General features: G+C 33.4%; 17 protein-coding genes and 1 non-coding gene across 22 annotated transcripts; 12 read left to right on the top strand and 6 right to left on the bottom strand.

The window, feature by feature from the left end:
* Positions 1-11,864: 11,864 nt before the first annotated feature.
* Positions 11,865-17,618, bottom strand: LOC108224427 (uncharacterized). Of its 2 annotated transcripts, XM_064079858.1 has the most exons (5): positions 17,470-17,618; positions 14,542-14,759; positions 14,334-14,417; positions 12,593-12,761; positions 11,865-12,307 (listed from the first exon to the last, which is right to left on the bottom strand). In XM_064079858.1, the coding sequence occupies exons 2-4, from the start codon at positions 14,698-14,700 to the stop codon at positions 12,594-12,596; spliced, it is 411 nt and encodes a 136-aa protein (XP_063935928.1). In that variant the 5' UTR covers positions 14,701-14,759; positions 17,470-17,618; the 3' UTR covers positions 11,865-12,307; position 12,593. The 2 variants fall into 2 exon arrangements, with proteins under 2 accessions (XP_063935928.1, XP_017254539.1); XM_017399050.2 differs by lacking the exon at positions 11,865-12,307 and having other exon boundaries at positions 12,321-12,761.
* A 1,884-nt stretch (positions 17,619-19,502) lies between these two features.
* LOC108224809 (small ribosomal subunit protein eS17w) lies at positions 19,503-20,188 on the top strand. The gene has a single exon (XM_017399535.2). The coding sequence runs from the start codon at positions 19,586-19,588 to the stop codon at positions 20,027-20,029; it is 444 nt and encodes a 147-aa protein (XP_017255024.1). The 5' UTR covers positions 19,503-19,585; the 3' UTR covers positions 20,030-20,188.
* A 2,673-nt stretch (positions 20,189-22,861) lies between these two features.
* LOC108225256 (IAA-amino acid hydrolase ILR1) lies at positions 22,862-25,725 on the top strand. Its single transcript, XM_017400084.2, has 5 exons — positions 22,862-23,278; positions 23,799-23,924; positions 24,033-24,347; positions 24,743-24,871; positions 25,187-25,725. The coding sequence occupies exons 1-5, from the start codon at positions 22,937-22,939 to the stop codon at positions 25,604-25,606; spliced, it is 1,332 nt and encodes a 443-aa protein (XP_017255573.1). The 5' UTR covers positions 22,862-22,936; the 3' UTR covers positions 25,607-25,725.
* Positions 25,726-26,805: 1,080 nt separating this feature from the next.
* LOC108225088 (uncharacterized) lies at positions 26,806-26,994 on the top strand. The gene has a single exon (XM_017399903.2). It carries the CDS (start codon positions 26,806-26,808, stop codon positions 26,992-26,994), a length of 189 nt encoding a protein of 62 aa, XP_017255392.1.
* Positions 26,966-29,181, top strand: LOC108225087 (UPF0496 protein At3g19330). Its single transcript, XM_017399902.2, has 3 exons — positions 26,966-27,006; positions 27,718-27,815; positions 27,899-29,181. The coding sequence occupies exons 2-3, from the start codon at positions 27,743-27,745 to the stop codon at positions 28,957-28,959; spliced, it is 1,134 nt and encodes a 377-aa protein (XP_017255391.1). The 5' UTR covers positions 26,966-27,006; positions 27,718-27,742; the 3' UTR covers positions 28,960-29,181.
* Positions 29,182-32,405: 3,224 nt separating this feature from the next.
* LOC108192905 (uncharacterized) lies at positions 32,406-36,196 on the top strand. Of its 2 annotated transcripts, none has more exons than XM_017359439.2 (3): positions 32,406-33,200; positions 34,226-34,348; positions 34,457-36,196. In XM_017359439.2, the coding sequence occupies exons 1-3, from the start codon at positions 32,775-32,777 to the stop codon at positions 35,870-35,872; spliced, it is 1,965 nt and encodes a 654-aa protein (XP_017214928.1). In that variant the 5' UTR covers positions 32,406-32,774; the 3' UTR covers positions 35,873-36,196. The 2 variants fall into 2 exon arrangements, with proteins under 2 accessions (XP_017214928.1, XP_063935855.1); XM_064079785.1 differs by having other exon boundaries at positions 32,996-33,136.
* Positions 36,197-49,211: 13,015 nt separating this feature from the next.
* Positions 49,212-52,644, top strand: LOC108224963 (B3 domain-containing protein At2g36080). Its single transcript, XM_017399736.2, has 3 exons — positions 49,212-49,920; positions 50,285-50,523; positions 52,048-52,644. The coding sequence occupies exons 1-3, from the start codon at positions 49,212-49,214 to the stop codon at positions 52,096-52,098; spliced, it is 999 nt and encodes a 332-aa protein (XP_017255225.1). The 3' UTR covers positions 52,099-52,644.
* Positions 52,645-55,900: 3,256 nt separating this feature from the next.
* LOC108225566 (uncharacterized) lies at positions 55,901-58,266 on the bottom strand. Of its 2 annotated transcripts, none has more exons than XM_017400459.2 (4): positions 58,164-58,266; positions 57,606-57,767; positions 57,118-57,280; positions 55,901-56,287 (listed from the first exon to the last, which is right to left on the bottom strand). In XM_017400459.2, exons 2-4 carry the CDS (start codon positions 57,741-57,743, stop codon positions 56,079-56,081), a joined length of 510 nt encoding a protein of 169 aa, XP_017255948.1. In that variant the 5' UTR covers positions 57,744-57,767; positions 58,164-58,266; the 3' UTR covers positions 55,901-56,078. The 2 variants fall into 2 exon arrangements, with proteins under 2 accessions (XP_017255948.1, XP_017255947.1); XM_017400458.2 differs by having other exon boundaries at positions 58,069-58,250.
* Positions 58,267-62,285: 4,019 nt separating this feature from the next.
* Positions 62,286-69,363, bottom strand: LOC108227931 (mRNA-decapping enzyme-like protein). The gene is made up of 8 exons (XM_017403331.2): positions 68,964-69,363; positions 67,803-67,843; positions 67,501-67,550; positions 67,193-67,337; positions 65,455-65,511; positions 64,562-64,682; positions 63,769-64,227; positions 62,286-62,633 (listed from the first exon to the last, which is right to left on the bottom strand). The coding sequence occupies exons 1-8, from the start codon at positions 69,120-69,122 to the stop codon at positions 62,577-62,579; spliced, it is 1,089 nt and encodes a 362-aa protein (XP_017258820.1). The 5' UTR covers positions 69,123-69,363; the 3' UTR covers positions 62,286-62,576.
* Positions 69,364-71,403: 2,040 nt separating this feature from the next.
* On the top strand, positions 71,404-75,853 carry LOC108227932 (peptidyl-prolyl cis-trans isomerase CYP18-2). Its single transcript, XM_017403332.2, has 6 exons — positions 71,404-71,564; positions 71,660-71,755; positions 73,184-73,251; positions 73,841-73,974; positions 75,327-75,411; positions 75,574-75,853. Exons 1-6 carry the CDS (start codon positions 71,490-71,492, stop codon positions 75,617-75,619), a joined length of 504 nt encoding a protein of 167 aa, XP_017258821.1. The 5' UTR covers positions 71,404-71,489; the 3' UTR covers positions 75,620-75,853.
* A 1,531-nt stretch (positions 75,854-77,384) lies between these two features.
* On the top strand, positions 77,385-77,487 carry LOC135147450 (small nucleolar RNA Z266). Its single transcript, XR_010285024.1, has one exon. It is a non-coding gene; the product is annotated as a small nucleolar RNA Z266 (small nucleolar RNA).
* A 3,588-nt stretch (positions 77,488-81,075) lies between these two features.
* LOC108225289 (1-aminocyclopropane-1-carboxylate oxidase homolog 12) lies at positions 81,076-82,569 on the bottom strand. Its single transcript, XM_017400121.2, has 2 exons — positions 81,622-82,569; positions 81,076-81,513 (listed from the first exon to the last, which is right to left on the bottom strand). Exons 1-2 carry the CDS (start codon positions 82,468-82,470, stop codon positions 81,226-81,228), a joined length of 1,137 nt encoding a protein of 378 aa, XP_017255610.1. The 5' UTR covers positions 82,471-82,569; the 3' UTR covers positions 81,076-81,225.
* An 8,856-nt stretch (positions 82,570-91,425) lies between these two features.
* LOC108226467 (beta-fructofuranosidase, insoluble isoenzyme 2) lies at positions 91,426-94,277 on the bottom strand. Of its 2 annotated transcripts, XM_017401429.2 has the most exons (7): positions 93,892-94,277; positions 93,615-93,623; positions 92,669-93,528; positions 92,401-92,559; positions 92,071-92,315; positions 91,883-91,976; positions 91,426-91,781 (listed from the first exon to the last, which is right to left on the bottom strand). In XM_017401429.2, the coding sequence occupies exons 1-7, from the start codon at positions 94,103-94,105 to the stop codon at positions 91,593-91,595; spliced, it is 1,770 nt and encodes a 589-aa protein (XP_017256918.1). In that variant the 5' UTR covers positions 94,106-94,277; the 3' UTR covers positions 91,426-91,592. The 2 variants fall into 2 exon arrangements, with proteins under 2 accessions (XP_017256918.1, XP_063935131.1); XM_064079061.1 differs by lacking the exon at positions 93,892-94,277 and having other exon boundaries at positions 91,427-91,781; positions 93,615-93,699.
* A 2,786-nt stretch (positions 94,278-97,063) lies between these two features.
* LOC108224282 (rho GTPase-activating protein 5) lies at positions 97,064-100,931 on the top strand. The gene is made up of 5 exons (XM_017398813.2): positions 97,064-97,827; positions 98,678-98,798; positions 98,943-99,062; positions 99,594-99,824; positions 100,172-100,931. The coding sequence occupies exons 1-5, from the start codon at positions 97,421-97,423 to the stop codon at positions 100,769-100,771; spliced, it is 1,479 nt and encodes a 492-aa protein (XP_017254302.1). The 5' UTR covers positions 97,064-97,420; the 3' UTR covers positions 100,772-100,931.
* Positions 100,932-102,193: 1,262 nt separating this feature from the next.
* Positions 102,194-109,330, top strand: LOC108228037 (signal recognition particle subunit SRP54, chloroplastic). Its single transcript, XM_017403496.2, has 15 exons — positions 102,194-102,482; positions 102,569-102,707; positions 102,851-102,918; positions 102,997-103,098; positions 104,412-104,564; positions 104,710-104,787; positions 105,201-105,326; positions 105,433-105,535; positions 106,078-106,178; positions 106,575-106,712; positions 106,789-106,932; positions 107,609-107,684; positions 108,139-108,224; positions 108,386-108,511; positions 108,972-109,330. Exons 1-15 carry the CDS (start codon positions 102,321-102,323, stop codon positions 109,074-109,076), a joined length of 1,707 nt encoding a protein of 568 aa, XP_017258985.1. The 5' UTR covers positions 102,194-102,320; the 3' UTR covers positions 109,077-109,330.
* Positions 109,331-111,826: 2,496 nt separating this feature from the next.
* Positions 111,827-117,606, top strand: LOC108224369 (ABC transporter B family member 29, chloroplastic). Its single transcript, XM_017398951.2, has 10 exons — positions 111,827-112,618; positions 112,782-112,868; positions 113,129-113,236; positions 113,878-114,144; positions 115,099-115,182; positions 115,379-115,595; positions 115,685-115,770; positions 116,011-116,198; positions 116,568-116,697; positions 116,826-117,606. The coding sequence occupies exons 1-10, from the start codon at positions 112,043-112,045 to the stop codon at positions 116,970-116,972; spliced, it is 1,890 nt and encodes a 629-aa protein (XP_017254440.1). The 5' UTR covers positions 111,827-112,042; the 3' UTR covers positions 116,973-117,606.
* Positions 117,607-117,907: 301 nt separating this feature from the next.
* LOC108224570 (F-box/kelch-repeat protein At1g57790) lies at positions 117,908-121,041 on the bottom strand. The gene is made up of 3 exons (XM_017399234.2): positions 120,880-121,041; positions 118,915-120,012; positions 117,908-118,275 (listed from the first exon to the last, which is right to left on the bottom strand). The coding sequence occupies exons 1-2, from the start codon at positions 120,909-120,911 to the stop codon at positions 118,923-118,925; spliced, it is 1,122 nt and encodes a 373-aa protein (XP_017254723.1). The 5' UTR covers positions 120,912-121,041; the 3' UTR covers positions 117,908-118,275; positions 118,915-118,922.
* Positions 121,042-126,055: 5,014 nt separating this feature from the next.
* On the top strand, positions 126,056-138,813 carry LOC108227699 (protein MICRORCHIDIA 7). The gene is made up of 20 exons (XM_017402997.2): positions 126,056-126,613; positions 129,079-129,153; positions 129,285-129,319; positions 129,403-129,481; positions 129,577-129,669; positions 129,802-129,886; positions 130,205-130,280; positions 131,286-131,414; positions 132,062-132,160; positions 132,351-132,452; positions 133,864-134,025; positions 134,104-134,199; positions 134,343-134,394; positions 134,475-134,586; positions 134,660-134,724; positions 134,839-135,320; positions 137,353-137,450; positions 137,557-137,641; positions 138,212-138,334; positions 138,460-138,813. The coding sequence occupies exons 1-20, from the start codon at positions 126,163-126,165 to the stop codon at positions 138,517-138,519; spliced, it is 2,559 nt and encodes an 852-aa protein (XP_017258486.1). The 5' UTR covers positions 126,056-126,162; the 3' UTR covers positions 138,520-138,813.
* The last annotated feature ends 3,056 nt before the right edge of the window (positions 138,814-141,869 follow it).

Raw genomic sequence — 141,869 nt, 5'->3', positions numbered from 1 at the left:
ATTACAACTGAAATTTGATAAGGGTTAATAATCAAGTGAGTCACTAAAGTGGGCTCAAAATATCAAGTTGGTCCTTGAACTCAAAACGGTGTCAAATTGATCACTAAAGTCAGTTATATGTATCTGTAAATATAAGTTGAAGGGGTAAATATATTATTTATAGAGGTTTACATATTATTTTTGAATTTTACCAGAACTAAGTATAAGATCATGACTTCTGATATTTATGGTAATATATTCAGATTTATCAAGTTTATTTACTATATATTTATAATTAAAATAAAGAAAAAAACTATATAATAAAAAATAAATAGTAAATAAACTTGATAAAATCTAAATATATTTTCATAAATACGAGAAGTCATAATCTTGTATTTAGTTGTGGTAACATTCAAAAATAATATTTAAATCTCTATAAATAATATCTTTACTCCTTGAATTCATATTTACTGATACATATAACTGACTTGAGTGACCAATTTGAGACCGTTTTGAGTTCGGTGACCAACTTGATATATCAAGCCCACTTTGATGACTCACTTGATTATTAACCCTAAATACCCAATTTGATAAAGATTCTAAGTAAGACATGTTACAAAAATGTTTATGTTATCATCAAAAATTATTGATTCCTAACATATTTTTTTTATTAAAACGGGACCACGACTTCAAATAAATTTTATCAAGTTATAATCTTTAACTTTATCATAATTATAATAATTTTTTTATTAGTATTGTGTTTGACGGTAGGGCGACTCAAACTAATATGTATATTATAACTTTTTGTTATTATTATTATGTTTGACGAGAGAGCGGCTCAAACTAATTTTTATCTATATTATTATATTTAATTTTATCATAATTATAATAATTATTGATTAAATTTATTAATTATAATAATTAATTTATAATATTATAATAAATTTATAATTTGTGTTTTTATTAATTACAAACAATTTTTTTTATTAGTATTGTGTATGACAAGAAGGCCACTTAAACAAATTTTTATATTAATTATAATATTTTCTTTACTAATGATATGTTTAACAGGAACATAACTCAAAATAATTTTTACGCATTATAATATTAATTCGTATTAAAATTTATAAGAAAATCGTAACGCCGCCGCGAAGCGCGGCTTTATTCACTAGTATACTTATATAAAGGAGAAGCGAGAGGCGTGTAGGTGGCGCCTCTCACATCGCTCCGTTCTATTTTTTTAATTTTCTAGAATTTTTGGGTGAGAAATATCAAAAATTATATTTTTTTTTTTTAATTTCGAGTATATTAGAACCAAGTTTCAGAATTTGATTTTGTTTTAGATTATTTATGGAATATAGTATCTTGAAAGTTTTAATCTGATTTTAGTTCAGATTATTTAATTATGGGAAAGAGTAACACACAAGTTTTGCTACACCTATATATACCCGTATAGATTGTAGGGTTTTGGTTAATATAAACACAACCTCTTCTCTTTCAATACCACAACCCCTGCCTCTTTCTGGTGATAGTTCTCTTGCTCGATTTCTAACTCAGTGGTATCGTTATTCTGCAACGATAAGTGAAGACTATTTATACAATGTTAAAAAATAAAGATTGTTGTCAACAAAGTTAGTTATAGACCCCTACGTGGGAGTCGACAAATCAAACACGGAAAAAGAATATAATCTTGAATGATTTGATGGTTGATATCAATAAATTAATTATTAGGGATGTATGTTTGTTGGTTATTCTTTTATATTATTTGTTTTGTTCGTCGAACATGTTGTTATTGTTAATTTTTATATGATTTACTTTTATATAGGAAAAAATTATTCATGCATAATCTGTTTGCTCCGTTCAAGCAACTTTTAAGTGAAGGTTGTTTATACAATATTAAAAAATAAACGTCCTTACAAGTAAGGGTAGTTATAGACTGCTATCTCACGGATTTAAATTAGATGTTTTTGTGCACAATCAATCAAAAAAATTGGAGGAATGTGACAATGTAAGAACATTATTTTTTTTTTTTTTAAAACACACAAATAAAATTAAGATTCGTCGTGCTTTAAATTGTTAATTACATGTATAAATTTATTTTCATTTTTTCACCATGAATTATAGTCCAATTTTGCAATTTTATGTATTAGTATTAGTATTACATCAAGATTTTTATAATATAAATTAATTTTATCCTACAAATATTAATTTTGAAACATTAATATACATTCTATAGACAGCTACAAAATTATTTTATTACAAAAATATTAATATTGAATCATTAATATAATTTTTATAGACCGCCGCAACGCGCGGCTTCTCAACTAGTTAATATAATGCTACAATAATCATCTTTTTTACAAAATTTAAAGATCATCAACGTAGTAATTATGTAGGACGCCTAAATTGCTCCGATATACAGAAATGACGATATTATTAAATGAAGATACACAAATAATTCGTGAATGTATGGGGGTTAAAAACGAACGTAGGCTTGGGGGTGAAACTACAACAATTTGATCAACATAGCCGGGCATAGGAATATAGATGTATTGGCGTTAATTCATGTGACCTATATAAACTACAGTGATAAGTTGATTCTTACCTATCGTCCTAATCTATATCGAGATTATATGATTATGCTCGTTCGTGCATACTACCTCCATCCCAAATTAGATGGCCCCGTTGACTTTGGGCACGTAACTTTAGGTGCATTGACCGTCTACTTCCGAAATTTATTTTTTTATTTTTTCTTTTGTAAATAAAAATTTCATATTTAAATATTTATTTGCAAAAATAAAATTTTAAAAATAAGTCATGTAGCTATGCGGTCAATGAATCTTATGTGTGCCCAAAGTTAACGGGACCATCTAATTTGGGATGGAGGGAGTATCTAGATACGGCAAATTACGTGCTCCCCCCACTCCCATGGTATAAATGACTGTCTCAGTGAAGTGAAGTTAGGAAAATCTGTAATTTGATTTTTTACATATAATTTTAAATGTTTTGGCCGTATATCAAAATTAATATTTTTTTAATGAGTTTGATTAAAATATTTATCTAAAATATAACAAATTACTCAAGTGTGTAAATTCTATAGACTTGGTAAAGGAGGTGGTGTGAAGAGAGTGATTATAATAACCACATTTTGACAATATTATGTTATTATTATTATAAACTATTATAAATAAAATATATTTTTTTTAATATGATAATCGACGATGTAAAATTTTCCGACCTATTTCTCGCAATTCAACGGACATAGCCAATATAAAAATATCTTCAACCCTATAAAATTGTTAATTAAAAGTTTAGCCAATTAGGGTTTGTTATATTTGCCCAAACTCCACACAGATATAGAAGGATTTCACATCATTTATTATTAGTGAAAAATATTTTAATTTATAATAAGTTAAATAATAATAAAATAATATTTTTAAATAGTATCATCATAGCATAATATTTTACACGTTCAGCAAAAAAAATTATATATACAATATTTTCACCTAATCTTTATTATTATTATATATATGCCAGCTTCGATTTATTTTTACTTAGGGATTTCATATGATTAGAAATATTGTTAAGTAGTAAAATATTTAGTTTTTGAAATTAAAAAAGTTTTTCATCAAGCAAGTCACTTGGAATTCATCATAAGCGTCAAATTCTGGTCTGCAATTTTTTTAAGGTCATTGTCAGGCCTCAGGAGGCAGGGGGTTTGAACTCCTTGTTTGCCCAGAAAAATAGCGTAAATACTTTTATGTGAAATTCGGTTTATTCTTTCAGCAGACATGAAAACAATTTATAATTTGCAACAACCGGGACTGCAAACCCCAGATAGGTTTTAATTTATAAACATGAATATAGGAGTAGATATAAACGGCGTCCCATGTACGATAAAATAATGAATTAAAAGATTAAAAAGCAAGATGAAATAACTATAGATTGGACGCCACACATTTAACCCCATGGTACTCCCCGTGAAAGTACACAGTAAGGCTAAGGCAGATGGTCATATTAAGAAATCAATAGAGTACATGCATTCATAATTTACTCTTGTGTAAGGTTTATAAATTGTGAAATAAGTTGGCACCTTTAACATTGTAATGAATATGCATTAATAAAGCCCTTCGCTTCTGTACTATAATACTACTGCTCCTTAAAGATATGTACTGGCTTCTAACTAAATATCATGACACAGCATTATTGTTGAATTATAATGGTAATAACTAGATAATTTAAACAACAAAAGTAAAGAGCATAAATTCTAACAATAGAAACATACAACAAATCTGCAGACAATGAAAATGTAAAACTTGACATATTATAATATTAAACTCATATAACAAATTGTTTTAAATAAACTCTCGTAAGACATTCTAAGATTTTGAATCCCTCCAGGATCAGATATATTTTTCAATGTCAAGTTACTCATTTTTAGCACAATTGTGTAATATTAAGATCATGTCTCTGTTTAAAATTATGAGTTTCACAAAAACATAGACGAATGAGTTAAATAAGAGTTTTGACCAGATAATTAATCTTTTTAATACTTACTTTTGATAATTAGCTATTGGAATTTTGTTCTTGTGTTAAGTTTGAAGTAGATAACTCTTTCGAATAAAAGATAACTGATTTGAAAAATTGTTTAGTATTCCCTTTGTTTCTTTATTCTTTTCCCATTTGAGATGTTGACAATGTTCATAACATGAGACAAATTACTAATTTACGTATAATTTATAGGACCTCATGAGTGATGTTGTTAGATTTGTATTTATGAGTACTTTAATATGATGAAATTTTTATATTTAATATTAATACGAAATTAAAGATATTAATGATTGAAAATTGTGTTGACAAACGTGTCGAAGGCAAACAGAAAAAATATTAAGAGACGGAAGGAGTAGATTATTTCGTCCGGAACATGTGATTTAGATTGTTTGACATGATTCCCTATGGTAAGTTGGTAACTACCGTAACCGCTAATTGTACCAAGTGTCGTACGAGGCTCATATGAGCATCTTGAGCTAAAAGTTTACTCAGTATATCATAAATAAAAATTATACTAGTGTATTCACGTCATTTAACCGACGCTAAAAATGTATTTTAATCGATGCTAAAGGTCAATTTTGTATTACTGTATATTTATCGAACTTTTACAAGTCCAAAAGAAATATGTAGAAATATTACACATCATTTGTTACTAGGAGTGTTCATAATCCGACATATATTAAAACCGAATTAAATGGGTTGGGTTAGGGTTTTGATAAATTTAACCCGATCTAACCCGACATATATTATACACTAATGAGTCATATAACTAGTTTACTACTTGATTTAGAGTTGATATTTTTTAATATATTATTACATGTCGCACACTATCATATAACTAGTTTACTACTTGATTTAGAGTTGATATTTTTAATATATTATTACATGTCGCACACTAAAATTATGAATTAAAGATAGTTACTATAATGATGTTCAACTTATTTGTAACGTAATTTAGTTTTGTAATACTTATGTCTAACATAATATAATTTTGTAATGTATTGTGATTTGCATAAGTGATGACCGATTGTATAATTGCAATAGATTAAGTTGTACATGACCTTAATTATCGAACTCGTGAGTTAATTAATCATTGATTAGGTGAACTATATTCTACGTTGTATTCATCTCGATCAACCCGACCAACCCAACCCGATTTTAATAAGGTTTAGGTTAGGTTAGAATTTCATAAAACCGATCTAATTGGGTTGGGTTACAAAATTGCTTGTAACCCGCCCAAATCGACCCGTGAACACCCCTATTTGTTATCCATATTAAACTGATACTTCCTCTGTTCTCTCATCTCTTTACCGTTTCACTGCTCGACACGCATTTTAAGGCGCATATAAAACACAGTTCTATTACCTATTTTTAAAATTTTTCTTTTTTCTATAAAAATTTAAACATCAAATTTTAATTCAGAAGAAAAAAAAAGATCAAAATAATTTATCGAACTACGTTTTATGAGAGCATTAGAATGCGTGCTAAGCCCCCGTTCCCCAATATAAAAAAAATGAAGGGCACAAAGAGTATATTTTATTTATAACAATTTAAATATTAATAACATATTATTTTTAAATTATAACCAACTAATATAGCCAATACCATTGAAGTACAATATCTTATAGATTGAGTAAATTTAGCCATCGATTATAGCCAACGCCATCGGAGATTACGAGCATCTTTGTGGTGACCGGTGTACTGTGTTTGTTAAAATAAAATAATTTTGATATTATATCTTATATTATTTAATAATTTTAAATGAGAGTATCATCATATTTATATTTCTAAAATTAATATTATAAAATTTAAAATTTAATATCTTTTCAACAAGAATCGAATCTTAGATATTTATATGATTTTTTATTATTATATATCACGATTCATATGTCTGGACGAAGAATTTAACAAATGTCACTGGAAAAGATAATTAAAAATGAAGATATCATATCAAACTATGAGATGGTTTGATTTAATTTAAAAGAAATTAACATAAAGTAAAAAAACAAGATTATAATTTATAAGTGATAAATGACTTATAAGTTATTAAAAATATTTGAATAATTTTATTTATACGTCAATTCAGTGTTTGGTAATTTAAATTTATAAATTAAAAAGAATCAAATTATTTAGAAATTTATTAATAAATAAAATATATTATACGTTAAAAATTTAAAAAACTATAAATAAATGTAAATCATCATTAAAAATTTAAAAAAAATCCATTTCTAACTTTGAGCTTCTTGCTCTAAATGTCAAAATACGTGATATGTGGTCACAGACTTGAAATATAAATTAACTTTATATTAATTTATTATTGTTATAGATATATAAAAAGATACTATAGTCCAGATAGATATGTGATCACAGACTCGGAGTCGTCCTAAATTGTGGAGCTATTTTAGACAGCATTGTCATGTCAGTTCAAAATTAGTAAAAGATTGTCTGTACTTGTACTTCTATGCTTCAAAAACTGCTTGGCACCCAACGCAAAATAAGATACTGACATAAAAATGTTGGGTTTACGGATTCATTTGTTTTTCCTAATGTTTTGGCGGGGGATTTTAATTCGGGAATATGATACTCCTGTATTTTAAAACGTGACGAGGTCCCCAATGGATCGGCAGAGACACAACCGAGACCGGGGTCAAGCTAATATGATGAGGATTTGGTTTGGTATACACTCTTGAACTTGTCTAAACTTTTAGCTTGGGCGGCTGTAAACTGTAATGAATCGGAAGTGGATGTGATATCGGAGTGATGTTATATATATAGATATGGAGTCGTTTGGCTGAGCTTAAAAGAAGCGCTTCTTGCTTAAAAGTAAAAAAGTGAAGCAAAGCAAGTTAAGACTTGTAAGCGATTAAAGTATTTGAGTTATAAGTATAAGTGGTGAAACAAATTAACATTCTTAGTTTTTTATAAGTGTTTCTTGACTTTTTCACTAACAGTACAAATAAGTGGTTCTAATTTATAAATCATGCGCTTAAAAACCCAGCCAAACACCCCCATAGTATGATGTTAAGTGACTTTTCTCCATTTTTATTTTTATTTTTTTGTATTTGAGTAATTGCACATATTTACATACACAAATTTAATAGTTTTTTGTAGATCCTCCGTCTCAATATACATATTTATTTTGATTTTCGAGAAATCAAATTGACTAATTTTTAATCAACTATTAAAAAATATTTAATTATTATTTTAGGAAATAGAAGATTACATATTAAATAAATTAGACTTATTTTTCGATGATATATTTTTTTAAAAATTTATTTTAAATAATTAAATCTCAATCAAAATATAAAAAGTCAAAAAGGAAAATCGGGACGGAGGGAGGAGTAGGAAGTAAGTTGAAGTTGAAGAAGGTGGATGTCATAAATTTAAGCCATCCATTGATGAAAGAAATTAACATTCAACTTCCCCCAATGAATTGCATTAAGTGATACACACCTAGCTATACATTGGGATTAATTAAGGACGTGTGTGTTTCTGTGTGCCCTTCACTTGTTCTCAACTCTACACCGGCCGAACAGAACCAGCATTCAAACTCCATTAAAGGGATTCATTTTTCATGCCAACCAAACACCAGCTGCTCCTCTTCATGTAAGGGCTTAGGAGCATTATTAACATTAAACATTCATTTCTGGACCCATTTTTTTATGATCCTTTATGCTTCACTTCCAAGAATTTATCCTTTCCAAATTCCACATCCCAGTTTATCTAGTACCCCTCACGAAAATCTTCATAAAACATTCTTTTCTTATACTGTAGAAATAGTCGGCATTATTTTTATACGTACAACGAACATAGGACGAGTTGATTTAATTTTTATCGTGTACATAAATGATAATAAAACCTTAACTTCTCACTATTCAGAAAAAGCAGATCCACCTGGTAAAAATTAAGAGAGGAAGATTTGTATGATCCTTGAATGAAGGCAGTGAAGCATTCAAAACACCATTAACACGAGATGATGGTGCCAACCAAACCCCATCAAGAATCTGAGGCAATTAAACTCAGCCACTATGGGCATTAAAATGTACACTATACAAACATTTTATTTTTATCTTTTATGTAAATTGACTTTAATTGCAATTAAATGGGGTTTCTTAACGCACTTCCCCCACCCCATCATAAATATTTTTACATTTTTCTATGAGCCCCTTCAATGACCATTAAAGTTGCTAATATATGTGTATCATCCAGATTTGCAACATGGTTCAGATCCCTAGTATCACGTGACATGAGATTCTGTCACGTGACTCGTTCATGCATGTCTAAATAGCCTGCCTTCTGCACTTTAATTATCGACTTTAAATGTGGTTTGATAAGCCATATTTTTTAATGTCAAAAGATGAAAGAAAAATCGAAATTCCATTATTATTGAAAATGATCTTTTATTTTCTAATAAATTTTATGTTATAGAATTAGCGAATGATGATGTATTTCGTGGAAATTGATAGTTCACCGAGTGCTATTTTTGAAGGTCACTTTTATGATTTGTTTAGTGATTATTGATAGTTTGAATAGTATTTTTTGGAATGCTGGTTGATGTCTTAATTATTGTCTTTAAGAGATAATTTCATGTCATCATGACTCTATTTTTTGATTTACCCCTCGTTTCAAATTAGATGTTCACTTAAAAAAAATCACACAGTCTAAGAAAAGTGGATGTTCACAAATTAATTGCATTAAATGATCAAAATATGTGGAGTGAGATTGATCTATGAAATATAAATAAGAGATATGTGGAGTAAAAATGACTTTAAAAATATGATTTTGCATTGAAAGTTGAAGCGGACAAATAATTTGAAACAAAAAAAAAAATTAAAAGTGGACATGTAAATTGAAACGGAGAGAGTATTAATTTTTATGAAATTTATTTAGAGTTATTATTCATAATATTACTGTTTGTTTACTCTGATACATACATATATATACACATACATATCAAATATTTTTCATAAAAGTAAGTGGTGAATTTATATTTATTACTTATAAAATATCTATTTTAATATATTTATATTCTCATATTTATATTTGAATGTCAGGATTCTACAATTTAGAGGATAAATATTATTAATAAATTTAATTTATTAATTGTCAATTTTGGTAGTTTGTATGTAGTCAAAAGGAGTCCTTTCGAATTTTTCGTTGGTTTTATTTTCGGATATGAATATTTTATCATCTATATATTCGGTATGTTTAATTAGATGCTAAATGTTTTTGCATTAAAATATTTGTTTCTCACGGATATTATACTTCGGTAAGATTCATCCGCTTGCTTTTGAATTTTGACAAAAAAAATAGTAATTAACAGGAATTGCAAACGGGACTAAATCATTTTTTGACATCATGCTAAAAATGTCTGGATTTGAATTCTGACAAAAAATGATAATCAACGAGAATTGCAAATGCGTTTAATCGTTTTTCGACATTTATGCTAAAAAAGCCTAGACTTGATTATTATTAATATTTACTAGAATGCTCTGAAAAATAATTATTTAGTAATATTTCTTACCCCACAATTTTTTTTCCCGATTCCGATTTGTTCGGCAAACATCTGGTGAGGTTAGATTTGCTTGTGGATTTGATTTGCGTAATTGTATCGAGACTGTTGAGGATAATAAAGTGATGGGCCCTGAAAATGAGATGAAGCCCAAATTTGGTGCCCAGTTAACCAGAAATCTTCATGTGCCCAAAATCCATTTCCTTTTAAAGAATTCTTGAGCTTTATTTATTGGCTTGGTCTGATTTTAAATGCATATTGTGACGAATCACATCCATGTAATTATGCTTATTAAAATTTTCAAGCACCACATTAATAAAATCTGGTTGAGCTCAAATCATAATTATCCACCACCCTCGTCGATAGAGAGTAGTTAATTCTTTAGTTGGTGTACTTAATAATTGTGATAATTACGTAGAATGAAAAGTTAGAGACGAAATCAATCGGCCGATTGAGATCAGGAAGGTTCGATTATCGGTGTTTGATTATGGTAACGGAAGCAAAACTAAATTAGGAAAAAAAATGTGCATTTGTATTATGAATTTTCTAGTTCACGAAACTAGAAACACCCTTGTATTTATCTCCGGAAAGCTATTATAAACAAGGGGACAAAAATTGAAAATGAAAATCAATATTACTAGGCAGCTAGTCAGGAACCAAATGTCTTCTTGTTATGATAACTTGTTACAAAATATCTTATATTCTTACTCCCTCCTTCCCATTTTAATTGTCCACTTTGCACAAATCACACAAATTAAGAAGTATTAAATGTGATATGTTGTTATCATTGTCATGCATTGGTTATACAAACATACTACTCCCTCCGTCCCTTTTTATCTGTCCATTTTGGAAAAAAAAACACATACCAAGAAATACTTGATTGTATAAACTTTTTCATTAAATACCTCTAATTAATATCTTGAAAATGGTGGAATACCCCTACTTTATGTCTTGAAAACATGAATTCAACCAAGTTTTAAATAAGTCAAGCCTTGAAAATTGAAATTATGGACATATATTTGAAAAACTATCATTAAATTAGTTTTGAAAGTATAAATGGACAGATAAATAGGGACAAATTATCACTTCCAAAGTGGACAGATAAATAGGGACGGAGGGAGTACTAAGTTTTCATTCATTTTGTTTAAAAGTCAATATAGTTTGCATTGTAAATAATGAAAATTGTGTAAACTAGTAATGTTAACATTGAAACTTGTTATAATTTGTATTGGACAAAGAAGATGGACAAATAATATGGAAAAATTTTTCTTGACAAAGTGGACTATTAATATGGGAAGGAGGGAGTATTTCAAACATATAGTACTCCCTCCTTCCCATATTAATAGTCCACTTTGTCAAAAAAAAAATTCCCATATTATTTGTCCATCTTCTTTGTCCAATACAAATTATAACAAGTTTCAATGTTAACATTACTAGTTCACACAATTTTCATCATTTACGATGCAAATTATGTTGACTTTTAATCAAAATGAATGAAAACTTAGTACTTCTTAATGCATGGCAATGATAACAACATAATACATTTAATACTTCTTAATTTGTGTGATTTATGCAAAGTGGACAATTAAAATGGGAAGGAGGGAGTAATAATCAAGAGGGGCGGGAATTGAAAATGAAAATCAGTATTACTGGGTAGCTAGTTAAGAACCAGATATCTTATTACAAAATGTCTTATTTCAAACACTCATCAGATGATTGCAAATAATCTCATGTTCGTATATATCTTATTATAGTTGCATATCTATAATTTAATATAATATTATGCTAAAAGTTAACGGTCATACATAAGAAGCAACTGAGATTGAAAAAATAAAAATACAAGTCTATAAATATATTTGAATATTAATAACATATTCACAAGTGATATTAACTAGATTTTGAAAATTATCAAAATAATATATTCAAGGTGAAGGGAATATAAACAGTACAAGGTGTTTATATCCAAGTGCCTATTGCTTTCAGAAGCTATCTACGTATGTACTACGTCAAACATTAAAATATTTCCACCCACTTATACTACAGTTAGCTCAAGATATTAACTTTAGCTGCACATAATAAAATGCCCAAAAGCCTGAACAAATGCAAAATGGTGGTCAGTCTCCCAAATAAATATGATAGCTCCTTAGAGCCTTCATGATCATGACCCCCAACATATTAATCAATTTTATGCCAACACGTCGATCAGAGAGAAGAGGATCTCACAGCTCTTGGAAGGAAAGATCACAAGTGGAATAATCGACAAACCTACAAAACATGGTACGGTCAGACCATAACTCTTTACATTGCTTTAGCTGAAACTTGTCATTACATTAATAATACACTTAGTTTTGTATGTTGATTCTGTCATAGCTGCATCTTTTGAACACTATTATCCACTTTTCAATATTACTGCAAACAATAAAATGAGTTGCGCAAGATTAACAGCTGGAAGAGGATAATATAAGAACCCTAGTATCAATGTAATTTGCTTTACAAGTAAATGTGGTATCAACTGCACACATCAAATGGCCATATAAACATGGTCTCCACCTCATGCATCAAGAAGTTGCTGTTGCTCAAGTTCATGGAGAAGTTCAGCTAAAGGGCCAGCAGGGTCATCTATATCCCCATTTATAACCCTGCACTGCACTAGCTGTTCTTGAAGACTCTGAACCAGCTTATTAAGTTTCTGAATGCTTTTTTCTTGGGATAGGATAATCTGCAGCAGCTTGTGCAGAGTTAATATGATCTATTATTTCAAAAAACTGAAAGCATATAACTTTTCACTCATAATGAAGAACATAGCTTTTAACTTAGAGCATCTCCAGCAGTGTCCTAATAAGGTTCCTTAAATATATAATAAACAATTCAAATTCTAAATAATAGAGATCCTATATTGATTGACAACTCCAACAATGATCCCTATTTGTCTTCCCTATTATTATTATAATATTAAATTCAAATTACTTTAACAAAAAGATAACAAAAAATATGTGGGAAAGAGTGTGCAAAAGGTGAGAGTTGAATATTTAATCATTAAAATTGAAATGAGGAATGAGTTAGGGATTCCCTACTTATGAGGAATGGACATTGGATCTTAACATTTAGGGAATGAGTAGGGACTCTGCTGGAGTGAATTTTTGTGCATATTCCTTAAAATAATAGCTTAGGATCTCATATAGGTAATCTGCTGGAGATGCTCTTATAGCACCTAGTATTCTAATTAAGGCTCCTGGAAGTATATTAGGTCTCCCGTGCATTTAAATACTAGGAGAGCGGTCATCTTGTAAGCTCCACTTTAGCCATTTCAATGCACTAGACTTGGGATGTGTTCCGGAGTCGAGATTTAGGAAAAGAGAATGAAAAAGAAAGGATAACTCTCACAATCATGTCTTCAGCTTTTTTTTTCAAAGATTAGGAAAGAAAAGGATGAAAATTTAGTAAACTTACCAAAGTCTTTTTCCCAAAAGTGGGCATTGGAGAGATTTGATAAAACAAGTCTATAATTCAATTTTATTTTCATAAATATCTTCTATATTTTCAACAAAATAACTCAGAAGCAGACAAAACTACAGTACTATTTATTTCCCACTTCCCATCTCTTCTTTTAACTTCTTTCATCTTCTCCACTAGCATACCCACAATATTTTCCATAAAACAAAAATACTTGAGTTTTAGTCACCAAAGACATTCATGGAAGGATGATTATCTTTAAATAATACAATGGGAGATTGACAACTGATGTATATGATATACCGGTACAAGGCCCATGACAATCTTTCTAATGAGGTTGGAGTCCTATGTGAAAGGGACCATTTCTTAATTCCCCATAATTTACAAATCACGGGCTGGGATCCTTGTGTACTGTTTCACATTGATTTCTAAGTGTTACACTGCTAAACAGAAAGACAAAAGGCATCACCTCCTTGGTCAATAGGTAATATCAGAATTTCAGGTATATTTTCTTACCATAACTACACCTCATACTTCCAATTCATCTTCGTCTTGGTTTACTAAATGGCTTTTCTAAAGAAAAAAAACTAAATATTCTGATTGTGATCTTAAGAGAAACCTTAACCTCCTATTTGTACTATAAAACATAACAGTGTTACACCTAGTCTGTTTCTTCATGTGCTAGAGTATCACCATCTTCTTAATGGTAAACTAGAAGTAACCCAGCTTATTAAAAACTAGCACAGCAAAGTTATTCTCTAAACTAGAAGTAACCCAGCTTCTTAACAATGTATTGCAGAAATTATTCTCTAAACTCATTTAGATTTCAAACTCTCACCTTTTCTTTAATGGAGTCTTGATTGCTTACATGATCTAGTTGCTTGCGTGATAAATTAGGATTTGCTTCAACTTCACTAACAATCTGTTGGTTCCAATCAATTTGAGACGTGAATACGATCAACAGCAGCAGGAAAACTAAGATAATTGGCCTTAACAATGTATTGCAGAAATTATTCTCTAAACTCATTTATATTTCAAACTCTCACCTTTTCTTTAACGGAGTCTTGACTGCTTACATGATCTAGTTGCTTGCGTGATAAATTAGGATTTGCTTCAACTTCACTAACAATCTGTTGGTTCCAATCAATTTGAGACGTGAATACGATCAACAGCAGCAGGAAAACTAAGATAATTGGCCTTGACATTGCTCTGATTTTCACTCAAGTAACTAGTTTTCCAATTTTCATCAAAAAAACACGAATGCCTGTGAAAATTTAAACAAAATATCAAGTACGCTTATAAATGTTTATACAATAATATGCAGGTCTCATAAGGATTTGGGGTACTGATGGCTATGTATTTTATAAAACACAATGTGTAAGAAATAATCCAGCCATATCCATATAGTATATATTTGATTACTTTATCATCAAATAGATGAAAATCTTGAGGGATTCCAACAACTCTTCATGCACAGTTAAACATTGTAAATTAAAAAATCCATCCATTCCACCAGTCTTAAATACATTCTGGCCGCGCATTAGGAAATTTAAAACAGAGCACAAGGTAAGTACTTCAGTTTGAGACCACAAATAATAAGTACATAAGAACTGGTAAATATAGATCAAAAATTTGTTCCATTTATAATTTGGATTCAGCTGTTGGCATGGTCGATTGGGTTTGACAAAAGCTTTGAGAAGAGCATGCGAGCCACGGACCAGTGACTGGTATGATGTATTTTAAGGCTACAGCAGGGCAACAACAGATAAATAGAGCATATATGAAGCATTTTTATCTATGACTGGTGAGCACAGAGCTAAACTAATGAGCATAATGAACCATACCTTGTTAATCACTGAACATATTGCAGATTGAGCTTGTAAAGCACACAGACACTTACAGATAGAAACATACTAATATAGCAAAAATGATATCTCAAAAAGATAGCTAAAGACAAAACTATTTCACTTGAGGTTGTAAAGCAAACAGACACTCACCGATAAGAAACATATTACTAACATGAACTTGATATGGCAAAAATACAGCTGAAGCTATCACACAAGCAATCATACTTGAACAATTAACGGAGAAAAGTCCTATAATTTTAGGAGAAATCAAACATGGTATTCAGAATGTTCGAGCTTATTAGTTGAAGGCAAGGAGAAAGTCTACTATAGGTCGCTTCCTAAGTGAGGACTATTCTGCTCCTCATTCTTGAACAGCAGACACCAACTAATAAAGCAAACAAGATGTCAGAAAGTGAGAGCTCATTGGTTGAAGGCAAGGAAAATGTCTGCTCTAGGTCCCCTACTAAGTGAGGACTACTCCACTCCCCAACTTTCTGCAGATACTGACCAATAAAGCAGACATCATACTTCAGGATGTTTGAGATCATTAGTTAAGCACAAGGAGAATGTCTACTCTTGGTCCCTTCCTAAGTGAGGAGTGATCGAGTGAGGACTATTCAGCTCCCCATTCTTGAATCACATATACTGCCCAAACATGTACATAATGACATCTATTCCTGGAGCGAAAAAAGAAGAAGCCTTTACGTTCTCACCAATCACTATATTGGGAGGCTCAAAATTTAGAGACAGTGTGTTTGTAAATCATGACTATTTTAATACGAAGTTCAAAATACAGGTGTCATAGGGATTAGAGAAACCTCACCAATCCATCTTGTAGTTGGTGAATAAAATCTTAATCTACTGTGGTGATGATATGATACCAGAGGGTCATTTAAAATGTATTTCAGAGTTATAAACCCATAAAAGCCTAAGTTGATTAAAATTACTCCTTTACAGTATACACTATACACTATACAGGGACACTCCTGTAGACCATGATGTTGAAACTTTGTGCACTGGGTACGAAGTGTACTTCTCTGCGATGACTTTTTTCTGTACCTTTAACTTGTGTGGCTGGCACTTGCCGCAGAAAACAAATGTTTAGAAAGTTTACAATGTGATTACTGTAGAGTCTAGCCTCTAGAGCAGTTCAGCTGTTCAAGTCATGTAACATATTGGCATAGCCAGACATAATACTCACTTACCAAATGCATATAATTATCACTAATAAATCTACCTATGTTCATGAGTTTATAGCTCTATCCAATATACACAGCGAGTCATATATACGTAGACAACTTAATACAAAAAGAAAACAACACATTTAACCTATAGTGTTTCCAAAAATTTGCCATGCTGACAATTACAAATACACGAATCTGCAATTGACTATTAATCATTCTTCTGTACGAAATTGGCACTTCTAGTTACGATAGAGCAAGTCAAAACATTTTATATATGTTGACTAAATTACTTTCAAAAATCCAAAATCCCATCAATTATGGTTGTTTAGTAAAAAGATAGTCCCACACAATCAAAGGATTCAAAAAAACTTGATGAAGCACATTCAGAAAGGCCCTGTTAGTAAAATCTATATCAAAGTCCATCAAATTGTTAGCCACTCCATCAAAACTTACGGAGTAATTGATGGATTGATGGACTTAGCCGCAGCATTGATAAAAGTTCACAGATTCATTGATTCGGTGGACGGATTAACTAATTTGATTAGTAATTGTTGTGTAAAAACATAGCAAAATCATTTAGTTTTTCTTGCATAGTAACAAACTACATCAAATAAACTAACGAATTGATGGGGTCGATGGGTCTGGATGCTCTAACACTATAGCTTTCTTAACTTATATTTTTCATTATATACAATACTTACAAATACATATTTAAGTTCCACTACAATCCTTTTTGGCCTCCCAGCTTCGAAACACAAGCTATACCAACAAATCAGAGTGTACGTGATAAAAATCACAAGCTTAAAGCTAGTATGTAAAATTAAATTATTATTCAACAAAAAAGGCAAACACTGGCATGAAATACCGTGTATGCAATAATTGGGATTTGGGGGGGGAGGACGAAACATATTAATCTTTAGGTGTGATGAAGAAGATGACATACCAGTAGGCCGAAGAAGCTTTGTTTTGTTGAGCTGCTCGTGTGTCTGTAATTTCACGATTTGCAACGTTAACTACTGGATTGACCGAGCTTAATTGAATAGCCCAGATGCTTCGTCACAACTTATTAAAAAGGAAACCGGAAACACTTCTGACCCGACCCGTTAACTTATTTAAGTTTTTGTTTTAAACAATACAAAAGTATTAAGGGTCCAGGTCCCCGGCAGCCGTATGTCAGGGACTGGTTAACCAACACACATCCAGGGCCGTTGGATGCATATCCGGCGGTCAGGATCATATTAAAATTTTAATATGTTCAATACTTTTTTAGCGTTGGACGGGGATTCCCATGTCCAGCGTTAAAAAAACGCTGGACATGGGAATCCCGTCCAACGCTAAAAAAACGCTAGATATATTAAAATTTTAATATGATCCTGACCGTTGGATATGCATCCAACGACCCAGAACCTATATGTTGGTTAAGCGCTCCACAGACTGTGGACCGCTGCCCAAATACTAATATGGCTATACAAAACCTCGATTCAATGACCTTTATCTTGTGTCCCATTTTTTTTAAGTTTGTGACAATGTCTAAATAAATAAATATGATATATTTTCAAAAAAAATAAATATGATATCTATACTATCTATAATAAGAACATGGGTATAATTTGTAGTCCAAAGTTTTAGTTATATTTTTTGGTTTGGTACTCTCCTTTTGGTACTACAAGTCTACAAATGTGGAGTCTATTAGTATTACATTGTTAAACAGTTTCAAATACTAAAAACGCTCATAACAAAACATTATCATATAATATTTCATTAAAAAAATTATAATGATGTTATAAATAAAATTATAAATATACAATTTTGAATATCCTTTTTTAACAACAACCTTCATATAACTCTTTTTAATTTTAACGTGTTCAATTTCAAGATAAACACGAACCATTACATAACCCTTTGTAGCTCTAATCTTAAAAGTTATTGTTGTCAAAAAAACCAGGATTACAAAATTACGTTGAAATTCGATTGATTAGATTGCTGAATCTTTCAAAGGTATTACACGATCGGTTATGCTTAAAAAAGATTTGAATATTCTGATTTTTTTTAATTTTTAAATCCACGTGTAATAAATTTGGATTAAATATACTAAAATCCTGATATGAAAATATAGTCAGTTAAATAATATAATTTAATTAAAACTCAATCCATTAATACTAAAATATTAATAAAATGATGTTAAAATTTAAATTATAAATAATAAATTACGAACTATATATACGCCCGTGCTTCGCACGGGTTAAAGGCTAGTATATTATAATATCACACATATATATAATTATATTATATTATATGGATATATGTCAGAGATAATTGCAGTTTGTAATTCTTAACTTTGACTCATTTGCAGATAAGTATCTCATAACTTGAAACGTGACAGGTGACACTCTCAAATTCATAATTTGTTGCGGTTTGTAATCTTTTATTAAATATTTTTATTAAAATAAAAATATGAGGTGCTAACTCAAAAACATTTTCATACTTGCATAATATAACTTTCGACGTTTGTAAATTTTTTTGTAAAGGTAAAACATGAGGTGTTAACTCAAGAATAATTTCATACTTGCATAATATAACTTCCGACGTTCGTAATTTTTTAAAAAAAATAAAATATGAGGTGTTAGCTTAAAATTATAAATTGCAATAATCTCTAGATATTATAACACAATACTCATTAAAAGAGAACATGAACATTAAAATACACAATAATAAACTAATGATATTCGGTCAAGATATGAATGTCAAAGTATGTGACGAAAATCATATATATTATCAGATTTTACTAAATATTAAAATTTCGATTTAATTGACCATTTATTCATAATTATATACCTAAATCAAACTTACTTCCCCAAAATATAAAAGTAAATAAATGATTGGCAACAAGTCCAGCCCAATATTATCCAGAGACCAACAGCCATAAATCCTAATCGAGCCCAACAACAAGCTCTTAATCCACCCAATATATAGCCTCAACAAAACCCTAACTCCCTCACCCAAGCACACATCGCCCAAAACAAACCCTAGCCACTCCGCCTCTCAACGCCGCAGCAACCATGGGACGAGTCCGCACCAAGACAGTGAAGAAATCATCTCGCCAGGTAATCGAGAAATACTACTCCAAAATGACCCTCGATTTCCACACCAACAAGAAGATTCTGGAAGAAGTGGCCATCATCCCATCCAAGCGTCTCCGCAACAAGATCGCCGGCTTCTCCACCCACTTGATGAAGCGCATTCAGAAAGGGCCTGTTCGAGGAATCTCGCTGAAGCTCCAGGAGGAAGAGAGGGAGAGGCGCATGGACTTCGTGCCTGATGAGTCAGCAATCAGGACTGATAGGATCGAGGTTGATAAGGAGACTATTGACTTGTTGGCTTCGCTTGGGATGAGTGAGCTTCCGGGGATTGTGCTTAAGGAGGAACAGGCGCCGGTGGCTGCGATGCCGTATGCTGCTGCGGGTGGCCGCGGTGGTTTCGGTGGCGGTCCCAGGAGGTATTGATGAGGGAAGTTTAAGTGTTTGGTATTTTATTAAGTTTTGTAAGGTCGGAGACGTTTTCGATTATGATAGTTTTGTTTTTGTTGATGGATGTTATTCGGATTAAATGACTGTTTCGAATGCTCAAGTTTGGATTAATGTTTCGTGTTTTTTGTTGGATTATTAGTTTCTTGATGACTGTAGTTGTGTTGTTTTGAATGCCTTCGTGGAAATGTGGGTTTCCAGGTTATTTTGCGGATTGCTAGATTATTAAATATTTTGAAAAAGCTGTGTAGAAATAATTTTTAGTCATTTGGAATGTTTAATGCATACTGCATTGGGTTTTGATGCGGGGTGATATATATGTATGTTACATTTTGTGTATTTTCCTTTTGCTCGATGTTGAACCATCTTTGTTATTATTGGTGCGGATTCAATGTCTGGAAGCAAATAAGTGTTACATTTAGCTGTTTATCACAAACTTTTGGTATAATGAACATATCTGTTATGGTCTTATTGGTATTGCTGGCCTGTTTCGGATCATTTAAGTTTTGTTTCAATGATTCATTTGAACTTTGGATTAATGTTTGGTATTGTTTTGGGATCATTATGTGTGATATGTAAATTTGGATTTCCTTGGTGATTTTTACACAAAAATAAGGCTTTTGTGATTTCTGAACTGTTGATAAATATCCATGAAGTGGAATTGTATATTAATCTTGCATGATTTATTGATCATTTGTACTTGGTAGTATATGTACAGTATTTTTTATTTTTTGGGTTTCTTTCCTCATTATAGAATCATTCTGTTATTGTGGTGGGAATTTAATATTTGGAAGCAAAAATGCTAAACTTAGCTTTGTATTGCAAGTTTGCTGTAAAACAATTTTGGATGTGGTTGTGACTGTATTTAGACTGGCAGGACTTTCTTTTTAATTGCCTTATTGTGAGTCTTTGAGTACAATACCTTGCATGTGATTTTTTCATACTATATTATTTGAGAGGTACAGTGTTTATTTTTGGTTATTAAAATTGTATCTTTACTCTTTCCCAATATAATAGCATCATCAACACTGACTATGAATTTTTTAGAGTCCGAACACATTTGCAGGATTCAAAACAAGGGTTTCAATCTTAATTTTGTCAATGCTTTCTTTTGGTTTTTGGTGCCTTTACAAAAATCATGTTTAGTATATTAAGATTTCAGCACATCCTGCTCTCTTGTTACATATTGTTACTATTCAGCCACTTAAGATTACATTATATACTCGCGCTGTTTTTAACTCTGAAGACAAGATCTTTCTCATCCTTGGTTTTAACTTTTAATCAAGTTTGGCCAACAACTTTTATGCATGTGCGATTGAATTTAGCTTTATGTTATGAGTCGAGAGTTATACTTTGCTGTTTAATAATCTGGATTATATTACATAATAATAGATTTATTGCTTGGTATCTGTGTTTACAAATCATTCTCTACTCCAAAATTTCCCCCTTTTGTTCACTTTGCAAATTGGACATCCTTTCAGTGGCATGGAGTTCAACTCTCAAATGATTGGTTACTCTCAAATTGTATGGTCTTTGAAGGTGGTGTATGTGGATGTCTATTTGTTGAATATGCTACATGTGCTTGTTTATGTTTATCGTTGTTTAGACATGTTTTCCTGTTTGTCGATCTAGTAAAAATACTGGTTGGTTGCCATGGTGAACAGTTCATGTATCAGAAGTTCATGGTTGACGAAATGGTTTTATTTATTTTTTGGCGAGTTGTGAATCTTTTAACTCCCTTATAAGTTAATATATTGAACAAAGTCATTAAGTTCTACAAAAATTTGATAGCTGTACTACCTAGTTGCTTGATGAACTTGATCAGTTGATCCTTGTATGTTGGTATAGTTCTAAATATCTTGCAGTACTTGATGCGATGTGTGCAAGATAAACAGCATATCAGTTATCAAGAAGCTCCTGCATTTAGTAAACAAAATGACGCTTTCTCGGTGAATTGTAGTATAGATGAACTACACATTTCAAGTAACCTGTGATAGGTGATTAACATAATTTATTTTCTGAATATGTCATCTCAATCGTGAACAAGTTGACTTTACGTCTTGAACTACCCTGGTAAAAGCTTATTTTATCAGTTACGTTGGCTCCCATATCAACCCCAAGAATGCCCCTCACTTGCAATTTCCTCTAATATCGGCACTCCCTATCCAGTATAGCCCCGCGACCTCTTCAACGCCCTCTTCTTATATAATCTAGTGTGGTCCGAACCCAAACCATTTGTGCTGGATCAACTATTGCTGGTTTTGGTGTTAGGGCGGATCTAAAAGATGAGATATGAGAACTGAGAGGCATAGTTCGAGCCGTGGATTTATCATCTGTTGCGAGACACCGCTGGACTCTCGCTCATCCCGAAAAATATTTGAACAAATAATCAATCTATAGGTATAAATCGTCAGAAAGACGAAGAAAGTTACACGATTTCAACTAATTGAAATGATAGACAATGATGGACAAGAAGGCCCCATCTGATAATTAAAACCAAACACATGAAAAAAAGACAAAAACATCTATTAATTCATTTCTTACCAATAATAGACTTAAAGATGAGATAACATTAAAAATCAATATAATTAAAGTTAAGCATTTTCCTAACACTTCAAAGTACTCTGAGAAATAACATCTTAATAAGGTCCGATTCAAATTGCTAAAAATTATAGCAAGCTAGAGTGCCCCGTTATAAATGTTCATCTCCATTTAAAAGCTGTAATCTCCGAACTCCAAATAAAGACACAAGTAACTTGTCAACTAACAGTATTTTAACACACAATTTCTAGTAGTATATAATTTGTATGCTGCTTCTCCTTAAAACAACAACTAGTTTAATAAACACACTTTTAACTTGGATTTCTTCGTCTTAATCGTAATCAAATGTCTTCTTTCATCATCTTATTAGTATCCGCTCTTCTTCTTCAGCTATCCACTTCATCATTGGATTCAGACATAGTTGGGCTTCTGGGCAGGGAGCTTCTTGAATCAGCGAAGGAGCCTCATTTCTTCGAGTATGTGAGACGGATCAGACGGCAGATCCATGAGTACCCTGAATTGGGTTTTGAGGAGCACAGGACGAGTCAACTCATCAGGACTGAACTCGACTCGCTCGGTATTCACTATGTCTGGCCTGTGGCTAAAACTGGGATTGTAGCTTCCATTGGTTCCGGGGACTCGCCCGTTTTTGCTCTCCGTGCTGATATGGATGCTCTTCCTATACAGGTAAATTTATATGTGATTTTTTTCGCTAATTATATTAAGTTTTTTTTTTTATGTTAAATAATTTTGGTGCATGGAGAAAATTGAGGTAGGGTCACTTAATGTCACTTCAATTGATATGAAACAATGACCTTGTAGTACTTTGTATATGAAACAATGACCTTGTACTTTGTATTACCTTGTCACTTCGTGTGCACACATATTAAGGAAGACAGCTGGTCTTAGATATACAGAATGATATAGTAGGAAGTCTGCGGAAGAAAATGCCGGACATGAAAAACCCTAATTTTTCTCTGAATGATATTGTAGCACCGTTGTACATACATAAAAAAATTTAAAGTTAAGTTGTTCGGTGCTTTTTTCCGCCGAACATATGCCTAACATATGTATGTCAGGGACCCGGACCCGTAAATGAATATTTGTTTTTAAAAAAAAAAAACGTTGATTATGTGATGAACAAATTATGATCATGGTTTAAATAAATATAAATTGTGCAAATAAAAAAAACCTTGGTATGTGGAAGGAACTCGTTGATGTGGAGTATAGAAGCAAAGTTGATGGAGTTATGCACGCCTGTGGCCACGATTCTCATGTGGCAATGTTGCTTGGAGCAGCTAAGTTGCTTCAATCTAGGAAACACAACTTGAAGGTATACTACTATTACTCGATTGCATTAAAAATTGTATACAATAGGTGACGGCGATGCATCTACAAATTATGTGTACTCTCATCCTAATGAGCTGCTGTTTGTTAAAAGGGAACCGTGAAGCTTGTTTTCCAGCCAGGTGAGGAGGGGTACGCTGGTGCCTATCACATGCTGAAACACAGTGCTTTTGACGACATCAGTGCCATCTTTGCTCTACATGTTATACCATCTCTACCAACTGGAACCATTGCTTCCAGGCCAGGGCCAATGCTTGCTGGGTCTGGGCTGTTTACAGCCACAATTTATGGCAAAGGAGGACATGCGTCAAGCCCACACAACGCCAGAGACCCACTTGTAGCAGCATCGTTGGCCGTTGTTGCGCTTCAGCAGATTGTATCCCGCGAAGCAGATCCTCTTGAAGCCAGAGTAATCTCCTTTTATACCTTTGCACATTAACAATTTACAAAGAGTTTCATGCTTATAAATTTATATTTGCTGAATCAGTGAATCTACATGCTTATATATGTCCTCACTGACATTTTAATCATGGACCCTCCAAAATTTGACTCTAAAGATGGATGTATTTTGGCCGTAGTGCAATACACTGTGGCATTTGAGTATCATTTAGTGCCACTTTCATTCAGTTTTGAAGCATCCTTTGTTGTTGGAATCTGATTAAGATTGTAATCGTTAACCCCACTAATTAATCTGAGGCATTTGGAATCCTACAATTTTTATTTGATTCACTTTGTCTACGTGTCTAAGTAACAGAGTGAGTCCTTTTAGTGCAGTGCATTCACGGCTAATTGAAATTCCTTTAGGTTGTGACAGTTGGGTTCATAGAGGGAGGAAAAGGTGCAAACGTAATTCCAGAGACGGTCAGATTTGGAGGATCTTATAGAAGCTTGAGTGCTGAAGGTCTTTCTTACACTCAGGAACGTATTAAAGAGGTAACACACATACAAAATTTTGATCTGCGAATAAGCAATATTCTATTGTTATTACTTATTAGCATATCCTCATTTTCAACAACGTACAGTTTCTCCGTGGTTATATATATAGCAAGATCTATACTTACTAGTCTTCACTGTCCCTACCTTGGACTTAAATGGATAAAACTTTCAACCTCTTACAAATTTTGCAATCATTATACATCGTGCACACAAGATAAAACGACGTTTTTCATTATAAACAGTTTGATAATCATGCAAGGACTGTAAATTGTAGTCTTCCAAATACTAATAGATTACATAAACAATTGACAGGTAATAGAGATGCAAGCAGCAGTGCATCAATGTAAAGCTGTGGTGGACTTCAAGGAGGAGACGCCGCTGCCTTACCCTGTGACATCGAACGATGAGTCATTATACGAACATGGCAAAGAAGTGGCGGAGATATTACTTGGGAAACAGAAGGTGGAGGTGTTTCCGGTTACAATGGGAGGCGAGGACTTTAGCTTCTATGCTCAGAAAATGCCAGCTGCCATGTTTGTTATTGGAACAAAGAACGAGACGCTGAAATCAGATTGGTCACTTCACTCTCCTCACTTTACTATCGACGAGGAGGCTCTTCCAATTGGATCAGCTCTTCATTCAGCCGTGGCTCTCTCTTATTTGAATAGGATGCCTGATACTATGACTTGCTCCATCCGTTCCCCATCTGACACTACACGTTCAGATCATTAGATCATATGATTGAATAACGAATAACAATCTTAACGATTATTTACATGTGTTGCACCACTGTCCTCTTATATGAAAATGAAAGAAAAAAGAGCCGTCAGCTACCATTTCTCTTTTTATCATTATAGTTGGTTCAAATTTGTTAACGATAAAACATAGTGAAATACTCCCTTCTCAGGTTTCCAATCACCTTACCAAAACAGATTTTCTGTTCAATTATAATAAATGTTTATTTGAATTCAAAAAAAAAGTTAAATGTTTATTTAATTATAATAAATAAGTTGAATTTTATCAGAATTTATATTATTTTTTATAAATTAATAAATTTAATATGTAGTCAATGGTGTTAATTTTATATGAAAATCATTTTTAGAGAAATAAAACAAAAACTAGAAAATCGCAATAGAGCGAATACACGATAATATAAAACTATTATTTTCCGAGATAATTTTAGGAAAATCGTGACAAAGAAAATACACGATATAAATGTCTATTATATTTATATTTGAAGGTAATACTAATCAAGCAAGCGACCATGTGTATACCTTTTTCGTCCATCTAATTTTTTAATAATTGGAGTAGGAGAGTCTATGACATATTTTATAAATTATTTCAATTCATTTTTCTAAATACAAATTACCTTTTCCATTTTGAATATTTGTTTTTGTGAATTTTTAACATTTTGACATACATTTTAAGTTACTTTAATCATATAGCTATAAATCTCATTTCCAAGAAATTTTTTTGTAAGAAAAATTAATATAATATTTTTGTTTAGAAATTTTTTTTTTGAAAATAATATTTATTGATTATATAATCAAAACACATTAACATACGTATTAAAAATTCAAAAGTCGGTATTTAATAAAGGAAAATATTGTTTAAATTCTTATAAATAGAAAAAAAATTTAAAAAATAAGTTTTAAAATATATGCTATAACAATTCTAAAATACATGTAAAGTAATGGAGGAAAATTATAAAAAAAAATGAGAGACTGACTGAGGTACTATTTGATTTCTAAAATAATTAAGAAAAGTATAAAATTGTATAATTTATTTTATGAATTAATTGAGAAAAATAAAAGGAGAAATTAATAAGCGAGAAAATGGGGGTTTATAACGGTCAAAGAAAGAACAAAAAAGTCTTACTGGACAAGCTAAGCCAAGCTACCGAGAGGAACATAAAGAGAGAAGTGGTGGTGATGGTACTGTGGTCATACCCGCCTACGCCCAAGCAATTGGCTGTGTCTGCCGTCTTTTTCGTCACCGGCGCCGCTCTTTTCGCCGTCGGAGTCCACCTTTCATTCACAAACATAGCACCGCAACAAGCGCGCACCAAAGCCCGCGGTGAATTTGTCAAACAACGCCTCCGTAAATATCTTGAAGATTAAATTCTTGCTACGGTACAATCGAATTCACTTCATTCTCGGTTAAATTTAGTTTGTATAACAAAATGTTGTGATTTTAATCATTTAGATACATTTGGGGTTTAGTCTGTTTATTCTTTTGCTGATTCAACTTGGGATTTTTCGGCTTACAAAATTAAAAAAAAAAAAAAAGGTGAACTTTTTTGTATAAAGAATACTTCTTGTTTGTTTGTTGTGCTTGTACTTCCAGATAGTGCTGAGTAAACAATTGCTCCTAAAGTTGTGATTGTTAAGACTTGGATGTATGTCATGATTTATATGTTGATACTGCAAAACACTATAAATAGATTTAATAATAAATAATGGCAAGATATTAGATGTGCCGAATATATATGATCATGCCTTGATTAGCATCGGGAGCTGCAGTCTCTGGTAATCTGCCTTGTTCAATACAATTGGTTTAGGATGTATTGGAACTAAATTAATTAGAAAGTAAGTTTGGGATTAAAATTTTTTACAGGATTATTAATCCTATTCCTTATTTAATCCCATGAAACAAACACGGCCTACAGGTTTAGGATGCATAGTTTTATTCAGTTTATACAGTAGATTATCATACTTTGAGAAAATATGATGTTGAGATGTATAAGTCATCTTGATTGGCCTGTTGTTAATACTAAAGTCTAAAACCCGAATCTTGTACTGGGCATTTTTTAGTGGCAATGTTTGCTAACATATTTATCACAGGACCGGGTCTGGTCTATAATCCCAGATGCTCCATTGTTTGAGGCCAACACCATTAGCAACTGCCCGAAATCTTCATCCTCTGTCACCACATTTACAAGGTACAGTTCTGTATTAGCTCATAAACCCTGTCAATCTTTAATGAGAATAATCTTCCAACACTTTCTTTTCGAGTTTATTGCAGGAACTTCAGATGAGGGTACACCAGGGTCAAGTGATCAACTTTCTCCTACAGTCAACCTCAGCAATGCATATAAATCTGCAGTGCAAACAACTTCCTATGGAGAGATACGGTCCAAGTTATACCCTGACAACTCTGATCTGCAGGAGGTAGAATCACAGCATTTGGATGGACAGGAAGAAGGGCAAATTTTAGAAGATGTCCTAAACCCAAATCGAGAATGTGTCCAGGAGGCATTGGAATCTGCTAAGAACAGCACCCTCACTCGCCTTATATCATCTTATTTTGAACAAAGTGAGCAGACCTCACGTTTCTGCCTCCTCCTTCACCATGGTTTACAGCGTGCACGCTCTCATTATACCCCTTTACACAAACTAATTGCTGTCCTTCCCCTTGACTCTGATTCTGAATTCCTTAACCAGTCACAGTGTGACCAAGCTTTTAAAGTATTCCTTGAATTCGATCTCTTAGATAATCCCTTCCCCAACCCTGACCTTCATAACTTCGATGAAATGCGCAACTCTTTCTCCCAGCTGAAAAGGCAGCTCGATTCCTGCCTCCTCAAGTCCCGCTCTAGGATTCGGCTTGTTCGACGTGCCACTGTTGGCTGTGCCATTTGTCTGATTGGGACAGTTGTTGGTGTTACCTTATCTGCTGTTGCCATTGCCACCCACGCACTTGTTGCGCTGGTTGCCTGCCCTCTATGCTCAACATTCCTTCCCTCAAATGTCACTAAGAAAGAGCTTGCACATATGGCATTACTTGATGCTGCTGCGAAGAACACGTATGTGTTGCTTAATGACTTAGATACTATAGACCGCCTGGTGGCTCGTTTGCATACTGAAATCGAAGGGGATAAGCTTCTCATTCGTCTTGGATTGGAGAGGGGTAGTGACAGACATGCTATCCAAGAGGTAGCAAAGCAGCTTTACAAGAATCATCTGAATTTCCTGCGCCAGCTCTCCGATCTCGAGGAACACTTGTGTCTATGCTTTGCTGCTATTAATCGGGCTAGAGCACTTCTCGTCCAAGAAATCCATCTTCATCAAATTCATCTGTCCTAACTAAACTTAACATTGATCAATAAGGTTTCTTGGTTATTTTTGAACTCATACATACATCTACCTAGTCATGATTACCTATTACGTAGAGCATTTTTCAGACAATCCTAACTATTGAGAAAGAATTTATAGAATTACTTGTGCTTCTAGACCTCTATGGTACTCGAGCACCTATACTTGTTATCATCTCCGATTTATGTGCATCTTCAGTAGCTATTCATTATTGCCAGGGGAAAATTCATATTTATGTACATATTGTTCCAGCGCGTCAATTCTACAGTGTGGTGTGTAGATTATTAGATGTAATTATGAAAGAATGCATCTTAAGGGTGTGGTGTGTAGATTAGTAGATAAATTATGAAGGAATGCATCTTAAGTCGCATTCTCTGTTGTGTGGTGTAGTTTATTAAATGGTGTGTAGATTAGTAGATTTAATTATGAAGTAATGCATCTCAAGTCACATTTTCTGTGGTGTGTAGATTATTGGTGATTAAAATAATAAGGTTGGAATGATTGAAGGAATGAAAATTATATACATTTTGTTTGATGAACACCATTTTAGAGTACAAAATTCATTCCATTCCATTCACTCCAAGTGAACACAACCTAAGTGCTTTTTACTGGAAAGTTTTTGCAGATAAGAAACTGTTTCTTAAATTTAAAACAACGTTTCTGAATAATAATTTTTTTGCTTAAAAGTTACACTAGTCCCCTTGTACTTTTATTTATCATCACTTATCTAATGATGCAACAGTTTTGAGTAGCACTCTCAAGAAGACCCCTAGTCGATAATCTTTTTTTTTTTTTTTTTTGAAAAACTAGTCGATAATCTTTGTTGTCATGCTGTAAGAAAGCCAGCTCCCTGAATATATAGTGCTGTAAACGTGCCCTATAATCATGAAGGGCATCAATCGATTAACAGAACTTTTGTAACGAAACAGGGATAAGGAATGTGTCAATCTTTGTTGAAACGTTAATTACTTGTTCAATAAAGAAATGCAACCAAAAAGTGATTTTCCATGTGTTGGATAATCTTTACAACGCCCAAATCCTTATCGAATATCAAGCGTGCTTGACCATTATGTTGTCATCATGTATATAATCTTCTAAGCTTTAGTTTAACTATGTTTTTTTATCAGCCTCTATTATTTAATTTGTCCCCTCATTTTGTCTAGTGATTTTCCCTTTAGGCCACTAGAATCTGTGTCATGCTTAAAAGCTAAATTTAAGAATAACGAATTTGCTCAAATTCTAGTATTTTAAATACAATCAACAATTAAATACCGTTTAACCAGTGTTCATCCAACGGTCTAAATTATAATATTAAAATCGACGGCCAGCCCTACTCTGACTTATGATTATCCATTTCGCATATGCATTTTTCGTCGGTATCCATCGTCAATTTAACTTAAATTGGGCCATCATTCATTGATTCCCACTTAATTGGTTTAAATTTCGCCAAATATCAAACACCTTTTAGTTCACGCACTTAATTTTTAAGAAGTTAATAATAATTTTAAATCGCTCAATCGTATTCAAAGTGCACCGACGTTGAGACGAATTGTTTACTTTTATTCTTTCGCATAATCTCAACAAACAGTGAATAGGTAGCTGAAACATTATACATATTTATCATGAATTTATAAATATTTTTCTCAAATAGCGTATTAATGATAGTAGTTATAAATAAATATTTTTCAGTTTCTTTATTTATAAGAAAAATATTATTATCCCAAATATATACAATCCACTCGGAAGTATTAATAATATCTGAAAAATAATTGATATCTGAAAAATATTATTATTTTTCTTATTCTGAACATGTACAATTCACGGGAAAGTATGATACTACTTTCGTTTACAATAATACTCCAATCTTAAAAATTTACACACATATATACTTTCAATATTAATAACAAAATTTATGTAAAATTATATTGATTACATTTACCATGTTGCCTAAAATTTAGTTTTATTGTGATTTTTTTTTTTGAAAGCACCTGAAATTTCTCATTCAAAAGAGGCATCAAGCATACAAATTTCCACCAGGTGAGTAGGAGGAAATGTAAAAACATTAAAACAGTTAATCATACAAGGCAATCTAGCTAATCCATGAGTTACCCTGTTTGCTTGCTTTCGAATATGTTTTATTGTAATTTTAGTCTTAAATATACAAAACAAAGATCAAATAATTAAATGCGGTGTAAATTTAATGTTGAAAATACAAACTAAAAGCACTTAGAGAAGACTTGCATTGAAAATATAAGGACAAATATTTTGATATTGTTTTCAAAAGTGAACAAGTTCTTGAATCATGCTCCCCCATTTCTTATTTTCTGATAAGTCTTTTTTCAAGTGAAATAACACACATAACAAATTGTAACATTGAGAATAAGTTTTATCTTTATTCACATGTATTATTTTATTTTTCAGTAAGATACCTAATGACAATTCTAGCATATAATTAATATATGAGAAAAAGACTATACTTTATTTTTAAAATAAATAATTAAATAAATAATTAAATTTAATCATTAATTATTAAAATTATATTAAAAATAGATTCGAAAAAGTATCATGTAAAATAAATCTGCTGAGGAGGGAATAATTTAGAGTTTAGAAGCGGTATAAGAGCATCTCCAACCATCTAAAACCCTTTGTTAAAAGGTGAGTTAACATACTTAAAATAAAAAAAATTAGTCAACAGCTCCAAAAACTCAACTCCAACCATATTTACCTGTTGTCTATAAATTTAGCCAACTTCTTATGGATGGCTAAATTTGTCGAATCTTTACAAGTCTATAAGAAAATCGGTAGGAAGATTGTACATCATTTATTACCATATTGAACTGATATATTCTATTTTAACAATTTAAAATATTAATAATATACTATTTTTAAATTATAGCCAACCAATATAACCAGTATCATTGAAGCAAAATGTCTTACAGGTTCAGAAAATTTTACATAATGTCTTATGTTGTGTTTGGTTGGGGTGAATGATTCCGGAAGGAATGGAATGAAAAATGAACTATATTACGGACAATTGTTAACAAATTTCATTCCTTCCTCCATTCCATTCCTTACATTATGGGCTAGAGATCATACGTTCAATTTGAGATGGAATGCTCCCTTCTCTCCTACTCCCAATTTCTTCTCAAATCTTATCATAGCAATTTGCCCTCACTTACATTTATTCCAAAACTTCCCACCTATCTCTATTAGTTTCAAATAATTTTACTCATTTCATTCTATTCCATTCTCCCCAACCAAACACAACATTACAGTTTTAATTTAGCCGACGATTATAACCAACGCCGTTGGAGATGCTCTAACTTATTTTTTCATATTAAAAAAAAATGATAAAAAGGGTAGTGACAGCTCACACGAAATTAGGACAATTTACAACTATCTCGTCGTCCTTTTTGCCACTGCCCCAACTCATCAGCAGGCGTATATTGTACTACTCCCCTCACTCATTACTTCATCACCCCATTGGCCATCACATTACACTATTATTATACATACAACTACACTTGTATCTACATTCTCATATTCTTTACTACTCCCGCTTCCTCCATTAAGTACTAGCTACTAGCTATACACACAGTATCTGTATCTATCTTTTTCACCAAAGGTCACAACTTTCCTATGTTTCTTAGGATTCTTCTCATCACTTTCTCATCTCTAATCACAATTCTCAGATCTACCAGCTTCTTTAGACAAACCCATTTGAAATCCCCACTCAAAATCCAATCTTTATATACCTGCACAAGTATTAGTGTCTAAAGGTCCAAACTTTATTCAAGAAACCTCAAATGTCGAGACATAATCATGTGATGGAAGATTTAATCCATGATTCTTGCAAGATTAGGAAAAGGGGCTGCTCGTCTTCGTCTTCTACATCATCTAAGCTTCACAATTATCGATTTAAACGGGCCATTTTAGTGGGTAATAAGACCCGGAAAGGACTCGGGTCAAGATCCAGCACGCCGGTTCCGACGTGGAAAACGACGTCGTTGTTGAGGAGTGGAGGTGTGGTTGAGTCGCCGAAGTATGAGAGTAGTAAGTCTAGGCCTGTGTCTGCGAGAAAATTGGCTGCTACGCTCTGGGAAATGAATGAAATGCCAAAAGTAATTGAAGAAAAGATGAAGATTATGAAGAAGAAAGAGAGATTGAGGTCTGTTGTTTCTGGTTCTTTACCTCCTCATTTGTCTGATCCATCACATAGTCCTGTTTCTGAGGTGGGTTTTTCCTCTTCCTATGTTTTGATGTTGTTATGGTTGTTTCTATATTGTAATATATAAGGATTTGGTGGATGAATTGACATATAGGCTGGTTTATGTATGTGTTTTAATTTAAGGTTGTTTCGGTTGGTAGAAATTAGGAACAGGCCTAGGGGTGTCAATGTCGGACACGACACATGATCCAAAGCCAGACTCGATTATTGTCAATGGATTAAGATGTAACCCGGGGTTGAGCTTGTTTATTATGTTGAAAATGACTTGTATCAGTTGTCTGTATCTCTCTGACTAGAAATGCTAGCTCTTGTGTTCTTATAGTTGTGGACTTGTGGTGAATTCAAGATGCTTCTGATAATTGTTCAGCTTAAAATAATTTACTTTTAGTTGATTCATGTCTGTCTAGTTAGTTACGGGTGGTTTTAGTACATTTCACCTTCTGTTTCCTGATGGGCTATCCTGATATTTTGTGGATTTTTAGGTTCCTTGGATTCGATAAACTAGGAATAGTGTCCAAATGGAAATATGTGTCATGTTAGTAACTAGCAATGATAAGAATTGGTTTCGGGTGTCAAATTGTCATATTTAAGTTTAGGGCTTGTTTTGATAACATGAAAATACTACCAAAATTGTCATATGTTTGAGATGCGAACCCACTCTGTTTCGTACTCTTCTTGGAAAAATTTATTCTTTTCTGAGATTGGTTTCCAGATTTAACCATAAATGCAATAAGCTTAAGAGAGCTGCTTAACTATTTTAGTTTTTAGCTATTTAAATCTAGTCGAATACATGAGCTTCTTGATTCTTGGAACTTAATTCATTGTTTGAAACTTAAAATTTTATTGTCTTTATGCATATACTGTATTTATATTTTGAACTGTTTATTAAACGAAGCAATACATCTAATGCTCAGAATTTTAGTCATTTGTTGTAATATGGTCTGTGGTTGACTTATGTGCCTTTGCTGGAGTTTTTACCACAGCAAACTGTTTTAGATTCTAATAGTTCCACTGGGCCTGTATCTGCAGAGAATGGATAGGTCTGTTGCGGGTAGCATTCAGAGGAGGACACCCTCAGTTTCTCAGAGGCATAGACTTTCATTAGAAACTGTTGGGCAAGTGGACTCTCGTAGCAGTGCAAGTCTGATGGAGGTAACGGCATATTCCTTTTATATATTTTTGCGCTTCCAACTATATTTATCTGTGTAAGCTTAAAAATGTATGTGTTTGAAGTTTATTCACTCTGTCAATTTACTGCAGATTGAAACTAGATCACAAGCCCAGACTCCCAGTGGGCCTGCAATTGGTGTTAGGACCCGACTAAAGGATGTTAGTAATGCTTTGACCACATCTAGAGAGTTGCTGAAAATAATTGTCCGCATCTGGTCTCACAATGACCCGCCGACATCAAGTGCATCTCTAGTCTCAGCCTTGCATGCTGAGCTCGAAAGAACTCGTCTGCAGGTGAATAGGCTTATAAAGGAACAGCTTTCTGAGCAAAATGAAATAAATTTTATGGTCAAATGTTTTGCTAAAGAGAAGGCATCGTGGAAAAGTAAACAGCAACAAGCAGTAGAGGCTGCTATTGAGTCTATTGCAGGTGAACTTGATATGGAGAGGAAATTAAGACGTCGTTCTGAGAGCTTCAACAAAAAGCTTGGAAGAGAACTAGCTGATACGAAAGCATTATTATTGAAAACAGTGAAAGACCTAGAGAGCGAGAAGAGAGCAAGAGAGGTACTGGAGCAAGTCTGTGATGAATTAGCGGCAGATATTGGTGGAGATAGGGCTGAAGTTGAAGTGCTGAAGAGGGAGTCTGCAAAAGCTCACGAAGAGGTTGAACGGGAAAGGGAGATGCTTCAGTTAGCTGATAAGTTGAGAGAAGAAAGAGTTCAGATGAAACTCTCAGAAGCTAAACACCAGTTTGAAGAGAAAAATGCAGTTGTTGACAAGCTGAGGAATCAACTTGAAGCTTTTCTCAGACCCAAGAAACCTAAGAAAAAGGGTGCTCGTCCAGTGACTACTGGGGACAATGATGAGATTCCTACCTACTTAAAGAGGATGAACTTTGATTTTGATCAGAATGATGATAAAGATGATGGAGAGGTAGAGAATGAGATTGATACTGATGAGGATTCCAGGGAAAGCGATCTTCATTCTATAGAATTGAACATGGACAACAACAATAAGAGCTTTAAATGGAACCACACGTCTACCACTGCTCATGATACTAGAAGAGTTTCGGTCGATGACAAAATGAGAGGCAGGAATTCTATCTCTGGTGACGTTCCAAGGAAAATCACTTTAATTCAGAGGAGCGTTTCAGATGGGGTTGAATGGGGTGGCCATACCAAAACTATGCAGCAATCTGGAGATGCGCTCAATCAGGAGAGAATAGTTGAGTTTGAAAAGCAAACTCCACGAAAAGGATATGGAGATGATTTGCAGCGATATAAATCCGTGAAGGGTCTCAGGGACCAGATATTGTCGAGTTCTAGGACAGGTTCAGCCGGAGAGTTTCCTAGTCCAGTCCGCCAACTGGCACAATCACGGCATCCAAATGATCCTGTTCAACTAGTTCAGGAGAGGCTTCCTGTCGTGCAGGGTAGTGGTTCAAAATCAAGGCTGGTGGAAGCGCGAGGGGAAGGACAGATGGTAAGAAGATCAAGAAGGTGAGATCTTTTCTTATTTAGTAAGGTTGTTGATCCAGTTTGTTGCAAAGGCGTACTCTGATTTAGCTGGATCATCAACCAAAATTGAGCCAAAATTCTGCGAATGACAACTGTAACTGCGAAGTTAACATCCTGTTAATTTACATAACAAAAGCCCTCTTTATCTTTAAATTACTTGACTTTTGTAGAAAAGTGTGGTTTCGTAAATTTTTGTAGAAAGTTGTGTCGAATTCTGTAACCTGTACAAATACGATCTTAAACAAAAATCATCTTTTGTAATTGAAGAATGTTTATAATTTTAATTAAACGAGTTCTTTTCTGTTTCAAAGTTGTGAACAGGCCCTTTGTTTGTAAGCTCGGCCAGGTTTTGTAATCCTAAATGTTCTTGTCGGTACGTGTCATAGGTCTAGTTTTTTACCCTCAACCAGCTCTTGCGATGCCTGGTTTACCAAAAATTAGCAGCAAATTTGTTCAAACTATAATAATTTTCATATCATTTATTCATGTAGGATTAAGAAGTTTATCTCGAAACAAAATCATCATTCTCCAGGCATCGCAATAGCCAATAGATTTAGATTAGGACAGAATTAGATTATGTTTGACGCAGCAAACAGTAAGCACACACTTTAAAGTTCATTGACAGCATAGTTATATTTTTTATTTTTGCAAATAAAAATTTAAATATGAAATTTTCATTTAAAAAAAAATTAAAAAATAAATTTCGAAACTATACGGTCAATTATTATATACTTATATATAATAAGCGTAAGGGAGATAATTTGGTCGCATGGTCTTATGGTCCAAAAACTTATCATCCGTTGGATCGTATATTGAACAAATAAGCATCGTTAGATTAGAACAAAATTAAATTTTGTTCTATAAGGAAATTGACATCTACTTGCATGTTTATAATTCCTTTTCTGAATCCAAAACAAATTCCGTCTTTCATGTGTTTTTGGTTTTTTTTAATACAAAAAAAATATTTCCCACAAATTTTAATTGTAGAATCGTATAAATCGCACCGTCACAAAATTAGATTTATCCATCGGATCGTATATTGAACAAATAAGCACCGTTAGATTAGAATAAAATTAACTTCCATTCCATAAGACAATTGATATCTACTTGCATGTTTATAATTCCTTTTCTGAATCCAAAACAAATTCTATATTTCACCTGTTTATGATTTTTTTTATTCGAAAATAAATATTTACTACCAATTTTATTTGTAGAATCATATAAATCGCGTCGTCACAAAATTATTTTTATCTAATATATTCTAAAATTAATAAGCCCGATTTATGTGAGGAACGAATACAAAAATAATTTCTTAATCCAAAACAAATTTTACAATCTTATTACATGTTTATGATTCATCGTCTTAATTCAAAACAAACTGTGTTTATCAATTTTAATCTCGAACCATAAAAATTTTTAAAAAAAAAATTTTAATCACATAATAATTCTAATATAAAAATACATTTATAAATATAATCTAATAAGAATTGGCGTCACATATTTTACTTAAAATAATTTAAAAATTGATAATAATTTAATACTTTGGCATGATACATATAATTTTAATTTATTATTTATAAATTAAATTTTTTCACACCATTTAAAATGTATTTAAAAGGTTTATAAATAATTAAAAAGCTCCCGTGCCTTGCACGGCCTATAAGCTTATAGTACACCTTAAATTACGTGCCCAGACCTCATCTAATTTGGGATGTATCAACGGGCTCTGTGCTCAGCGCTGAATTTAAAATCTGGGCTGAAGCGGACGCCCCATTTGAGAATTCTGTATCTCTTCATTGGGCTCAGCACTGAAAAATTGAACTTGGGCTAATTCTGTCCTAATTTATTCAGCTTTTTACGTCGGAATTTATGTGCCAAATGACATGCCAATTTATACCACGCAGCAGGCTAGGCCCAAGATTCTAATCGGTGAAAAGTTGCTATACGCTCGTTCCGTATTTGCCTGGTAACTTATTTACACGCGTTTTAACATACTTGATCACAAGTTATAAATATTATTTTCAAATAATATTTTAAAAAAATATATTGATATAATAATTTTGTTAAACAAAAACTAAAAATAACATCATTGATTAAACAATTAACATATTTTAAAATATGCGTTAAAAAAAATAAAAGATGGATATCAAAATTGACGGGAGTATTACTTTTCCAATGTTCAAAGATGACAATGTAGTGGACCATATCGTATTGCCATGCCCAGAAAAATGAGCAGCACTGTTCAAAAATCATTTCATTAAAAAAAAAAATTTAAAAAATTAGGAATCTGTCATGTGTTTAAGTTTCCAAATAATTGTGTATTTGGTTATTATTATGATTCGAACATATATGTATTAATTTTATATATGTATTGAAAGAGTATAATAATTCATGGAGGCGGAATAAGGTATATACTATAATTTGATAGAAATAGTTGAGTTGGAGCGAAATAGATAGTTTCATCTGAACTAAGATCTCATTTTCAATTTAGTCAGGGGGTAGAGTTTGGTTTAGCTTTTGTCAACAAAAACAGCTAAGGAGCAGTTTGGTTGCTCTTAGTTCACTATTTGGGTCATTTTCAAACCCACAATCATTTATGGTCATGGGCGGTTATGGGCCTCTCCTATGGACCACTCAACACTAGACCCTTTAACTTTTCTTGTAGGGGGTTCCTCCTTTCAGTGTGGTCCCACGCCTACCCCACTACCCTTGTTATACCCAGGACCCCAACAGCATCATGTGCCACGTGTCAGATATCTCCTCATTTCTGTTTTTACATCGGGAAAATAGATTTTTTTGTCACCAAACTTATTATGTTTTTAGAAATTTGCCACTCAACTAAATTTTTTTTTCCTTTTAGTCACTGATGTTGGGTTTGGATTTGTTTTTAGTCACTAACTTAGGTTCGGATATGATTATTAGCATTGTGATAATTTTTTGTAGCATCATTAATACATAATGATAGTATATAATTTTTTGATAATATAATGTATGTTTATATCTTTGTATATAGTAATAATAACATAAAATGAGGTTATATAATATTAAAATTAGGAAAAATCGTAATTAGAATTCTAGAAATTCATTAAATCATCAGTATGGAATCAATGACTTCAATTAATTTATGCTCTCCATGATAAAATAAAGTCTAATTGAGTGATACGATGCATCATCTTTCACTATTAAAGTTTCAATCACCTACTTCAGCCTAAGATCTCTCTTAAATTTATCCTCATAATTTTTAATAACTTTATCATATTATAATTTTCAAGATAAAGATAAATAAATAGAGAGAAAAACTTAATTTTCGATGATTTATGAGATTTTCTTTTTGTGTATAAAAATTCAAACACTAAAATTTTAATCGGAAGAAAAAATAAAATAATTTATGAGAGTACACTTTTAGAAACCGTAAAATACGTGTTTAACTCTTATTACCGAAGATAAACGATTTTTGGTACATAAAAGTACTATATATAAAGATAGACATATATCAAATTATCAAAATATTACGGGTTATCACTATATTTTAATAATACTACAAAGAATTAATATAATGGTAATAATCAAATCCGAACCTAACTTTAGTGGGAAAAAAAATTCTGAACCTAACATCAGTGACTAAAAGGGAAAAAAAATTAATTGAGTGGCAAGTTTCTAAAAATATACTAAGTTCGGTGACAAAAAAATCTATTTTCCCTTTTACATCCAACACCCGCATGCTAATCTTTATACAAATTCAGTTTTCTCTTTCTATATTTTCCTTCTTTTTTCCTAACTTAATTCGGGTGCCAAAAGTAAATATATTTATAATGTATAGTATATGTACCCGAACAAAGTAACAATGAAGATTGTTGAAATTGATCGAGAAAAAAACCAGTTATACCAAGTATTAAAATATCAATAAACACTAGCAATATGTTTATTGATATTTTAATATTTAAAATATTAAAATTGCTAGTATTCAAAGTGTATATCGTTAATAATAATTTATTCAACACACATAATAATATATGTTTTATATATTTATTGTATATGAAAATCAAATAATTTATTTTGGAGGTGGAGTGGGAATGGGAATAATATTATCATGTATAAAGTAGAATATGAAGTAATGATCAATCTTATCAAAATTATGAATTAAAATATAATACAAATTTATATTGTTACATAACAAATCATTTATAATACAAACATTTTATTAGATCCTCAATATGCGTTAAATTCCGCACCTTCAATTTTATTAAAATACTAGTTAAAAGACTTTAAATAGTTTTACAATATATTCCACCATACCTAATAATATATATATATATATATATATATATATATATATATATATATATATATATGTTTCTTGTATCAAAAGATAATAATAAATTTGTATGATAAGAAAAATGATAGATACAGATATTTAATGGGGCCACCACATTTAAATTCAATTAATCCGTTGTCCGTCACAAAATGCACGCCTTTCTTCAATTCGTTGCCAAAATGCCATTTCCCTCCTGAATTCACCTGCGCGTGTATATCTTACCTGTGGACTCTGGTACATACTTTTAGGAGCACGGCTTGGGCGTCACATATGGTGGACGGTACAGCTAATACTATTTGACGGTGTCCCACATAATTATCAATTATCATCTCAAAAATCCTGACTAATTAGACATTGTTTTGTCCCAAAAGGTTCACAGGTTGCAGCACGTTTCTTTTTCCGGTGATTACTCCATTTGTCTCCCTCATTTCTTTACGTTACTTTTCGGCACGTTTTTTCACACTCATCTAAAGTATATTTTCATAATATATTTTCAAATTTTAATTATCTGAATAAAAATTTGATATTTAAATTTTTATTTTTTAAAAATTTTTAGAAAAAAGTTATACAACTATACGTTATAGGAGTCTCAAGATGCGTGCAAACTGAACGTAAACAACCACGGGACGGAGTGAGTATATTAAACGCGTGACCCTTGTTAATGACTACTCCCTCCGTCCCCCTCATTTGTTTACATTGGGGGACGGGGGCTCGGCACGCATTCTAATGCTCTCGTAAAACGTAGTTTGGTAAATTATTTTGAACTTTTTTTTCTTCTGTATAAAAATTTGATGTTTAAATTTTTATACAAAAAAGAAAAAATTTAAAAATAAGCTATAGAACTATGTTTTATATGCGCATTAAAATGCGTGTCGAGCAGTGTGAAAAAACTGTAAACAAATGAGGGGGACAGAGGGAGTATATTAGATGTGAGACGCTTGTTAACTTCATAATAGTCTACCATGATCAAGTCTTATAAATTTTTATAAATTTTCATCGGTCTCCTCTTAAAAGACGTCGTATTAATAAAGTTCTTTCATTGTTATATTCAAGACAAATTTATTATCTTTCTTATATATAGTCACCAATTATGTATGTTTCCTCAACTTGCCAACTGCTTTGATGCTATTGTTCGTTCTGAGTTGCGGTCAAATTCATAAAGATTTATTTTTGTGATCCTCTCAAAAGACGTCATACTAGTAGAACATTTTAGCGATAAATCATCATATTTTTTTTATACTGCACTACTCATTCCTAGTTCCTCAACTTGTCATCGGTTCTGATATCATTTGTTGGACCGCGCAAACCCATTAAATTCATATTAGTAATGATGTTGCGCTATGAGCGCACATATAGTATTAGATTTATTTTCAAGAGCTTCCTCATACTAACATACTAACAGAGCTCTATGATAATTTATATCTAAGACAAATCATTTTTATCTTCCTTATACCTTCACTCTTCTTTTTTGATTCCTCAACTTGTTATCGACTCTGATGATATTGTTTGCTCTACATCGTTATCAAGTCTAAAATCAATTTATTTACGGACTCTTTTTAAAGACCTCGTGCTAATTAATAGAATTTTTTTAGCTACTTATATTGAAGACAAATTCACATATGATTTCGATAACTCATACCTCTATCTACATAGTCCTGTAATTATAATTGCTAAGAATCGTAATTAAATGTGTTCACATGTATTGTTGGAAATGGTTCTGACAGCAGTTTGTAGCTGGTTTTTGTTACATGGGATATCTAGCTGGTGATGTCTAATTTGTCTATAATGTTTAGCGAGTGTAAACCTCCTTGATCAAGGTCTGGCGGCATATGTAATGGTTAGAAAACTGTAATACAATTATAGCGACACGGAGAAATCACAAGAAAAAATGCAAGAGGCCGGTGTTGTCAGCTTTTAACAAAGGTCGAAGGTAAATGAGGCAGAGGTGGCATGAATCGAATGTGTTGATTTATGATAAGTAGGCAGTAGCCAAGCTACCAGCCGTATGTGTACATATATCTAAGTAAAGCCGTGATGGTAGGGCTTCTAGCGGCGGGTTAGGCCTATTTTTCGTAACTGCTTGTGTCAGAATCAGGCTTTCTGCTTTCGTTTTTTCTCGTGTCTCTCTTCTCTCCACAGCCTTAAACCACATTTTGTTGTCTTCGTTGCCTAGACTTTTTGAATTATTGGGACTATTTGGCTGGACTTAAAACAAGTGACTTATTACTTAAAATAAAAAAATAGATTAAAAGTGATAAGTTGGTTTGGACTTATAAGCTAACATAATTGTTTAAATAACGTGACTTATAAGTTACCAGAAATTTTTCATTTTGAATACAAAAACATAACAGAAACATAACTTTTTTACAAAGAAAAATATTATAATCACCAAATCACAGGGAGTTGTAATCATAATATTGTTATGGATTTTTATGAACTCACGTTACCTTTTTGATAAATTTGTCACGGTGATTGTGAATATCAGGAGCTTGCGTCCTTAATGAGTCGGTGATACTGTAGTATTTTATGGCCAGAGACGCAGCTGAATTTTGACTGCAATTACCAGCTAAAACTATTAAATTATGACTCTCGTTGTTTTTAAATGCGTGCGTTGATGTGTCGGAAGCTCTGCGTACGTATAAATTAGTGTAGTGGGCCGGTTCATTAACATGCATGCAAATGGGAGCAGCTTTAATTTGCGGCGGCGTGAAATGTCAGAAGAGCACAAAGATTTCAAAGTGTTCTGCATGAGTAGAATTTAAGCGCTGCACATTTTCGTATTGTACACTCTGTTTTAAAAGTCGGTGATTAATGATGATTGATCACGATTAATTACCGATTAATTTGATATAAATATATTTCTTTTACATATATAAAAAATATTTTTACATTAACTTATTTATATTATTTGCTATATTTTCGTATATTATATATATATGTATATATATATATATATATATATATATATATATATATGCTCATGATCAAATAGAAACCACTCTTAAAATAGAAATTAGAAACCAGTTTCCCTACCACTATTTATAATTACGGATATCACTAATTTATACTGCACTAATTACTGTTTTTATACAGTGTGTAAACATCAATTTTTATTATCAAAATTGAGAAAAATCTACTTATCAAAATATTGATAATCGATTATAGATGATTAATTTCATCTGTAGGAAGGTTCTTGGTGGTAGGAAGCCGCAAGAGAAGTTGTATGATGATGGTAAGTAGTCATTAGTTTTGTAAGTTATGATGAAAAGTGTATGTGAATATTGGTGATGATAGACAATGATGACAAGTCATAGAAACGTTTGGTAATGATGGTAAGAGGTCCATTATTACGATTTGAGTGAAGATGATGATCATATATGTTGCATATATGTGTGTATATATATATATTATATTCGCGAGATATGCTATATATAAATTAGTGATATGTTAGATACAAATTAGTAATTTCTGTAATTAAAAATAATGATAAAAAACTGTCCGGAAACTAGTTTTTAGTTTTTAGACTAATTTGGTTTCTATTGGATTAGGATTATATATTCAAACTGAAATCTGTAGCAAACTGTTATTCACAGTGTATTTTCTCTTTCATTCATATTTTTAGTGTTAATGTATCAAAAATTTAAATTCAAACGCTTATTTCTTTTGAATTGTTTCGTATTATATTTATGTGTCATGTATGAATTACCGAGAACCGGACAGAAAACAAAAATGTCAAAAAAAAAATGTGCAAGAGAAAGGACGAAAGAAGGTGCGAGTAGCAAACGCAATGGTCCATGCCAACCAAGCCAGACAGACCTATGGCGCCCATTTACTCCCTCTGTCCCCCTCATTTGTTTACAGTTTTTTCACACTGCTCGACACGCATTTTAATGCGCATATAAAACATAGTTGTATAGCTTATTTTTAAATTTTTTCTTTTTTGTATAAAAATTTAAACATCAAATTTTTATACAGAAGAAAAAAAAGTTCAAAATAATTTACCACACTATGTTTTACGAGAGCATTAGAATGCGTGCCGAGCCCCCGTCTCCCAATGTAAACAAATGAGGGGGACGGAGGGAGTATATATGTAATGTACCACAAGGTCCCCCACCCCTTTAATCTCTTCCTAATCCCAAGTCGGTTCAAAATTAATCAGATTTTTATCAACCTCTTAATTTAACTCGTTCTGTCGAGCCTTGAGATACACTGTACTAAAATCTAATAAAATGAAAAGAAACGAGATATGAATATAGGCACACACATTTCCATTACTACGAGGATATATGCATAAACTCTACCCTAATTCAAGGGCTCAGAGATGTGGCCGTTAATATATTTAGTTAAGATGCGTATCAACCTTTAGATTTGCGTACACTGATCTTGGTCTTAACTCTTAAGTACATTTTTGGACACTTGTGTTGTTACACTGCACTGGTTTATTCCGAATCATTACAATTAACAAACTCATCACCCTGATAATTACGGAACTTAATTAGTACTCCCTCCGTACCGTGAGTTATATACATTGGGGAACGGGGACGCGACACGGACTTTAATACTCCTGTAAAGTATAGTTCTATAACTTATTTTTATGATTTTTCTTTTCTGAATAAAAGTTTGAATGTTATATATTTATTCAGAAAAAGAAAATTTTAAAAATAAGTTATAGAACTATATTTTATAAGAGCATTGAAGTACGTGTCGAGCAGTGAAAAAGAAACGTATAGAATTAAATGGGACAGAGGGAGCATAAATCAGATAGTATTGTTTAATAATTCCTACAGCAAAACATGTTGAGTGTCGAGGGTACGATTAGTAAATACCGGGGCCTGAATAGAAAAAACAAGAAGATAGATATGCAGGTCATCACAGATGGTGTTTACGGACCAGGTGCATAAATATAGCAAGTTGAGGAAATCAATGCAGATATTTTGATTATACAACTCAAGTCATCACTTTCCCCAAATATATGTTGGGATTGTCTTGTTCCGCCCCTTATTTTATTCTGCTGTGTCCCGAGCTCATCGAGCTTACCCCTTTTCCGAATTAGATGCTTTTTAAATTATTCTTTTTATCAAATATTAGTCTCAAACAGGTAAGAATTAGTGATTACATAATCTGAAATTTTAATCTCAGCTTAAAGTTTAACATAATTATTACTGGTTTGGCATTGTTTGATATCTATGTTGATCAATTTTCCCTAAAGATCTGACTCCTCTAAACGGAGATGAACAAATTATTGTTGAATTAATTAAATAAAAAATAAACGGAAGGAAAATTCTTCAAGTTGAGTGGACAATTTTTCCATTGAATAATATATGGTCCGACGTCCAAGCAGACCAATGATGGATGATTAATAATTAAGAAAAGATTCCAGTAGTTAAATGAAGCAAGTCACATGTGTTTGTAAAGATATTATAGAGGAGGGGGGATAAAGACAGACAAGAGGTCCAGGTGAGATTGCGAGGGAGTGAGAAAATGTGCGAGGAGTGGAATGGAACACGATTGCAACTTAAACGGGGCTTGGTTGTTCCCTTTCTATTCCATTCATTTTCTCAGACAATTCCTCCATTTCTATTCAATTTTTCAATCACCCCCTGCAATTTTTTACTTATATAAACACAGACAGAGACCCCCGCTCTTCTCTTTCCTTTCTTACGTAATACGTCTTGTCTCTATTCCATTCTCCACATTTATATATCAACCTTTTTCTCATGGAAATTAAGTCATTAATATCTACAGTAAGGAACATTATTGCACCAACTAATTTGAAATTGTGTAAATTTATTGTTTAGATTACTTTCCAACAATTAATTTGAACTCGATTAAAATTGATCAACCAACTCGAAAATTAAAGATCAACCGAACTCTGAGATTCTTTCACTCCTGCCTCAGAAACTGATAGGCAGAACATATATAAAATAAAAATTGATTGGAGCTGAAAAGACAAAATAAATCTAGATCTTAGACTATCGCCAGCGACTGCAGTATTAAATGAGAAATTAAATATATGGTGGTATTAATTGAAATAAAAAAGGCAAAGGATAATAAAATACTCCCTCCGTCCCCCTCAATTGTTTACGTTGGAGGGGGACACGGAGACCAAGACAATGTATGAAAAATGAGTAAAGTTAGATGAAAAGTGGGTAAAGTGGTGGGACCCATCAATATTTAATAATAGATTTGAGATAGTGGAGGAAAGTAGTGGGTGTAATAGTAGTTTTTATTGTTAAATATGAGATAGTGGGGGAAGATAGTGGGTGTAATGATTAAAAAAATTTACTATTTATGGTAATGTAAAGAAATGAGAGGGACATCCCAAAATAGTAACTGTAAAGAAATGAGAGGGACAGAGGGAGTAATGGGGGAGGGGAGGATTGAGAGGCCCGATGCCAATCTTTTTCTTGGCGAGTTGATAAACCAGGAATGGCCTAACATCAATCATATTGCTGTCCTCTTCCACGTGATTTATATTGCCACTTCCTACATCAATCCTTTTGCCCTTTCTCCTATACACTGTACATGTACTCCCTGCGTCCCTATATACTTTTCCTGTTTCCCCTTTTCACGTTTGCCAACACACACTTTTGATCATTAATATCTTTAATTTTATATTAGTATTAAATATAAAAATTTCACTGTATTAAAGTACTCGTAAATACGAACCCAACAAGATCACTCATGACTATATTTAGTATTACAGATCAGACGTAAATTAGTCATTTGTCTCATGTTATGAACAATCCCGACATATCAAACGAGAAAAGCTTTTTGGGACGGAGGGAGTATTTCTTTCTCAGATCAGATCATGTCTAATATGTACGTACTTATATTAGTAGTGAGTATTTGATAGATAGATATTACTACTAGTAGTGAGTATTTGATAGATAGATATTACTATTACTATTAGTGCAAGAAGAACATATCTCTTCTAGGCCAGATTATTATGTTGTGCTCATCCTGATGTGTGATAACCCGGGTCAAATCCCGATCTTTTTTCGAAAATCAGGTCAAGTCCCGAAATCCGAATCCGAAAATAAGTCTAAATATACTGGTCCAACTGCAACAACTTGGGTAATCCACAAGCCCACCACAGGCCCCCAAAAGATCATGATTTGTTGGTGCAATCAGTAGTAGTATTTATGCTTATAAACTGAACTAAAGTCTCCACACTACTCGATGTGGGACTGGGGTGTTACAAACTCCCCGACTTAAATTTCTGACGTCCTCGTCAGGCCGAAACGGATAGCCCATAGGCCCAGATCGAACCTTTCTAGCTATTGTGGGATAATACCGGTTGGCTTCGTGTCCCTGCCTCCGGATCTCTGTCCATTGCGGGATAATACCACCAGCCTTCGTGTCCCCACCTCCGGCAACTTGACGAATCAAATGTATATTATAAATGTGTGTGATTAAAAAAAGGCTAAAATTTTCATTGCTTTAATTATTTCACTCTAAATCTAACTCACATATTTTGAAAAGGATATTCATTCAACTTTCTCATCATATTTATAAATTTCATCATAAAAAATTGAGAACAATTATCGCATAATTTTTTTTTTTTTTTTGTAATTTTAGTTTTAGAATTTTTATTGAATTCTTTCTCGTTTCATTACATTCAACTGAACGCACATATATAGCAGGCAGATAGGGCGGCAAGCTGACAGATCTGATCATTCACCCGACACTCTAAACTCGCCTCATCCCAACACACTTTACTGTTCACTCATTTTATTATACGTGAGTACCCGACCTTTTAAAAATACAGCTTGCACCTTGCTTTCTGCACTTTTAAGATCAATGTAATACTTCCCGTAAATAATTCCACCACCTTTTCACAGTATCTCGAGATTTTATAAAAAATGAACAACTTATTGTAACATCTCGAAATTTTATAAGAATGGTAGGCTGGTAGCGAAACATTCAGCTGTTGACACATATTGTACTGTACTGAACATTTGGAGGAGGACCACTAAAGCTCTCTGAAATTCTGAATACAGCTTGACAGAAGAGGCTATATCGGGAGAGTATGCATGGCAATTGGCAAGTATGAGTGTGTCAGGTTGGTCCCATGATTTGATTATCCTGCCTAAGCCAGCCAAGCCAAGATAAACATGCCGTGTTAGTTAATCATGCATTCATATTAGTAGCAGCAGCATTCGCAGATCAATTGGTCTATTTTTGCAGAGGACTTCGCAGGACTTCTGTTTCGTTTTCTCATCTATTAAGCAACTAGCTAGCCACATTAATGGTTCGCTATTCAAGTTTGTACAGCTTTGTTTCTCTTTGTACCCTTCCCATCACTATTTATGTAAAACGTTTAATCACATTTTTGAACAAACATTTTCAGAGTTTATTTAAAAAGTTGAACATATTTGAACAGGGCGTGATTCTTCGACAAGTTAAAGTCAAAACATGTATACCTAGATGTTGATAAGATGCAACATACCTTCTGCATCAATAATGCTTTTACCATTCATTTTCTCATTCAAATAGTGTGTGCATGGGATCTTTTGTATTATCAGAGTTTATCAGTTTATGTATCAGAAATTATATAGGATTTTTATCGGAGTTTATCCGTTTATGGATCGAAAATTTTACGGAATATTTAGGGACAAAATAGTAAACCCATACATGAAACACGCGGTATTATTTGTTACGATACATAAGATGAAAGGCCGAAAGTAATAAAACGAGGGCCTTTATCTTTTGTATGGTAGTAGTCGTTTGTTTAAATGATTTGAAACTTTTCATTACGCAAAACCTTAAAAGTTGAATTTCAGCACCCGTCGTACTGGCACAATAAGTACATTATTATATATAATAGTATCACATACACTGCCCTGTAACTATCTCATTTTATTCCAACACATACACACATATAGCTCTATATAGCTTCCACAGTTTCCACATCAAAATCATAATCACCGCCACAACCAAACCTCCCCAGCAGAGAACCTCTCTCTCTCTCTCTCTCTCTCATAGAACTAGTCTCTTTAAAAAAGATATGTCCATTAATCAAGAGCTTCCATCAGATACACTGTGGTGGACACAACAACAACATCATACTCCCATAATGGAACAAACTCCTGCAAACACACACTTCCACCAGCGTCAAAATACCCATACTACCCCTCTCAGTTTCAACCTCAATCAAGAAACCGAGACAGAAGAGATGGACAGAGATCAAGAAGAGTCCGTGGAGCAAGTCGTGTACGTGCAGAAAGACTCTATGTTTGAGAAGCCCTTGACACCCAGTGACGTTGGCAAGCTCAACCGCCTCGTCATTCCCAAGCAACACGCCGAGAAGTACTTCCCACTCGCGGCCAATGGCGGCGGTGAATCGGTGGAGAAGGGATTGCTGCTGAGTTTCGAGGACGAGTCGGGGAAGACGTGGAGGTTTCGTTACTCTTACTGGAACAGTAGCCAGAGCTATGTCTTGACTAAAGGTTGGAGCCGTTTTGTTAAAGAAAAAAGACTTGATGCTGGTGACGTGGTGGTTTTCGAGAGGTCCAGGAATGAGAGTGACCGCTTCTTTGTGGGCTGGAGACGGCGGAACGCCACTCCGCCTCAATCGGAGAACACGGTGGCTCAGTCGGGTAGTAGTGGTGGCGCTGGATGGACCCGAGTTTACTACTCGGGTTATCCTTATCCAACCGTAGTTTCAAATGGGCAGGCTGTTGCTAATTACCAGCCTCAGTGTCTTCATGCACCAGGTATTATTCAACCTAGCCTACCTCAAACCCTATCTTCTTTTTGGATTCTTCTACCTTTGTTAGGACTAGCCGTGTTATACATCCGTTACTCGAGTCGAATACCGGGTATGTTTAGTCGGATACGGTCTCGTACACAACCAAGCTAGACGACACAAATTTGATTAATTATTTTGCAAATTTTTGGAATAACAAATTTCAAAACGACACGTAATTTCTCAGCGATATTTCTATATGTGCGAATACGACATGGAAGCGTACCAAAGAAAATTGTGCAAGTCAAGATTAGTGACATTATTGATCACAGTTTTTTGTAGAATGTAAATCTGATATACGTATATACATGCACGTGGTGTTGTTACTATAGGAGGAGGAGGATTAGGTGGTATGCAAAATCAAACAACAGCTGGGGGTGGGAACTCCAAGACAGTGAGGCTATTTGGGGTGAATTTAGAATGCCAGTCAGACGAGCCACCAGGCGTAGGTGCAGATGGTTCGAACCAGAGTGAGGATCAGGCTCAGACTCAGGTCCACCACCAGCATTATAATTACTCTAATGGAGGAGGAGCAGCTCATGTTTCAAAGCATCATAGTAGTCTTCACATGGTAAGCCATTGTAGTTTTGACTAGCAAGACCTAACCACGAGTATAGTTTAAGTTTCTTGTCTGTCTCTCCTAATGGGACAACTCTATCCCAGGATAACTTAGTTGAGTATTTCTTTGAGTGTTTTTGTGTAGAATCATATTATTATATATATATTCAGCTATGGAAATGAGATGTGCATCTCAAGTTCTCAACTACTAACTAATGAAATTCACTGTACAACTCAGTTTATACACTACTGAAAAGGGTTTCCAGATTCAACTTTAAAGTGAATGAAAATGAAAATGAAAATTGTTGCTCCATGCATCTAGTAACATACTAAGTATTAGACGATTGTTATGACATATCATAATATACTGGTGTCGAACACCAAAGACCTAAACCCATATGGGAAGCCAACTTTTAATAAATAAGAGTAAAATGTGAAATGTAGCATTTTATTCAGTGGGAAAGTAGGTAGGTCCATCCCCATACCTGACGTGAAAATGAACAGTAGAAAACTCCAGTGTCTCGCCAAATCTGGTCAGTCTGGAGAAGTAAGTAATATCTTTTTACTGTACACACAGTAAACTTGAGGATGTTGCAGAAAATCTGGGATAACTTGCCACACCAGTAAATCACATATTTACACACAGACACATACCCCGCACCACCTGCCATTGGCAAGGTGTAAGTGATAGTATATGTACATATAGCAAGTAATTAACCATCTAGGTATGTATAAATATATGTATGGACTCTGGCATGGTAAAAAAGTTCACAATGGGGAGGGTAAGTTGGTAACTAAGTAAAACACATGAGTTGTATTGGTGTGCTAGAGAAAAGGCCAAAGAGGGTATGAACTCATCAAAAAAAGGATTAACCTAGGCTAGCTAGCTAGTTTACCTGTGTACTGAAAGTCAGAAGATTGGTCCACATGCAGTAGATATATTCTGAAGCAATTGTGGTGAGAGGGGTAGAGGATAGGATAGTAAGTTTTCCCAAATAAAGGGGGTAGTCAATTAATGGATGAGCATTTCAGGTCCAAGACTTTCTGCCAACCTTGTTTTTAACCAGATTGCAAACTAGGAATGAACCATGAAAACCAAAACCCCAAGAAATTTCACAATGTTAAAAATGGCTCATTTATTATGGAGTTGATCTGGTATGGTATCTTTCCAGAGGAAGATTCTAGTTTGGATGAGTCAGGGTTCTTCAACTCTTATAGTCAACAAGTGATTGGAAATGATGCCCCTGACAATACAGAAAATGCAAATATTGTTTATAAATGTGTACAACACACATGTATTCACAAATTGTAGTGAAATACATGGAGCAATAACTCACCCATCTCTCTCATCAATTAATATGTGGTCCACCATAGGAATGGCAAATATTAAAAATGAGGTTTATTTACACATACATACATACAGTATATAGATGCTCAACACTGTTTATATATAATGTCAATGCTTTTCATCCTCATTAAAGGAAAGGAAGGGTACTAATAATTGTTGCATTTTCACACTATTGTATCATTGCTACAGGATATCAACTTCTCAAGAGATGTCAATCAGATGAGGTTTTACCAAGGATAAGATCTCAAGATGTTGACATACAAGATTTGACTATTTAGACCACTGAGGAAACAAATGCATCAGCTACATTTTCTCATACTCTCTTAATTTAGTGAAATATGAAAGATTTAAGCACTCTTACAACTTACTATAGCAGCAAGATGAGTAAGTTAAGGTGGGTAGATTGATGGTGTGGGTGGAAGCAGTGGAAAAGACAAGGGAAACTGGGGCCACCAAATGAAGGGCTAATGTAATTAAATGCCCAAAGAGTAAGAAGAATACATTGGTGCGTACGTACATTGCAAAACCAGGATTCAACATATACAGAATGTTACTGTTGGGATTCTGTACCTACAGATCTTGCATAGAGAATTCACCTCATCATATCAAATTTTTTGCTTCACATAACAACAAGTAGGAGAAAATGTATGTAGGGACTTAGTAGTGGGTATGGAGGAAATGACTTCGGTTGGATGACTCTGACACTACTAAGCCCATTCTTCTTCCTCTTTCTTTTCCAAAAAGATTATCTTTACTTTTTATCCAATTTTTGGGTTTTCTTTTTTAGATTCGGTTTTTATCTTGTATATTTGTAAATTTATGGCAGATGATTAGCTAACCTCGAATCTGAAATTCGCAGAACCTAAATTTTGGCAACCCCAGATCAAGATTTATTGTTAACTATTAAGCGAAAACACAAAATGTCGTCAATCAGATTTCAGATTAGCTCTTTCACTGTTCTTATTCAGTTACCATGAATGCCATGCGCCTATAACTCTATAATCTCTTGCTCCACAAAGAGCGTTTGATGGTTTCATTATTTAAGAAGTTGAAAATAAAGTATCCTAACCGGTGTTTTACATCAAACAGTATAAATAGATTACTGGCATTAATAATGAAATTATTTCAAAAATTAAAGATAATACAAGATCATCAAAATAATAGTGAAACTCATAGTTCATGAGGGTCAAAGGAGGAAATCATAATACTAGTTTACTGGATTTGGATGATAATTACGAAATTTTGAGTCCATGTTTGTTAGTATTAGATCTAGGTACAGTGATAAATAAATTTAATACTCTTAAAACATGGGTATCCATTTTCCTCCATGAAGGTTCACTCATAAATAAACTCTCAAATAATGTGGACATCTTAAAGGATATTAATACTTAGTTTAGCAAGCTAACCTAATTATCCTGTTCGTAAAAAGACAGATAACTATAATTGAGTCTTCACCAGAGATTATAGTGCAACAACCGACTTAATCTAAACTACAGTCCCACAGCCAATCAAATATTTGAAACCTACCAAAATTTGTAATTAAATGGATATGCAACACATCCAACATGTTCAATAATTCCAGAGTCCCATTACCCTCATGAAGTAATGACCACTGGCTTTCCAATTTACAATCACATGCTTGAACAAGTGGTACGTAGAATTTAAAAACTGTGACACAAAGAGCAGCTGAGAAAAACAACAAAGGAGGCAGAGAAAGAGATGTATTACCTTTGTGAATAGTGAAAAAACATCAGTTGATTAAATGGGCCATCTGGATTAAGACAAGAATGCAACCGAATGGTCTCCACTGCCAGTGGTGTGTCCAAGCAATTAGTGGCTCTGTAAATTCAGGGTCCTTGAATGATGGAAAGTGACCAAGCAAGATTAAATAGAGTCCTCGAATCTAACTGTGAGGAAATGAAATTAGTCGTGCCTGAGTACAGTATAAGAAACCCATGCAGTTATTGTTTTTTTATTTCTACCTGGGGAGCATGATAGTCAATCTCCACAAATACCTGCTAAAAATGATCCTGTCAAACTCCTGATTCAATTTGCCAAAATATTTACAGTCAAAATTTCACACCAACAAACCATGAAGATGCCTGAACAAGCAATCTTTTTCTCAGTTAAACAAATTATTAGTAAACAGTAACTCACACAAAAGAACAACCAAAATCCCTCAACCGACACAGCATACCAGATATAACAAGAAAAACAGACCAAAACTTGGATGCTTTGCAGCCAAGAGTTTAGAACCAGTGATGAAATTACAGGTTATCAAGAAGTAAAAAAGGAATCTTGGATCGTGTGACTATGAATGCAAGACCCTTATAATCAAATGACCTGAATAAAGCAATATATGCGCCCACCAACAACTACCAAATAGATATGTCCACATACTCGAGTCAAGCAACAGAAAGGAGGCCCAAACATGGAAAAAATTGGTAGAGTTTGACAATATTGCATTTGCAATGTTTCATACAACATTACCTGGAAAATGCAACCCGGTAAATTGGTCCATCATAGCTGCTATTCACATTATGCAAGTCGTTCTCAAGCATCTACTAGTCCCACTTCAATCTCTGACCTAATTTGATGGTACTAGAACTCCCCTTCTGCTTTCAACTATTTCGGACCTTTATATATTTCCGAATTCAATCTCTGCATGTTTGTGAATTCTGATTGACAGCCTCAACTTCTATTTTCATCAAGTGCTACCAGGGTCCCATAGCAAATTTCCATCCAGCCCTCAGTCGCATAAACATAAAATCCAGATTTCCCATTATCTCTACTTTAAAACTAAATAAGCAACCTTAAGCTCTAGTGCATTATAAACTAAAGAAAATAAGTCATGAACAGACATGGAGACGGGGGATCTGCCATGCCTTAGTCCTATACTGGGTAATTTTTATATTTATATCTGATATAGTAATAGAATAAAGAGGAAAACATACAAAAAATTTGTCACCCGTAAAGAAAAGAAACATGATAACCAGTCTATAGGAATCCAACTAAGAATTTAAGTTCTTTGTAAACATTTTATAACAAATACTCCCTCTGTCCCAGCAGCTTCTTTACGTTACCTTTTGGCACGCATTTTGAGGCTCCTATAAAGTATAGTTCCATAACGTTTTTTTAATTTATTTATTTATGAATAAAAGTTTAAACGAATAAAAGTTTGACGTTTAAACTTTTATTCAAAAAAATTAGAAAAACATTATGGAACTATACTTTATAGAAGCCTCAAAATGCGAGCAGACAGTGAACGTAAACAACCTGCTGGGACGGAGGGAGTAACAAACATGAAAAGGAAATTCAACTAAAATCTAAAAAACTTTCTAAGATACCATCTCTAGAATACTTCTCTCAAGACTAACTCATCAGAGTTCATCTGTTTGGTCACATCAGGATATGATTAATTACAAAGATATACATGTTGAATTAAAAATATAAAAATGGTCAGTATACCACCACAAATGGAGCATACGACACCCACAAAACATATTAATGTATTAGCTTGTCAGAATACTAGACAGTTTGACATTACTTTACATAATAGTCTTTATCACCCACATAATGATATAAGACGACACACGGGAACAACTCCATTCCGAATATGAAGTGAAAAGCTATTACTCACTAGAGTAACTAAAGGCTAAGAGCTTTCAGGAAAAAAATCAAACAAATTCACCCTCCCATAAGCATCAAGATATAAATATTTATGTCCTAAACTCCTAGGAAAAAGGTTCTTTTGGCCTCATCAACTATCTTTTATATCTAATCGCAGATGCACACATTCAGCCACTAGTTACAACTGGCAGAAGATTTTCAAATATTTGTATTGCAATCAGTATTTATCGACTCACAAATTTTGAAGCTACCACAATAGATTTTCAATCTATATGACGAATGAGTTTGTGCGTAATTCTGTAATTCTATTTCACAGAAAATGCATTCAACAAAAATGAAAGGAAATTTAATAAAATGTAGATACAACAACCCGAAAGATACAAGCATGACTTGTATGAAATGGCAAGTGGTAGAATCGAAAAGGGAGATGCTGAAATTTTCCATTATTATAGTCACCATAACTTTCTTATATAACAGCAAATTCATTCTAGATCTTCTATACTATCACACTGAAAATACACATTCAGTTGCAACAGTTGATATGCAGAAAAACTCACAAACTGATATGTTTTATTGAGCGCTAAGGTCCTTCAGGACGCCTTCTTGATGTCTCCTTTCTTTTCGCTGTCTTCTTTCTGCTGAGAATCATATTCTTCTTTCTTCTCCATGACTTCTTTGATACCTTCTTGATACCCTTGTATAAAGCTCTTGAGACCATCTCTATAAGCTGAAGCTCTTGTCATGTAAACACGCTGCAAAGCTGGCCTAAGAGCCTCCATGCCACCTCTTGCAGCCACCGCTAAAAAATTTAAAGCAACATATAGTGTAACCTATAAGAGCTCAGCTGAAATAATTATCAAATTCAGAAACAGAATATGATCATGTTCTGAGTCTTCTGACAAAACATGGGAAGGTAGTTTAGAAAGGGATCTGAAGTAAAATCACCTACATCATGATTGTGAAAGTAGTAATGATTTACAGCATAAATTTCGTTCAACAAAGATAATTTTCCGGGTACTGCAAAATCTGTATTATCTAGGTAAAGACAAAAGGAAACTAAACATAATGAAGATATTAGCGATTATCTTTTTCTAGTTGAGATGAGCAATTACGGTATACTACTAATACTTAAATCAAGGACTAAATTACCACTCAAAATTAAAACCCCCTATAATTGTAGCTATGTGCATCTATACGTTGATTTCTTTAAATTTATGACGTGAATATGAAGATCATACAACTATTGAATTGTCGATTATAATTTTTTTGCAATCTATGTGGCCTGCGCACGTTTATAAGCGATCAGAGTTGACCAACCCCTTTGCTTTCTTCACTTCTTTGTCGTGAAAATTCTTGCCATAGTTTAAACAAAGAATGGCAGTAGGTTCTTCTGGGTGCGCAAAGTAAAACCCTATGCTCTAGAAACATTGAACATTCAAACAGGACCAATTGTTTTCTTACTTTATTTCAGAATTTTGTTGGATTACATGCCAAATTTCTAATCTTGAAACGATACCTGTAGATGTCATTGCATTATTTTATGGTCCTATACTGTACTACTTTATTTAGTGATTAAGTATATTCAAATTTATAATGGTGACTAAACAGCACATTAACGGAGGTTCTTACCAAGATCTTCTAAAGTTGAGGGCTCTTTCTGTTTGTTTATATTGCCTACCCCATTGGGCTTATCTTCACTCCACTCATTCGCCTTGTAATCATTTGGGCGAAGATCAGGACCGATATCCCTTACCCAGCTTGCACAATACAACCTAGATGCTTCTTTCAAAACCTGAAGAGTAAAGAGTGATGATAGAAATATTAATGCTTGCAAGGAACTTGGCAAAAAAAGTTCCTATTAGTAACATAGATAGGAGTCATAAAAGCTAGTTAAAATGACCTATGAAATGGAGACATATCATGCTATCGACATATCTAAGAAAGGCATTTAGAAAATTGATTATAGTGTAAGTGACACAATAAACTTATTCTTAACTCTATGCAGTACAATAAGACAAATTGGCTTAGGGGTTGGAAATATACACCAATGCAACTTTAATTTGAACATTCCCAATGGCATAGACAAATATTGGCAGATAAAAAAGAAGAATACTCACTAAGTAACGCTCTTTCCAAGTTAATTTTCTGCGCTTCTTAAAATGAGGCGGGTCAGGTAAAGACGATGGAAATGCAATTTCCTTCAAATCATATCGAACGTAATCAGAAACTTTCCTCCACACCACCTTCAACTTCATTTCGATATCTTAGCAACCAAACATCTGAATAGTTTATAAAATACATAAATAACAACAATAACAGAAAATTACACTCGGAAAACGAATGATACCTCTAGCAAGTTACACAAGTAGCTTCTTCAAAGTAACAAGGTATTCATTTGAATCAGAAGTATATTTTCAATTTTTATAATTACATGCGTGCATACATGGATTAGATCAAACAAATATAAATAATTTTGATATATCTTTCGGACACATCTACAAACACCTGGAGGGCATTTTAGAAAACATATAACCTCATGGTAAGAAAACCATAAACAAATGACAAGCGAGAAAACAATACGTAAGATTAGATGAAGAAGCAACTCAGTGTCTCAGTCACGCCGCAGGTAATACTGTAACTGCGAGTATACTATCGGTTGCTGATGCTGTCTGTACCTGGTACTAAAACACTCTGACTAAAGTGTGTGAGGTTTTGTTACTACTGTACAGGGCCTTTATAACTTTTCTAAAAAAACACAGCAAAGAAATCGCTTAAAGAATCTTTATTTTATAGGGTGAATATTTTTGTATTTTGTTGCAAAAAATTACTCCGTCCCCAGGTGGTTTACTGGAACGAGAGTTTGGTATCATTTTAATACCCCTGTAAAAAATTATTCTATAACTTATTTTCTATTATTTTTTTTGAATAAAATTTTGATATTTTAATTTTTATACATAAAAAAAATTCGAAAATAAATTATGAAACTATATTATATAAACGCCTTAAAATACGTGTCGAGCGGTCAATAAAAATTGTAAAGAAATGAGAGGAACGGAAGGAGTAATATGCATTTTTTAATATAAATATTCGTGACTCAATAGTTAATATGATTAAAAATAGGAAGGAAAGAAAATAGCTTGGATTTATATAATTGTTACCTCTAACTCATTGTGAAAAGCGTAAATACTTATTTATAAGCGATATAAATCTAAATAAAATTTAAAGGAAAAAAATAATAAAACAGCAATCAAATGTAACCGCAATACTCAAAAGTCCAAGATTTATTATTATTATTATTATTACTATTATTTACATTTGGCCGCCCTTTATATTTTTCCAAATATTAGAAAGAGACAGTTGCAAACTCTTAAAGTTATATATTACTATTTTATTAATTTTTTTATCATCTAGCTTTTACATAAAAAGCTATCTTCTAGTTTGAGCTATTATTTATTATTATTGTATTATTGCGGTGTTGAAGTATTGGATAATTCTTTTCTTTTCCTCTTAAGTTAGTTTCTTTTTGATAAATATTTTTATTAATTGAAAGTCTTCTTATTTAATTACCTAAGTTAATTTTAGGATTTAAGATTGCATATCACTAATATTTTTATATACAATTAATTAATATGAATTCTATATAATTGCAGCTATAATCATTTGAATATTCTGAATATATATAATAAACCATTTGCAGAAATATTTCAATAAATCAAGTGCCATAATAAATTGTTACACGAAAAATACTAGATGTTCTGGAAACTATTCTCATAAATTATAATAGAAAAAATATTAGAGATCTCAAAAATTATATGAAGTGAAAATGATAAATGTTAGATCTCATAAGTTTCTTAATTTTATGAAGTGAAAATAAGTAACAAAAATCACGATTTTAATGATATTTTATTTAAATTTGAATAATGTTATATTTTATTTAGAATATGAGAAAAATAAATAACATTATGATTAACATCACATTAAAAAGTCACATTGATATAAATTGGGCGAAAAATTAAATTTGCATTTTTTTTTGAAACTTTAAATTTGCATTTAAATGAGTGTGATATTAGAAATATAAGTCAAATTTAGAATAAAATAAAATTGGGGTTTTTTCATAAATACATAGGAAAAAGTAAATTTTTGCAAATTTACTTTTCTCAAGAATAGCTATTTGCAGTTTTACTACACTAAATTTCTAAATTGCAAAAATACTGCCCCTCCCTTCTGCAACTGAATGCAACCTCGTATGCAACTGCAACTCCTGATTTCAAGTTCCAGTTCTCAAATGTCATTTTCGACCTCATCCTTGGAATCCATATATATATGGATTCCAAGGATGAGGTCGAAAATGACATTTGAGAACTGGAACTTGAAATCAGGCATTCAGTTGGTTGCATTCAGTTGCATATGGTTGAATGCAATCTCATATGCAACTGAAAACTGTAAGTTACAATTGATGTATGAGTGCCCCTAGCGGGGCCATTAGATCAAAATAGAATCAACTGAATGCAACCTCATAAGCAACTGAATTTTTTTAGGGTGGGGTGATATTGCGGTGGATTTGGGTTGCAGGCCCCGCAGGAGCAATATTCAACTGAATATGCAATCTAATAAGCAACTAAATGCAACTGAAAACTGTAAATTACAACTGATGTATGGGTGCCCCTGGCGGGGTCATTAGATCAAAATAGAATCAACTAAATGCAACCAAATGCAACTGAATGCAACTAAATACCTGATTTCAATTTCCAGTCTCCAAATATCATTTTCGATCAGATTTTCAGAATATATATATATATATATATATATATATATATAGATTCCAAGGATGAGGTCGAAAATGACATTTGAAAAGTGGAACTTAAAATCAGGCATTCAGTTGCATATGAGGTTGCATATAGTTGTAGGGGAGGGGGTAGTATTTTTGCAATTTAGAAACTTAGTTTAGTAAATATGCAATTAATTTAGGAAGATGGTATTTTTGCAAATAATATCCTAAAAAGTAGTATATTTGATAAATTCCCAATAAAATACTAGTCATATCACAGTTCCACTGCCTTATATACAACATAAGAAACTCCAGCTAAAGCATATAAAAGTCGTAAACTACCACTCCTAGCATTTTTCTTCAGTTTCGGACTTCGTTCACCATTGATCCCCAGTAAGTTGAGCTAAACTCGTACCATGGACTCACTAAATATGGATAGACGCTTGCCTCCACTAGGAACAACACCATACTCTGACATGCCTAGATTAATTATATCGTGTCTGCAATGTCGTCTTGAATGCATAGTGAATGAGTCGCCTCTGATAATTTGGCATGCAGTAAATCAGTGGCACAAACTTTAGAGATTTGATGGTATTGTTTGAAAATATATTTTTTTTTTTCACTGTGCAGGGACGGAAGATGGAAAGATGGAGGTCACTGTGATAGGAATACCTCACCAGAAACAAACTACACAAACATGGAAGCTGAGATACATCAAACAATCTGTATGTTTCCCGTGTAATCAAGCAAGTAGAAAGCAGAAATAAAAACGTGTATTTCTTAAACATCGCCTATAATCTAACAGAGTTTAGGAAAGATGGTCACCCTTCTAAGCATCGGGAGGCAGGCACTCCGGGTAATGCACCACAGGACTGCAGCCATTGGTGCTTACCCGGAGTTCCAGACACTTGGAATGAAGTTCTCTAGGCTCATCTTTTGTCAAGAGACTTCAAAATCAGGCCAAAGTGAGAGGAATTCACCTTATCAGGGAGAACCGCGTGCCTTTGTGGCTCCTTGAATCCATACATGATACATGGATGGATTTTCTAAGAAAGACAATTTGATGAAATGGAATACATATTTCATCCAAATACCTTAAATTTGAACTTAGAACATTTAAATAGGGCATTGTCGGACTTGCTCTTAGCATTAATTTGTTATTCTAGATTGGTCTATTACAAAATGAATTTTTGATTTTATTAATCTTTTATCCAAAATTTAATAAAATAATGTATATATATAAAAAAATCAGATAATTAATTGAGATATTTTGACAACTAATAATAATCACTTTAATAAATATTCCTGACATTGTGATAGAACATTAAATCCACACAAAAATGAACACCACATATAAATTATGTGTTTGGCTTTGGCGTGCACTCATAAAAATACATATATTAGAAAGTACATATATAGTATTCCCTCTCATTTAATTCTATACATTTTTCTTTCTTGTATGTCTCACTTAATTCTATACATTTCAAAATTTTCCCAAATTAGTTAATGAGTCCTTAATGGGTCCCACTACTATACCCACTTTTTTTCTCTTTCTCATTATTTCATACTACTTTATACACTTTTCTTAATCTCCGTGCCCATTTCATATGTATATTATTGGACGGAGGGAGTATAATTTAGTGAAAAATATACATTTTTAACTTATAAGTTATAAACTACTTAAATCGAACGAAATTTAAACAATACAACATTACATATAATATAAGTTACTAAAGTTAAAATAGAAGAATAAATAAATATGCATTCCAATATAAAAATACAAATGATCAGTCAATCTATCATTTAATAATATAAATTACATATATACGATAAATACAATAGTTTAAATGAAAAATGAAAAACATTAAAGTACATTCTTTCAAAAAAAAAACCATTAAAGTACAAACAAACAAAAAATAAAAATATCGCTGCATTGCATGGTTATGAGCTAGGATTTTAAATCTGACCGAGACCAGAATATAAATATATTCATCTAAGGTAAGATACTGCTAAAACTAAAACACAAACATCAAATCCAAATCCAAGATGCAAATATATATTCTGAAGCAGAACTAGGTTTAAATCTTAAAAAAAAAAAACAAAAAACAAAAACAAACAAACAAACACCAGAAAGTATGTATACTTTCAGTAAAAACATGTGCTATGCCTATTCTATATACCCATCCAAGTTGATTGCCAGCAGACAACAGTGCAATTTCTCCATTAAAATTGCAAAGCTGACCATCTATACACAATATGACCGTTCAAGCATTTCCTGGTCCATACGCAGGCGAATGCTCCCCCATTGTTCTTAAATAGTCTATGATTGACGCACTTTTAGCAACGCCTGGTAGAACATTTCGATAAACTGATTTTCCTGCGGAAATTAAAAGAGGTAATTATGTCAAGAAAATTTAGAAAAGAATTCTACAGCCGAGACTGTATATGACAGCTTCTTTCCACATAGAAAGAGTTATTTAAAAAAACAAAAAAAACAAGTACATATAACAATATATTAATTTTATGTTTTTGAATCAACTTCAGGAGTTTTATCAACAAATTATCAAAGACTAAAATAACTTGGAATAAAAAACATACTGACCCAGGTGCAGCATATCCAGCTCTTGATTATGGTTAAAGAAGATAACTAGAAAACGCGTACCCGTAGGACTCTGAAGTGCGTAAATGATGAGCTTTTTTTCCAGAAGTACAAATTTTTATCTGGTTTTGACACTGTTTTGTCTTTTATAGAAACATAGATGGTTACAGATTGAGGTGAGAGCAAGTCCAATGCTAGATGCTATATATCTATTGCTATTGCTATAATATAGCACCAAAAAGTGTTTTTTGGTGCTAAAATAAAACTTGCACTCCAATGCTAAGTTCTATAACTTGTTTCAAATTTAACCAACTCATTAATTTTTACCTAACTTCTATATAGAACCAACTCTTTAACTTTTACCTAACTCATCAACTCATTAACTAGTTTCCAATTTCTATTTATTGATGATGTGGCAACATGGATGGATCCATCCTTGGTTTCAAATATAGAACCAAGGATGCATCTATGCATGGATGCATCCAAATATAGCACCCCTTTGGAGTTGAGTTTTTTTACTTTTGATGCTATAATATAGCAATAGAACCAAGTATAGCATTGCATTGGAGTTGCTAATGTTTGTGTCCATTGACGTTATTTACTTTCAGACATTAGTTTGGGAACTCAAATTCTTAGTTGATAATACTTGATGCAACTGGATTATGAGAAAGTGAAATCAACTTGTACAAGTTGGGCAGATCAAGACAAACAAGATCCTATTCATAACTATTTTCTTGGGATAATTACAAAGAAGCAGTTGCATATTATAAAGAAAAAAGTTGAATTTTTTTTTAGGTTTTCCGACACTGCATAGGGTAAAAGTTACTAACATTAGAGTTTTTCTTTGAAAAAAAATTACTAGTTTCAGTAGCACTCATACCAGGAGGGGCAAGAAAAGATAAACTGGACATACCTGAACAAGTGCCATAAGCGCATCGCGGACTTGATCTCTACTTAATGATCCATGATTTGGTGGGGGGTATGTGACAGGAGTAAAAGAGACTGGTGATGAGGGTGGTGGAAAAGGTTGAAGCATTGGAACGCCATGAGAGCGTTGTACATTTGGGTGAGGGTGAATAGCAGTTGGCATAGATATAGCTACAAGCTGAGTTGACTGCCCAGACGAAGAGGATGGTATAAAGAAGGAAGAGGGCGTGAGAAGGCTGGTGACCTGATTGTTGCTGTTTACTGGGTCAGTATTCATATCTACTAGAACTTGAGATGAGGCCAGAACAGACTTAGGATGGGTTGGGATCTGAAGGGATGGTGCAGGAGCAGGGACAGCAATGGGAACACGAGATGACACAGGGATGGGGCCCAGCTGTCCAGAGTTAGCGACATTTGTAGAACTCTGTCCAATACTTGTGGCTGCCTGCATACACAGAAGAAAAAATGCTTTAGAATGTTATACAGCATGGAAATCTTTCCTTTTCTTGTCACTCTTTTCCTTCTCTTGTGTTCCAAAGACATTTTAGGCAAATTGAGAACTAAGATGTTTAGCTGAAAGATTTATTGATTAAACAAAGTAAAAGAGCTGCTCTCAGAAGCCAGGTATATACTAAAGATTTCCTTCCATATTTAGAAGAAACAGTCGTAGTTATAGAACCTAAGATGATTAACAAGCAGTTGCTAACACGAGTCACAGACAAATTGTTACTGACAAGTGACTAGTGATCAGTTGAAACTATGTTCATACAGAAACATACATTGAACAAGTTTAAAAAGGAAGAATCCTCAGGTACATATACAGATGCTGCTGGAAAAGATTGCTCCAGAGAAGCTTCAATAACTGCAGCGGTAGGTGCTGCTTCCAGTTCCCCGAACTCACTAAAAACATTAGATCATAATTTTGAATTTTATCAGAATTATAAATCAATACAATATAGCCAAGATAAAATATACTTACTACATGAAAGAAATGTGGATCTTACAAAATAAGTTTTAGAGAGTTTTAGAGTTTGATATGACAAAATTTGAGTTCAAGCAAGATTATCAAGTTAACTCTACAAATTTAAAATTTACTGGTATTTTCAGGCAGCAGATATATACTGTTCCCCACATCTTAATAGTGCCAGATAGTTTACAGAATATAACTTCATTAGTAGACCGGTAACTTAAACTTACTAATATTTGGTTAGCATATTTAAACTGTTTTTCATCTATAGGTTTAAGTAGCAACAAGGAAAAAATGTTCATAAAGCCGCCTGGATACCTGGTTGATTATGTGTCAATTCTGACAGAGGCTATGTACACTAGTAACTACCATCTCAATAAAGTCGGCATTTTCAGTACTGACATGTATGACAACCAATGTTGAGGGGTGTAGAAAGAGCTTGTTAAACAATAATTTTTAGGGAAATTATTGTTATCTCCGTAACCTTAACCTCACTTTGTCTTATAACACAAAGCAATCTTGTTATGGACATTCTCTATTTTTAACAGGAAGATCTTGTCTTTTTGGAGGCCAGGCATAGGCTGTTTGTTGTTATGTCTTATCCCACAGTGCTTTCGTGATTTCAAGTATCCATAACCACTAACAATTTTCAAGGTCGGACTCATTAGCAATTGAGGCTAATAACTTTGACAAAACTGTCATTACCTCTTGTTTGAAGATATTTTAGGCTTGGGAGAAACCTTAGCATATGCATTAAGTATCCTGAAAATAAGAAAAGAAGTATATAGATTAGAATTATCGCACGCATATGCAGAGAATATTTTGCACCTTATTGCATTTGTAACAGGAAGCCCATACGAATATTGATCTACTGTACTAATATATCTATATAGGTTGATTCAACGATTAAGGGTGTACGTGTGGGTGTGCATGGTGGGCAATGGGGGGTCACGGGAGCGTATAAGCAGAAGATAATGATCACATTGGCTGAAAAGAACTCCTGGTACAGACTAGTAATTACTTTGAGCAGTTTCTTGACTAGGCGTTGCAACAAACATAAGTGTAACCTGCAATCTTTATAATCATTGGTAGAGTATATTTAGTTCGTTATTATCGTGCTTTACACTGGTAAAGAAAGCAGTGATTCAGGATTATAATTAAGGGCATCTGATAATACAGCATTCATCACAAAGTTTAGAACACAAATTTAGGACCAACAACGCAACTTCCAAATATTCTCTACTTGTAATATTACTAAAGCTCCTCAGATTCAGAAATAATGATAATTCTTCTGTTGTGATATAAAAATGAGTTAAATAGCTAGAATAGAATATAGTATGTGTGTGTGTGTGTTATATTATATTCACAGACATACTTAAAAAAAGTGCACTTATGAGTGAAGCAACTCAGAACGAGTTTAAAGTGCATGGAAAAACTGGAGTAATGCAACTGCGCTTAAGAGCATGCTTCGAGTGCATCCGCACAGTGATGATGCAGGACAATGGTAGGGAGGGGGTTTAACAAGGGATAATGGCCTGCCTCTGAATAGAATCAACAAAAAGCACAAGAAATCTACACATTAATGTCAAAACATTCTTCTATAAATATATTCAACTTTAATAAAAAAATAATGGTTACAATTGTTTATAGATGTCCTAGTACTTGGAGAAAGTATAATCCTATATAGAAGGAAGCTATTCCTCAATTAATTATCAAATAACAATTATTACATCCTTGATTCTGTGATCCGCATAACATGGTGAGACACATAAGTGTGCTTCACTCATAAACTGGCAGTTCTGAAAATTAAAAGATTAAAAAATATCTAGTCAGTCAATTAAAATCAGATCAAGAATTCTTAAGAGACAGAATATGTTTGGGCAGCCCAGATAAAACCCTAATAATAGAGATGAGGACAAATTTGTGTTAAAAAAAACTAGCATGCTCTAGTCTCTTGTGAAATTAGTTGTCCCATCACTTCTGTTATTATAAGAATCTCGACTCTTGTTGATTACATTAACTTTAAAGAGACTAGTTTTTTAATTTTATTCTTTACCAATTTTATAATGTTTTAGCATCTATATATGAGTGCGGGTATTTTAAGTTTTTATGTATTGTGTGTTTTGCTTTGTGAAGTGTGCACTTACCAGTTACCATTAGCCCATTGCGCTTATGCTCCTGTTGCATTGTGCTTCAGTGCGAATTGCGTGTTCATTGAATATTTTTATTTTTAAGAATGTCATGTGTATATAGATTATTATCTTAAAAAATACCCAGGCAATTAGTCATGCACATATGGGGAAGTAAAAGATTTAAAAAAATTGTAGATACTTGTACATACATATATATATCCAGATATATGTATGTAGTAATGCTTCACCCTCTTATGCAAGTGTGCATATAATAAGTTCTACTAATCTGTGAACCAAATAAGACAGAGTACCTAGTAAAGAGATTAGCAACATCCTCGCATTCCTTTGGGTTGTAGAACCAAATTCCATTCACTTCCTGAGATGCATTGCGATACAACAAATATGGAACTTGAAGTTCAAACTCAAAGTCTCCTAGGAGATTCTCCACAAGATTTTCTGCGGACAATACAAAAATATCTAGGAGATAAAATTAAAAAATTGATGCATTGATGTGGACAATTCTGAAAGGTGTTTGATTCTCCTGCTGAAAATTTTGCGGGCTTTATAGTCTTTAAAACAAAAAAAAAAATTATAATTACAAATGACAAAGAAAAGTTACCTGTACTTCGCCGGTTCATAACAATGAACTGGAATCGCGGTTGAGTGTTCCTTCAAGGAGAGAAAATGTAGTAGGAAATTTAATAAATTGATCTAAGGTGACAGTCTCACATTGCAAATAAAATAATTTACTGGTTACATTACTGATAACCAAAAAAAGCCTGACATTCAAAGGCTAAAATTTAATACTACAATTATTTCATGAGTTGTAATTGTAACTTTCTTTTGTCCACAGATTTCATTTTAGGTTCAGCTTGTAAGGCCTTTTAAAAATAACCATCATATAAGTAAGTATTCATATACCTCTTGACAACAAAGAGGGAACCTTCAATATCCTTGCGATTCTGAAACCAATACAAAGAACAGAAATTAGGTGAAGCTTAAAATCAAACCAAACACGGCAATTCCTTCAATAACACCAAGTTGTGCACTAGATAAACACTAAACCCTTTAGTAGATTATATTGTGCCACGTGGATGTAATATGCACACATGTATTTAGTTTATTAGTGTTCAATTAATGAGGTTAAATGGAGATGACAGTAAAAGTTGTTGCTTGATTTTCACGTTGTGTTCTTCGGTGCCTTGATGTCTTTTGCAAAGAAAAGATTTAGGCTGACTCTACCCATAATTGGGATATTATGTCTTCACACCAAAACACAAGCAGGTCTATGCATAATTGAACTGAAGATTACAAAACATTATATTTTCAGATCCAACAAGAGAAAACGTAGTAGCTTTCCTGGATAGTTAATAATTTTTATTGAAAGAAGACAAGTCCTAAATTGGTTGTCCACATTTCAATCTACATTCGTAAAGTCTATTACAAGGGGTAAAATGATGTTTCATCCATTCTGCAAAATCCATCTCACTCAGATCCGCTGATTCTTTTACAGAAAGAATACACTTTTTTTTTGACGAGAATACACTTTTAAGTAATAGTAATCATTATAACTAAGTTCCCTCTGATGTCATAATTTGCTTTCCATGTAGTAACGCAATTAATATTAACCTTAATTTCCATCCTTGGGGGTAAAAGTAATTTCATACTACCAATCCTTCCATAAGAGAAGCAAGACATACAGATACTGCACAGCTAACAAGCCCTAGATAGTCAAAATGACTTGTAAACACATAGCTACATATGTAAACAACACCCATCCTTGACTTGCATAATAAAAAGTCAAAACCCTACCACCCTACCGTATTACCAAATCACCACAACATATCCTCAAGTTTTAAGTTATCAATTTTTAATGCTAATCTTAATTTATAATTAGAAATTCATACCTTAATGTCAACAATCATCTTCATTAACAGTAATCAGCATAACAATTATAAGATAAGAATGATCAAGATAACTTCGCCTAAATTGTACTTCAATCTCTCTCTCTCTCTCTCTCTCTCTCAGAGCAACAACAAAAAGTAAGATGAGAATGAAAGAGAAAAAGGAGGAAGCCAGTACCCAGTGATTGAGTTCGATGTTGAAATCGTAGAGAGTGACATGAGCAGCAGTGATGAGAATCTCTTCAATGAAGGGATCCATACGCTGGAGAACAGTGAGATTGAGCATGTTGGTGCTCTGATGGTTCAAGTGAGGCGTCAATTTTGTGGGATTACTCATTTCCACAAACCCTAGTACCGAAAGGGGGCAGATTTTAGGCACAATGTTTTGGCGGAGGAAATTGCCAAAATGGTTGAGCTCAGTAGAGTGAAAACAGATATTTATAGGTGCATTTACGGGGCGGAGAGAGCGAGGGACTGCTGCTTTATGCCCATTGTGGGCCACGGTAACAGCAATCGGCCCAACATACCGTTTTTTTAACAATGTGGGCCACAATTCTTCAGAAAAATACCCCGTATAATAATGATTTCGATCTCAATGTGATTATGTTATTTGTTTTGAATCTTTTGATCGATGTCAGTAGACATGGTTGTGTGCAAATACCCATTTTCAGAAAGCTGTAGCCATGACACCTTCCAGATATACGTGTGTGCAGTGTGCCTGCCATTTCCGATCCTTCTTCATACAACTCCTTGCTCTACAAAACAGATCTCAGAAGCAGGGCCAAACTAGGAATATTTTTTTTTAGGGATATCAAATAATTTTTTGAAAAATATTTATATATTTTTAGATTTTTAGAAAGACGCTTGTATAATATTGTAAAATTTAGAGTGATCAGAAATCGTCAAATTTTTTTAAGGGGACATGTGCCCCATACCTCTTATTAGATCCACCCCAACCCAAAAGTATCGCGTCTCGGGTGACCTACTTACCAACGGAGTTGTCGTTATTTATCAACTTCCAAATTTACTCAACAAACATATTAATAATTTGAGCCGAATCTAGAATGATTTTTATATTAAAATTATTATCACATTTCTCGTTTAAATTTTTTTTTATCATATATCTGATTTTTAAGAGAGTTTATTTTAAGCACTCAAATCGACTAAGACTGTCTAGTTTTTTAGTTCAAAAAAAAAAAGACTGTCTAGTTTTTTAAATACAGTAACCACATTAACTTTGATTAAATCAAGATCCAAATTCTGAAATTGTGATTGCATTGTTTCAATTTTCTTCTGTATATATTGATTCGATTTTAAATTTGTTTCACTCTTGTCATGGTACCAAAGACCTGTATGCTCTGAAATGATTAGGCTTAAAAATGGGGTGGGGAAAATGGGGAACCCGTCCCGATTAGGGCAGATCTGCCTCGCTTATATGGGGAATGGAGTAGTGATGGTGAATGATTTTCTGTCCCGCCAAAATATGGGGCAAGTATGGTATTTGTTGAATCCCCGTGAGGATTCTCCGCCCCGCCCCGCATATATTTAATATAATATATTTATTATATTTAATATTATTAATTTATAATACACAAAACTATAGTTTTACAATTTATAACTGTTTGATTTCTATAATCTTTAGTTTTTTGCTTTTAATATATATGTCTCGTATATTTTTATTAAATTCTGAAGAAAAGATTACTAAATTATAAAATAATTGTATAAAGTGTAATATATATTATAGCTGCGGGGCGGGACGGGGCGGGGCCAAATTATATTAAATCTCCGATGGAGCGGGGATGGGGATTAAAAATAAATCCCCGCGGGAAATGGGGCGGGAACGGGACAGAAAAAATTTATATGGGGCGGGATTGGAAAATGAAGTCCCCGCCCCATTTTTAACCCTAGAAATGATAGGACCTTGTCACACCTTTTTTTTGTCCATGTATGATTTGTGCAAGTTGTGTATATGCATAAAAAAATTAATGTGTATTACATGTGCTTGCATAATTAAAAAAATTCATAACTATATCACACCGGTGGTCAACTAAAAAATTCGAATTGCTTATGTCCAAAAGTAAATTATTATAGGAAAATTCTCCAATTTCATCTTTTTAGGCTATCGAATTACGACCTTGTCATAATTATTTTATCGTGTTTCAAGGATGTCGTATCCTTATTTAGATTAATCACCAGCATACTTTACTGGTTATGTTTTTTATATGTATATGATTTAAACACATATTTTATTTATATTTTGAACTGTCACACTATTATTATCCAAAAATTGAATATGTTGCATTATTCATTATTTTCACTATACGAAATTATCTGTGTAGGTATCAAAAATTAAAAACATTAAAAGTTAAATATTACACATTTCAATATCTTTCTGAAAAATACAACATCACAAGTAATTAATATTTACAAAGCAAGTTTAAAAAATAAATTTAATTAGAAAATATTCAATATATATATATATATTATAAAAAGATAAAATCAAATATAAAATCACAAAATAAACAAATTTTTTTTTTTTTGAAACTCGAAAATAAACAAACTTATTAAAACCAATTTTGCGGAAAATGAAAATTTAAACTCACAAATTAAACAAACTTATTAAAACCCTCGAATCTTCGTCTTCCTGGCGGTGTTGAGCAGTTTGGAAGTAAAAACTCAGCGAAAAGACGAAGAAAGAAGAAGGATGATGTGGCCCAGTGTAGAAGAAGGCCCGCCGGAGGTCACCCTCGAAACTTCCATGGGTTCATTTACTGTTGAGGTACCCACAGCTACATATAATTATATGTGCTTAGTTTTATATATATGAGATTTCCCGCTAATTGACACCTGGGTGTTGGGTTTAATACTTGTCAGATGTACTACAAGCACGCCCCAAAAACTTGCAGGAACTTCATCGAGCTTTCTCGCAAGGGTTACTACGACGGGGTCATATTCCACAGGATTGTTAAGGTTTTATATATCTCCACCTTTTTTTGTTTATTTTTTATTATTTTCCTGTTTATAATCAATTCAATGTATGCTATGAGCCTTGACGAAAAAATTGTTGATAACAGTACCGTCATACGCCATACCGTTTTCGATCACTATGCTTCTGCTAAGTTGAACGAAAACTATAAGATGTTATTAGAAGGGTTATTGGATTACCTATTTCTCAACATTGCTCAGTCAATAGAAAGTCTCTCTATATATTGCCCTTTATCGTTAAGATCTTAACACGCCCCAAACCCATCCAATCAAGGCCTTGTTTTAGTATTCTATGTTGCGTTTGGTCTGGGAGAATAGAATGGAATGAGATGGAATGACTAAAAATAAATGGAAGTAATTGGGTCAAGTCTTGAAAAAAATCAATTGAGTGCAAAATTGTTATGATGAGATTTGAGAAGAAATTGAGTAGAGCAAGGAATGAAGCATTTCTTATCAAATTGGGGTATGATCTCTAAGAAAGGGTGTAAGGAACGGAATGGAGGAAGGAATAATATTTATAATCAATTGGCCGTAACATTGCCAAACACAACATTAGGGCCCAGCTGTTCAAATTGTTGTATGTCGTGTGATTGTACAGTTTAATGAGTGTGAGGGGAATTTTAAATAATATATGATACAATTAATGCCTTCTTCTAACACCTTAGTGGTGTGTTTGGTTGGGGTGAATGAATTTGGAAGGAATGGAATGAAATTTGAAGTATATTATGAACAATGGTTCCAAAATTTTATTCCTTCCCCCATTCCATTCCTTACCTCCTATACCAGAGTTCACATCTCCATTTTGAAAAGGAATGTCTCATTCCCTCCTATATCCAATTTGTTCTCAAATTTCATCATAACAATTTTGCACTTATTCATATTTTTTGAAAACTCGGTCCTACCTCTTATATTTTCTCTTGTGTTTGCTCATTCCATTGATCCATTCCATTCACTCCAACCAAACACAACATAAGGTTTTAGGGGAGGTAGTTATTTTGAAGTAAAACGGGTCATTAGGAGCCGGACAGTACTCAACTTTAGTGTTCAAATCTACAATTTGAGATTATTGGGGTAGGATGATTCAAACTTAAGATCCCACAACTCTTATATCATATCAAGTTGCCGATTCTCATAAAACCTTATGGTCGTATGGTGTGTAAACAGCTGGATTGGATCAGATATCTTTAAGAATCTGCAACCTACTCTAGAAACGATACACATTTACTTGATCTCAGTGGGCATTAACAATGTAGCGAAGTTGATGTGAAATAAGTTGTCTATGGTCAGGGAGGATCTATTTGGTTCCCCCTTATTCTTTTTAAGTTTCCAAAACACAGGACTTTATAATTGTTATTGTGTCCATCCATCGTTCAATATATTTATTAACGTATACTGTTTATGCTTTCTGAGTAGGACTTTATTGTACAAGGTGGGGATCCTACTGGCACAGGAAGGGGTGGACAATCTATATACAACAACGGGTATGTTCTTTTCATTGAAGTTGCCAGTGTAAGAATTTTTTTTCACACAATTCATTTGGAATTTCATTAGTTGCCAAGAGCGTAATTGATCACTGTGCCCAATTTCATTAGCTGCTTAGATGAGTGTGTCCGTGATAATTGATGTTTTGATCTAGCGAATGGAGCTCACTAATTTATCATGTCCCCTGCTCCACTCTGGAGCTCCATAATGTGGCCAGGAATGATGCCTGTATAGTCAGGCTGCGAGTGATGCCTGAGATAGTTTCTTTGAGCATAGATGCATATTTCTATACTGTTCTAGACTTCTAGTGTTCTGTTTAGAATAGAATGTATTCGGTTTGATCATGTATACCCTATAAATATCTCCCTGCTGCATGTCAAGTAATATTGTCATGTGATTACAAATCATCTCATGTTTATCTTCTATTCATTAAGGAACAGAATGTTTTTAATATTGTCTGGTTCTTTAGATAACATGACACAGCAGTTATGTCACTGATTACTTGTGTCGTTCACTCGTTCTTATAGCCAATCAGGTTTCCAAGTTTTAGTGACTTTACTTTTCTCTGTTTTGGCTTATATGTTTCAGTGGCAAATTTGAGGACGAGATACACCCAAAGTTAAAGCATACAGGAGCTGGTATTCTTTCCATGGCAAATGCTGGTCCAAATACCAATGGAAGCCAGTTCTTTATTACCTTGGCACCAACACAGTCCTTGGATGGTAAAAATCTCAACTCAATATCAAATTACTGGACACCTTATTCAGCCCGCTGAGCTTTTTCTGTACCACAGTATATTAGTTTAGCCTAAGCACTGAATAAAATTTGCTACACTTTCTTCATCATCTGACCTTTTCTTTTTCGTATAAGTCAGACTTTATATTACCGCCCGGGCTTTATGTTCATGAAACTATAAACTGCCCTGGCGGATCAACAAAACTTATGGTGGCAGTAATTTTAGGTACATGTTATACCTTAGTCCTTATTATAGGTAGTAGTTTATAAAGAACTAACTCCCCCCTATGTTTTCTAATAGCAATCTTTAAAGTTTGTCCTCTTCGCTTTACAAAAATTAGAGAGAACATGCGATGCGCCAATGCCTAGACAACTGGGTGTCGGGATTGTGAAAAGATTTAAAGCTAGACCAACCTGATTCCTCTGGCATCGGTCTACTTTTGTGCATTGAAGTTGGGACATTTTATAGATTACAAGTAGTTTGCACTTTCACTTTCAAGTCCAACAAATTTCACGCCAATTTCCTCTAATTTTTTTTGAAGCTCTATTCTAATTTTGCTTGGTGAAACTTAGACTTGATTTTTTTACATCACATAGTAGTCCGCTCCCCACAAAAATGCCACCTTCGTTTTTTAGCATCAAATGTTATTATATCTTCAAGCACGATCTTGCGTGCAATTATTCAAGACACCTAGCTGATGTTTTCCCCTACATATATTATTTTTATTTCCTTTTTTTTTTTTATAAAGACTTTTTGGACTCCAATAGTAGAATGTTTGTGAATGATTTAGTGAATTTAGAAGACTGGATGGGGGAGGAGAGTGGATCTTTCCTAAAATGGCCAGTAGTTCAATTTTTGTTTCTTCCCTCGTTCTTCATCCATAAAAGGAGTGAACAATCAAAATTTTCCATAGAAATATATGGCTCATTCTCCATGCTCAACAGCCTTCTCTACTTACTCTTGGCATATACTTCTGAAAGAATCCATCGGTCTCATATACCTACTGTACAATCACACCCAGCAGTATTGATATCTAAACACCTTTTTACTGCAGGAGCAAAAATGTTATAATGCAAGATGATCTGTTGAATAATTACTGCATTTTGATAGGCAGCACATTTAGGGTTTCTGTCAATACATTTGATATTATTATCTCTTAGTAGAAGATCAACAGGACACTAGTAAGATTGTAAGAAGCAGTTTGAATCTGACATATGATCGGTTTTGGCGAGGGACTTGCTAAATTGTTTTCTCACATCTTTCATTGCTCACTATTTAGTGTTACTATTAGCAAATGCTCATTCTATTTGATGTGTGTTTGTTGTTTATCTTATTCAGGAAAGCACACAATATTTGGAAGAGTGTGCCGAGGAATGGAAATTGTTAAAAGACTTGGTAGTGTTCAAACTAATAATAATGACAGGTATGTTGATTATTAAAGACCGTGTATACATATGCTTGGTTTCACTTTAGCATAAATTTGTTCCAAGTGAAGTAATCTGTAAGATAGGTTCATGAACTGTTATTGTTCAGTATAACTATCTTTTTGTGCAATCACGTATTAATACTCCTTTTCTTTTATTAGACCTATACATGAGGTGAAGATACTGCGTGCAGTGGTTAAAGTTTGAAGTTGCATTAGCATGCAGCATTTAATGTTTGACTCAACAATATTGTTGGAACAGTGGTGAAATGGCGGGTTTTCAGGTCTATGATATTCTGTATTTTGAAAAGATGAAACGACACTGTGTTGTTTTCTTGTATTTCTAATTATTATGAGAGTTAAAGCCAATGATAACTGAATGTTGAGCATTGTATCAGATATTAGCTTAGCTTCTGGACGTTCTGAATTATTGTTTTGATCATTGATCGGCTTCTTTAGGCCTCTACCTTTTCCAAATGTTTTATGTTACAAATTGCATTACATCGGGGTAGAATGCAGAGATGATTTTAAATGCCTATTGGGATTAGAAAAAACTGGTTCAAAGTTGTTGCAGGACCTTCCCATGTTACTCCCTCGTCCAACGACCCAGCGAATATTATCCTCTGTTGGGACAGAGGACTTGGCATGTATTTCAAAATTTAATTATCGTCTCATAAATTATTTTATAGCTCTTCTTTTTTTAATAAAAATATAATATTTAAATTTTTATTTAGAAATAAAAAATTCAAAAACAAGTTATAAAATTATAATTTATAAGAGTTTTAAAATGAGTTTCAAGTAATGGGGAAAAAAATGAGTGATAAAAAATATATAAGAATGAGCGACTCAGAGAGTTGGATGGTTGGAGTGGAAGTGAAACTGAATGGGACTGAAGTGGGATTAGTGTATCAAGTTGGTCACCGAAGTAAAAAACGGTATCAAGATGATCACTAACGTCATCATAAATATAAAATAAGTCCCCCGAAATATGAGTTCAAGCCGTAAAAGTATTTTTTATAGAATTTTACATATTATTTTTGAATGTCACTACAACCAACTAAAAGGTTATGACTTCTAATATTTATTTCTAGTATTTATGATAATAAACATGATAAAATCTAAATATATTATCATAAATTGTAATTTTAGTTACGATCACTGATCACGAATTCACGATGAAGGTCCAAACTATGAAATATTGTTCTGTATTCTTATCTAGTAAGGTCCAAACTGAATTGTAAATATTATTGAAATATTTAAATTTCTGATTATCGAATTAATTATCTATTGTTCTGTATTCTTATCTAGTAAGTTTGATTTAGAGTAACATTAATATTGCGTTTGAATTATGCAAGACATATAAAACATGGAATGAAAAATAATGTTGATCTCTTATAAGGATTGGGCCACATACTCACGCTTTTGTAAAATAAAGCCCAAATCTAAAGCACATGGGCCTCTATTAGAAAACTAGGGCATCAATCCACCCCATTGTCCAGTACTACATATATAAACATCATCGCCGCTTCAACATATCTATCTAACTTGCCTCATCTATCTAGAATTCATATACTACTCAATTTGATTCGAAATTGCTTTGATTTTAGTTGTTTTGTCGAATGCGCGGCCCTTAAGATCGCCTTCCAGCACCAAATGGAAGCGTTTTGAGTCATAGCCGCGCTACATCAACCCTCTGTTTATATATGTTTTGTATGTAAATTTCGGGAGTTTCATCTGGGTTTTCCTCTTGAGACTTTCCCATCTCCCATCCAAATCACCGAGCTATTCTGTTTGATTATGCATATTTCTATTTTTTTTGTTAAATCTTCAGATTTATCTGTTGATTTAATATCAATTAATGGGGATTTGTACAAATACAAAGTTCCTGAGTGACTCTGATTTGCTGGGATACATTTTATTAAAGTGGTTAATGTTTTCAAAATTTTTGTTGAATATGAAATTTATCTAGTGGATTTGAGCAAGAATGATGATACAATTAGATGTGTTAAAGGTGAAGACCTTAATGAACTCAACAAATTGAGGCATTATTCATTCATACTACCTGACTTGCTCCGTATTTGTATTTTGTTGAATTTGTTTTTTAAATTAAATATGAGTTTCTGCATCTTTTATTTGATTAAATGGGGAGGCAAGAATGAGGAATAATATTTTATGTGAGTGGAGAAATCTCCTGTGAGCTCTAAATAAAAAGCTTATTGATATTCTGACTTGCCTGTTTAACAACAAAATTAAAGAATTTGCAAAGAGTTCTCTTGATCAATTTTAGCTATCGTGGTGTTTTGATTCTTTGTTGTCTTTGTTTTACAACTCCTACTGATACGACTAACAGTATTGGCTATTGGATCGGTTTTAGAGCCGAGTCTTATTACTTGACAAGGTAATCTGAATTTAAGAACATTGTAAATTAAAAGCGCATATTGATGTTTTTTTTGCTTGTGGCAGATTCACAGTGATTTCTTGAAGTTTTAGATTAAAAATGATGTTTTGTTCCAGGTGATTTATAGTAAAACTAGTTGAAAAGCCGCACGTTGCGACGACCCTATAAAAATTATATTAATAATTCAATATTAATATTTGTCGAATGCAATAATTTTGTGGCTGTCTATAAAAAATATATTAATGATTAAAAATTAATATTTGTAGGATAAAATAAATTTTATATTATAAAAATCTTGATGTAATACCAATACTAATATATAAAATTGCAAAATTGGACTATAATTCATGGTGAAAAAATGAAAATAAATTTCTACATGTAATTAATAATTTAAAACACGACGAATCTTGATTTTCTTTGTATTTTTTTTTTGAAAAGTAATCATGTTCTTACATTGTGACCTTTCTTCTAAGTTTTTGATTGATTGTGCCTAAAAACATCTAACTTAATTCCGTGAGATAGTGGTCTATAACTATCATTTATTTTTTAATACTGTATGAACAGTTTTCACTTAAAAGTTGTTTGAACGGAGCAAACAGATAATGCATGAATAATATTTTTTTGTGTACAAAGTAAATCATATAAAAATTAACAACAAACATGTCCGATGAAAAAAACAAATATTATAAAAGAATAACCAACAAACATACATCACTAATAGTTAATTTATTGATATCATCCATCAATATCATGTCAAGACTATATTCTTCTCCCGTGTTTGGATCTGTCGACTCCTACATAGTGGTTTATAACTACCTTTGCTTGCAACAACTTTTATTTTTTTAATACCGTATAAACAGATTTCACTTAACATTGTAAAAAAATGGCACCACCGAGTTAGAAATCGAGCAAGAGAACTAATTTTTAATACCGTATAAACAACCTTCACTTATTGTTGCAAAAAAACGGCACCACCAAGTTAGAAATCGAGCAAGAAAACTATCACCAGAGAGATGTAGGATTGTGGTACTGAGAGAGAGTATGTTGTGTTTAGATATGTTGTGTTTAGATGATCCAAAAGCCTACAAGCTATAAGGGTATTTATAGGTGCAGAGAGACTTGTGTGCTACTATTTCCCATAATTAAATAATCTGAAACAAAATCAGATTAAAACTTTCAAACTGCTATATTCCATAAATAATCTAAATCTTTTCCATAATTAAATAACCTGAAAAAAAATCAGATTAAAACTTTCAAACTGCTATATTCCATAAATAATCTAAAACTAAAAAAGGTAGTTCTAATTTTTGATATTTTTCATCCGAAAATTGCAGAAAATTAAAAAAATAGAACGAAGCGATGTGAGAGTCGCCACCTACACGCCCCTCGCTTCTCCTTTATATAAGTATATTGATTGATGATTGAAAGATAGATAAAAAGATAAAAAAAACGGGAAATAGAAAGACGGAATGATGAAATAATGAAAATTACTAGAACTAGTCACAGATGGGCTTGTCAGCAAATCGGGTTTTGTCAAATGCATATCCAAATTAATTTATTTTAATAAATCTCATGAAAAACAGGATATTTAATAAATCAATCGAAATCCATTCGGTAGAATTTCGGATAATTCATATCGAATTCATTAGAGTTATGCATTATTATATATTACCTCCTTGTTAGGATGTTTACCTAAACTGTTTGCATGTATTTTGAATCTTTTGTAAAAGTAACGTAAAGAACGGGACGGAGGTGGTATGATTATTAAATTTTATATATGTTGATATTCTAATTTTAAATAAAAATGTGGATATTTTAATGTTCAATTTTCTATTTAATATTAGTTCTAAAAAATGCTACGTATCCATATAGTATTCTCAAATCAATTGTCAATGTATTATTGATTCTATTCATACCAATAATTAATTATATACATAAATTATGCAATAAAAATTAATCATTTATTTGTTCGGGTGAAAATATTGGGGTGAAGGCCCCGACAGTCACTTTAGCTTGATGAATGGTCCGAAATGGCACGCTGATAAAAATTGGTCCTGAATGGCACATCAAAACGTCACTTCGGTTGGCGTTTACATGTTTTTCTTATAAAAAAGGCAAGACGCAACTTCGTCTTGCGTTTCAATCATGGCTTTCAAATTCCAATACATAAAACGTGACTTCCAGTAACGTTTTAGCCATTTTTTAAATTTTTTTATATAACTCAAAGTTGGAAACGTAACTTGTGGATACGTTTTATGCCAAGTTTAGTGTCTGGGTTACCTCTTAATCCCAAATTAAAGTTACGTTTTAAATAATGTTTTTCTTAAAATTAATAAATCATTCTAAAACCCAAATGTGAACCCTAAAATATTAAAAATTATTAATCTATGTTTTTAAGATTAAAAATTATATATAGTACGAATTAATCATTCTACAACCCAAACCTAAACCCTAAATGTTAATGATTGTAAATTTATTTATTCCGCCGTATTCTCGGCTTCAGGGCTTTTGGCCCTTCAGCCTCGCATTAATTAGGGTTTATGCTCGAGGGAGTAGGGCCTACTGGCCCTACACCCTCAATCCTAAACCCTAACAGTCGGGTATTTTAATTTTAAATATAAATAAATCATTCTAAAACCCAAAAGTGAATCCTAAAATATTAAAATTATTAATTTTAATTTTTTTTATAGATTAATATTGCCCTGTAAGACACACCCAAACATTAAGCATTGCGTCTGTATTGTGTTCAAGACATAATGGTGAAACGCGGGTTTGGGTAATGTTATTAGCTTGTAAAATATATTAAACATATGAACGCCACTTTCATATGGCGTCTGGGGCAGAAAGTGTTGAACGTTAGTTGAAGCCACGTCATAGAGTGACAATAAGGGCCTTTATTTAGTCCGGTGCCAATTGGGGCATTTCAAATCGTAAAAGTGCCACTGGGGCCTTTTCTCAAAATATTGTGATAGATAACATTACTCTAAATTTGAAGGAGATTCACATTCTATGAGATTCGGATATCGTCCGAGAAGGACAGCGTAGGCAGAAAAGTGATAGAAAGTGGAAGAAGTCTCTGATCATTCTCGTGCTGTGGGACTTGTTTCCTGCTGCCAACAGATGAACAGAATGTTTTATCTCTCAGTCCTGGGATTGTATTAGTCGTTTAGAATATGTTTATGGGAGATTATGAAGACAAGTTTTGACGCCTTTCAATTAAATCTATAGTAAAACTTGCACATGTGAACTTGTTTTGGTCGGAGGCAAAGACAGAAAAATAGATTAAAAATTTATAGCTGCAGGACTGCAATGCATATTTGATGAGAGCCACAAATAATTAGTACCAGCTAGTTAACTATTCAATAAACTAGCCATTTTTAGCAGCTGGTTAAGTACAGAAAAGGTTGTCCGGAGTACTAGTTGTCTCTCTTGATCAAGGTAATTTTGTCTATCAAGGACTTGCTATCCAATCCCTTGGTATAAAAGTTGTCCAGATATTCTTGTAGAGTAAAATCCCTGTACACGGGAGGGTTTTCCGGCGTCAGCAACTCCGGCAGAGGGCCGTAGTATTTGCCGCCCTCTGCCGATTCTTTCCAAGTGGAATGGGACAGATTCATGAACATCACAATTGAGATCCTTGATTCCCTGTTGGAGTTTGCCAATACCCTGTGCTCTACACTTTTGTACTCTCCGTTGGACACAATCTACAACCAAACAAAAATCCATCAATTACACAAATTAAAACGGTCATCCACCATTTTTTTTAAAAATTAAACTTATACACCTTACAAATGAGTATCTGTTCTAATTACCTGAAGCATGTCCCCGATGTTAATAATCAAGCCTCCATGCAAAGGCTCGACATCAACCCACTCCTCGCCATGCTTAACCTGCAACCCCTGGATCTGATTCTGCAACAGCACCGTAATCATGGATGGATCAGTATGAGATGTAATCCCCATCGTCAGATCAGGCTGCGGACAATACGGATAAATATGTCCGACAAAGACTCTTGTTCCACAAAAATCCAAGTCCTTAAACTTTCCACGCTCCAACCCTAATCCCAAACCCAACAACTCCAACACTGCCTCTGCAACCTCTTTCGCGTGCCTGTCCCATTGCACCACCTCTCTTCTGCAAGCCTCCGGTATTTCCTCCTCCGCTGTGGCCTCCGGAGCCATCCACACCTGCAGCGAGTCGTGCCAGCAGGCCGCCTTGGACCGGTATAGATCATTGTTACTAGCATACATAGCTCCACGTCCCTCTTCTCTACCATAATACTTTGCCTTGACTTCACTTGGCTGCTCGTGAAATGTTTTAATTGCAGTGATCGTTTCTTCCAGGACGGATATTGGGGAGCTGTGGTTGATTACCTGGAAGAAGCCCCATGTTTTCGCAGCGTGGTGGATTTGTTCAATGATTTTGGGTTTGTGATCATCGGAGTGGAGTTGAGAGAGATCGATGACTGGGATTGAAAGAGTGGATTTCGAAGATGATTTTGTGAGACTTTCCGTGGGGTGAATGAAAAAGGAGGGAATAGCAGTGACTCCGGAATCAGAGAGACCTTTCACACCGGCCTTGGTTTCATCGAAATCTTTTATGCTCTTCATGCGTTGCTCTTGAAGATCAGTGGCAGGGGTTGCGGTAGTAGTTGGAGCCATTGATGATTTTTGTTCAGAAATTTCTTAAACAAATGCTGTTCAAGTTGCACACTACAACGTAGAACGTACAAATGTAAAAGCAGATATTGTTAAATCCGAAGGCATGGTTTATATAGATGGGGAGCTGAGAGGCTTTCAAACATTTTTTTTGATGGAAGTATATAAAATTGAATATAGAATTTTTGTTATAAAATGAAATGAATTAAATTAAATATTAGAAAGGCCCTTCTCATGTCATTTTGTGAACACTGGTTTTTTGACAGAGAACTTATACCATCTCCATTGTTCAAGTATAGATGGTACAGTAAGTTATTCTTGGTGGCTTTTGTCATATAATCAGAATTTCATATTTATTTTATTATATCAAATATCTTGATAGTTATTAAAATATTTAAGATAAATTAACATATATTAATATTTAATTTATAATTTATAATAATAAGTAAATGCGAATATTAATTCCAGGATAAATAAAATTGAAAATCAGATCAAAATGAATAGAAGGAAGGGGGGAGTCCAATACAAATATAAGAATATACTCCCTCCGTCCTTATTTATCTGTCCACTTTTAACATTTTCACGCATATTAAGAAAATTTAAGTTTGATAAGAAACTTCCATCAATATCCTTATTTAATGCCTTAATTGTAGGAAAATACTTGTGGGATTACTCCATTATCCAATACAAATTTGATGAATCAGTGAATAATAGTCATGATATTTATAGCTAGAAGAACAAAGTCAAAGATTCTTCAAGTTATTAATGAAAAATTTTGCTTTGATTATATAAATGGACAGATAAATAGGGACAAATTTGTACTTCCAAAGTGGACAAATAAATAGGGACAAGTTTTTACTTTCAAAATGATCAATTAAGTAACAAACTGAAAAGAAATGCACACCAACCAGCTAATCTATACTATAATATAATAAGCCAACATAGGTTTAATTTGTAGTCGTACAAAATTTTGGTTTGGTCATCTCCTTTATAACTACAAATTGGTCACATGTAGACTTCTCTTACTCTTACAATATTAAAGAGTTTTATACCGTTCAAATTACAAACACTTGTGATATAATACAAGATAAAAAAGCTCCACCATTATTCTTTTAAATATGATTTATATCTTATTTATATACTATATTATAATAAACTGATATTGATATAATTCGTAGTCGTCCAAAAAATGTAATCAATTGGAATATAATCTGGTTAAAATCTAATTCATTAATACTAAAATACTAATAAGACGATGACAAAATTTAAATTATAATTAATAAATTACAAATTCTATACCCGCCCGTGCTTCGCACGGGTTAAAGGCTAGTAATTATTAATTTTACAAGTTTTAGTTTCTATTTCAGTTTTAATTCAATTTTCCGGTCAACCATACTTACGTGTACCGACAATTTAGTTATCTTTGTCAAATTTCAATATGGATCGACTGTTTGTCAATCCTAGATAAGGATCTTGCATCAAAGTGCTTGCCGAGGACCAACAGATGATTTGAAGTGATGTGATTTCTGGCCGGCCATTTGGGGTAGACCAGTCATGGTGCGCTTTTTTCTTTTTTTTTTTCTGCAGTGACATCGGCAAATTGATAGGGAAATAAACTTCTATCGGCATGTTTTTGTCACACTCCATATCTTCACGTCCCATGCATTATATTGACATCAAAACATTTATAGCGGACTCTAGATTTTCTTAAACAAATAAAATTTTGTAACTATAAATTAATATAAAGAAGTGACAAGTTCAATAATATCCTTGTTTATGTTCTTTGTTGAGGGATTAGTTAGATATATAATTGGAGGGAAATTAATAGAAGAAAGTATATATTATATTGAAAGATAATAATTTAAGAATGCTCAGATATTCTTCAAAATTGAGAAGAAATGAGTGACCATTAAATTTTTAAAAAAGTCTTGTAGAACTCAATAAAATTAATTTAGACATATACAGTACTTTTAATCGATAAAGAGTACTACTAGGTTAATAAAGTCAAGTCAGTCCAGCTGTGTGATAAATCTATATTCTTCAGGGTCTCGTAAAGTGGTGTTTGAAGTTTTGGATAAATCTAGTAAAATATTTCTCTGAATCCTTAGGTTGTGTTGAATTACCATGAATGGAATGAGGGAGAATGTAATAAATTTTGTACTCTAAAAAAATGGTGTTGATCAAAGAAAATGTATATAATTTTCATTCCTTCAATCATTCCAACCTTACTATTTTAACTATAACTCTAACCCACATGTTTTGGAAGAAATGCTCATCCAATTTCATGTTTCTTCACAATCTTTCTCACAAAAAAATTAACTACATTCATATAATTTTTCATTCTATTCTCCCCCCATTCCATTCCATGAAGTGAACACAGCCTTAGAGTTATGAATTCTAGAAAGACAGATTACGGGGCGTTTGGATATCTTAAATTGCTTCTTATTTGAAATAAAAAAGTGAAGTATAAGTAAACAAGTTAACACTTATAAATCATAAGTGATTAAAGTGTTTGGGAAAAAATTGAAATTATTAAACAAAAATTAGTATTCTTAACTTTTTGTAAGTACTTCTTGATTTTTTACACAAACGGTACGAATAAGTACTTCTAACTTATAAATACAGAAGCCGGCCTTAAAAGTCAGGGCCAAACACTTGAGTATTTAAAATTTTAACTTATAACTCTTGAGTATTTAAATTTTTAACTTATAACTCTTGAGTATTTAAATTTTTTTTGTACTTCCCGTTAAGTAATTAACGGAACTGAAGGAGATTATTTTTTTTTAAATTTTAATTACCTAATGATGCGTTTGAAAGTATTTCAACAATATGACCCAGTTGCAAGTTTTCAACGAGTAGAGCACGGTTGGATAGTTCAAGTGATTTAAAGTTTATCCTCTGTCATCTCAGATATTGGGTTCGACCCTGACTCACCCGAAAATTTATTAGAACAGATATTTATTTGTAAGGCTATAGCCTATAAATCATATTTGTTAAAAAAATAAGGAAAAAAAAAGCTATTTAACCGGTTCAAACATCTTAGAGCATCTCCAACGGCGTTGGCTATAATCGTTGGCTAAATTGGACCTGTAAGACATTATGTAAAATTTGCTGAACCTGTAAGACATTTTGCTACAATGGTACTGGCTATATTGGTTGGCTATAATTTAAAAATAGTATGTTATTAATATTTTAAATTGTTAAAATAGAATATATCAGTTCAATATGGTAATAAATGATGTACAATCTTCCTACAGATTTTCCAACAGACATGTAGAGGTTCGACAAATTTAGTCATCCATAGGAGGTTGGCTAAATTTATAGACAACAGCTCATCATGGTTGGAGTTGAGTTTTTGGAGCTGTCGGCTAAATTTTTTTATTTTAAGTAAGCCAAATCACCTTTTAGCCAAGGGCTTTAGATGGTTGGATATGCTCTTACGGTACTCAAAATTGTAAGGGGTTCATGTTTTTTTTCCAAACACTACTCCCTCCGTTTCTTTTTTCTTTTCCTGTTTGTAATGTCGGTACTGTTCATAACATGAAACAAATTACTAATTTGCATCTAATCTATAAAACTAAATATAGTCATGAGTCATCTTGTTAGATTCGTATTCACGAGTACTTTAATACGGTGAAGTTTTTATATTTAATGCTACTACGAAATGAAAGATATTAACGATCAAAAGTGTGTGTTGGCAAACGTGAAAAGTACAAACAGGAAAAGTATTTAGAGACGGAGGGAGTACCAAATAAACTAAACAGAATTTTTAATCCAAACAACTTCCGAGCGAAACACCCGCAAGGTCTCCGCCTCATCTTAAATACTACTCTTGTTTTATTTTTGACGTGCTAAATTTTGACACGTGTTTTTTAAAAATTGATTTTATAATTAAAATCATTACTTTTAATTAAAAAAAATGAAAAATTGTAATAAAAATTTTAGTTCTCAAAAATTGTTATTTATAGTAATAAATTTGACTATACGAAGTACAAAACACATGAAGTACTGAAAAAATCTCGACCCTCCCAGAAAATTCATCCAACCCCGCAAGTTGCGCGGAAAGAGTGAATAAAAGAAGAACATTCCACTCAAAATTTCACTTTGCGCGCAGGAGTCGAGCAAGTTGGTACACACTTGTCATCCTCATTTTGGTGGGTTTGGAATCTGTCAAATTGATTAATGGTAAAAATCATATTGATGTCATGATGGTAAGGATTAGCAATGATGACAAGTTTCTTCAAAAAAAACAATGATGACAAATTCGATATAATTTTTGTTTCACTTGATTGATGTAAGTATAATTATGAGCCGGTTTAGATAAATTTAAAATAACAATTAATAATATATAATGGCTTAATGCCTTAATATGAAAAGCATAGAGTTTAAATATTTAAGTATATATAATAATAAAAATGAATTTAATATATTAATTTCTTTAAGTCAATTTATAATTTATATTTAATTTTTAACAACTATTCACTGAAAAATGTTTTAACCTTACGTTTAAATAACTTTGAGCATCATAAAACACATACCGTAACGCCTGGGCTCCCCACCCCAAATGGGATGTTGTTATCCGGGAGTTGATAGCATCTATCAAAAATATAAAAAATTGATTATACAAGTATATAAATTTATAGAGTATTTATTTGTTATAATGCCTATTTATATATTCAAAATAATATGTAATTATTATTTTCATTATAAAAGATAAAAAATTGTAATATAATAATAAATAATATTGAATTTTAATCACAGTGGAAAAATCAAAATTTTATGAATTTTTATAATTCATATTTAAAACATGTCATGTTGAATTCTATATGATCGAAATGCATCACATCAATTATTACGAATACAATATCTACTATCTATTCGAATTTAGAGGGCATTTGGTTCATGATTAATGAACTCAGTTAATCGGAATCGAAATCATACCCCCTTGTTACTCTTTCTCATAATCCCCATTTATATTCCCGATTTGTATTCTCACCCGCCATTCAAACACCCCCTTACTTCTACCATCTCTGTGTACGTGTGAAAACTCTTGTATAATTCAAATTGCCCTGTTTGGTAATTAGCAGTTAACAGTTAGCTGTTAACGGATCGAATTAACTATTTTGACTAGTTGATTCAATTAGATGTTTTGACTAGCGGATCAAATTAACTGTTTCTCGTAAAACTGTTTGGTAAATAGCTGATTGATTAGTTTTTTCAGACACAAACCAAAATTGCTAATCCAAAAAGCTGCTCAAAGTTTTTAAAATTAACTTTTTGGATCCAAACCTCTGTTTCTATCCGCTAACTACCAAACACTACTATTAGCTTATTTTAGTGGCCAAACCTCTAAAACACCTCAAACCTCTAATTTTGCCTAAAATCTCTAATTTCCGAACATGGCTTAAAACTTTAGGCAAATGTCTATAGTTTAGAGCATCTCGTTCCGGTCAATGGTCGTAGGCTCCCAGCATCGTCAAATTATTGATTATATTATTGTTATTTTCTTTTTGTTCAATATTATTCCATCTGTTTTGAAATATAGATCGCTTGATTTTTTTGCACGCAATTTTAAGTGCTTTGACTGCATGCTAAAAATCATTATTTTTAAAATTTTATTTTTTTGAATAAAAATATGTGATATATATTTTTATTCAAAATAAAAAAATTCAAAAATAATGATTTTTATCATGCGGTCAAAGGACTTAGAAATACATGAAAAAAATCAAGCGACTTATATTTCAAAACAGAGGAAGTAAGGCACTGTGAGACAGCAGCTTCTCCGCTCCGTCTTTGTGCTTCATTTTTAACATCTTTTCTTAAGAAACACTTCATTGATTAGCATTCCTACATGTTAACTTCATTTAATATTTTATGAGTTCTATTTCTATTTTTTCAGTAAATGATGTGACAAACAGATAACTAATTTAATGTGGATGATTTATTTACATATAAATGTCTCATTATTATTAGTCTAAATGGAACCAATTATATATTACCAACTTGATTGAGAATAAAAATTTGAAAATAATTTGAAAGCATTTTTCATATTTTATATATCAATGAAATTGACACTCTACTTTATTAAATGTCGATTTTTGACCTCTAAAACTAGCACTTCATGCAACTTCACTAAGCATCTCAATGACACATCTGTACTTCAATAAACTGCTGATAATAGTATTTTGTTATGTCATACCCCGGAATGTATACAACTCGAGCTCGATACAAAAATTTTAATGGGTCAAAGTACTTAACTTGAACCCGTCTCACACTACTAAGGGTAACTCGAACCCAATACGGTTCCCAGAAGATGACCAGCTCAAGTTTTGTATTATGACCAACTTGCAATTTCATTTGGCCCGTCATTCATTATGAACATGTATCACCACGCATACCATGTAGACTAAATTGCAAATTGTGTATATTAATTATAGGGTCGGTGCATTTTGTTTATCTCAACTAAAAGTCAGTTTGGAAGTGCAGTTACAAATTATTGTGCTATTAGAAAAAGTGTTGTTGTAAAGATCATATAGTTGTTTGTTAGTTTTTTTGATATTTGTTTGTCTTGAGTTATAATATAAAAAAGAATGTTTTTGGTGAGGTTGAAATCTGTAACAACTTTCGCAAAAACTGTAACAGTTTTCCAAAAACATGGGAGAACACGTTTTTTCTAAAAACAATTTTTCAGTTAAAAGCTGTTGTTCTAAAAAAATTAATTTCAGATTCACCAAACAATTTTTTTTGCTGTTGTTGCTGCTTAACAACAAAAGTTCAAAGTATGTCTTGCTTTGCTGCTTAACACCATTAGTTTGCTGCAAGGTGTGTGTTAGGGGTGATCGCGGTGCGGGCGGTGCGATTTTTCGCTAAAACCGCGAACCAAACCGCGCATGCGGTTTGGTTGAAAACTCAAACCACAACCGCACCACGCTAGTATAAAAACCACGTAAACCGCACCACAAAAATGCGGTGCGGTTTGTGCGGTTTGTGCGGTTTGTATGCTTAAGAATAAATATTTTTAGTTGAAGTTAGAATAAAATTTAAATATACAATAATTAAAAACTTTGCATGTAATGAATTTATATGATATTTATCATTTCAGAGCTACAACAACTACTAAAATAACACAAACAAAAATGTAAATATGATAATAAATATGAGTACTAACTACCAAGAGACATATTATAATAGAGTTAAGTTCAATGGAGACCACATTTTTTTTGGAGACCTGGAGACCTTCTATGTTCTGCAGGTAAAATATTTCATAAAAACATTGCAAAACGTGTAGTTTTGCAAATCATGTTCTACGAAATCATTATTTCATTTAAAATCTTGAATATCATATAAGTTTTACATGTGGAACATTACAAAATATTTTGTTCTATGAAATATGTTTAGTTTGCAGAATATTTGTTCAACTTGCAGAACATACATTATCAACTTATTAAACATAGATGATTTTCAACAATTTTAATGAATACATGATATTTGTAGAACATATTTTACAAAATAATGTATTTTATAGTGTTTTGATTGCAGAACATACGTGGTCTTCGAGGTCTCCGATGGAATAGCGGTCTCCATAGAACTTTACTCTATTATAATAATATAATCATTTCATACAAATTTGGTATAATAGTAATGCGAGATTGATAAAATAATAATTAACTATTATTTGAAGAGATTTAACAATTAAAAAACATATATAACATAATTATAAATAATATATATGTATAATATAATTTTATTTGACAATCACTAATATATATATATATATATATATATATATATATAATAATATTGCGGTGCGGTGCGGTTTGAACCGCACTACTAATATGTCAAACCGCAATCCGCACCGCACCGCGCGGTTTGTGAAAAATTCAAACCGCAACCGCACCACGAAAATTAAAAACCGCGTTTTGTGGTGCGGTTCGGGCGGTTTATGCGGTGTGGGCGGTTTTTTGATCACCCCTAGTGTGTGTACTTTCCAACTCCAATGGCTACTTTGCCCTTCTTCCTCCCTATATATATACATTACAGTGTTTTGAAAGTTTGCATTGGTTTGTATTTAAAAATCATGGACGAATCATGTATATGTTATATGCTATTACAGGGCTATGTATATGTTATATGCTATTACAGGGCTAGTAAGGTCATGAAGTGTGATTAGTGTGGAGCAAATTGTAAAATGTCATGAGTCTGTTAAGTCTGTTACATTTCTGTTACAGCTAAGTGAAACTACATTGGCCTATATAAAGGTTGCAGAACTGCTCATAGCAGTTAACACGAACTTTTACAGTAAATCATTTTGCAAAAAAAATAAATAAATAAATAAATAAAAATAATAATGAAAAAGATACATTGAATATGCAGATAGAAGATAGCTTGCAAAATGATTTACTGTAAAAGTTCGTGTTAACTGCTATGAGCAGTTCTGCAGCCTTTATATAGGCCAATGTAGTTTCACTCAGCTGTAACAGAAATGTAACAGACTTAACAGACTCATGACATTTTACAATTTGCTCCACACTAATCACACTTCATGACCTTACTAGCCCTGTAATATATGCTTTTTTTTAGCGTGGTGCTTGGACGGAAAACAACGGCGGTCAGAGATTTATGAGTTGCGTCAAGGACCAAAATTGATGCAAGTACTTTCATTGGACACACACTTACACACAAGCAGGTGAACATCTCCAAATTTATATGCGTGACTGGTGCTGCCAGAAGGGTCTTATTTCAGCGTCAGAGACTCAGAGTTACAAAAACAGAAATGAATGATAAATGTTATGACCTCGCCTCCTCTACTGGACCTCGGGCCTTTTTAAAGCTACAGCAACTGAATCATGAAAATTGAAGATACGATTTTGAGGACCGTTTGTTGTTAAAACTAAACACACATGTGTAAACTACGCTTATCACACAAAATATACTACAATTGTTTTTTTTTTGCTAAATAAAATATACTACAATTGTTGCAATTTATTTCATAAATTTTAAGTTCTTAACTATACACACTTTTTCCTACTAATAATCAATAAGGCAAAATATAAGTCTCGATAAAAGGAGTTAATATAAAAAGACTGTGATTCCTACAAATGACGACCCTTATTAATTTTCATTTTTTAGTTGTTGTTCATGAGTGAAGGCGCCTTCATGCTCCAAGCATCCAGACTGTCTATGGTGATCGCCTCTGTGCCATTATTGAACACAAACAGATGAGCATTGTTATATATTGCTATTTTTGGATAAACTCTGGATGTTATACACGTCCTTCCATGAGCACCAAAGCTCTCCACTACTGAATTATCAATCTGCAACCGATCAAACATATTCTAATTCATATTTGGGATATGGAATATCAATTTTGTGATCAGATATAGACATATAGTATAGAGTGCGGAAGAGCATATACCAAGCTTCTAAGAGAAATCTTTTTATCCGATAAATCCACGTCTACATATCCTGCAAATGGTGGCTTGTATAGTCCCTCTGCCGTCGTGGAAGACCTTCAGAACAATTAGAGAAACATATAATACCTAAGTTAGAGTTGTCCACATAAATCAGTAAATTAAAGTTAACCTGTTTGTGTAAAATTAGTACCGTTTTGCATCAGAGCACATAAGAACTTTAAGTTTATCTTTTGTCTTGAAAACTCTGAAGAAGACAGGAGTATATTCTTCTAGTTTTTCTGAAGCCAACGTCAAAAACCCAAATGGTCCGAGTCCACCTCTGACAGTTGATCCCATCCAATCACAAACATCAAGAGCGTCTAACTTGGCCCAATTAGGATCGAACCATTCAGCTCTGTCCAAGCTCTTGAAGGAGAATGTTGCATCGACATCGGCCTAAACATATATCAATATATCATGTGTCCAAACTTTACAATGTTATAATTAGTTTTTACTGCCAATTTGTAAATATGAAATAGACCTGTGCTGCTGTAACTCCTTTTACTTCAATATGCTCTCCCATATTAAGCACTTGACTTCCCATATGTATATTTTGCCCTCTTAGCAATTGTATTTCTTCGATTGGCCATTGTATCAACTGTTTGCCATTTGGATCCAGCCACAGTTTTCTTGGAATTAACTAAAGAATATACAAGACTTAACATTAGATTACTCTATAGGAAATGCGATAGCTAAAATACAACAATTAGATGACAATAAAAAAATTGAGATGCTGTATATTTCATTACCTGAATTCCAGCCCATCCCTTCTGAACATCATCTTGTTTGCTGTCCGACTCATTGGCCCAACCCCACAAGATTCTCCTCTGCTTGTCTGGATCAAAGAATGTCTTCGAAGCATAGAAGTTGCCATAATCGTATCTGAGTCCAGCCCAGCCATCAACAGAGGTGTTATCCGGGACATAGATATCGTTGTCTCGGTCATATTCTCCAACAGTGTAGTACTCATATCTAGTAGAATCTAAACTAACCTTCAGGACATGCTTAATGTCTTGGCCGGTTACTGAAGTGTCCAATCCATTCATACCTTTAGGCGCTACCGGGTAAAAATCAGGGCATTCCCACATTCCAGTGCGGTCTTTAGAATGTAAAGGGTGTTTGGCCTTTGTCCATTTCAAAAAATTCCTACTTCTATATAAATAAGCAATGCCTCTGTGTTTTCTCCGGCTCCCCACAAGAATTTTCCAGTGGACACCATCAAACCATGCAGTGGTTGGATCACGAAATGAAGACGAATTCTCACTCCGGGCTCTAACAATTGGATTGTTGTCTGGTTTGATCCATTCGCGAAGATATGGATCCGAATAATTAGCAGGAACAGCAAAATTCTGTACTTGGGTATTTACTGGGGAAGGCGTTACTATTCCAGTATACATTATGACGGGCTTACCACCAGGAAGCACGGTGGCTGAGCCGGACCAACATCCATACTTATCAAATGGTTTAGATGGAAATATGGCTGGCTCCAGCGCGACCCAGTTGATCAAGTCTTTTGAAATAGAGTGAGCCCATACAATGTTCCCCCAAACTGCACCTTTGGGATTGTACTGATAGAAGAGATGGTAAAATCCTTTGTAGTACATTGGTCCTGAAAATGTCCAGATATCAAGATTATAATTTGTTTCACTGAAGTCTGAGTACTTTAATATTTTGAATAGGTCAATTGTAACATACCATTTGGATCTGTGGATCGTTTTTTTTTATCGCCCCGCATTCAACATGCAAGAAAAGAAAATCAAGAGATCAGCATGTATATTCAGGTAAAAAACACAGAGAAAATATAATATGCATGCATGACACAAGCAATGAGATTTTTGTAGACATATCAGTTCTTTATTAGAACTATACAAATGAGTATCTGTTCTAACAAATCTCGAGCTGAGCGAGAATTGAACCAAACAACAGTTAATAAGTCCTTATAGCTTTAAACGTCTATGCGTATATAACATACCGTTGATCCAGTGTTTCTTGGGTTGAAAATGGTAGCCAGTTCTGTGGACAAGCTGGACATTGACGGCAGAAACAGACTGAAGCTCAGGAAAAACTTGATGAGAAGCTTCAACGCCCCTGATATTAACATCCAGGGAGAAGATGAATACCAAAAACAAGATAGTGTTAAAACAAGTGACAAGTGCCATTTTGATGTGAAAGCATCGAATGAGCATGAAAGAGTAATTTATTAGGGCCGGTAGATAATATCGGAGGCTGGCCCGTGATTTTAGAAATCAGAATCTGTAAGTATAACAAACTACTGGTAGTGCAGGCGCGCTTCTTCAGAGTTCAGACTGACTAGTTTCTGAAATCTAGTTCAAACAAAATTTTGATATTCTACAGTTATTATACTTTTTTTTTTGAAACATCTACGGTTATTATACTTCTTTCCATTGTCACTTTCAATTTTTAGTAATTAATTATCAATTATTTAAGGGACAGTGGAACATTTAATTAATAATTTATTCATCTCTCCAGCTGTGAATGCAATGTAACGTGACTCCATTTTTAAACAGTCATTGAACTTTACGAAATCTATTGCTTATATAATATTGTTGCTGTTGTTTTTCCTGTCAGGGAGTATTTGTTTTGTTAATGGTTAATAGAAGATGCTTTAGAAAAGGACACTATAAAGTTTTAGGTTAAAGTATTATAAATTTTGTATAAAAATTGAACTTAAGAAGATAGTTTATTTATAATTTTAGCCAAATTTTTATATTTTTTATATTTGTCGTCCTCATATATTTCCCATATCTTTTCGGTAATATATAACTTGAAATAATGATAATAATATATGATTTATAAAAGTAATCAATTAATAAAACCAATTTCGAGCTGATTAAAAATATTTTCATGGCTATTACTCAACGTTATACTTTTGTTTCGCGTAATTAAGATTGTAATAACACAACGGTTCAAATTGTACTCAATACCTCCCAAATTATACGAGCTTAATTTTAATTTGAAAAAATATTGAATGCATAGTTATATTTTTTTTAAAATTTAATGAAATTTACAAATAAAATTTCAAATATAAAAATTATTACTTAATAAAAGATGAATTAAAAAAATACATTTTGGAATAGGCAGCCACCATCTCATTTGGGATTGATGGAGTAATTGATAATGAAAAAATGCCTTACATTGAAAAAACCTAGGTGATAAAAATCATAAACATTTAATTATATTAAACATGTCATTTTTTAAATTGGCTATGCTTTAAAGAAGGCCTTAATGAATTTAACCAGCTTCTCATCTCAAAGTAACAAGACTTCCTATGATCTGAGATATAATTAAATTAAACAAAGCGTATTTAATAAATTCAGATAAATTTATACTCTTGTCCCAGCTATACAAAAAGTTGGGACACGGAGACGAAGAAAAAAGATAAAAACTAAATAAAGTTAGATGAAAGTTGGTATAATGGTGAGATTTTTTTATATTTAAGCGTAGAATGTAGATAAGGGAAGAAAGTAGAAAGTAGTTGGTGTAATGGTGTTCTATATTATTAAAACGTCGAAAAAACCAAAGAAGGAGTATTTACTTAAATGAAGCCCTAGAGGCCTGGGAGAGAGTAGACGTTGCAGAGTGTAGAGACGAGCAATGGCAATGGAAAAGAAAGTAGAGTTTAAATTCAAATTTGTAGAAAGTGACCGGGCCGTTGTAAAAAGATGTATGTATACAACAACTATAGAGCTACCAAAGCAGCATGTAAGCGCCATGGCTGGCGACTTTTTAGACCAGCCCAACGGGAATTGCAATGGGTCCATATCTCTACCATCTAAAATAGGGCCGTGTAAAATAGAATCAAAACAGAGCAGATCATCCGGATTCTGTTCAGTTGATTCTAATTTTGTGAAAATTCGGTTTATTTCATCTGGATCAAATAAAAATGATAATTAAGTTATATTATTACAACATAATATATTTACTTCTTTTGAAATGATGTAATATTCACAAAATGAAAAAAGCAGATATAAAATTAATTATATAATTTACATTCCGTTTTTCGATCAAAATTATATATATAAAATAATTCACAATCTTTCATTTATTTTTTCTACCTCATGATCTTTCATTTACTTTTTATACATTTTTTTTAATTGCATTTGATTTTATCAAATGGCTTATAAATTAAAACTGAAAAAAAAAACACTACTGATCAATTAAAATTTGAGTTGAATCTGTATAAGTACAGAATAAGTTTGCAAAGATCAGATAAGAAGGATTAGTATATAACTATATATTATTCCACTCTTCGTTTGTTACAATATTACTTTATTAATTAATACAACTATACAAGAACCTGCCGCGCAATAGGGCCAATATATTAATCCAGCATGTTTTACCTTTGCCAGACAGTAATGGAGAAAAGGAAGTGCTTAGTGGAAGAAAACACGATAAAATTAAATAATCATCATAACAGTCCATTCCAACATAGAGATTAGAGAGTGCTGATTAATTTTACTGTTTAATTTTTTAAAAACATAGGATAGGATAGACCTGACTACTATTCCTTTTGCTGCAAGTTACATTCCTTTATAAACTATAAGAAAATATATAAAAACTGATAATTAATGAGAATTAATTATTGATTATTTTTTTTTGAAACTAATTAATGAGAATTAATTATTGATCAATTGATGTTTGATTAATTAATTCAGATTTGTTTTATTAAATGATAATGGGGTGAAATAATATTTTTATGAAAAAATTACTAGAAAGTCAGATTTAAGTGAAATCTTGGTCAAATATTTAAAAAATTAGTTAGTTCCATTATATAAAAATTAAATATTTTAAAATTTTAAAATTGAAATATTAATATCACAAAATTGAAGGACAAATGGTAGTATATTATAATGACAGATAAAAATTAATTTTAGAAGTACATAATACCTATGCATCTTACAGATATATTAAATTGTGTAGTTGACTAACCTATTTTTTGACGCCTTGTAAGTTGTACTAGCAAGAACACCTAATAGTTGCCTAATTCTGCAAAAACTATAATTAAAGAAAAATAGTCTTGTTAATAATTTCTAGTGACTATAAAATAACCCATATTCTCTCTCAAAAAATCCAAAAATTAGATTATGGCCCCATTTAAAGGTGTTAAGCAAGATCTGCTCGAAATGATAAACAAAAGCACTCTTCCTCCATCTCCACACCCCTCTTTCCTGGCGCTCCCCTTATCATAATTCCCAAGCCATTGACCCTTTGTCCACTCATATTCTCACACACATTGTGTGTGTATATAAACACACACATGCGTGTGCTTGAAAGAACAAACCTTGATGATGTTTACATCTTACCATCCAAAAACCTTCCTTCACTCCAACTCCACTTGAATAAAGTTTGTAACTTTCACACATTTTGTGCATTTCTTTTGTAATCTACAGCTGATTCTACTAAATTTAGCAAACCCCACCAAACTATTCTTGAGTTTTTTTTCATTCTTTCTTGAATTTTGGTTGTGTCATTTATCAATAATGACAGATGTTATAGTACAATCTTCACCTAGTCACATTTCTTCACCTCAAAGCTCCATACCCATCTCAGATAATGATGTGTTTCACCAACAAACATCTTCATTTATTCACACTACTAGTCCTGTAGATTTGCACAGAGCTGAGGAGGAAGAGGGTATATTTAGAGAGAGAAAGAGGAGAGAGAGGGAGGAGGGAGATCAGCTGTCTTTATTGGGTGTTTGGTTTACAGTGTTTAGGAAGTCCTTAATTGCTTGTAAGAGTAGTGAAAGTGTTATCGAATCTATGGAGATTGGTGTACCTAGAAATGTTAGACATGTTGCTCATGTTACTTTTGATAGATTTAATGGCTTTCTTGGTTTGCCTGTTGAGTTTGAACCTGAGGTTCCCAGGAGGCCTCCCAGTGCAAGGTTTGTTTGTTTTCTAGGTTGCCCTTTTGAATCTTTTTGGGTTTTAAGTTGGGTATTTTTATTTTTTTTGAATGTTTTGTGGTTAAATTTGAATTTGTTTATTTGTATTGGATTGCTGTTAGTTCTGATAATTGGCTTATATCTGGCAAGATTTTCTGTTTTCAGATTAGCTCTTTAGTTTTGAATTTTTTTGGGTAATTGATTTGGTTTGGCAATTGTTTATTAGACTTGTAATTTATCAACTGATCCTGATTGTAATTTAGTAATTCAACTCGGAATGGATATCTGGCTTCAGAACAAGATCCCAGGTCTAGATGAATGTCTTACAGCAACTGATCTTTGTAAATAAGAACTGTTAAGTGCTAAATGATAATGATAGGCTTACTAGAATACATTTGTAGGAGATCACCTGAAAGTGAGACGCACAACCGTCAAACCGACATAGAAGAACATAGAATCATCCAGTCAAAAAAATGTTTTGCTTGTTAGGTGACTAACTATTCATTAAGTTAAGGTTTAGATTAGGTGTAATATGTTCGTCAGATAGCATATTAGGTGACCAACTGTCCCAAAACTATGGTCTTAGAAGTAGGTCCTGTTACCTATTATAATAATATGTTGTATGTCATTGCCTAGTTACTATGAAAAACTGTTATAGTTATCTGTTTTTGTATCAACAAGAAAGTAATCAGATCTTATGTACATGTAATATGCTTGTATGTATTGCTTAGTCTTTTATGTGTGTAAAGTTACCTCTTTTATGCTCACTCCATCATGTCAGAACCTTGTTGATATATCTGACATGATGAGAAACAAGTTGGCATAATTGACTTGGCCTACTTTTCTCCAGCACAAGCGTCTTTGGGGTTTCTACAAAATCCATGCAGCTTTCATTTGACTCCAGAGGAAACAGTGTGCCTACAATACTCTTAATGATGCAAAGACGTTTATATTTGCAAGGAGGCCTGGAGGTGTGTGATTCCTATATATTTTCTTTACAACAAATGTATTTTTCTCATATGTCATGTGCTTTTTATATAGTTATTATTGTCTATAGTACTCTCTAATGAAGCAAGTATTGATTGGTTCGACTTGACTCCATATTGCAAGTGTAGGCAGAAGGAATATTCAGAATTAACGGTGAAAACAGCCAAGAAGAGTACATTAGGGAAGAACTAAATAGAGGTGTGGTGCCAGAGAACATAGATGTACACTGCTTAGCCGGTCTCATTAAGGTAGTCATTTGCAGCTTGAAACATTCGCATTTGTATTAGGAAATAATATATAATATTCATCTGTACCATGGTCCTGAGTAATTTGAGAGACACAAGCATAAAAACATTTCATGGTTATAAAAATATCTTTATATATCTACTTAATTTATAAGCATGCGGTGATTTTTATTTTGAAACTCTTTTTCTTTCTTGGCTTCGACTACTTTCTTGTATTCTTTCCTTTTTTTTCTCTACCTTAAAAATTGGGGACCACTTGCCTTGTACTTACTTCGCACTTCATCCACTACAGGATAGGATATGTTGGCAGATATATTCTACCACAAGATCCTATCATCTTTTCCTAATTTGCGCAATTTAAATTTTGGATAGTGTTTTGAGACAGATCCCTCCTCTGAATCAGATACTTTTGATTACAAAAAGTAGCCACTCTGTCAAAATCAAAAGCTGAACCAAGTTCTATATTTCTGCAGTATAGTAATGATGCAATCTATTCCAGAATTTAATTAGTTGAGTATGTTGGCCTTTCTCTAGGCATGGTTCAGGGAACTTCCTAGTGGAATATTGGACTCTCTATCACCAGAGGAGGTAATGCAGGCCCAGACAGAAGAGGAGTGTGCTAGGCTTGTGACGCTCCTTCCATCAACAGAATCTGCTCTACTAGACTGGGCAATTAATCTAATGGCTGATGTCGCTCAACTGGAAACTTTTAACAAAATGACTGCACGTAATGTAGCTATGGTGTTTGCACCAAACATGACTCAGGTGAGTAGTAACTTCTTATTGTCAAATAAACATATGTATTCACAATGTAAAAGATGTATTTTACGCAACTGGAAAATTTCAAGACTTTCAGATATATTAGTCAAGAGGGACAAGAAAATCATTACACTGGGTCATGGACCTCCTCTTCTGGCTTCTACAATGTTTGAAAAAATTGTCTTTGAAGATCGGAAATCTCAAGTTTATCTCAAATTTATTTTTCCAAAAACTTAAACTGTGTATGAACCCTCCCTTCACAAAGGCAGTATATAAAGCTTTTGTCCACTGAATCATTGGGTAGGTGATCCCATCTGGTGTCATAAAAGGTTAACAGTGATTGATATTTGCAGATGGCAGATCCTTTGACGGCACTAATGTATGCAGTCCAAGTGATGAATTTCCTCAAGACTTTAATTGAGAAGACATTGAAAGACAGAGAAGACTTCATTGCAGATGCCGCCCCATCCCACTTGGAGCCATCTGATGAAGATGGTCATAACAGCTTTTCACAGCCAACAACTATTGAGGCAAATAAGACAGATGAAGATGAACAAGTATTCATATGCAAAGCCTTCCAGAAAACTCCTGCACACCCTTCCCAGGGTGACTCTTTTACCGTAAAAGATACTAATGGTTCTCACAGTTATATTGAGGATATAATTCCACCTGGAAACAGCCATATGACTGATCATAGTCTTAATGAATCTCCAAGTCAATTTGACACCAAGTCAGATACATGCGAAGATAATGATAATAAGATATCATCAAAAGGAACTCCATTGAACATGTCAAAAACCAGAAATGGGCAATCAAGTAACTCAAGTTTCAAAAGATGGTCCAGGAAAAGCAATGAGCGGCCTATGGTTCCTGAAGCAGCAGACAAGAGCCGTGGAAGCACCATTATTAGTCGCTTAAATTCAAGAATGGAGCGTGTTGAAGCCTGGCGATGAATATTATCCTTAATGTCATCATAAAGGATGGCAGGATTGTTGTTATATCTCTACTGACTGGTAGTGGAACAAGTAGGAGAGTGTGCATTGTGGTTTGAATATCTTGTTTATGGTTCCCATTTGTGTTTATTACACTTGTTGGTGGTGTTTCTTTACTTCATTTCGTCTTCGCCATCTCTTTTGTTGTTCATACTAATATCCCCTGATTCCTAACATGTCGAATTTGTGTAACTTTTCTACTCAGAGTCTTCATTACCATGAAGCCGTTTTTTAAGTTGTCAATGATATTTGTGATTGCTTATATTTATTGATCATTAATGTGATGACTTCTCTTGTTTCATTCGACTCCAATGTACTAATTAGAATAGGGCGATATTTACCAATTCTATTGTGGATGGTGAAAATCCTGAACGGGTTGTCTTAAGCATGTGTCGGGTGGATAATTGGATGTCGGAGCTTCCAGTAGCGTCTTGATAGAATGATAGTATCGAAGATAAGTCACCGGACTCTTGTACTCATATATAACACATTCTTATTTCGATGCTGCAGAAGACTGGCAATTTTCACTCTGGGAACTTGCTGGTTCACATTATGCTGCCCATCTGCACCAAAAAGGATCCTGCTTTTAGTGGTGAGAATACTATATCATCATCAGAAAATGGTATTGTATAGCAAATAAATTTGGACTTCTAAACTTGCAGGGAAAAGGATTATGAATGTATGAAAGACAATTCCGCTTGTTTCAGATGAATTAAGAATATGAGATAATTTGGTGGCACGGTTTCTTCGTGGTATTTTCATATTCGGAATGATCTCAACAATTGACATGCTTTTTATCGAAATGACAGAAGCTATTACAAAGCAAATATGCCTTAACTAATTAACTTTCATATCATCTCAAAAATGACTTTTGACACCTATTTTAAGGTACACATTAAGAATTGGTTTACAACCATTTTTAAAAATTTTCTTACTCTTTCTTCAAAAAAAAGATTTTTTTTTTCTTACTCTGTATAAAAATTTAAACATTAAATTTTTATTCAAAAAATAAAAATAAATTTTGAAAACTATAGACGAGGGAAGTAGCAGTTAATAAAACCTTGTTATGGGGTCGTTTGGGTTAGCTTAAAAGAAGTAACTTCTTGCTTATATTAAAGAAGTGGGGTAGAAGTGAGAAGTAAATAAGTTAATAAAGTGTTTGGGAAAGAAGCAGAAGCTGTGAGAGAGAAGCTAGCATTCTCAGCTTCTTAAAAGTGCTTCTACTTCATTACACAAACGGGTCAAGAAAAGCAGAAGCCAGAAGCAGCTTCTGATTCTTGTTCCCAAACAGGCCATAATATGCTCGGTTCCAAGATACACACGGTAATCTGGCCGCAGAAATTTGGTTGGTTAAACACGGAGATACTGTGGGACACTTAAGTGTGATTAAAATTAATAAATTACTTCTGCTAATGAAACTATCTATCTAGCTATCCAAAATATCCAGCAAACGGATAGAATAACAATACAAATCGAAACCTCCTTCTTCTTCTTCGTCATCTTAGAAGAGATGGAAGCTCTACACATCTCTGCAATTTCACACACTTATAAATCTCATCAAACCCCAAGCTTCAACTCCGCCAGAACATCAACACCGCATATTTGCAGCGCCTACTCTTCTTCTACTCATTCTCGATCATTGTTATCGCACTCAACATATAACTCATTCACTGTAACTACTTAACCACATCTGCTCTCTCATTATCCACCTTTGCTTTTCATTCTCTCTTATCTTTTTGTTTTTTTGTTAATCAACAGAGGCAATTATGGGGATTTGTACATTCTTCTAGTACTGATAGAAAGAGAGACTTGCGTAGAGGTTTAGTTGTGAGAGCCGAAATGTTCGGACAGCTAACTAGCGGTCTTGAATCGGCTTGGAACAAGCTCAAAGGCGAAGGTAAGGTCCCTCTGCGTTACTATCAATCTCTCTTTTGCGTTTCGGTACTAGTTAATTCTTCAATTGTAATTTGTGAAATTAAAGCATGACACTATACTGGAATTTTGTGTAAAAAAGTTAATAATTATGTGTGTGTTGTGTAGAGATATTGACAAAAGAAAACATTGTGGAGCCGATGAGAGACATTAGGCGAGCTCTTCTCGAAGCAGATGTAAGTTGTTCCAGACTAGTGTAATTGAGAAATAGCTGCTGTATCGTAATACGAGCAACTCAACTATGTGATCACCAGGTTAGCCTTCCTGTAGTGCGAAGGTTCATCCAATCCGTGAGTGAACAAGCTGTTGGTGTTGGTGTGACTCGAGGAGTAAAACCAGATCAACAATTGGTTAAAGTAAGTGTTCAACTGACTTTATTTTGTGCAGAAATAATGCAAGCAAACAGTGTTACATGGCCTTGAATAAGAATCTGTGTATAAACAGTGTTACATAGCCATTAATAAGAATCTGTCGTATGGGCCTGACCTCGCTGGCCTAATACATTGATGTTCATATAGGGTTTCAGTTTTTCGTATAGGTTTATTAACAGGCGTACTCTGTACCTGTTTAGTAGCTTGTAAACCTCTCTTAACTATATATACTAGCTGTGTGTTACAACATGTTGTAATCTGAATTCCTTATGGTCAACAAAATAAATATTCTGCCTGTGGATGTAGCTAACACTTTGTTAGTGAACCAAGTTAAAGGTTTGTGCTTTGATCTCTGTTGATTTTGTGTTAGTCTTTTTCACTTCTGTCATGACACGATACATCCCCTTTCCTGTAAAGTCAGTTGATATTTTGATTATAATTTTGAAGCTTGAAATGCTAGTACATAGAGATTGATAGCATTGATGCACATTAATAAATTTACAACATTTTTCCTTCTTTACATGATCATTAGTTGTTGGCTATATCGGGCATCATAGAATGATAGAATCTCTTGTACTATCATTGCACAATATTTTAATCAATTTTTCAAATCTGTCCAGTCCCTTGTCTTAAAAGGAAAGCAGTTGAAACATGAACCATACGTGTCTCTCGTAACTTCTGTATAACTGAATTCAGGAACTTAGGCGTAATGATCCTATCTTTAGTGAGGTAGGTGTAATGGCTAATTCTTGTTTTCTTAGTATGATCAATTGACATACCTCACCTGTAAGAAATTAGTGTATCTTGGGTATATTTGATACATTGATGTACCTTTTCCTAGCATTACTGATAGCATGTTCATGCCATTCAATGGTGAAAAAATTGGTTTCTAGAGCATTTTTATTGACCCTCTCATTTAATTAATTTCTAATCTAGTAGTATTCTACATTAAATGTTTTTTTCTATTGTTGCAAACTCAAACTTCAGTGACCACAATCTCCGAGCACATATCAATGATCACTAATTTCAGTCAATCATTTTCCACTTTACTTAATCTGTGGACAAATGCACCTCATTGTATTTGTTGTGTGCTTCTTGCCTTTGCTTAAGATGCACTTATCTGACTGATCGACCAATAGCAACAGCAAAACTTACCAATTAAATAAAATTAGCATAACACTTACTAATTACTAAATAGTCTATACTCTCTTTGTACTGAGATTCTTTTAATGGATGCAACCACAGTGATGTACTAGTATTATAGTTAAGGTGCTAATATGAGGATTCGTGTAATGCAGATTGTAAGTGAGGAACTTGTTAAATTGATGGGTGGAGAGGTTTCTGAACTGTCTTTTGCCAAATCCGGGCCCACTGTAATTTTATTGGCAGGTCTACAAGGTGTTGGAAAGACAACTGTCAGTGCCAAGTTAGCAGTGTACCTTAAGAAGCAGGTGTTAATGAAATTTCTTCCTTCACTCACTTCGAGTGCCAAAAAAGACTCGCAAATCGTCCATATTTGCAATATCTATTTGCTGCACCGTAAATGTGACTATCAGTCTGTGTGACCTTTGTTTTTGTAATTAAAATGGATTACAGGGGAAGAGTTGCATGCTGATTGCTGGAGATGTGTACAGACCTGCTGCAATAGATCAACTTCTTATCTTGGGAAAACAGGTTGCCAACTCTTATCATCAGTATGTTAATGCAGTAAAAGATAATATCTGTTTGTTTAATGTAGAGATATGTTGTGGTCCTTTCCCAGGTAATTTTATACTCAGCCTGATTCCTAATATTCGAAATAACTGCCTTTACAATTGTCTTTCTTGATTGTTTGTAGTGCCCTTTCTTTTGTTTCTTATTTTCTTGAAGTTGGTTGAAAGAGTCTTTCATTGATTTGTACCAACTTACTTTGTGTCATGTGTCAGTGAGACCTTTGTACTCCAGCGCAACTATTTAGTCTTCCTTGTAGCTTCAATAGATCTTTTTTTTTACTTGGCAAGTATCTATTTGTATTTTCTTTTAAAACAGCAATTATTTAGATTGAAAATCACTCAAATCATTCTCTGAGCCAGTTATCATGTGAACAGGTAGATGTGCCAGTTTATTCAATGGGCACTGATGTAAAACCAGCAGAAATTGCTAGGAAGGGTCTTCTAGAGGCTAAAAAGAAAAATGTTGATGTTGTCATAATGGATACAGCTGGAAGACTTCAGGTTTTCCACTGCATTAATTAGTACAGAGAGAGTTGAAATGTATCTTTGTTGTCTACGGACAATATATATGATTTATAGTGTCTATGCCATTACATTTTTATATCAGATAGATAAGGATATGATGGATGAATTGAAAGAGGTGAAACGGGAACTAAATCCCACAGAAGTTTTGCTTGTAGTTGATGCCATGACAGGCCAAGAAGCCGCAGGTACTTGCAGCAGTTATCTGATCTAATACATGACAAATTTTTTACTCTTTTACCATTGCCTCAGAAAAACATCCATGTACCATGCAAATTAATCATATTGCTCTGAACTAGAAAATGGGCATGCATTCCTTTTAATTTACCAGTTCTCCCAAAACTTCAAGTTGCTAGGAATGGACTTAACTGAATCAAATCATTTTACATCTTTAACACTTTCAATCTCATCCCAACCTTAATATGTGGAATCATATATGACTACTATGTCTCAGCCTCACAGGCACCCATACTTCCTTTACTCTGAACCTGGAACCAAGAGTAACTTGTATATAACCTTTCCTGAATCCCATGCATGCAGTATACTACAAAATAAGGCAACGAGTTTTCGCTCATTTATCTGCTTATGTTATCTAATCTGGTTTTACACATAAAATGTCTCTAACATGGATATTATTAACCATTATTGCTTGTATTATCTAATCTTCGCACATCTATTTGTGAATACAGATACTATTATGCCTCTCTTGATGTCCTTGGTAATTGTGCAGCTTTGGTCACCACATTCAATCTTGAAATTGGAATTACTGGTGCCATTTTGACGAAATTAGATGGGGATTCAAGAGGTGGGGCAGCTTTGAGTGTGAAGGAGGTCAGCTTTGTTAACTTTGACTTCTGATGGTTATTGTTTAACAACAAACTCTCCCATAAATACTTCATATACACTTCAAAGGATTAAAAAGACCTAAAGGAGACCGTTGATATTATATATATTTATCTTGTTTGGTTTTTCTTCAGCACTGTTCAAATCAAGTAAGTATGAGTTTGTCATGAATCCCCAACAGAGAGATGGTGAACTTACCTACAATCAAAACAAAAATAAAAAAATCTACACTTTATTATGCATATCATCTCTAATTAGGTAGAATATCAAGAAATCAAGTGGATTGGGTGTTTTTAGATGAATTTTTTTAATATTCTGTTGTTGGACTTTGTAAAGAGTGAAAAGTAGCACCTTAAATTAATTGCTAATGACTGGCTATGACAGGTATCGGGAAAGCCAATCAAGCTTGTAGGACGCGGAGAAAGAATGGAGGATCTTGAGCCTTTTTACCCTGATCGTATGGCAGGGCGCATACTGGGAATGGGAGATGTTCTATCGTTTGTGGAAAAAGCACAAGAAGTTGTGAGTGTCACGGATTAATCTTTTCACTTTCCTTGGCTTATTAAATTCTGATAGCTTCGTATTTACACTTGGATAGATGCGCCAAGAGGATGCTGAAGATATACAAAAGAAAATAATGAGTGCAAAGTTTGACTTCAATGACTTCCTGAAGCAAACTCGTGCAGTTGCACAAATGGGATCCATGTCTCGTGTTCTCGGAATGATTCCTGGCATGGGGAAGGTACCTTACCTGCATCTGTTAATGAAGTCTATTGAGAAAACTTTTTAGATTTTTTTTGTTAAAAGTATATTTCGTTAACTAATTTACATCTTTTCTTTATCCCGGTGCAAATCACGAGTTCAAATATTGTAAAAAGTTATTTATATGACTAGATTGTTCCTAATTTTAATTCATTGAAGTTACTCCTGTGTTATTTATAATTTTAATAATTTTTCAAATCTTATTTTCGCAGAATCATTTTATTGTTAGATTGTACTATAAGAATTCTAATGATTGTTCTTGACAAAAAAAATCTAATAATTGTAAGAAGAACCGAAATCAAATGCTAACATATATTATATGCAGTTGACAGATTTCGAAACTTAAACCTTTGATTTTATCATTAAAACTAATGATTTATTTGTTTAATGTTGATATGCTGAAGGCGGGATTCGAACTTTAGACCTTTGATAGCATTTTATGTATTAAATTATTAAATAATCTTTACTATTGGATCTGACTGTTATAAATGGTCGTTATTCTTTAACCAACTAACCAAAGCTCCTGCGTATAGTATCAGTAGTTCAGATTGATTTATAGGTTTTATAAGCATCCCTGGACAATATAAAGACTAAGCAGATCCGTTTTCCTTTTTTAATGCTTTGTTGAAAGAACATAAATTTACTTTCTCCTCTAGGTTACTCCTGCTCAAATTCGAGAGGCAGAGAAGAGCTTAAAGATAATGGAGGGAATGATTGAAGCAATGACCCCAGGTTTTCCTTTGACAAACAGCTTCTTTAACTATTTGCTTCAAATGTTCTGGGTTTTAAGACATTTTTCAGCTTTTGCCAAACATAGAGCTTGTATGCAGAAATGCAAAGTGAGATTCCAACAATGATTTTATGAAAAAATAACCTGATCAAAGATCCCACCTTCTTAATACTTGCATGTGTTCTGATCATTATGTTTTACTATGAGGAATCAAGTAGTTTTTAACTTTGGTTTACTATGGCAAAGCCTACGGTTTCAATAGTTGCTCTACACTTTATTTAGAAGGAAATTGTTCTTCAGGATTATGCTGTCATCTGTGTGTGTGTTATGTCAGTATTTAAAGATTGGTTCATTACGGAAATTATACTGATAGCAAAGCTAGTGATATTGTACATCAAAGCTTTCATAAGTGGAACTTGTCTTGTAAAAGCAACTAACTTGCCTAGCTTTGTACAGAGGAAAGGGAAAAACCAGAACTTTTGGCTGAATCCCCAGCTCGTAGAAAGCGAGTTGCTCAAGATTCGGGGAAAACAGAGCAGCAGGTACTTAGAAGTAGCAGGATGATTAGAATTTAAATTACTATATGGCTTTCTGTACTGTACCATAATGGCCTTCTGTACTGTTTACTTCTTCTTTATTACTGTATATGTTATTTTAATATCAGAAGTATTTTCTCAGTATTAATTTTTTGTGGCGGAATTAGGTAAATCAACTTGTTGCTCAATTATTTCAAATGCGAGTCCGTATGAAAAATTTGATGGGTGTCATGGAAGGTGGATCCGTACCTGCTCTGAGCAATCTTCAGGAGGCTCTTAAATCTGAGCAGAAGGTACCTCTATCTTTTAGTTTTCCATTGCACCTACTGACCTACACATGTCTATGGATATTGAGTTATTGTCTAATTTGTCATGTTCAGAAAAGCCCTAGAGAGTTTATCATTATTATCTAATTTATCATGTTCAGAGAAACCCTAGAGAATTTATCTTGCAGGTTTGCGAATTAGTTTTGTTATATCTTTATTTTTTGCAAATATACTACAATTTATAGTGACAAGAGTTTATAATGCATAGTTGAAAACTTCGGGATCTGCAGAAAGGGCCTTGTTTATCAATCTTACTTTTCAGGAGTAAAATTGAATGGATGAATTTGAGATATACTGTCACCTATAACTTGAGACTTTTGAAAGCCCAGAATTTGTTTGCTGGGGTTGTAAATTTGAACTTTGGAAATTATATGATATACTATCACCTATAAGTGCTTCCTACTGAGAACTTTCTTCTCTGTTATAGGCTCCTCCAGGTACTGCCAGGAGGAAAAGGAGATCGCAGTCAAGGAAGCAATTTGCAGAATCAACATCCTCCATGCCTAGTCCTCGTGGTTTTGGCTCCAAATAATTATTTTGGTTTCGACTCTCCCTATGTTCATAGATTAGCGAACATAATGTGTATTGTGTAATCATATCATGACGTGTAGAGACTGTTGTAGAGATTAAGGGGCCGTTTGGTTCGCTTCAGAGAAACGGAATGGAATTCAGAAAGGGAAACGCGGGGAAAGGAAAAGAATGATCCTGAATTGTTTTACCTGTTTGGTTTTGTTGTAGAAACGGAATGAAAATTTGTGTGATTAATTTTATATTCGATTTTTTTAATATTATATAATTTCAAAAGAGTTAAATGTATTCATATCTATAACAAGATAATTTATTTACATTCTAATAAATTAATATAATTTATTTAACCATACTATTAATTTTTTAAAATAAATTAACATGTGGATTATGTCACAATTATATTCAAATAAAAAAACTAAATTAAAAATTATTTTTAATTCTTAAAAATACTTTATATGATAATCTTTTATTTTAATTGTTTAAAATATGAATTATAACTCAAAATAGAAATAAGGTGAGGAAAGGGAATCCAAATACCTAGTTGGGGGTGGGGAATGAGTTATGAGCAATATTGGGTAAACCCATTACTAAAAAAAGGGAAAGGGACAAAACAAACACGTACAAAGGGAATAGGGAATCCAGGCTGATTACCTTTCCCTTTCCTGAATACCCCTAACCAAACGTCCCCTAATTTAATCACATTTTTCACCATGTTAGATGTTTTAGCTTATAACTGCAGTACTACCTTAAAACAATACTACATCTATACTATCTATACTATACTATTAAAGCCGAAACATTAAAAGTTTGGTCGGTCGGTACTTGGGCCAATACTATACTATTAAAACCGAAACATTAAAAGTTTGGTCGGTCGGTACTTGGGCCAAAATACGGGCCTATCTATATAATCAATTATTCTGGGCCTATTTATATATAAAATTATTCTTTTTAATTTGGGTCAAAATACGAGCCTATCTATATAACCAATTAATAATCCTTTTAAAATCGAAACATTAAAAGTTTGGTAGGTCAGTACTTGGGTCAAAATACGGGCCTATCTATATAACTAATTATTCTGGGTCTATCTATATAACCAATTATTTTTTTAAATTTGGGTCATAATACGGGCCTATCTATATAACCAGATAATCCTTTTAATTGAAATATATTACTTTTTTTATATTTTTGACTAAAAAACTCAATCTTCTAAAATAACATTGAGAAACATGGTAATTACTTTTTAACTAAAATATATTATCTTTTTATAAATTTTCCAACTAAAAAATTAATCTTTTACAATTAATACGGACATTGACGACATATTTATACGTAAAGATGTGTGCCAAAAGTCTAAAAGTCATATAATAAAAAATAGAGGGAGTTTTATTATATTAGTCGGGCGGTTGGTACTTGGGCCGAAGTACGGGTCTATCTATATATTAACCAATTATTCTTTTTAACTAAAATAAATTATCTTTTATATATTTTTTAGATAAAAAAACTCAATCTTCTAAAATAATATCGAGCAACATAGTAATTGTATTTTTAATCAAAACGCTTTATCTTTTTTAGATTTTCTAACTAAAAAACCGAGTTTTTACAATTAACACGGGCTCCATATATATAAAAATATAATATCATTAAATATAATTATTAATAAATAACATGTGATATTATTCAACCAAAATACATTAATAACATTATTTTTAAATACTCTAATGATCTCATATTAAAAAAAATATTACAAATCTGTCATATACTATATATTATTACACTATTAAAGCCGAAAATAAAAATTCGCTTGGTTGGTCAGTTAGTTGAGTTTGGTGAATCGTTTGGTATTCGACCCACGGAGCTCTTGAATTTATAACATGTTATAGTATATTTTTTATTATCAATTAAACCAAAACGTTAAATTTAGGTTAGTATGATGGGGAGGTATTTGGTTTCATGCGTATGTTTTATATTATATTATTAATTATTATTAATAACGAAATATCAAAGGTTGATTGGTTAGTTTATATCTGAGTTTATAGGCCACCTTAAATTATAACATGTAAAAGAAAATATTTTAACATTCTCATTAAAATATATATGTTCGACCAAATTTTCAATTAGCCATTTGACGGACTTAACCATGAAAAATTTATCCAACTGTTAAATAAAACATTTATTAAACCACGTTATTCTATCATAATTTTATTTTTACAATAAAATTAGGTAACTTTAAAATATATATAATAAAATAACAAATATGTTAACCGTCCGTGCATTGCACGGGTTATAAGCTACTCCCTCCGTCTCTAAATACTTTTCCTGTTTGTACTTTTCACGTTTGCCAACACACACTTTTGATCGTTAATATCTTTCATTTCGTAGTAGCATTAAATATAAAAACTTCACCATATTAAAGTACTCGTGAATACGAATCTAACAAGATCACTCATGACTATATTTAGTTTTATAGATTAGATTTAAATAAGTAATTTGTCTCATGTTATGAACAGTACCGACATTACAAACAGGAAAAGAAAAAAGAAACGGAGGGAGTAGTGTATTATATTCTTGAAGTATTCAAAAGTCTCTTTTCTCTTCTCTTCTAAAATTTTTAACAGATATAATATTTAACTTTTCTGATTTTATCTCTAATTTTTTTTTTCTTTCAAACAAAATATAAACAGAACCAAATACAGAGTATAAAATTAGGATGACCACGTTATTTCGATTTATTAAATTATTAGAATCACATGTTCTATTATTTTTTACAAAAATATTTAGGATCGGAGATTCTCTGGATCCCTGAAACTACGGCATAGGAGCATAAATTCTCCTCGTAGAACAGTTACTGTTCAGTAGTGAAGTTCGAATTTTTTAAACCAATCACATCACACTGATCAAATACGTCTCCCAGAATAACAGTTAACAACACCGCCGGCGGGAAATAATTATTACCGTTCTTGATTATCCGGCATGATCACTCGCACTCCCTTATTTCATCAAACCACTTGTTCATCTCTCACACCCTTCTTCCACTTGAAATATAAACCTCACCCATCTAATTATCTCATCTATCCCCGCTCAAATCTTTCTACAAAACCCATCAAATCATCTCAAACCCCCATTGATTTAACCCCAAAAATCTCATCTTTAGACTCTATCAAGCCTTTTGTGACATCAGAATGGGAGAATATACTGAAGGGCTGGCTCTGCAGTGCAGTGTCAGTGTATGCGTTATCGAAAATCGTGCCCCGGGTTGGGGAATTCTCGAGTGTGATGAGTAGAGGTGTGATTGGATTAAGACAGGAGGGGTTGAAGATTGGAGGGTTGTTTTTTATTTTAGTTGTTGCGAGTTACGGGCAGCAAGCGTTTTTGTGGGATGCTGCTTTGAATTGTGTGTATAAGATTAGAGTTCATGTGTTTGATAGGGTTTTGGAGAGGGATTTGGTGTTTTTTGAAAGTGGGAATGGTGTTTCATCGGGTGATATTGCCTATCGGATCACTGCTGAAGCTTCTGAGGTTGCGGATACTGTTTATGCTATTTTGAATGTGGGTGAGATTAAGCTATTGCATTAATCTAAAATGTTGTTTAAACCTGTTTGGCTGAGATCTTCTTACAAATGAATTTTGTTTTTTACGTGTTATTGATTTTTAATATGGAAATGTAGCCTTGTTTTGTGATCTGATTTAGTATGGTTTCTTTGTATTGTAGACTATAGTACCAAGTACTTTGCAGTTATCAGCTATGGCTACTCAAATGCTGGTTAATAGCCCATTGCTCTCGCTCATCTCAGTCTTGGTAAGGAAAGATAAACTAGTAAATAATGATTTTGTAGCACAAAGTTCTAAATTTCCATTTTGCCGTTATAAGTTATAACTGTTTAAATGGTAGGGATCCATTTTGGAAAGTGCAAGTTACCTTTAGGAACTTGTACTTCCCGACTGCCTCTCTAGGTTGGGAAGAAAGTGTACTTTATATACCCTTATGTTGCTTGAAAGTCAAATTGGTTTATGTGAGAGTTGGTTAAAGATTTTAAATTTTTTTCAGCATTCTTGTAGGTGATTCCGTCAATGACTCTTGTCATTACTTATCTTGGGGAAAAACTTCAAAAGATCTCAAAGGAGGGGAATATTAGTATAGCTGCTCTCGCAGCTTACCTGAATGAGGTATATAAATATAAAATTATAATGTATAAGTAATAAACCAAATTATCAACATCATTATATCATGTGTATGCCTCCACACAGTGACGGACCCAGAAATTTTTCTCAGTGGGTTCCTTATTTTATTTTATAAATATAAGTAATAAATATTTAATTAAATATTAATATTTAAATATTTGATATTAATATTAGATGTTAATTTAAAGAACACCGGAAACTAAAAAGTATATATTTATACAAATATCTTAATAAATACGAGATTTTATTTCGAACACCAGTCGCCCAATAGTTTATAAGATTTCTGAATTATTGAGGTAGATTATAAGTTTGGTAAATATTTTAGTGGGTTCCTGCTAAATTTTAAATTAATTTTTAACTGAAATTTATCTTATAACTACACTTCGACGGGAAATTGAGTGGGTGCCCGGGAACCCATAGCCATGGCTATGGGTCCGCCCCTGCCTCCACAGGACTCATATCTGATTTAACAAACTCTGGCTCTCATTGCTGCTCTTTTTCTCTGGTTTATTTTGGCTTCTGTGCCGCCTCTTAAAAGTTTATGTCACCTCATGCTGTTACAGAATCCTTGATCGTGTTTCCTATTGGCTGATGCACCTTATTAGCCTGCAATTTTATTGTTTCAGGTCCTACCGTCAATTCTTTTTGTCAAGGCAAACAACGGAGAGCCCTCCGAGAGTCTTAAGTTTCAACGTCTTGCTTGTGCCGACCTCTCTGAAAGATTGAAAAAGAAGAAAATGAAGGCCCTTATTCCTCAGATAGTACAAATAATATACTTTGGTGTGTTATTTATACTTTGCTTCGGCTCTTTGGCAGTTTCAGGGGGCTCTTTTGATTGCTCTCGCCTACTTGCTTTCATGACATCCTTGGTTCTATTGATTAGGCCAATACAGGTCCTTTTGTTTTACCTAAAACGTTTGTTGTACATAATCTCACTATTCTAGAGTGTTAAGTTTTGGTTATTGTAACTATAAATAACTAATCTTCCCATGGACTTGGATGATATGTTTAAGCTGTCTCTAGGATCCTGTATTTAGGGTAATTTAGTAAGATGACTAGTCGACATTGCCAATTTCGTTTCCTCCAGTGAACAGTTTTTGGGAATAATCAGTAAAAGTTGGCTGGCTAAACTAGGTTAGTAAAGCACTTTTGCACCATGTGTAGTTTGTCGAGTTCGTATAGTTTTTTTTTTGATGATTAATATATCTCCGTAAGTATAGGGAAGGGGTAAGTGAGAATGAACTCTAGACCTTCTAATCTGCATGTTCTAACTTCTTTTTCCTGAAGATGTGTTTTCAGTGTTTGCTTATAATAATTTTTGTTCTGGACATCCTTTTGTTGTCTTGCCAGTTACCATATATACCATGAACACAGCATTTACCATTTACCTTTGTTCCTTCATCTTTTGCCCCCCTCCCCCTCTTTCTTACTGAAGTCTCAGTGCCAAGGATAGATGCTATTATTCGCTCATTAGCTGATTAGATACTACTATTCTCTAATCAGTTAAGTTATGTTGTCAGCAAATAAGCTTAATTTTGCTATTTTTTTATAATACAAAATACTGCGGTCAAATTTTGTTTCTTTTTTCTTTACATGAAATATAGTGTTACTACTTACTGGTATTGCACATTACCTTTTTATAGGATGCTTAGTACCCAACAACTTCCTTGCAAGTAGCTACCTTCCTTAGTGGAGATAATAATTAAGTTTATTTTTGGTTTTAAATATTCGGTTTGTGTTGGTGTTTTTATAACATGCTTAGAGCTCTGTTGTTTTTCTTCCCTTGGTGCACTTTGTTATCAATTTTTTTACTCTTCAGCCTCTGAGGAGCTTGAGATATTACGCAGGATGTGGGTAAAGCATATAATGAGTTGAAGCAAGGAGAGCCAGCTATTGAACGTTTGTTTGACTTGTCAAGGTTCAAATCTCAGGTAAACACTACATCAGCAGACACAAGTATATTTAACTAAGTGTGTGTGTGTGTGTGAAAGCAAGGCCTCTTTATCTAAATTGAAAGATGCGAGGGTAGCTTTGAGATACAGTTGTGTACTGTATGATTTCCTATGGGATTGTTTATCCACAAGACTGATCAAAATTGAGTGTCCTTACTACACATTTATCATGTAGATGACTGAGAAACCAGATGCAGTTGATTTAGACTCTGTGAGAGGCGATATCACATTTTACGACGTCTCTTTTGGATACAAAGAAGGCATGCCTCTTGTGTTAGATGGATTAAGTCTTCATATTAAAGCTGGAGAGACAGTTGCTCTAGTTGGGCCTTCTGGAGGAGGGAAGACAACCTTTGTTAAGCTTCTGCTTCGCCTTTATGATACTGTTTCTGGTGAGTCCTCTATTAGTGCAAATATTTAGCATGATATACAATAGGCAGATAATGTTAAAATATATATATTATATCTTTATCTGTTTCAGGTTGTATTCACATAGACGATATCAACATAAATAATATGCGACTGGGAAGCCTGAGGAGACATGTTGGTCTGGTTTCGCAGGATGTTGTAAGTAGATGGCAACTGACAACTAAATAAAGTTCCCTAGTATCTTTTTTTTTATTTTAATAAAGCTAAAATATGATTTTCTCTGAGCTTTTACTTTTTTCGAGAACATCGCTAGTTACTTGGATTTAGCTTGGGTTCTAATCGCTCTTATGAGAAATGGCATCAACTGTTTTTAATGTATTAACGTGTATCTCTTCAAAGAGTCGAACCTATCTATTTAACTATTTGTATTTTCATCAGACCCTCTTTACAGGGACTGTTGCTGAAAACATTGGGTACAGGGATATAATGACCGAAATTGACATGAAGAGGGTGGAAGCTGCAGCAAGAACTGCAAATGCAGATGAGTTCATTGATAGACTTCCACAACGATATGCTACCAATGTTGGACCCAGGGGATCAACATTAAGCGGCGGCCAAAGGCAAAGGTCTGGCTTCCAGCTATTAAATTGTAAAACTGAAATTGAGTGTTCGGGAAGAACTTTATTAGTTAGAATTTTATAGCAACTTCATCGCAGGGCATCTTATTCGGACTACATATCAAGTGTACAGCATCATTGTCTACTTTTGCCTCTGAACTTCCGTTCAGATTTCTGTTTTGTTTTATAGGATATATATTTCAGTTAATGGGAGGTTTAGAGCATCCCACTACAATAGTGTGTCATTACTCTATTGTGATGTCTACATCTAATTGGTGAATAATTTTTTTCCCCATGTTTCAGCAAAGATTATATTTCATCGGTGCATCTACTTGGATGGTTGTTGACCTGCATCACTCTTATTTTTGTTCGTCGCAGGTTAGCAATTGCAAGGGCACTTTATCAGAATTCATCCATTTTAATTTTAGATGAAGCAACATCGGCTTTAGATAGCCGGTCTGAACTATTGGTCAGAGAAGCTGTGCAACGCTTGACAGAAGACCATACTGTAAGGATAAACTGATTAAAATTGGTTCTCTAATATCTGGTTGCCTGAATTCTTCGTCGTTCTGCTTTTACCAGTCCTTATCCGCCTGTTGATTATCTGATAAGCAGGTGTTAATGTTCATATCGCAGGTCCTAATAATCGCTCACCGTTTGGAGACAGTTTTAATGGCAGAACGAGTATTACTTCTGGATGCTGGGAAGTTGCAAGAAATACCCCGCTCATCTCTTCAGGTTGATGAGAAGATTTCGTTAACTTCAGCTGGGCTTGTAATATGATAGCAGCATATAGGACTCATTGAGTTTGTTGTTACATATTACTTTCTCCGTTACGTAATACAAGTCATTTTTGAAAAAATTACACATATTAGAAAACTCTGACAAGAATGAATGTGGAAGAAAGTCCATATCTGTTCTTGGCAAAAAGCAAAGTAGTGGAATTAATTATTAAAAATTGTATTGAAAATAGAAATGGTTAAGTATTGTGGGACGAAAAATTTCTTTAAGATCGACTTGTATTATGGGACATAGGAAATACGTTGCTATTGTTGGTTAAATCCTTGGTCTGCTGGACATGACATTACTGCCGGTGTAGTAACCGCAGATGTGAATCTTATCCTTTTAGCATCTGCCTTTGAAAGAAAGGTGGAGTGTGGAAACTACATTTTGTTTCAGCAAGTTTTAACAACACCGTGGCAGTTTCGTTTCCCCTCTCCAGGACTTTGCATCTATTGAAAATGGTGTCGGAGCATCAACCCAGGAAATAATGAACTTAGTCCCTCCTGAGCCGTGAATTATGTATTTATCCTTTCTTCTGTAAAAATTTAGTGTGCATTCATCTTCTGTGGATGTAAAATGAGATGCAACACGCGTGTCTTGCTTATTGCTATTTATAAGTCATTTTGAATCTTTATATGCAGGATAACACTCGGATTCTTTAGAGTGTCTTTAATGTATTCAAGCAGAGTAAAATGAACTCATTCGGAATATGTACATTTAACAATCTCCCTCATTTGACACCTTTGTTTTCTTTGTAATCCTTTATCCACGGGGAACATGATTGCAAAAATTGGGAATCAAAACTAATCGGTTATTTTGCAGATGTTTGGTTTGTTTTAACATGAAAATGTTATTTACAGTAATTTAATAACTTGCAGGCAGAAAATATATTTTGCCAGTTTGCAGAACATTTAAGTACTTCTGATACATATATATCTAGTAAACAAGCCTGTTATGTTGCTTGTCAATGCACCCAGTACATTTAGCCAGATTAACATTCAACAACTAGCATTTTCTACTAGCAATCTGCCTAGGGTGGAGCAACTGAAGACCATCCACCCTATAACAGTACATTTAGCCAAGCTTAACATCCAACAACTACCTTATTCTCTACTCTAGAAAATTTACCTGAAGCAAAGTATAATTCAAAACATCCTAAAGATACAACAATGCTCATCACAAACAATGATAGCATACTGTTCTTCTCATGTCTCGGGAAATCCTGTGTCTGTGCTGATGCTTTCAACGCTTTTGCACATCTGGAAAGTCATATGCCGCACCTAACATACTCTTGCCAAGTTAACTGCAAAGAAATAACAGACTTCGCCCATCAGATCACGATGTCAATTTATGGAAGGAAAACAAATTTATTGGACCACCATCTCGAGAAAAAATGTACAGTAAGATAGACTATATTATCTAATATACACCAGCTGTTCTGTAAAACGTCCACCTTCTAAACTCCATACTAGAACCTCTTACAAACTAAAAAAACATAAAAAAAATTACAAAGCTGGAAATCAAAACTGGCAATAAACTACACAATAACTACAATAATAAGTAAAAGATTTTTAAAAAAGGGAATATTGTATGAATGCACTCTCTTCTTTACATGAAAGAAAGAACTCGGTTATGGAAGCAAAGGCATATTATCCTACTTCCCAGGTTACTCACACTTTTTCTTTAAAAAATTACGATGATATCTCCTCTGGTGTTTTATGCCACATAACCAAGTAACAGCCTCTTGCTGTGTAGAGATGCTTCCCCCGTCGAAATCATAAGTTTAGTGAGAACTATAGAATCAAATATATAAGTTAATTATCTTTATTATCAGATATTATCAAGTAGAACAGATAAATGAGATGAAGATCTGTACACCACAAAACATATTATTACCATTTTTTCCATGTACACGACAAATTTTTAAGATGGACAAAGATACCTGCTTTGCTAAGTCTTCACAAAGTCGGTGAAGTCCTCTGGCGGTTCAATCCAAATGCTTTCAAAAGGATCTTGTTCTCCCCAGTCATGACACTGCTTTCTAGGATAATACCTAGTGTGATCAAGAGAATATGATACGCATCTCTTTCCATAAAAGCGAACTTTTGTGAAATAAACACTATTTCTCATTACTCCAAGAAGATCTGTTCTTGCATGAGACGTTAAGAAACTAGCAAAGAGTGTCACACCTCCAAGTGTATTCATTTCTGTCCAATTTGTGCGCTCAAGCTTATATACAATAGGGTTTTCATTCTCACAAGTGTATATAACAAGAATATCACCTTTATACTCTGTCATAAACTTTCCCTTCCACCAATTTTTCGAATAGAAGTTTTCTGGACATTTGGGTGGGGGAACGCCACAGACAGTCCAAGTATGTTCTTGTGTATCATAAATTCCTAGCCAACCAGTCAGACTTAGACAATAAAAGAGTCCATTGCAAAAGACAAGCTTGTTCCAAATACTGCTAACAAATGGCAAGCGATTGCGGTAATTAACCGTACTCCACTGTGTTGCTCCAGGGTTACATGTGCTAATAGAAACAACTGTTGGGCTAACATGTCTAACCGTGAAAACAAGACAGTTGGGAGATGTAGGAGCAGAAGAAAAGGCAACAATTTGGTATGACAGCTCGAATTTGGGTAATTTAATTAACTCTCGCGTAAAAGGATTAAAAAACAACAAACGTTGCGTCATGGGCTTATATAGAAGTAACCAATTTTCTTTTGCATAACAAACCCTACAGCTGCGCAACTCTGGAAGCTCGACAAGATAAGTCTTGCGCTGACAAGGGTCGTAGAACTCAAACAACTCGCCATGTTTAGGAAAGTGCATAATCCATGGCGATTTTTGTACCACCCTGACCGAAATAGCCGCCGACTGCCATTTCTTGCAGACAGCAGAGATGCAAATATTATCCTTCAAAGTCAACCGCGAAATTATCAATTCCAAGAGCTCCATGGGGAGCTCAGACCATAGGTCAACGGCTTCTTTAGCATCCTCATTCGATATTTGACCATCATTTAATGCTTCAGCTAAACTACAAAACATAGAATCGTAAAAACCAAAAGGTGTTAATTTCAACCAATGAACAACATCTCTTAGCATACGTCAGAGCAGACTACGTTAGTGTACGGGAAAACATACAACAATCTTATTTATACAAGACCAAAATGTGTTAATTTCAACCAATGAACAACTCCTCTTAGCATACGTCAGAGCAGACTACGTTAGTGTGCGGGAAAACATACAACAATCTTATTTATACATGACACAAATAAAACCTTCAATCCAAACTGTCACATGTCATCTTAGTTGAACAATAGTTGCTACTTAAAACAGGTAGAACAGCAGGCTTGCTGTAGTTTCTACCATGATTTCCGTACAGAAGAATATGCATATCAAATGAACTCGAATCATATAAATCTACCTTATCCAACTACAACCAAGACAACTTTCTAGTCAGGAACCACAAAGTTGAAAAGAGAACAATATAAACACACTAGAAAGTACTACTACACGACTCCAAATTACCATCCGAACCAATCAAAATCATAATCTAGAAGCCAATTACATGAAAATTACCTAAAGACCCTAGTCACATACACTAACATACTTGAACCCTAACTACCAAAATCAGAGTAAATTCACCAGCAACATCCATAAAAACAACTCAAGATCCAAAGATCTAGTCTCAAACAGATTTAACACCATATAAACTCAGATGTGCATCAACAACTCAATTCAATTGCAATATAGTTTGGAACAATAATTAAAAGAAATGAATTATATACAGAAACATGCAATTTCCGATTGAAAAATAACAGAGAAAAATTAAAGTAATCATTTTAAATAACTAATCAGTCACATCTTGTGTGCTTGTTAAATTGGAGATTAGAGGACTCACGATTTTATCTTCTTTCTTTTTCTTCCAGCCATGACAGACCCAAAAGCAGCTCGATACAGAAAAAGAGAGATTTATATGGTACTCATATATATGTGAAATGACGGTGGACAAGACTATTGTGGTCAGACAACAAGAGTTTACCTTGGTCTTCTCCACTCACACGTGTCAACAGTAGAGGTTATTTGATGTGATTCAGAACACTTTAGTTATCATAGGTGTCATCTCTGGTTATGACACCTGTCCTTTTATTTTATTTTATTTTAACGGCCTCGTTTTCTGTGCAAACATTTGAGTGTTTCTTATCGAATTGTTTCCGGATTATAGAAATAGTACTCAGCTTGACTTCTTTTTAAATTTTTTTAAGATTTTAAAAATATGATATATAAATACAATTGAGTTTGGAAAATTAAATTTAGAAAAATGTAACTCATCAGGTAGTCTGACTTTATAACAAATATACTTGAAGAGTTGAGTTCTTTTGAGTTGGTATTTAAATCAAGATATTAAATATTATGTGTTTATAATTTTTAATTAAAACATAAATAATATATTAAATTATCAAAATTTATATATAATTTATTATTATCATGTAATATTAAACTAACTAATTATTAAAATCCTTCGATAATAACAATCATTGCATAAAATAGTGTCCAGTAATTTATAAAAATAGTATTTGTTCGTATCCGAATATATTTTAAAAAAATTTGCAGACGGCCACCTATAATGAAAATTTATGTCCATATATAAAGTATGAAAATCGGCCTCACACCATTTATAAATTAATTAATGTTTATTTATTTTCAATCAACAAAAAATTTTAATTTAAAACTCTTTCTGGATTATTGCAAAATTAATAATATGTTAAAACACGTTCTTATTATTTTAGTTAATTCATTTGAATTAGGATAAATTTTCAATTTTCAATTTTCAATTGCTAGTTAAATATATAGTATCTTTCATTTAACCCCACTTTAATAAGATATTTAAATTATTTTTAAAAGCTTTGCACGAGAGATACTCTCTTTGTATATAATATTATATAAATGTTAAGATATCGTTTGGATTAGTAAAATTTCATCATTTTTTAAAAATAATAAGAATATTTTATATTTTGTGTAAAACGTTATTCTTCAGTTATCTATTTATCAATTTATATCATAATTCCTGAACGATACCACGTCAACAAGTCCACGTAATTCCTAAATGCCACGTCATAAAGCCACATATTTTAAATAAAACACGTCAGCAACACAAACTCATCAGTTAATTCATATATGTCAAGTTCCTTACAATCCCACAAATTATGCATGCATCCATGGATTTGTTTTTAATTGTATTAACTAAAAATCATCCCCTTTCTAATTTTTAACTTATTTTTTAAATGTAGTTATTGACCTATATCTCTAATTTAAAAATGAAAAGACTTCCCAAATACTCTCCAAAATATGAAACTAATCATCATTATTTCTAAATTAAAAATCAAATCAATTCCTATAATCTATTTTTAAAATTCAAATTCACCGGTATCGCTCTCATCTTTTTTATTTTTCTCCTCCCCTCTAAGTATGGTTTCAAGCTCTATGTTAATTGAATGATTAGTATAACTTGCACAGGAAGTTTATTTCATACAATCAATATACTTATATAGAGGAGAAGCGAGGGGCGTGTACGTGGCGCCTCTCACATCGCTCCGTTCTATTTTTCTAATTTTCTGGAATTTTTGGATGAAAAATACCAAAAATTTGAACTACCTTTTTTAGTTTCGGATATATTAGAAGCAAGTTTCAGAATCTGGTTTTGTTTCAGATTATTTATGGAATATAGTAGTTTGAAAGTTTTAATTTGATTTTGTTTCAATATAATCTGATTTTGTTTCAGATTATTTATGGAATATAGTAGATTGAAAGTTTTAATTTGATTTTGTTTCTATATAAAGGAGGAGCGAGGGGCGTGTAGGTGGCGCCTCTCACATCGCTCCGTTTTATTTTTCTAATTTTCTAATTTTCTCAAATTTTCAGATGAAAAATATCAAAAATTAAAACTGCCTTTTTTAGTTTCGGATATATTAGAAGCAAGTTTCAGAATCTGATTTTGTTTCAGATTATTTATGGAATATAGCAGCTTGAAAGTTTTAATCTAATTTTGTTTCAGATTATTTAATTATGGGAAAGAGTAGCACACAAGTCTCTCTGCACCTATAAATACCCCAGAGGTTGTAGGGTTTTGGATCATCTTAACACAACCTTCTCTCTCAGTATCACGACCCTAGCTCTCTCTCGTGATAGTTCTATTGCTCGATTTCTAACTCAGTGTTGTCGTTCTTCTGGTGAAGGTTGTTTATACAGTATTAAAAAAGATAAAGGTTGTTGTAAGCAAAGGTAGTTATAGACTGCTATGTGGGAGTCGACAAATCCAAACACGGGTGAAGAATATAGTCTTGACATGATGTTGATGGATGATATCAATAAATTAACTATTAGTGATGTATGTTTATTGGTTATTCTTTTATAAAATTTGTTTTGTTCATCGGACATGTTTGTTGTTGTTAATTTTTGTATGATTTACTTTGCACACAAGAAAATACTATTCATGCATTATTTGTTTGCTCCGTTCAAACAGCTTTTAAGTGAAGACTGTTCATACAGTATTAAAATAAAAAATAAAGATTGTTGCAAGTAAGGGTAGTTATAGACCGCTATCGCACGGATTTAAGTTAGATGTTTTTGTGCACAATCAATCCAAAAAAATTGGAGGAAGGTGACAATGTAAGAACATGATTACTTTTCAAAAAAAAAACACAAATAAAATTAAGATTTGTCGTGCTTTAAATTGTTAATTACGTGTAGAAATTTGTTTTCATATTTTCAACATGAATTATAGTCTAATTTTGCAATTTTATATATTAGTATTGGCATTACATCAAGATTTTTATAATATAAAATTTAATTTATCCTACAAATATTAATTTTTAATCATTAATATATTTTTTATATACAGTGACAAAATTATTGCATTTTAAAAATATTAATATTAGATCGTTAATATAATTTTTATAGACCGCCGCAACGCGCGGCTTCTTAACTAGTTAATACTAATTGTAACAAATTTTACCTTACTTATTTTGATTCTTTTAATTGATTTCATATGTATACACATATATCCATATATAATTATATATCCATATATGTCATGTATTTCAGAATTTCAAAACAGCATTAATCACGCATCCTTGAATCGTGCCATTGATCACGACGTCAGTTCAGATTTACGCTTTGCTGCTTATTTGCATATGATATTCTTATTAGATCAAAGCAGATTATTTAAATTTCACATTCGAAACCATTCTTTCTTCCACGCCTCTAATCGTGACGGGTATGTTTTCTTGTCTGGCTTTCGACCTGATTTTTGTCCTCGATCGGATTTTGCTGCAGTACTACTGATCTTTGCTTTCTTTACACATTAAATTTCTCTATCTACGGACTTTGCTATGCGCTTATTTATTATATTGTATAATAGAATTCTACTTATCTTGTACAAATCGCGTTGATCCATGTATGCATCATGTAGTATCCGTCAAAGTCCTCTTGCGACGATGTTTCGACAATGGATGGCGTCTCGAGATAGTGTTAAAGTCTCGAGATATTGTAAATTGTGTTAAAGTTTTTTTTTTTGAAACTTAATGAAATTTCATTAACACAAAGCTAAATCATACATCATTGTCTCCATCGTAGATGGAGGAGGAGATCTTTTTTAATCACATGTTTAAATTATTGTGTTTCTTTCGAGATAGTGTCATTGTTGATGGCTATTTAATCGTATATGGCGATTTTCTTTTGTCGCTAATTAACGACCGTGTTATTTTAGATTACTTTGTTTCGTTACCTAGCATAAACTTTTGTGTTTGAGTCCTTCCTCTTTCTCCCTCTGTTTTATTTTTTCCTTGTTGCAGATCTTGTGTCTTTTATGTAGGATTTCTTTTTAGTCATTCAAGTTTTTTTTACTAATTTTTTAAGGTCATCTCCGCATGACTTTTGATTCATCGACAGACGTTTTTGAATAAAAGTTCTTCTTTTCTTCTTAGATTTGCGAATTTTGTTTTTTCCCTTGATCTTTTTTGCTCAAGCATCAAAACTTTTTATCTAAGTTTCGTGGGACATTTTTGCATGCTCTCTGATTGGATGATAGATTTCTTTAAATAAATGTCTAATCAAGAATTTTATTTAATTCTTGGTTCATAATTTATTTGTTCCCGTCATCTTTTCATATATTGTTAATATTTAGCTTTGCTCACCTTTTATTTTATATATACTAAATTATTTGTCTTTATTCGTATTTTTCTTATTTTTGGGAATGTTAGTTAAGATTATATGTTTTATATCCTTGAGTTTCTCTATCAGGCTGCATCAGGTTATATATATTGGGAGACGATAAGTACGTCACGCATTTTAATACTCGTTCTTGTGAAGTATAGTTCTATAACTTATTTTTAAGATTTTTCTGAACAAAAATTTAATAAGAAAAATTTAAAAAATAATTTATAAAATTATACTTTATGAGAATATTAAAGTAAATGTCGAGTTAAAAAAACCTTATACAGATAAAAAAACCTTATACATATAAATGAGTAAGAGTTGTCAGATGTCAAATCCTCATTATTTTGATGATGTAATAATTATTTTTTATTATATTTTTTATATCCATTTTCACTTTCTCCCTCCTCAATTATTGAAGTCCAATCATCTCTCCTCAATTATTTAATTTTCTCAACTACTTTATCAAAATACAAAATAACTCTATCCATTATTTATATCATTTAAATATTCATAATTTGTTCTAATACTATAAATAATATTTATAAAAAATTTAGCTTTCTTTATAAAAAAATAAGTATGAGATGTGTGAAAAATATTGCATATTATGTTGATAGTTTGTAAATGAAGACTTCTGCAATTTAGGATATGTTTATTATAAATATTTCATATTACATTGTTGTGATTTGAATGCAATGAAAAAGAGTTACGTGCTTTATAAAAAAGTTCTCTCTTTTAAAAAAAATCATGTCGAATTTGGACAGTATATAAAATAGTTTCAAGTAAAATATTATCGGAAATAATTTTGACACGAAGCAACGTTTAATTTGCTGGTGCAGGTGCACGCGTAGAAAACTCAACAGAAAGCTACTCTAGCATTTATGTGCTTGCTTTTAATTTTACTCGCACAACATAAACACAGAAAACACACACACTCGTCTTCATACCTCAAAACCCACACAGAACAACCATGGACAAAGTGAAGAAAGAAATCGTGGAGCCTTCTCAACGCAAGTCTCCAGATCCTTCTATTCCTCCTATTTTGATTGATCTCGGCAGCTCTGACTCTGACGATGACTCCGACTCCGACTCATCGTCTTCCTCTTTTTCCGGCGAGAAGCGTCCCCGGAGCCCCGACGGCGGCGGCTTTTACATGCTCAAGCGGAGGAAGAAGGAGAAAGGCTCCGGCGTAACTTTGCCGGTCGGTTTTCTTGATCCTCTTCCGGCGAAAGAGCCGGTTCCGGCGCCGCTTTCGGTGGTTCCGTCGGTGGAGGAGAATGTGACGACTGCGGCCATTGTTCCGGTGTCGAATGCCAATGCGAATAGCGGTGCCGTTTCGGCGTTGGGGAGTTGTCATAAGCAGTTTTGGAAGGCTGGGGATTACGAAGGAGCTATCAGTAGTAATTGGGAAACATCTGCTGGTAATTATATTATTTGAATTTGCAATATATAAATGTGTGTATATGTTTGATTAATTACAAGTTATTAATTGTGTATTATGAATTAGATTACAAGAAGTTTAGATTCTGTGTGGGGACGGCGAGTTTATTTGCTTATAATTATGAATTTAAGTAGAGAATCTTGAGATTTTAGGGTTTTGGATTCCATGATTGCTTTTATTTATAAATTTAAGCAGGGAATGGGAATCTTTAGATTGTAGGGTTTTAGATTTCATAATGACTTTGGAGTTGCTCCCTAGTATGATATAATCTACACAGACAAACTCTACATGTAAGAACACCATTAGATTAACTCAGATCATTTTGAAGGACTCATATAATGAAATTATATTAGTGTGTGTGTGTATAGTTATTCGAGTTTTGATGAATTTTAGAACGACAGGAAAATATGCATTGATACTGAAATGGCCGGTGTAGTTTGTGTTAACGGACGTTTTATACTTGCTTGTGCTTCTCATTCGACTACAGGTTCCTCTAAGCAAACGAGAGGACTTGTTCTTTTTCTTATAATTCATAGTATAATTTTTTAAAGGCGAAGCTGCAAATCTAAGAAAGCTATTGTTACTCTCCTTGATTTTGCAGTCATCTTATTTTCCTTATTGACTCTGCAACTTAGAACACAACATCAGAAGTACTTTCAAGTTTAATGGGAAGATGCAACTATCATCAGAAGTAGTTTTAAGTGAAAGAAGTGGTATAGATAAAATGAGAGGGAGTGGAGGAACTCATAACACAGCATCAGAAGGAATTTCAAGTGAAATAAAAAAGATGAAATTAGCGTCAGAAGTAATTTTAAGTAAAATAAGTGTAGATAAAAATGAGAGGGGGGGGGGGGGGGGGGGACTGGTGACAGTAGAGTTTGTAAGACTCAGGATTAAGCCTATAAGAGCAACACATCCAAAGGGATTGATTAAGTTGGAATCTTCTTAGAAATCTTGAGAGCAACACTTAAATAATGTGTATTTATTTTTCCTAAAAATTGAAGCATACCACAAAATCAATACAGAGAGACCAACACAGTGATTTTGCATGCTATTGTGGAACCCAGCAGGCTTAACTGTCAAGACTGACCACAAGATGTCTAAAAAATAGGAGTAATTTTTGATAGAGAGATGTTCATGGATTGGTTGTTGAACTCGTATAATTCTTGTACGAGAAATTTCATATGTTGAAAGGTGGTTATCCAATATATGCACAAGCCCTGTCAATTTTTACCGAGGATGTCTATATGGTCTTGAGGTATGCAAGTCAGCCCTGAATAAAGGGTTGATGTTCGGATGACATAGTCATCTTGAAGTCAAAAGTTATATATATAAAAGCAAATTGTACAATATGTAAAGTCGTAAAGATGATAGATACGGATGTGCAGTTGGTGGCACTTGTCAGGACGAAGCATGAAGCAGTATCTGCTTCATGAAGCATGTGCTGAGAGAGCCATGACAATTGGAGGGTGCGGGGACTTGTCAGTCGGTTTTCTACTAGAGTTGGTGTCAACTCGTATAAACTGGTTAATTTAATGGTACAACAAGGGCACTAGTGATATTGGCCATGTTCCACATTACAACAACTAATATCAGTATTTTTGTCATGGAAAAGATTACAGCCTTTGAATTCACCTTTTGAAGTGAAGACCAGTGACAAATGTGATCACTAATTCACTATAGTCTGATATATTCCAGTTGGAAGGATATTATTAGTAGTCTGATATAGTCCAATTGGAAGGATATCATACTTAGGGTATCCGATACTTTAAATCAGCTGGAATTGTTTGATCTCCCTAGTTAACGTTCAATACTAGGAAAAAACTCGTGATAGCTTGAAATATATGACCCCATGGTGATGAGAATCCATCACAAATTTGCAACCTACGGCTATGTTACCCAGACTCGGCTAAAAGTGTCCAACATGTATACGTGTCCGAGTGTCGGACTCCGCAATATTTTGAAAATTTTAAATGTTTTTTTACCTAAATAAGTGTCCGAGTGTCCATACCCATGTCCTAGTGTTCATACCCATGTCCTAGTGTCGAGTGTCCGACACGGGTACTCGAGACAAAATGAAGAGTCGGGGTAACATAGACCTACGGGACATTTTAACCTGTGTGGTTGCTATATAACAGTTAAAATACATTGACTTTATATGGCCAAAGTATTAACCTATTATTACAAATCGTTATAATAGCATAAATGCTTTGGGAATACAACTTGGTGGAATATGTCAAGTTCTATATAGGAAATTGGCAATCGTATGATCTTTTCCTCAGACATGTATGTGGATGATACTGAGATTACACTGTTAAATACAAAAAGAGAACAAATAGATGGAAGGGAAGAAGTGGACGTTTTAGTGCAAGTCACATGTGATTAAATGTCTCTCCCTTTATTCCAAGGTAGCTAGCTAATTTTTACCTCTTGCTATATCTTCAGGTGGTATGGATCATGTACGCGTTCATCCCAGGTTCCTGCATTCGAACGCAACAAGTCATAAATGGGTTCTTGGCGGTAATGTTGTGTAACACTATCTTGGTTATTGTTCATTCCATATGGTAAAATTTGTATATGATACCTACCTAGTACAATGTGTATATGGTACCTACCTAGTTAAACAAATTTTTGTTATTTTTTTGATGCAGCTTTTGCAGAACTTTTGGACAACTCACTGGATGAGGTATCTGTTTCTTCATGTCTCGATGGGATGATATATCAATATTATCTTTTATAGACGTTATAATGATTTCACGTCTTTATCAGGCTGTGAATGGAGCTAACTGTGTCAACATTGATATGATAAAAAGCAACAAAGATGGTAGCAGAATGTTACTGATCGAAGGTACATATATGTAGTGTTGATTAAATGTCGCATAGTATTTGTGGGATTGCTGGTTAACCATTTATATTTTTGGCAAATAACTATATCCACTTTAGACAATGGGGGAGGAATGGATCCTGAAAAATTGAGGCAGTGCATGTCTTTGGGCTATTCTCTAAAAAGCAAAGTGGCAAATACAATTGGACAATGTAAGTCATGATCTATTGATCTTATTTACTCAGTATTACACATTCTGATCTGATTGTTTATGTGTTTTAGTACTTGAATATCACAATGTGGCCGAAGTAACTCTTCTAATCAATATTGTGTTGTCTTATCAGATGGAAATGGATTTAAAACCAGTACAATGAGACTTGGAGCTGACGTGATTGTATTCTCACGATGTTCTGGGTCAGCTGGAAAGAGGTGCAATTTTTATATTTTGTAGTGATCCTCCTCTGTTCAACTTTTGTTTAGATTCATATTTTCTACATATATCTTCCTCTCGGTTGTCCTCCTGAAGTTTCTTGGGGACTCCATTTACTTCTTTTTTTGTTAATTACCTTTCTTTTGCCATTCTTCAGCAGTATCATTTTATATGACTCTTACTTGCCTATTTCAAGATTATTACATCTCTTTGTAGAAAGGACCTATCCAGATTGATTTTCATATTTTTTGACCTATAATGTCTGGCCTTTACGATGGACTTGTGGTCACTGAATTACTCGAGCATTTTTATCTCAGAGCCACGCAAAGCATTGGGTTGCTGTCCTACACATTCCTAAGGAGTACAGGAAAAGAAGATATAGTAGTGCCTATGGTAATGATGACCTTTTTTTCTCTGTTTGGACTTAAAATTAATGCCTAACCCTTGTTTACTTTAAACTGGCTTACAACATTAGTCCTCTTAATAATAATATTGGGCAGCCACGGAAAAAAGAGTTAACAAAGCAGATCTCTGTTGGTAAAAGGTTTTTTTTGCACCTTTTCTATGTGTGATGTGCCTGGAGCTTGGAGGTTAGCTTATTTAAAGTACACGCATCACGGAGCCCCATGAATGGTGCAAAGCACTGGCCTGTATATTTATAATAATAAAATATGTCTAAAGATTATGAATAAGCAGTATATATATAATGGAATAATATACAATCTATGATGTTATCAATAATCCATCTTCCATTTTAGCAGACGATGTATATTAGAGGATAACTGTTGTAAAAGTCTATACTCCTATTTAAAAGGGGCAGGTTTGATAGTCCATCTTCAAATGAAACCAACTTTTGTTGTAATACAATAAAAGGGCATTACTTGATCATAATGTGATAAAAAGGCTGGAAATATTGTTAAAGCCCAACTATAACCTTTTTAGAACACCAAAAGTACAGATGACTGACCAACAACGGATTATTATTAGTTCTACTATGATACTTTAGAAATCTTTGCCAGTTAGCTGAAATGATAGTATTAAAAAAGCCTTTCACATTAGTGGAAGCAAAGAGGTGTCTGCCAATCAGGGCAACATTATATGCAAATTTAAGCATAAATGTCCTAGTAGGTTAATACATCATTTTAGGACAAACCTGTGTGTTGAAGAGGCATCCACGTTTAGCTTTACATCCAAATGAGCATATTATATGGTTTCAGTAAGTACTAATATCATAGTTTCAGTTTTAATTTCATTTTGTATTGTTTTCAATGTTTATTTTAACTGAATATTGTGCGATTGTTCTTCCTTCATTCTAGATTTCAAGTTTGATTATGAATTTAACATGCATGTTCTTACCAACATATCTTTGTGCTATTCATTGCAAAAATAAAATGAAAGCTTGATTATGAAAGAAGTGGTTTGGAATGGAAAAAGATGACACGATTATCTACTGCTGACTGGGATAGGAATGTAGAGACCATTTTGCAGTGGTCTCCATTTTCAAGTGAAGCGGAACTTTCTCGACAGGTAATTTTCTGTTCTTTCTGCGAAATTGAGTGATCTAGGAATAAATTGTTAGAGGTTCGATGTGAATAATTGGATAAGTTGTCAATTGTTATTTGAGTTGCCTATATGTGTGTGTGTGTGTGCGCGCGTCATATCATCATATTTCAGCAATTTTTTAGTCTGATGTAATTTTTATTTTTTCCTCCTTTTTTTGTGTGTATGCGATGAAGTACTATTTCAATCTTTTGTCGTATGCCAGTGTGCATTGTCTTCCCAGCGTGTGACTATATAGTGTTTTCGATTTGGGAGAGTTCAGGTGTATGAGCTTGTTATTTAAATGGGTACCCACCCTTTTTCTCTATTGCACAAGTACATGTGCACGCACGCCAACTCGCATATGTTCCTTAAACATATATAAGTATTAGATGAAAAAAGAGACAGATGAATTGAATTTGGCTGTTAATAATACTCTCCTAAAGATTGCTTCCTCCATAGTAGTTCTCTTCTATTATCTTAGTCAGTTCATGTGTGTTTCACTTCTCAACCCAGGTTCTTTCCTTGCGTAAATAGCGTTGTCGCATGTCAAAAAAGAATTCTTACATTACATCTACGTTATTAGTAAGTTTGATGCTGTTGTTATTTCCCTTGTTTCTTTTTGTCCAATTTAGTTTAATCAGATGAAAGATCAAGGTACGCGTATAATTATATACAATCTCTGGGAGGATGGCCAAGGACTGTTGGAACTTGATTTTGATAGCGACCAACATGTGAGTATTTTTTTGAATACAATGAACCATCGGTGTTTGGTTCATTGGTTGTCTGGTTGGTCATTCTCATGGGTAGCCATTTGTCTGAATTAGGCAATTATCCATTTTTGTTTTGACAACTCTTAAGATTAGGCTGTTTGTCTGAAGAATACTTCGTTTAAGCTTAAACTTTGTGATATCTTACCTGCAGGATATCCAAATAAGAGGTGTAAATCGAGATGATAAAAATATACAGATGGCACATCAGTATCCTAACTCGAGGCACTTTTTGACATACCGGCATTCATTAAGGGTAAGTTGGCTGTGTTATTCAATGTTTATGGTCAATAATTGATGCACTAGCTGAGTTCATCAATTTGTATGACCAACAGCAGATGCACTAGTTGATTTAATCAATGTGTATGACCAACGGAGGACACACAGTGTCTATTCTGGATATTCAAGAAGTCTTTCTTAAATTTTTTTTTGAACAATTATCTTTAAATAAAATAATAATTTTAATCAAAGTAACACTTTTTTTAATAATTTTTAATCTTTTCTCATATTTTCATCGTCTTTCTTATTGATTTATTTTGTCATCTGTTTGTTTTCCTAAATGGTCCCACGGTGATTCATATTCACCTTAAACCTGTTTGTTTTGATGCGTGGGGCTCTAGAATAATGAAAGATCAGTAACACATTGGAGGCCCAGATGAATAGTGTTAGCTCTTCCTCTGGATATTATCACTCTATTAGACTGTATTGTCTCACATTGTTAATATCTATGATGTACCTAGGAGGCTAGGACCGTATGGTAGGCAACAGTTAATTATCAAACCTTGGTTCAAATGTCTTTTTCTATTATATCCAGAAAGCATCCTCCAGCGGATGGGGTTAGGGGACGGTGGGCGGGAGCATTCACTACCCTGAAGTCTGGAACATTCCAAAATGTCTGATCAATTTTTTAAAAAAAATAAATTTTCAGTACTAATATTTGTAATTTTTCCATCCCCCCCCCCCCCCCCCCCCCCCTTCAAAACGTGTATATAATGTATATGCATTTATGTTTTTTTTTTTTAAATTTTGATGGAGATGACGGGTTTTCAATCAATTATGATTAAATATTGTAATTAGAATTTATTTTGTAGACATGTATAGTCTACAACTTCTTAAAAATGATATATTTTGTATATTGTTGAGAAAGAAATTATTCTTTTTGTCCTCAGATCAAATCCTTTTTTGCGTTCCTGCATGGTCCCCTATATCATTTGGAGAAGTCTTTATTAGTCTCACTTGCGTAAGATGTTTGTCATTTCCTATAAATAGTATAAGTTAACTCAAGTTGAAAAAGATCTAAATATTGGATTCTATGCGTAGTTGAATCATTAGATCGTATAAACTTGTTCTTGTTTATAATTGTATTTGTGTCTTTGTGAAAGTACAACACTTCTAAATTATTAGCAATAGTTTATTTAACTGCTAGAAAACTGAGTTGTTCTTACTCTGTTCATCCACTGAAGCACCTGTAAAGTGTTGCTATGTACAACAGTACAAGTGCATTGGATCTTCTTAAGCTTCAAGTGTCACTGAATTTATGCAGTTACTGGAATTCTTCTGGTGACAAAACTTGCTTGAAATACTGACAAAAATAATAAAAATTTAAATGTTAATCAATAGAATAACAAAACTATATTGTTTTCCATTTGTCCTTTTTAATTCCACAGAGTTATGCATCAATTCTGTATCTCAGAGTTCCGCCAGGCTTCCGTTTCATTCTCCGTGGGAAAGATGTTGAGCACCATAACATAGTGAATGATATGATGATGACCCAGGAGATTACTTATCGCCCTAATCCAGTCGCTGAGGGCATACCGAAGGATTTAAATGTAATGCTTGATTGACTGCGTCGAAATGTTTTTTCTGCTCTATTATGCTGTTTGACTGATGTTCTACCTTGTTATCAGATGGTAGCTGTTGTGACTATGGGTTTTGTAAAGGATGCAAAGGCTCATATTGATGTCCAAGGATATAACGTTTATCATAAAAATCGACTCATCAGGGTTCTCCCATCTCTCTTTTAGTGCATACTAGCTTAACATCAATATTCTTGTAAATATATGTTGTATCATGAGCATTATACACTTTCTGGTATACATCAATGACCTTTCCAATGATTCTCATATAGAAATTTGTTTGATGTCAGCCATTCTGGAGGGTTTGGAATGCAGCGGGAAGTGATGGTCGTGGAGTTATAGGTGTTTATTTCAGTTGATAAACATGAAGATCTCTTACTTTGTCCACGCCATGTTCCAAGGGCTCATTGTTTTTTCTCCAGGTGTGTTGGAAGCTAATTTTGTTGAACCTGCTCATGATAAACAAGGATTTGAGAGAACAATAGTTTTGTCGAGACTAGAGACAAAATTAGTTCAGCTACAGAAGACATACTGGTATAGTCTTCATTTTGTGATTCTGATGTTATTTTTTGAAGTGCTTTATATTCGCTAACTTTTCCTCTTAAAGGTCAACGAACTGTCACAGAATCGGTTATGCTGCAAGGCGGAATAAGAAATTTCTTGATGATAGAGGTAATTTGAATTCTGAAGAATATATGCTGGCTTTGTATTCCTGAGAAAAGTGATTTATGCTTTTAAAATGTTGTATGTTGCAAGACATTTGACTCTTTTGACATAACTTTGTAGAGCCTTCGCCTGATAATATTCCGAAACTGGCTTCTAATAAGAAAAAAGACAGTAATGTCTTTAGTGGAAAAGCACCAGTTTTGGATTCATTTGGTAAACACTCCTCACATACAAGTGGGGGAAAAGAAGCAAGAAAACAATCAAAACGCGGGGACATGGGTCTTGGCAGTGGAAAGCGAGATTACACTAATGGAAAACATGGAAAGAGACACCCCATGAAATCTGGAACGGAACAGAATCATGTTGATCTAACATCATCTTCCCAAAAAGATACTTCTGCCACTGATGTGCAAAATTCCGCATCTGAAGGTGAACAACCAAATGGCGGGATGTCTCATAAAGGTTTATCGTCAAAAAAGTTCTCTAGAAGTGGTGGCTTCCTGGGAGCTCGGTCACCTTCTTGTTTGGAGCAGGATGATGCTGAACCAGCTTGCTCATCAGGCAGAAGAGCTGATCGAGGCAATAGACCCCTGCAATCCGAGGTTCTTCCTATTCTCTATATCTTCCTGTCCTCTGGAACAATCTGTTACGCGTTCCCTTTTTTTTTGTGTGTGTGTGTGGGGGGGGGGGGGGGGGGGGGATGTCACGTTATGCATGTACAGTTGTCACATGATTGTATTCTGTTATCTTATTGTACATTGCAAGCAGTGCTGGCCAAATGAGCGGTTTTGGACCGCTCACCCGGAACCGGACCACCATTTTATTCGTAAAAATTCGACTCGGAGAACCCGCGAATCAAACCGGCACTAACTGTTGAAAATAACGAATCGAATACGGGTCTGTAGAACAAAAACCGGAACCGGATCTGACCGGCTCGCCGAATCGAGCGAATCAGCAAGAACTTGAACCGCCCAATTCGGCTCACCGCGAATTGAACCGGTCCGGCCAGGATCTGTGCTATTCTTGTGTACTTTCTTGCTACTGCTTTTTTTTTTTTTTTTTGACAGAACTTTCTTGCTACTGCTAAATGCTAACATGCCCCTAGTCACATATCTTGTAGAAACTTTAAATAATCATCATAATTATATATTAGTTTATCCTTTTGTGTTACAGCCTTTTACGTAAAGCTGTAGTGGGGTTTTTGGTTAATTTTCTGAGATTGTATTAGAATATTATTACATAAAAAATTATAAATAATTATTATAGTTGTTCTTCAATTTTTATATATGAAAATGATTTATAAAATAATGACGGATTTCATCTGAATTTAACATATTGAATTAAATATATATTTTAATAATCAATTGTTATAAAATTCAATAATATATATAGAGGGTACTACTTTGATACAAAGCACTAAATACAAACCTAGGCAGAATAATATATTTTTGTAATTTTTACATTTGTTTGATTTTTATATTATTTGTTTGGTTTTAATTTTTTATTGTATCGATGCGGCTTGTTCCATTTTTTTAGAGAGGAAATCCTCTCAAATTATTTGTTAAATACTTTTTTAATTAATAAAATCTGTATGAGGTACAGTCCTTTTAAATAGATATTTAATAATTTTATTATATTAAATTAAGCACAAAATTATTTAAATAAAAAAACCCGCCCCACCCCGCGAACCCGCGAATTGGTCACGGATCCGCCGGTTAAGGCCCGACCCGGGACTAGACCTAACCATCTAAATAGACGGGCCGGTCACGAGCTAGGCTGGCTGAATTCAAATCGGCACCAACCCGGTTCGGCCCAACTCGACTGGCCGGTTGGCCACCACTAATTTTAACTTTTAAGTGGCTGTTGCATTAATTTTGGGACCAAATTAGGGTAATGCGATTTGTAGTTATGAAAGAAATAATTAAGATTATGGCTTAGAGCTTTATTCGAAAAAGATTGTGCACATAATGGCGTTTTCACACACCATGTTCTGAGAAATATTTACCATCCGAAAAGAGGAAAAGCCGGAGTCTTTTTTCCCTTTTACATTATAAATTTGCACATTGGTTGTAGATTAATGGAGTATAGTGGTGCCTAACATACTTTTGGGCAAGGTGGCCTTGCTGTATGTCAGAAAATGATGAATAAACAGAAATTATGGAGGATAAGTGTCTTACTAGGGAAGGCCTGTGGGGTTGCCAGTGGTAGCATATGTGAACTTATATTAGATAAGATCGATGGCATTCCATATGGTAGAAGTTGCATTGATTTCCCTAAAAAAAGAATGCGGCTGAAACATACTCGTGGCGTGTATATGCATGGGTTTCTTTTTTGTAATTTTTCTGGGTTATGATCGAATACAGAAATTTGAATGTCACACGACATGCCTCCACTCAGGCTAGAGCCCTCTCCCTTTTTTTTACCAAATGGAGAGGGGTATAGCAGATATATGTATGCATACTTGTATCAAGATATGTGCTCGGTAGGCTTTTACTTGTAGCTGTCCAGTAGTGTTTTTTTTTTTTTTTGGTGGTGGTGGGGCACTATTCCATGGATTTGTTAAATTAAGATCATTAGCTCTTTCGAGTCTGATTTGTTGAGGGGTCATATTATGAGATTTTCTTTTCTTCTCAGAGAGATGATGTAGATGCAAATCTGGGTGGCTCCCCTTCAAGTTATGGTTTTAAGACTTTGGAAGATCTGAAAGAAGACAACCGTGAATTGAAGAAGAGGTGGTTATTTTGATTATCGACAAATATTTTAATGCTGCATGCTTACTCGACCAGGGTTCCTTTTCTAATAATTATTCTTTATTTACTGTCAATTTTCCTGTAATAGATTAAAAAGAGAAGAAGAGATTTCTCGGAAATTGCAGCAAGAGCTACAGAACGAAAAAGATCGGAATGCATTGCTAGAATCTGAGGTAAATGTTACAAGAGTCAAGACCTTATTATTCCTGTATAAGTTCATTAATGCCCTGTTTGAGAACCAGGATTTCATTTGAAATTCTGTATTTGATCAAATAACTTGTTTGGGAATTTGGATTTGGATTTCATTTGAAATCCACACATTCAAATGTTAGTATAAATCTTAGAATTTGAAATGACAACTCAAATCCGGTCATTTGAAATCCATCATTTGAAATGAAATGCATGTTTCCAAACGGCCCCTAAGGAACTTTGTAATTTTGTTTTAACATTCTTCAGAAAAAGTGCAAACCTATGTATCAGGTAACAGTATCTTTCAATAATTAGCTAAAGATAACATCTGTCTATTTATAAAGAGAATAGGCAGGTAGTCTTACAAATGGTTTTTAATAGATAGGTAGAGCAGTTTCCTCTCCATCCCTTCCTGCCTGGTTAACAAGAACATTGGAAGGGGATATACAACTCTTATATCTGATGTTTGTGTTGTTTACAATCCAAAGATAAAAAAACTTGATGGAGCTAGTAGAGGCATCTTCTTATTGTTTTTATTTTTGAGTTTTTATCAGCTCGAGGCTTCAACGATGAAGATTCAAGACATGAACAAGGAACAAGATAGTTTAATAGATGTTTTCTCAGAGGAGAGAGCGCGGCGTGATATTGAGGAGGAGAATTTGAGAAAGAAGCTAAAGGTCAATTCTTTAAATTAATGATTGCTCCCTTATGGTTTTTCCTCTTTTTTTTCCTTCACAAACAACTCCTAGCTATCATGAAGATCTATTTACATTTATGTTTATCAATATTCCCAATTCTGTAGGAGGCATCAAACACCATCCGAGAGTTGCTTGAGCAGGTGAGACTGCTGGAGAGAAGATGAAGTCTTGTAGGGGAAGTCAGACTAGCTCCAGTTCTGAAGTAGCCCGATGAAGTTGCAGAATAGATTTGGGGTGTCATTTGGATGTGCCGGTGTATAAAATTTGAACAATGATCTGTCATTAGACGTTGAAGGTGTATAGGAGATTTTACATGTATGAGCTTATTGTCAACTTTACATCGCCAAGCATTGTTATATTGTACATTTGTACTAATTGTCTGATTGGTATAATTTATAAACAAAGTCTTATATTTTAATTAATTTTATGATATATATGAGATGTAATTCTATTTGTAATTTATATATATGTTTATGCTCATCTCATAGATTAAGCTAGTACTATTTCATTTTTATTAATTTAAAAATAATTCTTGAATATAACATAACTTAAATCTACAACATTTTGGAAAAGTTTGATTTAAATTTCATTTTTTCTTTTTATTTTTTGATTATAAAAGCTAGGTGTTGAATAAGTAGCTTAAGACACAAAGTATAAAGTTTAATATACGATATTTATTCTATAATTCTTTTATGAATTGTATAAAATAAACCTGAGTTGAATATCTCGAAAGCAGGAGAAGTTCGCGTCTTATTATATTCATTCATAAAGTCTTCTGATTCTGCAACATGGATTGCAATATCGTCACCAATTCTTCTAGCATGAATCATCCCGCAACATGGATTGCAATATCATCACCAATTCTTATAGCCAATTCTTCTAACGTGAATCATCCTCACAAGTTGTTCAGAGAGATTGAACACCGGACCACCTGAATTACCAGGAACGACGTTAAATCCGTGACATTGGATGATGGGAACACTCGGGTTCAAAGATTTTTCAAAATCATAATTGTTTGGGTTCGTTCTGAATATTTCCGTGTTCTAAACATCACCCAGTGTTCGATGTTGATGTGTTATATAAGTTTCACATGTTTTCTTCTTTTTAGTACTTTTTTTGACATTATTGCACACAATGCAGACTTGCCCATAAATTCCCTTAGGGGATTTTCTATTGTCACCAATAGTTGACCTACACTAATGCCAGAACGTTACACTGTCACAGTCAGTACCAGAATTACGGATTAGAATTACGGATTTCAGAAACATCTAATAAAGCGAAACACTACACATGCATTTTCTTTTAAAACGATTATCAACTGTATATTTGCTCTTATAAAACATGTATAAAAAAAAATGTTTAATGTTAGTAGTTTAATTTTTTACCGTTGCATAATATTATCAACAATGTTAATAGTTTAATGTTTTTCCTCAAAATCAAATACTCCTCTCTACTCAGAAAAAACTAGTACAACACTAGTTATTATACTATTTTTTCACTTAAAAAATTAGCGCAACACTATTTTTTTGCCCATGTTATGCTCTTGTCCTGACTTAATCAATTGACAACCTCTGTTTAGAAGGTACCATTTAACTCTGTTTTAGATTTATTTTGTTGTTGAGGATAAAAAAAGGTCGAAGACGCGGAAGAAAACGACATTTTACCATCCCTCTGTCATCTACAATCAACAATTCAATGAGGGCTACATGAAAATAACATGATAGATTCGTTTCACATGATGGAAAGACATTCAGTTGAATTACTATTATAGCCAAATTCGGCATCTTCTTGTTAGACAACGTCTCATAATTCATTATTTGTCAGTTGTTTCCGCCTACGTCTACGTCTCATAATATGTCTCAATCTCAGTGTAGGTCTCAGCCATTACGTCAAGGTACTCTTCTCCTCAGTCCTTACTTACCTCAAATCAGAGTCTCACTCAACTAAGCCTCTCCTCCAGACTCATTTTTATGTCATCCTCTCACTTAGTTGAACCTCTCCATCAGTTTCAACACCGCTGTCATTGGTGGCAATTTTTCATCCCTATTAAAGAAAGATATAGGGAGTATATCTCGCCCGGTTCCTAGTCCCTGTATCAGCCTCACTTGACGATAAATGCCGCACACTTCGACAAGGCATGATGTGTATTTGCTGACATAATCCACTATATAGGTGAAACGTCCTCTGATATAGACTGTTGCCCTTCATGGTGATTGAGTCATTTCTCGGACAACCAATTAAACACCTCACGAGATACGCTTGCGTTCTCATGAATAGTTGTATGCTGAAAAATCTATCTCGCCCGAAAGAAGTCAACCTCGCATGTTGACTATGTGGAATAACTATACTTAGGGGTGAGCGTGGGTCGGTTCGGCTCGGCTCGGTTCCGGGATAAAACCGGAACCGCAACCATATATCTTCGGTTTTTAAAATCGAAAACCGCAACCGCCGGTTCGGATTCGGATTCGGTTTCGGTTTAAAAATCCCCGGTTCGGTTATAATCGGTTCGGTTTCGGTTACAAAACCGACAAATTTTTAAATTAAAAATAATATACGAAGAAGACCAATTGACGCGCGCAATGTAGTCATAATAATCACTTTGCACTAGCCTGGAAAAAAAAAACGTAGATGATCACATAACTTTCTTGGAAATCTTAACTCTTAGTTAGATCGGAAACACCAGGAGCAAAACTAAATATAGAAAATTAGGGGTGGACTTCGGATGAATATATCATCAGAATATAATACCCTTGCAAATCAACTAAATCAACTTCGTTGCATGAGGAAGAAACTTGAATTGTTTCATTGTCACAGTTTCTTTTCCCTCATGTTTACCTTCTGTTGGACATGTTTGTGCACACCACTCTCTACAGACTATTAAAGTTTTGTGGTTACTATACTTGTTGGTCGAATTATTATGTTTATCATCCTAGCTTAAGGCCCACCATTAGTCTCGTCCGTAGATGTCTAATCCATGCAACCGACTTAAAAGAAATCCTCATGGTCTAGATCGGTGTCAAATCCGGGATGTCAGATTAACTCCATTAAAAAAGTTATTAAGATACATAAACAAAAGTTATCTTTCATTTATAATTAACTTTTCATCTATAAGCAATAAGCCTTTTAAGACACGACAAATGCCTTCCATATACACTAATTGTGGTAGTTTATCTTATATTTTCAGTTTTGTTATATATATATAGAGAGTTTTACTCAAATAGAAACCTTCTTATCCTAAAAACTAAAAACCAATCTGAAATATCACTAAATCCTAAAGCAGATACCACTAGATTCTTAAACAACCCTATCTCCACCTCCATCTTCACCAAAACCACCTCCATCTTCACCAACCCACCTCCACTACCACCACCTCCGTCGTCGCCTCCTTCATAACCACTACCACCTCTATGCCGCCCGCTCCCTCCATAACCACCACCTCCATCTCCACCTCCACCTCCATTATTTCTCTAACAACACAACCTCCACACCTCCATCTTCACCATCCCCATCTTAA

This window comes from Daucus carota, chromosome 6 (assembly GCF_001625215.2).
Source record: "Daucus carota subsp. sativus chromosome 6, DH1 v3.0, whole genome shotgun sequence".
In the NCBI taxonomy this organism is placed as follows: Eukaryota; Viridiplantae; Streptophyta; class Magnoliopsida; order Apiales; family Apiaceae; genus Daucus; species Daucus carota.
Note: the sequence above shows the minus strand (reverse complement) of the source record. Positions and strands in the feature narration are given on the sequence as shown.

What these genes read in the sequence shown, in the direction of transcription:
- LOC108224427 (XM_064079858.1), bottom strand. Translation starts at nt 14,700, where the DNA reads ATGTCAAGGCCAATTATCTTAGTTTTCCTGCTGCTGTTGATCGTATTC. An exon ending in AAGACTCCGTTAAAGAAAAG is followed by an intron (nt 14,418 to 14,541) that starts GTGAGAGTTTGA and finishes TGGAACCAACAG; the next exon opens with ATTGTTAGTGAAGTTGAAGC. An exon ending in AAGACTCCATTAAAGAAAAG is followed by an intron (nt 12,762 to 14,333) that starts GTGAGAGTTTGA and finishes AAGCTGCTGCAG; the next exon opens with ATTATCCTATCCCAAGAAAA.
- LOC108224809 (XM_017399535.2), top strand. Translation starts at nt 19,586, where the DNA reads ATGGGACGAGTCCGCACCAAGACAGTGAAGAAATCATCTCGCCAGGTA.
- LOC108225256 (XM_017400084.2), top strand. Translation starts at nt 22,937, where the DNA reads ATGTCTTCTTTCATCATCTTATTAGTATCCGCTCTTCTTCTTCAGCTA. An exon ending in CTAGGAAACACAACTTGAAG is followed by an intron (nt 23,925 to 24,032) that starts GTATACTACTAT and finishes GTTTGTTAAAAG; the next exon opens with GGAACCGTGAAGCTTGTTTT. An exon ending in CTCAGGAACGTATTAAAGAG is followed by an intron (nt 24,872 to 25,186) that starts GTAACACACATA and finishes AACAATTGACAG; the next exon opens with GTAATAGAGATGCAAGCAGC.
- LOC108225088 (XM_017399903.2), top strand. Translation starts at nt 26,806, where the DNA reads ATGGTACTGTGGTCATACCCGCCTACGCCCAAGCAATTGGCTGTGTCT.
- LOC108225087 (XM_017399902.2), top strand. Translation starts at nt 27,743, where the DNA reads ATGCTCCATTGTTTGAGGCCAACACCATTAGCAACTGCCCGAAATCTT. An exon ending in TCTGTCACCACATTTACAAG is followed by an intron (nt 27,816 to 27,898) that starts GTACAGTTCTGT and finishes AGTTTATTGCAG; the next exon opens with GAACTTCAGATGAGGGTACA.
- LOC108192905 (XM_017359439.2), top strand. Translation starts at nt 32,775, where the DNA reads ATGTCGAGACATAATCATGTGATGGAAGATTTAATCCATGATTCTTGC. An exon ending in CACATAGTCCTGTTTCTGAG is followed by an intron (nt 33,201 to 34,225) that starts GTGGGTTTTTCC and finishes CTGTATCTGCAG; the next exon opens with AGAATGGATAGGTCTGTTGC. An exon ending in GCAGTGCAAGTCTGATGGAG is followed by an intron (nt 34,349 to 34,456) that starts GTAACGGCATAT and finishes AATTTACTGCAG; the next exon opens with ATTGAAACTAGATCACAAGC.
- LOC108224963 (XM_017399736.2), top strand. Translation starts at nt 49,212, where the DNA reads ATGTCCATTAATCAAGAGCTTCCATCAGATACACTGTGGTGGACACAA. An exon ending in TCAGTGTCTTCATGCACCAG is followed by an intron (nt 49,921 to 50,284) that starts GTATTATTCAAC and finishes TTGTTACTATAG; the next exon opens with GAGGAGGAGGATTAGGTGGT. An exon ending in ATCATAGTAGTCTTCACATG is followed by an intron (nt 50,524 to 52,047) that starts GTAAGCCATTGT and finishes TCATTGCTACAG; the next exon opens with GATATCAACTTCTCAAGAGA.
- LOC108225566 (XM_017400459.2), bottom strand. Translation starts at nt 57,743, where the DNA reads ATGAAGTTGAAGGTGGTGTGGAGGAAAGTTTCTGATTACGTTCGATAT. An exon ending in CTTGGAAAGAGCGTTACTTA is followed by an intron (nt 57,281 to 57,605) that starts GTGAGTATTCTT and finishes TTTACTCTTCAG; the next exon opens with GTTTTGAAAGAAGCATCTAG. An exon ending in CTCAACTTTAGAAGATCTTG is followed by an intron (nt 56,288 to 57,117) that starts GTAAGAACCTCC and finishes TAAATTTTTTAG; the next exon opens with CGGTGGCTGCAAGAGGTGGC.
- LOC108227931 (XM_017403331.2), bottom strand. Translation starts at nt 69,122, where the DNA reads ATGAGTAATCCCACAAAATTGACGCCTCACTTGAACCATCAGAGCACC. An exon ending in AAAATATCTTCAAACAAGAG is followed by an intron (nt 64,683 to 65,454) that starts GTAATGACAGTT and finishes TAATGTTTTTAG; the next exon opens with TGAGTTCGGGGAACTGGAAG. An exon ending in CCTTTTTAAACTTGTTCAAT is followed by an intron (nt 64,228 to 64,561) that starts GTATGTTTCTGT and finishes CTGTGTATGCAG; the next exon opens with GCAGCCACAAGTATTGGACA.
- LOC108227932 (XM_017403332.2), top strand. Translation starts at nt 71,490, where the DNA reads ATGATGTGGCCCAGTGTAGAAGAAGGCCCGCCGGAGGTCACCCTCGAA. An exon ending in TGGGTTCATTTACTGTTGAG is followed by an intron (nt 71,565 to 71,659) that starts GTACCCACAGCT and finishes AATACTTGTCAG; the next exon opens with ATGTACTACAAGCACGCCCC. An exon ending in TATTCCACAGGATTGTTAAG is followed by an intron (nt 71,756 to 73,183) that starts GTTTTATATATC and finishes CTTTCTGAGTAG; the next exon opens with GACTTTATTGTACAAGGTGG.
- LOC108225289 (XM_017400121.2), bottom strand. Translation starts at nt 82,470, where the DNA reads ATGGCTCCAACTACTACCGCAACCCCTGCCACTGATCTTCAAGAGCAA. An exon ending in ACATCGGGGACATGCTTCAG is followed by an intron (nt 81,514 to 81,621) that starts GTAATTAGAACA and finishes GTTTGGTTGTAG; the next exon opens with ATTGTGTCCAACGGAGAGTA.
- LOC108226467 (XM_017401429.2), bottom strand. Translation starts at nt 94,105, where the DNA reads ATGCTCATTCGATGCTTTCACATCAAAATGGCACTTGTCACTTGTTTT. An exon ending in AGGGATGGGCTGGAATTCAG is followed by an intron (nt 92,560 to 92,668) that starts GTAATGAAATAT and finishes TATATTCTTTAG; the next exon opens with TTAATTCCAAGAAAACTGTG. An exon ending in AAGGAGTTACAGCAGCACAG is followed by an intron (nt 92,316 to 92,400) that starts GTCTATTTCATA and finishes ATATATGTTTAG; the next exon opens with GCCGATGTCGATGCAACATT.
- LOC108224282 (XM_017398813.2), top strand. Translation starts at nt 97,421, where the DNA reads ATGACAGATGTTATAGTACAATCTTCACCTAGTCACATTTCTTCACCT. An exon ending in GCTTAGCCGGTCTCATTAAG is followed by an intron (nt 99,063 to 99,593) that starts GTAGTCATTTGC and finishes GCCTTTCTCTAG; the next exon opens with GCATGGTTCAGGGAACTTCC. An exon ending in TTGCACCAAACATGACTCAG is followed by an intron (nt 99,825 to 100,171) that starts GTGAGTAGTAAC and finishes TGATATTTGCAG; the next exon opens with ATGGCAGATCCTTTGACGGC.
- LOC108228037 (XM_017403496.2), top strand. Translation starts at nt 102,321, where the DNA reads ATGGAAGCTCTACACATCTCTGCAATTTCACACACTTATAAATCTCAT. An exon ending in CAGATCAACAATTGGTTAAA is followed by an intron (nt 103,099 to 104,411) that starts GTAAGTGTTCAA and finishes CGTGTAATGCAG; the next exon opens with ATTGTAAGTGAGGAACTTGT. An exon ending in TGGAAAAAGCACAAGAAGTT is followed by an intron (nt 106,713 to 106,788) that starts GTGAGTGTCACG and finishes ACACTTGGATAG; the next exon opens with ATGCGCCAAGAGGATGCTGA.
- LOC108224369 (XM_017398951.2), top strand. Translation starts at nt 112,043, where the DNA reads ATGATCACTCGCACTCCCTTATTTCATCAAACCACTTGTTCATCTCTC. An exon ending in CTGTTTATGCTATTTTGAAT is followed by an intron (nt 112,619 to 112,781) that starts GTGGGTGAGATT and finishes TTTGTATTGTAG; the next exon opens with ACTATAGTACCAAGTACTTT. An exon ending in TATTGATTAGGCCAATACAG is followed by an intron (nt 114,145 to 115,098) that starts GTCCTTTTGTTT and finishes GATATTACGCAG; the next exon opens with GATGTGGGTAAAGCATATAA.
- LOC108224570 (XM_017399234.2), bottom strand. Translation starts at nt 120,911, where the DNA reads ATGGCTGGAAGAAAAAGAAAGAAGATAAAATC. An exon ending in AAAAGAAAGAAGATAAAATC is followed by an intron (nt 120,013 to 120,879) that starts GTGAGTCCTCTA and finishes TATGTTTTGTAG; the next exon opens with TTTAGCTGAAGCATTAAATG.
- LOC108227699 (XM_017402997.2), top strand. Translation starts at nt 126,163, where the DNA reads ATGGACAAAGTGAAGAAAGAAATCGTGGAGCCTTCTCAACGCAAGTCT. An exon ending in TAATTGGGAAACATCTGCTG is followed by an intron (nt 126,614 to 129,078) that starts GTAATTATATTA and finishes CTATATCTTCAG; the next exon opens with GTGGTATGGATCATGTACGC. An exon ending in CAGAATGTTACTGATCGAAG is followed by an intron (nt 129,482 to 129,576) that starts GTACATATATGT and finishes TATCCACTTTAG; the next exon opens with ACAATGGGGGAGGAATGGAT.